We start from the raw sequence: 111975 nt of genomic DNA, 5'->3' as shown, positions 1-111975 counted from the left end.
AAAGCATTGTGGCATTTAGGAGGCTTTTGTCATTAACTATGTTATGAAATGAGAGTTCAATGCACGTGTGTTTAGAGATTGCAATGTCTTGTGGTTGTTCTCTTTTGTTGAAAAGTTTTGTTGTTGGGGAATCCATTGTCTCTCTGATTTGAGGCGTTCCATTTCTTTTTAGACGTTGTTATCTACTTTGATGTGTTTCGGTTCCAAGGGTTTGATGAGGTAAAGGTTTTTAGGGTTTCATATACGTGATAGTGTTGTGTATGTCAAACCATGTGTTTTAATGAGGGATTAGTCGAATGCAAGGTAATCCATGGAAAGTCCTTGCCAATGATGGATTGTTCTAGCATTAGCCTGGCTGTATGGGGAATTGCCTTCGAGAGATTGAATTTAAACTGTTTTTACCTATCTGAAATTCATTTGTGATTTGATGTATTTGTGTCCATGTGTTTCAAATGCCGAATTTATAAAGAGAGGAGTTATTGATGTGAGCTTGTTTTCCTATTGTTGTATTGTTGAATAAGATCTGAACAACTTGGTGTTCATTTGTTATGTTTGAAGATTGGAAGCTTCCATTTGCTCCGTTTACCAATTGGAGATGTCGAGATTTCCTAAACATATTTTGACTATTATCCCAGGTTTCAAATGTAGTGTTTTGTGCAATCCTACTGTGTTTGTTGGGTTTAGAGGGATGGTTATGGTCTTGTTGCATGTCTTGTGTCTTATGTCTATTGCTTCGAGAATATGAGGAGTATGTTTGAGTAAGTGGAACACTTATTTGTTGTGAATGTCTTTAGAGGCATTAGTGTAGAATATGTGGGGAATGTTTTGTCTTTAGAGTGGTTGTATCATGTATTTCTCATTAATGTACGAGATGTCGTTCAATGTATGTTTACATGTTCTTATCTATTGAGTACTTCCATGAATTCACTATTTGTTTGGCGCATTGGTGTATTGAGTTCATATTGCAAGACATTGTCTTTCCAAAAAGATGTATGCATTGATGTTTGTGTTGATTGGTTGATGAAGAGCCATGAATGTTTTGTTGGGCTAGCTTGGCATAAGTCTCCACATAGGAGAACATCAACACCTCCAAATGGTTGGAGGTGATTGTGCTTGATTTCTCGTAGGTGCATATCAGCTGCTGCAACCAATGTGCTATGCCCAATCAAAGACACTTCGTCGAAGACAACAAGCTTTTCCAGTGTAAGCTAAGAGGAGAACTTTTGGGGAGTCCACATTATGAGTATTTTTATGTGAGTAGTTGCGTAGAAGTGCTTGAACGATTGCCAAAAGTGTAAATGTTTTGCATGTTTCTGCATTGCCTGTCAAGAAAAGATGGAATGCTTTTGTTGGAGAGATCCTTTTCTTCCACATTATGTCTTCGACAATTAGCCGTTGTTCACTATTCAAGGCTCTGAAGTTAATGTAGTAGTCATTGTTAGGTACAATTTTATATGTCAACAAAGATTTGTTGAGGAATTGATTTGGTTTAGGAGGGTTTGGCATGTCAATTCCAATGTCATAAGCATCAATGTTTTTTCAGTGAGAAGAGTATTTAACGAGGTGGTGTCAGCGCAATTGCGTGATGAATTTGTAGGGTTTTTTGGAATGAGCTTGTTGAATTCTACTTTGTTTAGGTCTACGATGTCTTTGTTGTTGCAGTACATATTATGCCATGTAGAAGCTATGTTGTCAAGACTTGGCTCGATGACGTGAAATGGGAGGAATAGAAGACATAGCTCTCTGTAGTAGTTATCGGGGTCCTTTATCTCACTGTAGTTGATGAATTGTATGATTTTTCATTTTCTCGTTTTCTTGGTTGTGTTTCCATTGACTATGTAGTTGCTAATGAAAGTGGCCAAGCAAATATTATAAAGATCTTTTGAGGTTTCAAGTATTTGGTAATGATGTAGTCAAAGAAAATGTTTGTGCTTTCAATGTTTAGTTTTTGTAGTTTCTCTTGGCACTTGAGCAACAGTGTGCATTTCTCTACCAGATTTGTATTAATGTATTGAAATTGTCTTGTCGAAGTAGAGAGTGGTAAGGATAGTGCTAAATACACCTCTTGTTGTGAACTTATATGTTGAGTATTCAAGATTGCATTGCCAACTCTTGTAATGTGTTCATTAGGTGGTGTAGCGAGACAAGATCTGAACATACAAGATGCCTTGTTTCCACTTGTGGATTCAATTTTTTTCCATTTGCAGTAGTTCCGTTCAATTTTTGGAGTGCTTCAATCAATGGTTTCCACAACTTCTCAGCCGCGGATAGCGTGATGAAGAAGGTTGGGGGACCTAGTTGTCTTAACATTGAGAAAAGCTTTTTTAAAAGATAGTACTTATAGTCAGTTGAAGTTCGAAGATGTGAGAAGTCTCGATACCGTATGTTTGAATGAAGCAACTTTTCAATGTTTGTGTCTAAGAGGGCTTCCTTTGCTTGAAGTGTTATTCCTTTTGTTTGGGCTTTTCACATTTAGACCCAAGACAATGATAGGACTTATTTTACCAAAATTTTCAATTTTTTGAAGAAGAGGTTTTCTATGGAGAGTGCAAAGCGGCAATCCACATTTGTAAACTCCCACTTTCCAAAATGTCTTGGTAGGAGAGGTGTTTGGGAATGTTGTATTTTTGTGGGTTTCCAAAGAAAAGTTTGGGAAATGATAGTTCTTCATAAAATTTATCTTTGAAAATGCTTAATGGCAAAAAACCTTCTGAGGTTGCAATTACAATAGTTTGATGTTCGAAGTTGACAACTTGTTGACTTGTATAGGTTCCATGGACTAAAGTATCAGTTAGGAGTTATTGTTCTATCGTTTCTTCAAAGTCTTGTTCATTATTTTGATGCGCTTTGTCTTTTGCTTATACGATTTGTACATGTTTGAAAATGCTTGGTGGTGAAAAACCTTCGGAGGGTGCAATTGCAATAATTTGACCTTCAAAGTTGACACCTTGTTGACTTGTATAGGTTCCATGGACTAAAGTATCAGTTAGGAGTTCTTTATTGTTTCTTCGAAGTCTTATTCATTGTTTTGATGTGCTTTGTCTTTTGCTTGTACGATTTGTACATGTTGTTCCCAACGATGATTTATGTTAACGTTGTTTTCTTTATACAAGGGAGTTGATAACAACTCTTTCAATGCAAGCATTGTAAAAGTTGGATGCACAGTATCTCTCATGTAATTATGTTTGAATGAGAGCTTATGCTTGAGTGCAACAACAACTGTATCATGATCGGTTAAGAACCTTGGCAACACTTGTTGTGCTCTATCAATATTAGCAAATACATTGACAACAATCCCTTGTAGTCCATATTGACCTTCATATGTTAGCTCTTGAATTTGAGCAAAAGGTATTATGATTGATACTAAGCATGCTTCAATTCATTGAGATTACTTGTGAATTTTGTTTTGTGAACCATTTGCATGTTCTTTGAAGATAGTAAAGGAATCTTTTCATTCTTAACAGCTTTATAGAAAAGTCTATATAAGAGCTTATCTGACGATTGCATCGTTGCTACATCTATTTCATTGGTTTGGAGTAATATCACCATTTTTGCCTTGAGCTTCCTCATCTTACTATGGAATTTCAATGAACCACAACATATGCATGGAAAACTTGGAGTGTCCAACACTTTCTTGAAGTATTGTTGTTCATATGAAATAAGATTTCCTTTTCTCTTGTGGCCTCAAATTTCATTGTGAAATGTTGAACTCTGTATTGGTGGAGTTCATATTGCAATAGAGCTAATTGGTTGTAGAACAATTACACATAGCTTATAGACTTTGCTAATGATTGCTTGAGTTGTGTGGTGAAGTACCGAAGAAGCATTTGTTAATAAATTTGCTATGTCCCTAGCAGGAAGGCTAGGATTTTGCCTCACAAGTCCTTGTAGAAGTAAATCATCTTCATATGATCATACATTGTATGCATGCTTCGCATGTAAATGAATCAATCATACAATTGTGTAAGGATTTTTTACTCATTTAACAGCAAAGTGTATGTATTGCTCTTCTTGTTCTTGCCTATTGTAGTTTTTTTTGAAAGCTTAATCCCATCGTACATGAGTAGAGCAAAAGATGATCCAAATATTGAGTGAAAACATTGAAGAATGTCCACAACCAATGCATGGGATGTTGTAGAAATAAGAGACCAACTTTGGACGCTCTCAATCGTCAATGAGAAGTCTTTGCAAATTGAAGTGAACATGTGTTATGGAGTATTTGATGTTTCCCATGCGTACATAATGTTCTCAAATATGATTTGAGTTGTTCATATGTAAGGTTTGGGAAAAAATGTAGGAGACACATGACAACATTTGTGTTCATTGGATTCGAAAGAGTGAAACTTGAGAGTTCTCAGCTAATTATTTTTTTTGGAGGAGTTGGTTTATGTTCATGTTTGTACTCTTTCAAAACAATTCAATGTATCAAGAGTTGCAATTTCTTGGAATTGCAAGTAGAAAAATTTTGAGCCTTTTTTAATTTCACAATGTTGCAAACACCTCACAATAATAGGGAAAATACATCATGCATTTGATTGAAATGCAATATACATCATGCATTTGACTCAAATGCAATTACAATCCCAGAGCTATTAATAGTAAAGCTTCCACTAGGTTTAGTATTCTTAAGTTAGCTTCGAGCCATCATCAAGTCTTCCTCGTATAGCCGGAGGAAGGGAAAAGGTAAGTGAAGAACAATGTCAACGTATGGCCCTCTAATGTGGACATGCACTTGTTCACCTCCACGTTGCACGATGTCACTAGTGAGAGAAGGAACATGCTCAATACTTTGGGGGCCTTTGTAAGAATAGAAAAAGGCCAAAGTGGATCTCTACTAATTCAAACACATCCACAAGCCTAGCAGACATGCTCGATCAAATCAGTGTTCACATTTGTAAAGTGCAAAATACCAAAAACCTGCAATTGCATAATAGCTTCTCGTGAGATTGTGTGGTGAGAAGATCGCATCAATAGGGCAAATTTAGAAAAGCACCTTGGTCCCATAGCCCAATCGTGAAACTTGGTTGACAAAAGCTGCCTTTAAATCGTCCTTTGTTGGACCATCATAAACCTTAGCTAAAATGGTAAAGTCAAAAACACAAATGGTTCCCTTTGGCTTCAAGAATGATACATTCTTCAAGATGTACATAACCACACCTTCTTCATTGAACTCTTGAATGAATTTAGTGAGAGTGGTTTTCTCTCATTCACAAAGGATAACTGCAATAAACAAAACTCATGAATCGAAGCAATGCACAATGAAAATTTCACAACTCTCAAATAGAAGAATGCCAACCAATTGTCAAACTAAAATACTGCAGCTCTATCTTTATCTTCGGGTCCGACGGCAACAATGATTTGGTCACCCATGCCCTCATCACTTGATACTTTAATTATGACAATGGAAAGTGCTCCCAAAACATTTGCAAGGGAATATTTGTTGAAGTTGATCATCTCAGCAACCCATGGTACATATGTGCACAATGAATGATCAGGTAGAAAGTGAAGGTTGCCATCAAAAGGCTCTCCTCTAATGATGCACATAATAGCATCAAGAAGCAAGGAGAACTTAGAAGTTCCACCTTTTTGGTTGTGCCTCTTGGCACAACGCTTGCCCCCTCTATTCTATAAAACTCTCCAACTTGCAAGAAATTCACTAATTGATGAATGTAAGCTATTGGTATGAGCAATGTTACTGTGTGAGAGCAACACTTGTATGTGAATTCTCCTTTCAAAAATATGGGGTACTTTGGGTTAATGACTTTGTAAGTACCATACTTGCAAAGAAGTTTCCCCTCAAAAACAAATCTATGAGGTGCGCAATCGGATAATTGAGTGATGCTTAAGGAGATCAATGAATTTCCCCCTTGTAAAATCTTCTTTTGATGGGAATGATTGCTTTTGCAATGGATGCATTGTTTGGTGAGGGTACAAAGTTGTTAGCATCTTTACATGCTTTGTAAGATATTCACTTCATTGTTCTCTTCTTTGCACATAAGTTGTTTACTGGCTGCCAATACAAATATGGGACAAAATAAGATTTCCAACTAAGAAAGGGAGGTTCATTTGAAGCAACAACTTATGATGCAAACTTCTCAAGTTGCTTAAATCATTATAATATATTATTCGCTTTTTCAAAAACATGTTCAATCATTGCTTTGTAGTGAAACCATATTCCATCAAATCCAACTACAATTGATTCACAACAACATTTCCAAGGTACCAAAACTAACAAACAACAATGTCACTTCTTCTTCATATACTCAATAACAACACTCCATTTCAACATATGTAAGAAACCAAATCTCATAATACCAAACAATAATAACACATGGCATTTTATGTAGTAGTGCTCATGAACAAACATGTAATCAAAAGAAACCAAAAGGAATATGGAAATCAGCTTTTGACTCATGTTAATGATGTTCATAACATCATTAACATCAATTTTAGGTGTAGGTGCCTTGTCCTCCAACTGTCTCTCATATTTTACTTTAGCTTTTCAAAACACATGAGATGTGATTGTGGACCTAGAACTAACATACTCTGGTTTCTCTCATACAAGTTTTTTCACTGATAACAAAGAAAAGAAAAGAAAAGCAAACATAACTATGTACCTTGAGCATATGCCTCTTGCGCAACTGACACTTATCGCATCAATTCTTATACAAATAATATTTAAACAATATCTCATGAAATCATACCAACATTACATCTATCACCTTAAATATTACCAACTTGAATTTCAAATATACAAACTTGAATCATGGACTTGAGACTTGAATGATATACAAAAATAGTAATGTTACAAGTAATCATGTTCAGAAATTCATATTACAAATCGTTCATGAGAGACTCAGTCATTTGCTGGTCTAAGTCCTTGGTGGGGACTGCTTGTATGTCACATCTAGGAGCAATATCAAAAACCCCACAAAAATTAGCAGTGCTCGGACAACTATTTGGTTGTGCAGACTTTCCTTGAACCGCAAATCGTTGTAGGCCACCTGATTAGGGCTTTTGTGGGTCCAGTACTAGTAGATGGTGCACAAATGTCTATGATCTTCAAAATGTGATGGGACATTGCGTATACATCTTGTGCAATGTCGAAAGGTGGGGCATTGCTGCATAGGCACTTTGGAGCAACATGGCAAAGTCTTAAATGGGAACTCCGCACAGTGTTGGGACTGTTACTGAGTAATGCTAGATAATGCTTGCTAGTGCTTGTTGGTGTCATCATTCCCCAATCACAAATGCCCAGATACACTTCCTCGGATGGCTCGAAGAAATGTAGCATAATGTTTTGCGCATGCAAATCATTATGTAGGACATTGTGTTGTTGCATGTAATGAATAGTGCGAACAAGTGTACTTAAAATATCAAAAACATGCTAACAGACCCATGGAGCTCTAGTAGGCATTTCCGCATCATATTTGTGTCCCACAGGAGATGGTCGCTTTCCATCATGTCTAAGGTAGGTCAGCCATCTTTCCAAATGATTTCCATTCCAAAATGAAAATATTATAATTGGATTATCATCATGTACTAGACCTTTAGCTCGGATGATGCTCGGATGTACGACATCGGCTAGGCATGTGGCTTCCTCCAAGGCTTTTGCCTTCAATGCATCGGTAGGCACATAATGCTTCAGCATCTTACAAGCATAAATTATATGCAGATCAAATGGTGCGACAGCAATATGGGTCACATGGGTGTTCCCACTTGTGCACGTTCATGCAGGTCATGTGATGCGGGTGGTGCTTGTGGTGCAAGCAAGTATGAAGGTGAGAATGATGGACAAGGCACCCTATCAACACGTGTAGATAGATTGTGCATTCTTGGTGCAGGCAAGTATGAAGGAGAGGAAAACTAGCCAGTGTGTGCAGTAGGAGGCACAATCAGAGATGCAAAAGAAGTTGCAAAATTTGGGCATGCATGTGATGGAAGACGTGGAACAAGTGGAGGAATTGCTTGTGGGTATGGAAGAACTTAGGGAAAAGGGATATGGGAGAGGACAGGTTGTGATGGATGCATTGGTGGATATGCATGGCATGGCTGCAGTGATGCTTGTGGCTATGGTGGATGCAATGATGCTTGTGAATGTGGTAGATGCAATGATGCTTGTGGTTGTGGTAGTGCTTGGGGGCATGGGTGCATTGATGGAAGGGAGGATGAGGCAGATTTGCCCTTGAAACCTCACCACACATTTTTAATGTATGTGACCCTGGCTTCTACAGCAGAACTCTCCCGCTTTGTGTCACAAGAGTTGATGTCTCGATCTATTTGACCAAGGCATTGTCGACTCTCCAAGGTGAAGTGGTATATGAATTGATCTATAGATTCTATTGGAAATACATATGGAAATCGTTCATGTAAGGTCCTCCCTCCACGCTCTGCCATGGCCCTAGCCAAATTTTGTACACCGCTTTCACCATTGTTGAAAGTTGTCTCAATGATGTCATGATCGACATTCATTAAGAAGTGCAATTCTCATTTTTTAGCACCTTCCTTTGAGTCTTACTGAGATCAGGATGCTGAAACTTTCTCTTCTCACCCACGTGAGCCATCTAGTATGCAATAACCTACAACACAGAATTCAAAAAAGGATTCAATGCCAAGTGCAATAAAAATTTAAGTAAGCCATAACAATTAACAATGCAAGAAATTCCAAAAATGACCTAGGTACAATTTCTCAACTTAACTCGTGTAACAAACTACAGAAAATCAAATGACAAAAATCACATTATTGTGTGACACTGAGTGTGTAACTCTGACTAACTGTGGTCTTCACATCTAACACTAGGCTTCAACTACAACACACAACTATCAAGGGACAATTGAGTGCCAGACTAAGTGTTTATGAGCACATTGCATGATATCAAACTTAGACTACATCACACAACTCTCAAGAGAGAGATGAGTGCCAAAATAAGTGTCTACCAAAATATCTATAAACTTAGACTACATCACACAACTCTCAAGAGAGAGATGAGTGCTAGAATAAGCATCTATGAAAACAGAGCTAAGCTTAGACTGCAACACACAACTCTTAAGAGAGATGAGTGCCAGCCCAAGAGATCCTACAAACAAACATGTCCATCAAAACTAAGACTACAACACACAACTCTCTTAAGAGAGATGAGTGCCATCCCAAGAGATCCTACAAACAAACATGTCTATCAAAACTGAGACTACAACACACAACTCTCTTAAGAGAGATGAGTGTCAACCTCAAAGAAGAAACAATTATTTATATAGAAATTGAAACTGTAATACACAACTGTCGTAGGAGAGCTGAGTCTCAAACACAAAAAAAACATTAATTAATAAAAGCAAACTATAGCACACAACTCTCGCAAGAGAGATGAGTGCCAGCCTAAAACACAATACAAAACAAACATAAATTAATAAAAAAAGATTGCATCACACAACACTCGCAAGAGAGATGAGTGCTAGTCTAAAACACAAAACAAAACAAAACAAAGATTAATTAATAAAAAAAGACTACAACACACAACTCTCGTAAGAGAAATGAGTGTCGGTCATCGCAAACAAGGACAAAGAAGGTACCTATGAAAGGTGGGTGAGCTGATAGGTAAGGAAAACTGGTAGGTACCATAAGCAAGCAAGAGGTAGCAGGGCTAGCAAGCAAGTAGTTGAGGTGGCAGTATCCGTACGAATACCAAAAATGATAATGGTTCTTTTTTATACTGCGTTTATTTGTAGAATAAATAGCTGTTATTTGTACGAATAAAGTTATTTATACGAATAGCTTATTCATATGAATAAAATGGGAAAACACACTTCAAGCGTTTTAAATCGTTAAAAATAACAATTCAAGCGTTTTTAAAAATTTTTTAAAAATGTGCTAATTAATGCAACTTAGCTCATGAGGTCCCCGCACTTTGTGAAGGGACTCATGAGGTTCCCCTGATTTTCGTAGATACTCATGAGGTTCCCCCACTTTGTGTGGAGACCCAAGAGGTCCCCCCAAAAAGTGAAGGGAATCTTGTCCAAAAGTCCCCTACAAAAGAGGTCCCACACTGGAGGTACCTATGGATTGTATAGAGATCAACATGTATAAATCTCTTTCAATGGAATGAAGCTCCCACTCTTTGTGGTTCATTGCTCAAGCTCACTATTGTGTTCATCTGATTGATTTCCATTATGTCCATGCTCTCTTACACTATCGTGTTCTGGCATGCCCTTACCTTTGCACTGCCTACCCTTGTAGTGCTCCTCCTCCTCCTCCCCCCATCCTCCTCCTCCTTCATCCTCCTCCTCCTCCTCCTCCTACTCCTTGTTCCTTCCTTCTCCTCCTTGCTCCTCCCTCCTACTCCTCCTCGTACTTCCTTCTCCCTTGTCCCTCCTCCTTAACCCTTACCCCTCAAAGTCAGAAGGAGGCTAGCTCTCTAATCCTCAACCCTCCTCCTAAACCTTGCAACCCTCCCTAAACCATTGAGCTCCTAGATAGCTGTTTGAAATCTAACACCCTTCTAAACCCTTGAACTCCCATGGAGGTGAGAGCCTCCATCCATTGTTATGATCCAGTCCTCTTTCTCACCTATGTGCACATGAGATCTGCTCTCCACACTTTAGCCTAAACCTCTCAACAAAATATGACTCGAGGACCTATGCTATACTTGTGAACACCTATGCTACAATGAGCCATGACATTGTAGGTGACTAGCACCCTTGGAACCCGGACTTGGGAGAGATAGTGACAACAATCTATGTATTGTTAGGTGACCTTTTCCAAGAGTTTATGGCATTGGATTGACAAAATTATATTTTTTACCACCCATTAAGTAAGATTTCAACCAAATTTTACCTAAAAAGAAGGAACCCTAATCAACTTAGAGGACACTCCATGCACTTAGATGTTGCTAGATAGGGAAATTCCTATTTTCCCTCTCTTCCATGCTTGTATAGGCAGCACTTCCTTCACTTTTCCATGGGTTTCCACTAGCAAATGTGTCCCCCAAAACCCCTTCTTCATGGTTTCCACTTCTCTCACCATAGGAACTACAAGTTGCAAGTTATTTAGAGCTATTCTTGAAGAGCTTGCTTATCCTCTCTATCCAAGCTCTTGGTGCATGTTTCAGCCCACACAATGCCCTTCAACATGCACACATAGTGTGGTACATTTGAGTGCACATACCCTTTTGGCTGCTCTATATATACTTCCTCTTACAAGGTTCCATTTAATAAAGCATTCTTGACATCCATTTGCTATAATTTTCATCCTTTTGATGCAAGTCTCCATTCAATAAAGCAAGTGTCCTGCAAGTCTCCACTCAATAAAGCATTCTTGACATCCATTTGCTATGATTTCCATCCTTCTGATGCATCCAATGCTATTGTAGCTCTCATGGTAGCCATCTTGGCAAACTAGGTTTAATGTCTCCTCATAATCAATGCCATAAATTTGTGCATATCCTTTGGCAACAAGTCTTGCCTTATACCTATTGACTATACCATTAGCATGATGCTTTGCCTTGTATACCCACTTATAGCCAATGGGCTTCTTTCCATCAGAAATGGCACTAGATCCCAAGTACCATTCAAACCAAGTACATCCATCTCTTCAGCTATTGTTGTTGATTCCCATTCAGCATGACCACAAGCCTCTTCTTAACATGTAGGCTCAACACTTTACATCACTTTTTTCATATATGCATAATGATGTGCTGCATACCAAATCTTTGCACTGTGTACTTCATCCTACTTGGTCTACGTAGAGTTTGCTCATTTTTAGACCGCATTTTTTGCATGCTAGGTGTTCTTGCTTTTGGTATGCCAAACTCATCATCTAAGGACTCTGTACCACTAGAATCATCATTTACAAAATTGGGGCCAACATTCTTTATAGTGGCTGCATGTGCTTCATCAGTCTTTGCTTTCCCTTTTTGCTTACTTGCTGATGAATTTTCAACTGACAAATCAGTGCCTCTCACTAGCACTCTCAACCTCCCTAACCAATGGTTCACTTTCATAGCATAACTAGAGGACTCTCCTAGTCCACTCAAGCTACATGATCCTACTATGCACTAGTGCCAATAGCAACCTTTCCAAGCTTCATTTCAGCAACTCCATTGGGTGGTGCATACCAAGATACCATCTCTTTGCAGAGAACATCCCTGCTCACTCAACTTTTGTGTAATAGGGTTATAACAATGACACCCCTTTTGCTCTATTGAGTATCCTAATAGAATTCATTTTTTAGCCTTTGGATCAAGCTTTGTCCTCGACGCATCTAGTATATGCACATATGCAACACATCCAAAAACTATGAAGTGTGACACATCTCATTTTCTACCAAATTTACTTATTGTCTAGCATCACATCATGTATTGTTGTAGTAGGGGTTTTGTTCATAATATATATAGACATACAAACTACCTCAGACCAATAACAATTGGGCATATTTCTCTCATCCAACATGGCTCTTGCAACCTCAGCAATATGTCTATTCTTCCTTTCAACAATAAGATTTTACTGTGGGTGTAGCTGAATGTGAACTGCCTTCTTATGCCATGTTCCAAGTAGTTGTCAAACTCATGAGAGGAGTATTCATCTCCCCCATTTGATATTAGGCATTTTATCTTCCTACCACATTCATTTTAAACCATGGCTTTAAAGGCTCTGAAATGATAAAAACTTCAGATTTTTTGCTTCATAAAGTATACCCAAATCTTCCTCGAGTAATCATCAATAAAGGGCACATAAAATTGCTCCCACTCAATGATTGTGTATCTGTAGGACCCCATACATCTGAATGTATCAAATCAAGTGGCTTTGAACTCATATGTCTTTGCTACAAAAAGGATTTCTTGACTTGCTTTCCAAACTGACAAGCTTCACACACCTTGTCCATGTTTTCAACACTAAGCTTGGACCAACATGCAACTACAACTTTGACTGCATTGACTTTAGCCTCTGCACATCCACATGGCCAATCTCCTTATGCCATATCTCTATGTCTGCAACAACTCACTGTCCTTTTGCAAACATTGCAACATCCACACTTGGCATGTTGATCATGTGATGAGCTCACTATTTCAACATGGAGTCAAGGAATTGAGCTTGCCAACAACAAATGTTTGGGTGCTTTTGAAGGATGCAAGGCATTTCTTTCCCGACATGACAGAAACCAAGAAGTTTTGACAAGTTCAAGGAGCAGTTGGACATCCAATGTCTTTCTCAAGGGCAATCACCAAAAGCATGCTAAATACCTTGAAGAATGTAAAGGATGGCAAATCCTTGAAATTGTCATCTAAGACAACCAAAGTTGGAGTGCACCTAATGGGCACTTGCCTCAACACACTCTTTTACCAATACAAGAAGGAGATGAGGAAGCTACAAATGGAAGCCACCCATGCAACATGGTAGTGCAATAGGAGAAGATCCTCAAGGAGGATGCAGAGGCCAAGGTAGAGCTATTACAAGACCTACTAAAGAAGGCAAACATGAAAGCCATGTAGGTACAACAACAAGCTGAGGCCATTTAGGACCAAGCAAGAGAAGCTAAAAAAATGGCCAAGAAGGAAAGGGAAAGGAGGGGATTTGCAGCTCAAGGTAGGTCAAGCATCAGTAGCTTGAAGACACTAGAATAGATAAGAACTAAGCAAAGGCCGATCTAGCAAAATGAAAGAACAATTTGAAGCTCAAAAAGTAGAAAAGGAAGCTCTTTACAAATGGATTTGCAACATGCATAATGTATTGAACATTGAGAAAGGCGATCTTATAGCTCAGTTGAGAAGGACAATGCACACAGTATGGCAGTGATGCAAGGGCTACAAGAAAGCCTTAAAGACAAGAAGGATGTAGCTCATGAATAGAGTAGGAATGATGTAGATTGGAAAGAGAGCAACCAGGGTGGAGCTCATAGTGAGAATGAGAATGTGCAATATTGGAAAGAGAAGGCTCAATATTGTGAAAATAAGCACAATGCCTTATAGGTAAATTACAATACTACTCTAGAGGAGCATAGCGTGGCTTTTGAAAATTTTAAGTTGCAGTCCTCCATCCTTTCTAATACCCAAAGTACTTTGGCATCTTGAGAGAGGCCTATGCTAAAGCTGCTAAAGAATTTTAAGAGCTATGATTGTAGTTAGTAGAATCAGATAGAGTTGTTGCCATTACTAAGAACCAAGTGGAGGAGCTAAAGGAGAACATCCACACTCTCAAGATGAGGCAAGAGAGAATCAAGAACCAACTTGCTCATATACAAGCTAAGACTATGATATTGATAGCTATAATAGCTAAACTAGAGGAATATCCTCTTATGATGTAGCAAGGTCTATGGCTCTCAAAGCAATGATTCCAAGGGGTAGATCCGGCTTTACTTCATGGGGCAGTTGAGACTTTGCCTTGGATGGGAAATCCATGCATGCATGTCCAACTCCACAATCTTTGCAGATAGGTTGAAAGGTACTTGTGTTGCCTTTGTGAGGGCACTTAGTAATCTAATTGTTCTCTCCACATCCAACACACTTGATATGTGCTCGATATGTGGTTGGTCTTAGTTGATTGGCATAGACTAGGATGAGTCCTTTGGCACCATCCATGTAGTACATGGGGTATTTTGTTTCATACTCATATAGTGGTTCTAGTTTTTCAGGTCGGAGTTGTTGCATTGGAACTACTGGAGCAAGATTGGGGGCTTGAGGATACTGCGGAGGATTGGGATTTCTCAATAGTTGAGGCACTTGTGTCCTCACATGGATGATATTGAGCCATGGCACTTGTGTGTTGGGTGCTAGTGATGGCTACCTATATACTAGGATTGGCACCTGTTGGTACTATTGGAGTTGGGGTTGTGCAACCCTCATATTATAAAAGCATGTATTTACATCATGGCCTACAACATTGCAAATGGCACACCATAACCTTGGGGGTTGGGCCACTTCTAGTGGGTTGAGTTTATTCCTCAAGATGGGGCACTCATTGACCATGTGGTTGGCCATACTGTGTGGCAACCAAACATTCTCTCTTCTTAGTATTGTGGTGGCTGAGAGACATGCAACTTTTGCTCTATGGGCTGCATCATTTCTTCCTCCACCCTTAAGGCCATGGCTTCCACTCGGTCCCCGGTGGTGCGGTCCTTGGTTGAAGTGCTTCCCTTCTTTGAAGCTTTCTTGTTGTGATGACTTGATTTATAGTCATCACTATTGCTGTTAGAGTCGGTCATGCCATCCTTGATGTCAATTGCAGCTTCATGAGCATCATTGAAATGTGCATAGCTACTAACCTTTTTCACGTCTTTATAGATGGAACTTTTCAATCCAAAGATGAACCATGCAATGAGGTACTTGTCGTCAGGATGGGGAACACATGGCTATTAATATTTTCATTCTTCCTAAGTATGTTTTGACCTTTTCCTTCTTGTGCATTTCCATAATTCCTAGTTGGAGGGCAGGGCCATCTTATAGCCTTTTGGTTTGGAATCTTCTTCTGAACTACTTGGATAGTAGTGCCCATGTGGCTCTTTCTTCTATCAGAAGGTCTAGGTAGCATTCCAAGGCCTCATTGGTTAAGGCCATGGGAAACCAAGCGGCTTTGGTTTCATTTGATTGGTCACCTCTAGCACAACATGCTGTGTTGTGAAGGAATTTGATAGGGTCCCCTCATCCATTGTACTTTAGCATTTCCAATTTACCAAAGTGTTTTCTTCCATTGTCATCATTGTTGTTTTTTCCTTGTTGATCGAAGAAATCTTCGAGATTGAGAGCATCATTTACTATTTCTTTTGGTCCTCCATGCTGCTTGTTGTCGAAGGTGGTGAGAGATTGAATTCTTAGAGAGCATCGAGGATAGAAGAAAGTTCTTGGAAGTAGGTAGGTGCTAGCTTCATCTTGATCTCAGGTGCATACACAATGCTCAATTACATCTTCCAAGTGAACGCATTTGACTATGAAGTCTACAATTGATTTCAACCTTTGTAGCCCAAAATGGCAAAAATATGTGATTGATGGGTCAAAATGAGTGCCTACATGCTGGTGACTACTAAGGCCCAAAATGATGGCAAAAAGATATGATTTTTTTTTTTGGATTAGATCTTTGCATGTGTGAAATTTGGGTTCAAGCTGGGTGCAATTTGGCCTCCAAACGACCAAGATACGAGCCCTTGAATACGAGGCAAAAATGGATAATTTTTTGATAAAGGCCCTTTTCTTTTCTTTTTTCGGTGGGGGGGATTGGTTAATCTATCCTAACCTAGTGTTCCTAACTACCTATGAGTTGCCCCCTTTTTTTTTCTTTAAATAAATATAAACAAGAGTGAGAAGGGGTTGGTTTAACCTATCCTAATGTAGTTAGTTGTAACTAACCTTAGGGATTTCTATCCTCTCTCTCTCTCTCCCTCTCTTCTCTCTATAACTCTCTCCTTTGTCTCCCTCTACCTCTCTTTTTACTATCTATTATCTTGCTACCTCTCTCTTCTCTATCTCTCTACCTCTCTCCTCTCTCTCTCTCTTCTCTCTCTTCTCCTCTCTCTCTACCTCTCTATACTCTTCTCTCTACCCTCTCCTCGCTACTTTCTCCTCTCCTCTCTCTCTACCTCTACCTCTCTTTTTACTATCTATTATCTTGCTACCTCTCTCTTCTCTATCTCTCTACCTCTCTCCTCTCTCTTCTCTCTCTTCTCCTCTCTCTCTACCTCTCTACTCTCTTCTCTCTACCCTCTCATCTCTACTTTCTCCTCTCCTCTCTCTCTACCTCTATCCTCTCTTCTCTTTACCGCGCTCCTCTCTTCTCTTCTTCATGCTTCCATGTCTCCCTACATGGTTAATGAGGCTAGGCGGTGGACAGAATTGAGGGGGTGTTAGTGGCGATGGCGTTCAATGGTGGTGACAACAGCAGCTTGATTATATGGAAGCTTGATTGTGTGGAGGCATCATGACGGGTTCATGGTGACAATTTGCACAGGAGCACGAGGAGGGATGTGGTGGCACAATGCATGGTGGTACGATGGCGGCACTTAAGACAAAGGGTTGCCGATCACCTGCAGTGTGCGCTTGTCGAGTGGCAGTGTCATGCGTCGATATCGGCACCGATGCTTAAGGATCGTGCAACTCTCACTATTGCACTACACCCAAGGTGGATGGCGATGGTTGGCCACCTGTGGCACTCGAGGCATTGCACCCAAGGGCACATGGTAATGCCCTAGGGTTGGCCGCCTATGCTACAATGCCTGAAGACCGATGACAGCTAAAGCCCACATTGTGCCTTAGGGCTGGCTCGCATTTGAGGGGGGTAAAGAGGGGGGAAGTAGAGGGATGAGGGGGGGGATAGTTCGAGGAGGGGTGAGAGGGGGGGATAGTTCGGGTCAGACATAAAGAGGTGGGGTAGGGAGAGTGGGCATGGAAGGGTGGAGAGAAATTAAGGGTTGGGGGAGTAGAGAGAGGTGAGGGAGTAGAGAGAAGTGCATGGAGTGTGGTGGGGTGGAGAGAGATTAGGGTTAGAGAGGGGGTAGGGAGAGTGGGCATGGTAGGGTGGAGAGAGATTAGGGGTGGGAGGAGTAGATAGAGATGAGAGAGTACAGAGAAGTGGGTGACAGAGAGAAAGGGAGTGTGGTGGGGTGGAGAGAGAAAGGGAGTGTAGAGGGAGGTAGAGAGATGGTTGGGTGGAGAGAGATGGTGGGGTGGAGAGAGGAAGGGGATTTGGTGGGGTGGAGAGAGAAAGGGGGTGTGGAGGGATGGTGGGGTGGAGAGAGAAAGGGGGATGGTGAGGTGGAGAGAGGTAGGGGGATTATTTTACATGGTGGAGGTGGAGGTGGAGGTGATGGAGGTGGGGGAGTTTTGACGGAAAAGTGATGGTGGAGAAAGGGGATGGATGGAAAAAGTAGAGGTGGCGGGGAGGAAGATGATGGCGGGTGGAGATGGAGGGGGAAGCTTGATGGAAAAAGGGGTGGTGGAGGGGATGGATGACGGAAGTGATGGTGGAGGGGGAATGTTGGATAGAAAAAGTGGTGGTGGGAGGGGAGGTTGATGGAAAAATTGGTGGTGGTGGTATTGGAGATGATGGACGGAAGGTGGAGGATGGAAAATGGAGGTGGAGGAAAATATGGAGGCTTTACGGAACTTGGAGGGATGGAAGTGGCTTGGAAAAGTGACCGGGGGGGGGGGGGGGTAGTGTTGCTTTTATAGGATGTGGGGGTTTTAAGGGTTGATTTTTTGTGATTAGTTCAAGGGTTTAGAAGGGGGTTGTAGAGTTTGAGAGAGCTATCTAGGAGTTCCAGGGTTCAGGGAGAATTATAGGGTTGAGGAGTTAAGGGTTGAGGAATGGAGAGCTCATCTCCTTCATGACTTCGAGGGGTAAGAGTTGAGGAGGACGGACAAGAGAGGAGAAAGTAGGAGAAGTAGGAGGGATTAGGAGGAGGAGGAGGAGGAGGAAGGAGGAGGAGGAGGGAGGAGGAGGAGAAGGGAGGAGGTGGTAGATGGAGGGAGAAGGAGAGAGTACAAGGGTAGGGAGTGCAAAGGTAAGGGCATGCTAGAACACGATAGTGTAAGAGAGCATGGATGCAATGAACATCAATCACATGAGCATAATAGTGAGCTTGAACACTGAACCCCAAAGAGTGGGAGCTTCATTCCATCGAGAGAGATTTATACATGTTGGTCTCTACACAATCCATAGGTACCTCCATGGTAGGACCTCTTTTGTAGGGGCCCTTTTGGACAAGAGTCCCTTCACTTTTTGGGGGAACCTCTTGGGTCTCTACACAAAGTGGGGGAACCTCATGAGTACCTATAAAAAGTGATGGAACATCATGAGTCCGTACACAAAGTGGGGGGACCTCAAAAAGTGTAGGCTTTTAGTCATTCTCTCTCTAGTTTTAGTATTTCTCTCTCTAGATCCTGATTTTGCAAGTATGACTGGATCTTTTCTAAAGAGTATTTTGGCTATCCTCATTCTTTAAGATTTAACATACCATCTTTTAGGGTCAAGATATTACAAGCGGAGCTTTGCCACTACTCTACATACACAATGATCTCATCATCCTTGCTCTAGATTGCACTTTTGGTCCTTGTTGCCATAGGGTTAACAATCGTCATTGCTCTAGATTGCACTTCTGGTCCTTGTTGCCATAGGGTTAACATAGATCAATCTAGTAGGCTAGAGAGTAGCAAACCACATGGGAGCATACACATTTTGGGATGCATGATAGTCTATGATAGTACAAATCTCAGAGTAGAGATCAATGATAAAAGTTTTGACACAGACAAGCCATATCAAGACTATGCATAGAGCACAAATTATACAATCCAAAGCAAATAGTCATGGAGACTAAGCTAGATAGCTAGTTGGCTATTGGCTAACAATAGAAATAGATTGGGCGAGCAGGTTAGACTTTGAAGCATAAAGAAGTCATTGTAAAAAAGTTTAAATAAAAAATCTTGAAGCTTGCGAAAATCAAGAAATATTTACCTTTATTCCAAAACCCACGTTTAGACCCATGGTAATAGTTTGTAGTAGCTTGGGATGCTCTATAAGCACTTAAGCCCTCAAGCAATGAAGATCTTATAGAGGTACATAAAGGAAAAATGAGAGATCTACTTCAAGCCCTTCTACATGCAAGCTCTTATTCAAAGGCTGTTGGGCTTGAGGAATTGAGATAAGGTTGTTCAATCCATCATTTTTTGTTATGAAAAAAATAATATGAACATTGGATAAATATTGTAATACTCTTAAGGCTAAAATAGGTATTTAAGTACTCCTATAAGGATTTAGGAAAAAGTGTGTTTGATCCACTATAGTTATAGTCAAAGAACATCATTTAACCAATCATGGATTGGTATGGAGATCAACAAAGATCTCAATTTTTTGAAACTTAACAACTACTAATTAAAACTACTTTGAGGAACCAAATATGATTTCCCATGCATAATTATGGAAAAGTATGTTATAGTTTTGGTTGATTTGATTTCATGCATAGTTGTTGCATGACTCGACCTCTAATGAGACATATTTGACATATAGGAATGTGGGGAAGAACCCTATCAATCACAAGAATCCACTCCTATCCCTCGAGTAGGAAAAGAATTTATGAAAAGGCTTAAACAATAATGTTTAAGATTCTTGTACATCTATTTTTTAATAATTCTATTAAAATTGAGGTTGTTTATTTAGTCGGACTGAGACAATTTGACTAGTCATACATGGTAATAGAATTCTGAATTCTTGTTGTAGATGGAGTTAATACAACCACTCATTGAGAGATTGAGTGGGTATGATTGAGGGATCATAAAGTCTCTAGGTGCACATGAAACCATTATAGATAATTCTATTCATGTTGTAGATGGAGTTAATACAACCACTCATTGATAAATTGAGTGGGTTTGATTGTGGAATAATAAACTCTATACACATGCAACCATTACAGAGTCTGATTCCATTCATGTTTGTGGTTGAAACTTGTTCTTAGAGATTTCATTGAACTTTTATCATGTTATGAATGTCAGTTGACTCTCATTATGAGCCGATACTTGTTATTAGTCATAGTTGGGAAATTTCTAAGAAAACAAGGTTTAGATTCTCTATAGAGATGTAGCATATAAAAATTTTTAGCGGCCCTATGAAGACCAAAAACATAAGAAGAAGTCTGTGGTTTACTTATTTATTCCGCCTAGGTTGACACTGATATAGTCCTTTAAAGTAGTTTTTCCCCATAATTGGCTCTGTAGGGATTCTACATAGAATGCTTTGGGGTAGATAAGTCTTATGACAATGACAACTTGAGTATTCCTAAGATATGCTTGATCATTAAATGTGATGTTGATTTTAAGAATCAATTTGTTGTTGCAATATCAATACTTTTGGAGTACTTGGAAGTATAATGATTGATTCAAATTTCAATTAGTATTTGTAATGGATTATTTCTTTTAGCATGTTTTACCTTTTTGAGGTCTTGAATAAAATATTTGAAAACAACTTATTTTGCTAAGAGAACTTATGCATCCTCTAAACATATGCTTCTAAATATTTCTTTTGGTATGTGTCCTAGGACATTTTTATGTCCTTCTACCAAACTAGTGTTAGACAACTTTTAAATTTTCATTTCTTTTTGGCAGTTCCCGTTTTTTAAATTCTTACAAGCCATTAAAAGTGTCCTCATCTTAGACTTGGTTAAAAGGGTGACCTTTAAACTAACAGACATGGATACAAATATTTTCAAGGCATTTTTTTGTACATGTGTCCTTTCCCATGCCTCTTCTCCCTCCTCCTCTCATTCTCCCATATAAATGCTTGTTCTCCTTTTTTCATGGTTCAACTCATTATAATTTATGTATTGTTCAATTTTAGTGCTCTTTTATTTTCTTCTTATGAGCTTGGCACCTCTAACCAGAAGTGTTTTTTTGCCTTTTGACTTACCTTGCTCATAAATTGTTGCTTATAGAAATACTACCTTACTATATAACAAGGAAGGATAAAAAGGGGGAGGGATCCATCGAAAGAGAAGAGTGGGTTGGGCTAGAAGGCATGAACTCATCACCATGGGTGGTAAAATCTAGGACAAGGGGAGACAAATGTGTTTGTGAATGGGAAATGAAGAGAGCCATGTGTCTTGCTAAGTATGAACAAGAGAATATCTCTGGAATGGTTTTCATGGGTGCTGCTAGTCCTTCACATGTAATATCTATAAGAATTTACATATACTTATTTCCTTACTTTCTCTCTAGGCATAGCTTTGAAGAACTTTATTGTGTCATGTCACATGAAGGTAATAATACCACAAAGGTGTATCAGTTAAGAAGCATTTAATAAACATGTTAATGCTTTTAAGGACCTTTTGAACATTACATTTAATGAAACATATATGTACTATGATTCATATCTTGTTTTCCTCTCCTTAAGCACATGCACTATCTATTGAATTCTCGTACAAGAAAGCCATGTCATGGACTCAAAATGTCTGCCAATTATGTCCTTCATAAATGCAAACGTAGTGCGAGCTTGAACACTCCCTTGTTGGGCCTCAATGTGCCCAAAAGGCTAAGGTGAATAGTAGCCTTGCATAACATGATACGGCATTAATCAATGAATATCAAAATGGATCAAAATCATATCATATTCTTACCTCCTCTAATGAGCTACTCATACTATTGATTTTTATTAGGCCTACTATGGAGAGGATGTGAAATGGGGTGCATTTTATATTGGTCAAGAGTTGAGCTTATGATAAGTTACAACTTATATGCAAGTTATTTGTCTCAAAGTCCCTTACTCATTGCATATTAATAACTAGAAAGCTTAGACGTGGATGTGGTAGTGGAAAGATGTGCGTTTAGGCTTAGAAAGTAGCCTAGGGAGATGTCGTTTATTATGCCTTTGCCTAATGCTTAAGGCTTGGTAATGCCATTTAGGCGGTTGATTGCATACCTCGTCCTCATCCTTTGGTTGCTTTGAGCTTGACATGTTTAAGAAAAGCCATGAATGTTGGTCGTGTGATTTGTTTTGCATTCATGTGGTTTGCTCTTTCTCTACGTCATAAGTCATCTTTTTCTCTCTTAAGGAGAGATTTGGGGGAGGACGATTGCAGCAAATATGATCGTTGGATTAGAAAAAAAATCTATGGGCCGTTGATTCATTTTTTGTGAAAGGACACGGACAACTTCTAATCTTGATTTCAACGTTACATATTCTTCTTCCACATTGTTCGCCTCCGAGCCAGAACTTGCAAATGGAGAATCCCCTGGTCTATGATTTAGTTCCTACGAAGCCTGTGTCGCAATTCCCTCTTCCAAGGACAGATTGCAGTAGCTGATCGCAAAGAAGAAGCCAAAGAGTTATCATCCATGATCTCAAGATTTCAATGCATTTCACAACTTGTCGTTCAAGCAACTCTCTCTCTCTCTCTCTCTCTCTCTTGCCAATGAAACGTGAGCATGAAGAAAAGATTTCAGAATTTCGATGGCAATGCAGTCAAGCAATGAACAGTACTCTGCGAGTAATTTTACTCCAGTGGCAAAGCCGCGGGTTTCAAACTAGTTAGTATTACGTAGATGCCCTAGACGTTCTTAACTTGCAACCTGTAACGTTGACGCTAATTAGAAGAGCATCCTGAGTTCCTCCATGCCTGAATATTGACGTTTGAACTTTGCATGCAAACATCAGCTCGGAAACGTTTCCTAGAGGCTCGAGGTTGGGCTTTTCTGCAATTCCAGCAATGCAATCATTTCTTGACGTTGCATCTTGACTGCTTTAATGCACGAACAAATTAGTCGTCTGGTTCCGTGGCGCTCAGTCATCTTGTTGGTTAGATTGGACACGTCGATGCTACTTGACGATTAAACACTCGTACTTTGGAAACCGCACTGCTTTAACGCGAACGCGATCGCGCTGTGCTTGCATGCAGGGGCCAGCAGGGCCAACCCATACTGCGGGAGCTTTTTATACGCCAATGGCAACAGCTGCACGCTCAATTCATTGGACTCCAGCTGCGCTGATTTTAGTCTCATCCTGGGTGTTAACATGAACGCCTTCCTGCCCTTCTTCTTTTTCGGGGTTCTTCTATTCGTCCATGCGACGGCTTTTGTCGTCACAAGTTCCGTCTCAGTTCGAGGCAAACTTCTAGTGAGTACATGGGCGTTCGTCTGTGCCTGTGGCGAAGGTTGGTGCTACAAAGACGAAGTTTACACCCTCCACGACATTGGCGGATTGCAGACGATGCAGGCTTCTCTTTGTGATCTTTACAGCGCTCATCGGGGCAGTTAAGTGGTCGTTTCCCTATATTTTGAAGAGAAAATGCTCGCAAGATCTTTCAACGATATGTTACACTGCACACCTCTGCTTCAATTCGGCGAACATCTGCGGAGCTCTATATTGTACTTCGTTAGAACTACTTCCTCCTCCTTAGAGGGAGTGTACTTCGAACATTCCGAAAGTTACATGAACTCTGCATAGATGGTAGAAGGTTTGCTTATTCCTTGCACTAAGAGAATTTAAGCAACAGACGTAGTACTTACAAACGCGGACAAGGAACTCGTGTGTAATCCCGTGGCAAAGCCACTGTAACTAAGCTCTTTTTTGTGATGAACAGGATTAGATAACATATAATTCATACAAGGAGCTGGTTGCCTTCGGACACACATGCCGACAAAAGATCTGGTAGAATAATTTTTTTTTAAAACATGAAAACGTCCGCAACTAAGTCCGTATGTCAGTCGAAACAAACACGGTGTATCTCCGTCGGTATGCTCATCGGTAAGTTCGCATGTCCGTATGAGCATTGGTAAATGTTGATGTTGTTTTATAATTTTAAAATTTTTTTGAGCAAAATAGGGCTTCTCTTAGCCCCATTTTGCCCCACTATAATTGAAAACTATGACATCATCCTTCTAAAGAGGGTATTTCAAAGAGATTTCAAAAATGAATGGAGTCTAAGTAGGGTGCACTAGGCCACCTAAGGGGAATGGATGAAGAGAGTAGTCTATAATATGTTGATGATAAATTAACAATGAAGAAAGGATAACAGGCCGGTGTTTGAAAAATACTTAACTATAAACTAAGCTGACAATAGCAGGCCTGACCAAATGGCGTATGTATTTAAGTGTTCCCTTCTTGCGAACACCTCTGCACACAAATAGAAAAAGAAGAATTTAGAATATATGCAAAAGCAAAAGAAAACACAGAACTTGAAATGGAAAACATATCTATATATATATATATGTATATATATGTATATATATATATGTATATATATGTATATATGTATATATGTATGTATATATGTATATATATATATGTATATATGTATATATGTATGTATATATGTATATATATATATATATATATATATATATATATATATATATGTATATATGTATATATATATATATGTATATATGTATATATATATATATATGTATATATATATATGCATATATTCTATATAAACACAAAGTGTGGGGCGCGGGGAGGCAATGCACTTACTTTCCGAAATAGTTATAATCCGAGGAAACGGCCCTTCCCCATGCGCTGAGGTTGTAATCACTGAGAATATTAGCGTCGAGATTGAGTATCGCGAATATGTAATAGAATGATATATTACCTAAATCTCAATGAGTGTATCTGTATTCTAATTCGAGCATTGACCAAATTCTTGTCATGATATTTTCCATCATTTGCTGTTGGAAATCCTATCTCTTCCTTCGAAGCGATTTCTCAATGTGAGTGATGCTGGAGAGAGAGGGTGGCGAAGCCAACATCAGCTAGACAATCCAAAGAGTTGAAGCTTGCGAAATATATAGATTTAGAGGCCTTCAAAAGTGCCCATGCCTTTTCATCCAAAAGCATAATTTTCATCAAACTTGTGTTGTAGGCATTCAGATCAAAATTAAATCCAAGGCTTATATTAGGACATGTGGCTCAAGGAGAGGCCAAAAAGCATGCTTTTCATCAAGTGTTGTAGGCCCTAGATCAAAATTAAATCCAAGGCTTATATTAGGACACGTGGCTCAAGGAGAGGCCAAGAAACCCAAAATTCCCCATAGGTTGCCTACCGTAAAGAGCTACATAATGGCTAATCATATAGTACAAAAATGGCCAAAAGATGGCACTATAAGACCCAAAATATGGCCATGTATAAGATCATAGATATAGTAAGATAATAGATGTACTAATCATCATCCTTGTCCTTTGGATCCCCACCATCACCGCCTCTTGAGCCCTCACCTGCGTCATCGCTTAGCCCACTTATGCCCTCAGAATGGTGCATGTAGCAATTTAGAAAATATGACTAAAGCTTGATTTTAATGGTCAATGTTTTCTTTGTTCTAGCCATTTTTGTGAGGTTCAGGTATCTTGCCTGACCAATAACGTATGCAATGCATAATGAAATTTGATCATCTTTGTCTTCAAGTTCTAGTACACATTCCAATCTTGAACATGAGACTAAAAAAATATGGAATAAAGATTTGAAACGAGACCATTAAAGCATTACAAAGTGCTATGTTACATGTGAAGCATGCATCTTGAAGAGTATAGGATATAACAATTTATTCAAAAACATCAAAATTTTATTCTACAAATATATGCAACCAAGTAATCACTCAAAAGTGCACTACATGAGCTTCTCCTCAACCAAAGGACACACCTAATTGAGAACCTTATATGTGGTTTAAGGGGCCTCCAATGTTATGCTAAAAGTATACACACCCATTCAAGGGCTGCCTCAATAACTTTTTTTTGTTTTGTTAAAAACCAAAACCAATTTAAAAAAGGGAAGTCAACTCACGGGACTACTACATGCTAGTCTTAACTGTATGGTGGTCTAAAAACATTGATAGTTAGTGATATTAGTATCTAGATTCACCCTAGAATGGACAATTTGAAAATATGCAATTTGTGTATGTGCAAAGATCTTTTAATAAATCCAACACTATTTACAATTTTGTATTGCTTGTGCATTTCATAATATACAACCGATATTATGTCCTTTGGCCTATTTGTATTTTGAAGCAATTTGGATCACATTGCACTTGCTTAAGGGCAATCAGTATATTCAATTTCGTTGACATGTATCATCGGAGGGTGAAATCACGGTGGACTAAAAATTTTGCTATTCTCGTGCACTTTTGACTTTTTTGACCTCCTGCCTTGCAAATCTTTGAATATTAAATTACATCCTCCTCCAACTATGAAATAAATCCTCCTCCTACTATCTTGCAACCTGTCAAATGTAGAGTCAGCTCAACGTGACCTCATTCTTTTGGTTTGGCATTATCTTCTTTACTTGGGGAAGTTGTCTTGTATTCTTTGTTCGTCACACAAGCTATCTTTTCTCTCTTTTGATTGTGGTTCATTGATAGTCTCCATGGTGCCAATGGCAAGATGCAGCTTGTCATGGCTTGCAAGAGAACCAAATAGAGGCTATGCGATAGGAAAGCTGAAAAGCTTAGTCAACACATAAGGAACAGATTATAGGGGTTAGGACATAAATGGCATAGTATCGAAATGGTAATGGAAGACACTTTTGCAACGTTTATAGAGGGAGAACAATGAGAAGAAAGAAGACTTCTTGCAGAGCAACAGTGGGAAGTGGTTCCTTGGAATAGTATAATTGTTTAATTGGGCTGGCTTGGACTTAATGTAATTGTCGTAAACTAGCCTGATTGTTAGAACATCATGTAATATATCACTGTGCTAGTTTAGGTTAAGCACTAGTTATGTGATTGTCCTAAACCAACGTGGCTGAATAAATTTTGCAATTAAAAATAACAATAATATATTGTTATTGTTTGATTGATGACCAACCTAGTGGTTGAAATTGCTGTGCTTTCTAGTAGTTAAATATTAGTTAAGTTTAAATTTTGGGCTAGTTTGGGTCATATACAAATTAGTTTCTAAACCGAATTAGCTTGGGGGTCATTGTTTGCTTAGGTGTAGCCATTTTTGGTGAGGTTCCAGGGAATTTTTCATATATAGGTATCTTGCATGACCCATAACTTATGCATTGCTCAACGGAATTCGAAAAACCATGGCTTGCAAGAGAAGTAGACAAAGGCTGCGAGACAAGAAAGCTGAAAAGCTTGGTTAGGGCACAAGGAACAGATTACAGGTCAAGGAAAGAAACGGCACGGTATCAAAATGGCAACGGGAGGCACTTTTGCAACATTTGCAAAGGGAGAAACAATGAGAATAAAGAAGATTCCTTGCAGAGCAGCAACAAGAAGTAGTTGTTGTAGGTGCACGCATTTAATCATTGCCCCATCAGAGTGAAGAACATGAGCTAGGATGTCACGATTGGTAATAGCATTTGAGGAAGCAACATTAGGACATTCAAGTGAATGCCAGTCTCGAGTATTCACAAGCTTTAGCCTGCACCCTAAAGTTCATAGAGTGAAAACCCTACTAACACCACGAGAGATGCACACAGAGTGGAGGCAATGCCCAATCATCCCGATCTGAGTAGTCTATGGACTTCAACAAAATGCAAGAAAAGGAGAGACAACCTTAGTGCAAACGTCATTGCAATAGTGGGAACTTTTTGACACGAAAGTACGAGAGTTTCTCCAAATAACAAGGACATCTATAGAAAGTAGACGGGATGCAAGATGTTTGATGAGCACATCATACACATGCTTGATATGATGCAGGTTAGTGGTTGCCTAAACCATCTCGGTGGTTGTTTGTGATTGAGCTTTGGGATAGTTTACTTGTTTCATTTCTTGATACAATGTACGTCAATGGTTGCCTAAACCAACTCGGTGGTCGTTTGTAATTGACATTTGGGATAGTTTACTATGCTGTAATGTGATTGTCCGAAACCAGCCCAGTGGTTGGAATATCATGTAACCATGGTTGGTTCAGCTCAAACACGAGAACCAGGCTGCCTTGGACTTAATGTGATTATCCTAAACTAGCCCGATGGTTGAAACATCATGCAACCATGGTTAGTTCAGCTAAAACACCAATTATGTGATTGTCCTAAACCAGTGATTGTCCTAAACTAGTGCGGTTGTCGAACAAAAAGTAACAACAATATATTTTGCAATAGAATATTATTTTACTAGACCATCCCGGTGGTTGAAACGTCATGCAATCATGGTTGGTTTAGGTCAAACACCAGTTTGGTTGAACAGACATTAGTTGTTGACCAGCTCGGTGGTTGAAATTACTATGTTTCTTAGTAGTTAAATTTAATTTCCTACTGTTTGGGTCATATACCACTTAATTTCTAGACTAGGATGGCTTGGACTTAATGCGATTATTCTAAGCCAACCCGGTGCTATTTCAAGTCAAATGGCATATCTGATTGAAATTGTGGTCGAACAAAAATAAAGAAATGAAAAGCAATATATTGCTTTACTATATCCCAAACAACCACCGTACTTGTTTTTAGTCATCGAGTTGCACATCATGGGATCCAATTGTCTTTTCCTTGGTTGCACACAAGAAAAATAGCTCTCACAAACACGCTGGTTCTCTTTAACTATTGTCGAATTTCAACCACCGGGCTAGTAAAATATTAGAAAATCCATTTGTTTATGGCATCCCCTTTAGGCTGGCTCTCTTTAACTATTGTCAAATTTCAACCACCGGGTTGTGACCACAAATCCTAAATGAATGAATTGCCTGACCACCATGCTAGTGGTAATTAATATCCTAGTGTGCAACCAACCATTGGGCATTAAGTTCGAGGTCTTTGAAGGACTTTATTTTTATGCAAGGATTCTAGGACATGGGCTCAACACTTTGCACAGTGGGAGCCCTCAGCAACATACTTCGCAAACTGTGGGTTCTTATAATATTGAAGGCCTTCCCATAATTCCTCTTGCAATATGACCATCTTGTGAATGACACTCTTGGGAACTCTATGTTCCTCCTCCAAGCGATCGATCCATCTAAAATAATCTTGGGTTGCCGAGGGACCCCTTGCAAAATGGCTTCATCAAGCCTAGGACAAGTGCCGGTAGAAAAAATGTCATTGGTGCTGTGGCTTTTCATCTTTGTTCCTTCACTCGAGACTTGTCGAGTTTTCACACTTAGTTTGCTCTCCTGCTATCCAAGCTGCCATTGTTCACATATTCTAATTTGTCAAATCAAGCCATCTTGACATGCTCAAGATTGTAATCCAATGAGATCTTTGCCATCTTTGAAGACTCGTGTACTGATGGATTCCCCACACATTACATTGATGAATATGACACGCTTAGTTGTATGATAGTTAAGGCTAGAGGTGGTAGGCATTGGCTAGAGGAGGTAGGCACTTGCAAGGAAATGTGTTTTCCTTGGTTTAGGATTAACTACAACCCCCACATAGTATAATCTTTAATAATTCCCAAACAACCACCGTGCTTGTTTTAGTGACAATGATTATGCATGAAGGACCATCTAATTCATAGGATCATATTAGGAATGAGTCGGAATCAAAGTATAATAACAATGATTGTGCATGAGGGACCATCTAACTCATAGGCTCAGATTAGCATTGATCCAATGACTTTGCATGGGGGACCATCTAGTTCACAAGTGTAGATTAGCATTGAGTCGGTTCATCAAACTGTAATAACAACAGTTCTCATTCTTATGATAGAGAGCTATTGTTATTGCAGACTGATGAATTGACTCAATGCTAATCTGATGTCCTATTTTGATCTTGCCTTTCTTCAAGGCAGTTGGTTGTTATAACAATGACTTTGCATGAGGGGCCATCTAGTTCACAGGCTCAGATTAGCATTGAGTTAGAATTAGACTATAATAACAATGACTTTGCATGAGGACCATCTAATTCGCATGCTTAGATTAGCAGTAAATTGGAGTTAGACTATAAGAACATATCAGACTGTTAGAATTTTTTGATGACTGAGAAATTCTCCCATGGCAACCATCTAATCGCACATCATGGCTAGACGATGATGTATATGACCACCTATGCTAGGCTGGGCTACCAGCAAGCTAGGTGCTTATGTCACAACTACTCCCCTTTCATCCCATTGAATTATTATGATCTTGGATCTGATGATCGAGATATTCTCCCATGGCAACCATCTAATTGCACGTCATGGCTAGATGATGATGTATATGGATACCTATGCTAGGTTGGGCTACTAGCAAAATCCATCAGGTGGTTTGTGTGCTCTTAGCAGTGATAGGCACCTAGAGTCGCACAAACTGACATAAAAAACAAAGGGTTTAGGAGTACAAGGGCTGCAAGTCTAGCTATATAATAGCCTTAAGGGTAGAGAAACAATTCAAGACACCTAGGAAAATCCCTCTCCTATGCCCTTCCATGCTCTCCAAGCCCCCTTCTGCCCCTGTGATGAATCTTCTGCTACAATCTTGATGCCCCTTCATAATACTGCCCAAGTCATGGGATCCATTGTTTTCCTTGGCTCTCCATCCTACAATACTCCACTAGCCATAGCCATGTTCAAGTAGCCAAGGTTTTTTAGGTTTTTTCAACATCGTGCCCTTCTTCTGGTTAGTAAGCTTGATGGCAAACAAGCTGGTATTGGTGCTGTGTTTGGAGACCAACATGAAGAGGTGGAGACCTAGCCTATAGTGGTAGAGAACTAGCTCCTACTTGAGCACACAAGGCCTTTTCTATGCCATGGGCAGGGGAGAGGAGAACTCAACCTGGCAGCATATCATCATTGTTCTGTCAGGCACTGGGAGAGAACTCAACTTAGTGTCATAATTGAGCACAACCTTTGGCACTGAAGTCAACTTGGAGATGAGCTCTAACACACTGAGAGCATCAACATGCTAGAGCTCACCACCAAGATTGAGTTCTCCTGCCCACTGTCAAAGGTTGTGCTTGATTATAGGGAGCTCACCACCCGGTTGAGTTCTCTTTCCCAGTGCCTTGAAGGAAGTTAATATTAAGAAGGTTATGTTCAATTATGAGGAGCTCATATTGTCCCCTACATACAAGGAGTTCCAAGTCAAAAGTGTAAGAAGTACTAACTACGAGGTGCTTGTATTGTCCCCTACATACGAGGCACCAGGTCAAAAGTGTAAGAAACTGCTAACAAGGGCAAAAAGTGACACTAGGTCCCGCCAAAGTGGTGGTATTGACAAGTGCTATCGTAGAGAGGATCCACGTTGCTTTTGGGAGGACAACTTTTCCCGAAGCATGCACTTGGGGCCACAAAAGACATCCTATTCATAGCATGCAAGTCTTCTCGCACTCCTCTCGAGTCTTTGGAACCAACCAAGTGTGCCCAAATAGTAGAAATGTTTAAAGAAGTGTCACAAACACAAAGCGCTATCATCTTTGGATGTAATCTCTTTTGTTAAATGTTTGCTTCGGATGTAATTTCTTTTGTTTCAATTCTGATGTAATACTATTATCACAAAAACTATTGGATGTAATTTCTATTATTGTTGTTACTTCAGTAGTGAAAATGGCTCTAAAGAAGCAAAAATGGCATATTTTTGCCCTCATTTACATTTGACTGCAACCACAGGGATCGTTGCACAAGAAATTGTTAAAAAAATGGTTGTTGCTATACTGAAACTGGTTCACAAATGCCCTCATTTAGGATTTAGTACAACCAGTGCAATCAGTGTGATTATTGCACAAGCAATTTTTGCATAAGGAATAAAAGAGATCTAAAATGGGGCTACATTTTCCTTAGCTTAGAACTAAAATAGCTCCAAGAACTAGCAGAAATTGTTGCATAAGGACTAGTAGGACTAAAATAGCTTCAAAATAGGAGTATATTTTCCTTAGTTTAGAACTATAATAACTGCAAGAACCAACGCGGTGGTTGCAAGGAAACTATCATAAATTGCAAATGTCTACATTTTCCTTAGCTTGGAACTAAAATAGCTCTAAGAACCAGTATGGCGGTTGAGAAATTATTGCACAAGGACTAGTAGGACTAAAATAGCTCCAAAGTAAGCCTATATTTTCCTTGGTTTAGAACTAAAATAGCTCCAACAACCAACATGGTGGTTGTAAATATGGAGCTTGAGGGGTCCCCTCTAGGGTGTCTCCATGCCAACATCATTGCTCAAACCAGCACGATGATCAGCACAGCAAAAGATTGTGTTGCGCAATGATAGATGGTGAATCTATGCAATGATAGGTGGCAAGGCAAAAGTTGTGTGATGTAGTTAGGCCAACGTGGTGGTCGCTCCATGCCAACATCATTGCTCGAACCAACACGGTGGTTAGTGCAACAAAAGATTGTATTGTGCAGTGAGAGATGGTGAAGCTGTGCAATGATAGGTGGCAAGGCAAAAGCTATGTCATGTAGTCACGCCAGAAAGGAGGACAGAGCAAAAGTCTCTGTGCTCATGAGTAAATGCACCTAGTACCATGTGTCGAGCTCTGTACTATTGATAATGATAAGATTTTGTCTCATTATTATGCCAGTGCGGCAATCATGATGCAAGGAAAACTTTTGGTGAGAGCACGGGTCCGTGCAAAATTCAAAATCTCATCCACGAACGCATCACATCGTGACCCTAAAATGGCCCAAAAAATAGTTTCACAATTGGCTACACCCAAGCAAATGTTGACCATTGGACTTAATGTGATTGTCCTAGACTAGCCTAGTAGTTGAAACATCATGCAATATATCCCAGAGTTGGTTCAAGTTAAACAGGAGTTATGTGATTGTTCTAAACCAATGTAGTTGAAATAGAAATATATTCCACAATAGAAATAATTGATGTCCAGCTCGGTGGTTGGTCAATATTGTTGTGTTTCCCTATAGCTAAATTATTTTAATTTAATTTCCAGGCTGGTTTAGTTGAATTTCTGGATTGGTTCGAGTCATACATAGGCTGGCTTGGATTGTGATCATCCAAAACTAGCCCGATGGTTGAAATAAAAATATATAATTCAACTGGTTAATGTGATTGTTCTTTAGTTATTTAATTTTCAGGCTAGTTAGAGTTATGTGACTATCATAAACCAGTTATGTGAAATTGTTTTGTTTTGTAGTAGTAATTTTTTTTTGTTTTCTAGTAGCTTGATTAGATTAATTAGTAGTTAATGGTTTAGGAATAATTGCATCCCGTACTAAAATACAACCAACGCGGTGGTTACATAAGGAAAACTTACATTTTCCTTCATTTAGGATTAGCTTTTAAATGAAGGAAAATATATTTCCTTCGTTTAGGATTAACTTTTAAATGAAGAAAAGTGTTTAACTTTATGCAACCACTGCACTACCACCGTGGTGGGGTTACAAGGAAATATATTTTCCTTGGCTTAGGGTTAGCTGGTAACCCATGCTAAAATTGAACCAATGCGGTGGTTTCATTAGGGAATACATTTTCCTTTGTTTAGGATTAACTTTTAACCACTTGTTTTGATTGCACTTTTGTTACACTATAACAACATGATGTTCCAACCATCGGGCTAGTTTTAAACCTGTCCAAGAGCATGCTAAGGACAAAAATTAAGAAAGGGGCCCCCTCGATGCAAAATATATGAACAATTGTGAGACTCCAATGGGGGTCTCACATGACCCAGCCAATTAAGGTAAAAATATTTTCTTTGGTTTAATTAGAAGTAGTTATAGCCACCACTAAAATAACCCCAAGAACTCAACTCAGTGGTTGTGAATCTAGATCAGCACAAAAAAGCTAGACGTAGATGACAAATGGCGAGCTGCAAGTAGATGACAAGTAGATGACAAGTAGCGAGCTGTGGGTAGATTATAGGACACACTCTGAACAGTGTGATGCACAAAGATGCAGCACAGAGAATGTGCAAAGGAGGATGTAATTGCTTGTGTAGTGACATGTGTTGAGCTCTATGGTATTCAAAACAACAAGTTTTGACAAATTGCATCTCATTATTACGTTAGTAAGGTAATCATTATACTGAAAAAATTTCAATGCGAGCACGAGTTCGCCAAAAATGCAAAATATCACCCACTAGTGTGTTGCATCATGGCCCCAAAATTGCCCCTAAAATAGTTGTGTGATTGCTTACACCTGATTGTGCATTGATCCTTAAAAGATGGTTGACAATAAGGAAGATCGAAGCTTACAGGCAGACGTGAAGCTGCCATCAAATCAACCGCGGTCCCCTCCCTCCCCAGCCTATGAAAAAGAGTAGATGTGCCGTTGCACCATCCATGGTCCATTTCAACCTCAGTTGGAGCTTTTTCAATCATTTTTATCTTGTGAATCCAAATTAAAAACATTATATGTATTGCTACGAGCAAAACAGTGTATCAAATAAAACTAAAAATTACAAAAGGAGTACGTAGCACAAATTCTTACAATTCATTGCCTAGTTTTATTTCTTCCACTACTCCCAAGATGCGAGGCACCTCTCTTTTGTAGGCAACCTTGTGTCTCTTTTTGTTGCTTCTCCCATGTTCATGGTTCATCTTCCATCTCTTGGATGGCCCACTCCTAATCATCACGGTGTACATGTTCGTACTTTGACTTTCCTTCCCTCAATATGTATGTATGTAGATAGATAGATATACATATACATTTACATATATACGTATGTATTTATATGCATATACATACATACATACATACACACACAATCACACATGCATGCGCACCTACACACACACACACACACAAGTATGCATGTTTTTAAAAAAAGTATGTATGTATGTATATGTATGCATGCGTGTGCATGGATGCATGTGTGTGTGTCTGTGTGTGTGTAGGGTAGATTGGTGCTACTTTATCCCTAACCCACCCTAGTTTTTTGTAAACAATTTACCAACTTCAATATGACCATCAAAAAGTTTTAGATTTAATAAGAATTTTGAGATAACCATACATATATGAACACATTGATGCTTATAGTGACTATTATATCAATGGTTTTCTTAATGCTTCCATAGAGACACTTATATCCATGCTTATATCGGTGATTTTTGTTATAAACAAATTCTATGATGATTTTATTGACCTAACCATCACAAATTCTAACCATAAACTTACTTATATCCAACAAGATCCCTCTCGTTGGCTCTTTACACATCCTTAAGAGCAACCTTAGTAGATCGGTCTTTGAAGAATCAATCCATGCTAGATACTGACACACCACCCTATAACCTGAACACTTTCAATTATTTAAATAAATCCTTTAATGTCTTTGCACACCAAAAGCTTCTACGAGTGTAGTTGATGGTTGCATCTAATCCTTCTTGTTATAATTGACAAGGTGTGGATACCAAGTAAGAGCTAGTTCTTCCCAAAATTCTAGCAATATCTCATGACTTTGGTCTAGCTATCTACTCATTATTGATGCAATGCCCTCTATTATTCCTATAGAGGTCCCCCTACTTTCAATAGAACATTAATATAGCCATTAAGAGAACTCAAACAATAACCTCTCTCTAAAATTCCTTAGGGAAGAAGCCTGTGAGTGGCTTGCCAAAACTCATATAATTTCCTTGAGATATCAATTGAAAACCTTCAACTTGTACCCAAAAACGTTCATGTAAAGACTCAAGGCTAGTATTCACTTGATTGGCCTAATATTTTTACCTTGAAAGCTCCCACCAATTGTGAGACCGCAACTCATGTTCTTTGCTCTAATGGCAATGATTAAATGCATGCATCTACTACTACAACTGCTTCTCGTTGCTGCTATACAAGGAGTCTTCTTTTTTCTCATTATTTCTCCCTCCACAAACATTGCAAAAGTGTCTACTCTCCTATCTTTCATCCTCTACCTACTTCTCTTGCAAGCCATGATGAGCTACATTTTACCATTGACTCCATGGTGATGATCAATGAGCTGATAGAATAGACCCACCAGAATAGAGACTAGCTAGCTGTTGAGGTAAGCAAGGAACAGAAGACAACATATCACATAAATAAGATAATGCCAAACCAAAAGAACAAGGTTGCATCAAGGTACTCTGCACAATGTAGGTTGCAGGGCAACAGGAGGTTGTACGTGGTTTAATATTCATATATTTGCAAGGCAGGAGGTCTAAAAATTTGAAAGTGCATGAGGGTAGAAAAATTTTCAGCCACCATGGTTTCCCCCTTCCGATGATACACATCAAAAAATTTGGATTTACCAATTAACCAAAGCAAGTGAAATGTGGCCTAAAATGCTTCAAAATACAAATAGGCCAAAGGACACGCTATTGGATTTCCTTCTATGTATTATGAAATCCAATGAACTTTGACATGCTTGTGAGCCATATAGCATAAAATTGCATGAAAAAAGAAAAAATACAAAATTGTAAATAGTGTTGGATTTATTAAGTGATCTTTGCACATGCATAAGTTGCACATTTTCAAATTCGTCCATTCTAGGGTGATTCTAGTACCAATATCACCAACTATCACTATTTTAAGACCACCATGTAATAGTTCCATGATTTGGATTCTATTTTATCAATCCATTTTGGTTTTTAACAAATCAAGAAAAAGTTATTGAGCGTGTCCTTGAATGGGTTTGAATAATTTTAGCACAAGCTACAACATTGGAGGCCCCTTAAACCATACCTTATGTTCTCAATAAAGTGTGTCCTTTGGTTGAGTAGAACTCGCAAAGTGTACTTTTGAGTGATTACTTGAGTGCATGTATGTGCAAAAGAGAATTTTGATGTTTTTGAATAGATTATAATATCCTATGATCTTTAAGATGCATACTTCACATGCAACATAGCACTTATAATGCTTTAATGGTCTCATTCCAGATCTTTATTCCACAATTTTTTGGTCTCATGTTCAATTTTGGAACGTGTATTACTACTTGAAGACCAACTTTGCCAAACTCCATTGAGCAATGCATAAGTTATGGGTGAGATGAGATACCTATATATAAAAAATGCCCTGAACCTCACCAAAAATAGCTACACCCAAGCAAACATTGACTCGAAAAGTAATCTAAAACATCATGAATGGAACAAATACCGTCATCTATTTCCCAAAAAAAATATTTTTGGGAAAACCAAAATGACAAATCCTTGGCTATTATTAAACTTGGTCTTGCTTATAATCTAATCCATCACATGGATTTTGATAAGACAATGCACAAAGTCTGGAAGCAGCTTGAGAATTTATTTGGTAAAATAAAATTAATAATTTCCAAGTGTTTCTCAAGCAAAATCTATTTAACCTAAAGATGAATGAAGGTGACACTCTTATGAGCATTTGAGCACATTGGGATAACTTCTTCAACAACTAGCAAGGCCAAAATCGATCAACATGAACAAATTGTAGTACTACTCTCAAGTATTGAAAATATCTCTTTAAGTACAATGAGGTGCATGTAATACTTTGAGTAGTGAGAGAGATGGGCTACATGACATGGACGCATTGTCATTTATGAGGACCAATATATCACAAAGCAAGTAGCGGCTACACTTGAGATAGAGGAGGCATTTTTTTCAAAGAACAAAGCAAAGATAATGGGAAACCATTCAAATGTACCTTTGCAACAACAATATCGATCATAGTAAATGTAGATGCTTCAAGAAAATGGCAAAGAACAATCAAAGGACTATGTGAAGCTGGTCGAAAAAGAAGAAGGAAGCAAAGCGAGATCTTCTACTAGACCCGATGAAAAAGACTTCTTGATTGCATACTATAAGGTATCTCTTTAAGAGGAGATAGATACTAATTGGACTTTTTACTACATGTGAGTCAAAGGCACTCTACCTTGGTAGTCCCCAAAATGATTTCAATTTATATTGTCTCTGTGCCTTGTTTTATAAAGGGCCCCATGAGTCCTTTCATATGCCCTACTTAGAGCAAGAGGATGTTTTTTGGGTAGAATTATATAGGTCATCATCAATGGTCAATTTCCCATATCAGGCCTAACTATGAGTTAATGTGTTGGCATCATTGTGCTCTTTCATATCACATCATCACAACAATCTTGAGCTAAAGTCACCATGGCAGATGAAGAAAACGTAAGTAAAAAAATGGAAATGATTCATTTTATAATATCTTGGCAAAGAGGAAAGGGATTGAATAGAAATGGAAATTATAATTAAATTTCTATCAGCATTAATCACATCTAGTTGCATTAAAATTTATTGTTCTAATTGCATAGTGCCCATTTTGACTTCATAGAATATTGATCACTTTTACAATTCTATGACCATATACGATTTTTTATACTTTGGATATATAGACTCTCTAGGTCCTATCATAGATATGTTGGCATTTATAATAGGGCTATGTCTTATGACATGACATTGCGTAATGAGGAAACTATTGTGTAGATGATAAAACAACATCAACAAGTCAACATTCATCATCAATCTAAGAGAGTGCATTGAAAAGATTCATGAATCATTCTCAATAAGGCATGCCAAAAGGCTAATGCCAAGTAGTTAAAATAATAACATATAAAAAACAAAATCCTTAAAACAATCAATTGGATTTAAGTAGCTCATTGAAGAATTGGATAGATAAATTGACTAATTTAAAGAAATGCTTTGCGGTATATAAAATTATGTAGCCAAATTCATGGCCAAATAAGTTTAGGATATCATAATGTAATAATAGGAATTCTATTCCTGACTATTAACATTATTTACCTTTACATCAAAACTCCACATTGAAGTTGTCATCATGATTATTGATTAAAAATTTTGAGAACATCCAAGACTCCAATTGAGTGAAACTTTCTTGAAATAATCACTACTACATGGTGGCTAATTTCCAATGCCCCCCCCGGTGATAATTTTTGTCCCTTGAATTTTGTTTGGGGCTAGTGCTCAAAAAAATTATAAGTCAAAGAATTCATTGGTATGTAAGTCAATATGGGTGTTGGTATAGTCATCAATATGTGCATCGGTATATGCGATATACCGACGATGACTATATCAACATCCACACTGATTCTACAATTTCTCAACAAAAACACAAAAAGTGTCTTGAGAAGTTCCAAAAGTCAATCTGGTTTGAAACTTCTATCATTTTGAAGATAAATATTTTAGGAGCATGTACACCAACAAGTTTGGGATCAAAATGCTTAATATAACTTAATATACAAATTTGGGATACGAGTGCCATTATGGGTGCCAACAAAATTACTAAAAAAAGTAGTTTGCAATATATAGGACACAAATTCATTTCGATTTATAACTTTTATCATTTTAAAGATTAATAAATGAAGAACATACACAACAAGTTTGATATCAAAATACTAATATATTCACGATGGACTTAATATACACATTTTGATGTAGTACAAGTATGGGAGTGAAAGGACTAAGGATAAGAAACCATCTCCATGGAAAAAGAAACAACTAGTAGTATTTATATCAAAGGTTGTGTCTTTAACCAAGTCTATCATGCCAAATAAGTCTATCTCTAGTTCTATTCCCAACTCATCTATATCACGAGGGTCTATACTACCTAAGACTTGATCCTCTTCACCCTCTTTAGTAATATTGCAATCTTCAATAATATGCCGATCAGGTGATTCATGAGACATTACTTCTTCCATAATGTTGTGTTCTCCACCTTCTTGCCCCATACCGTGATTGGGTGTGAAGGCTACTTGATCCATGAGCAATCAACCTTCGACGATATACTAACAAACCATTCCACCCTTACACGGAAAATTTATTAAGCTGGTCAATCCAAGGAATTGAGGATTCTGACAAGTTTGTGGATCCACAGCATATATTTTCCCTTCTAACCACAAATCCATATGTGTTTTTTCTTGATTTTGAAGAGCTACTAAATCACTTTCACTTGCTAAGGAGCATTCATTCCTCTTAAAAAATGGTGCATTCTCTACATCAATTTGAAAATGGATATCCACCTTTTTTTAATTACTAGGGGCTTGCATGATTTTATACACTTTCCACCTAATATAATATAACATTGACATCAACAAACAATATACAAACATGATGTGTTTCAAAAAAGTATCAAACTAAGAAAAAATGAAAACCCCAATTGCATGCAAAATCTAACGATCATTACAAAAAATTTGGACTCAAAAAGGGCCCTGTAAGGGAGCCCTTGGGCTAGTGACATGGAAGAATAAGGTGAATAAAACCCAATACAATATTGGCTAGTGGAGGGCTGTTCTGAGCGAGCCATGAATGATGCAGGGTGTTTGGAGCTTAGAAGGAGCTATTCGATGAGATTCTTTGAGAAAGGATCAAATAATATTGACTTTCAAGCATTGCAGTTTGCTGATGCATGAAAATCAATCTTTCTTTTGCCCATCTCTCAATACTAGTCACTTTCCATGCTGCAATCTCTAAGCGTGCATGATTTTGAACCATTTGTGAAGGTTTGGGGTCCATTAAGACAGCTTGTATGGATGTTTAGTTGAGATAATCTTTGGAACAATGCAACATAGTGATTGTGACGAGATTTGTTTGTTAATGATGTAACTTTGAAGAAACAGTTAGTTCTAGTCCATTTTGTGTAGTTGTGTTGTTTTGTTTCATTACATGGTTTGAAAACGTTGAAATTTTTGTTTGTTTTGTAAGAAATTCCATGAGAAATGAGTCTTTTCCACTCGTACTATCAATAGTTTTCTACATAATATTGTTTGAAATAGATTTCGAGATGTTTGGGAGCATATAATTTGTTTTAAAGTAAGAACCATCAATTTCATCAATCCTGGAACACATTTAAGACCAGTGGGAGGGACAAGTTTGATCACATTTTTCTTTCAAAGAGCCTTGCTCCAAGAATCAGATATTGTTCATTCATGTAGCTTTATAATGTTTTTAGTTTTCAACTCAAATCAGGGTCTATCAAAGCAACTTGCATGGAGATTCAAGTGAGAAAACCTTTAGAACAATGCAAGACAATGAAAATAATGAGATTTTATGATGCAACTTTGAAGAAGCAGTTAATTTGTAGTTTGTTTTGGTTATTGTGTTGTTGTCTTTTAATACGTGATTTGAAGAGGAAGAATGATTTGTTTGTTTTAAAAGATACACTCTTCTTATTGAGGTCTCTTATAGAAGATGGTTTGAAACAGATTTGGAGTTGTTTGGAAGCATGTAATTAGTTTTTGAGAAAATTCCATCAACTTCAGCATCTTGGATTACAAGAGGGACCATTAAGGAGGACAACTTTGATCACGATTTTCCTTCAAAGATCCTTGTGAGCTATTGTTCATTCACATAGTTTAACAGTGTTTAATGATAAGTAAAAAATTTTTTGAATTTGTAGAGTTCATTCGTTAGATTTTGCATGAAATTGGGGTTTCCATTTTTTCTTGATTTGATACTTTTCTGAAACATGCCATGTTTGTATATTGTTTGTTGATGTCAATGTTATATTATATTAGGTGGACAGTGCATGAAATCATGCAAGCTGCTTGGAATTTAAAAAAGGTGGATATCCATTTTCAAATAGATGCAGAGAATGCACCATTTTAAAAGAGCAATGAATCCTCCTTAGCAAGTGAAAGTGATTTAGTAGCTCTTCGAAATCAAGGAAAAACACATATGGATTTGTAGTTAGAAGGGAAAATATATCCAATAGATCCACAAACTTGTCAGACTCCTCAATTCCAAGGATTTACCAACTTGATAAAGTTCCTATGTAAGGGTGAGAATGGTTTGTTAGGATCTTGTCAAAGGTTGATTGGTCATGGAGTAAGTAGCCTTCACAGCCAATATCAATATTTGCTTAATGAAAGAGACAAAAGGATCACAATGTTGGAGGCTTTGGATCAACATTTGGTATCATCTATGCAAGCTACAAGTGTTCAAATGTTTGCATATGATGGCATAGAGAATAAAAATTCAGAAATTACAGGTTAAGGTTCAAACATTAGATGCTCAATTGGGAGAGAGTACTATAAATGCAATTCACTTACAGATGCAAAACATAGCTCTAAAGGATGAGATAAAAAAGTTAGAAAAAACATTATCATTCATGAAGGATACTCCAATGGGTCCAAGACTACGTAAGAGGAAATTGCATCCAATGGATGAAAGATCCAAGAAAAGTGGTCACTGGAAGCATGGAGTAAGAGCTTGTAGGAGTGTTTCAGAACTCATGTCTATCCATGATGAACACTATGGTGCTATGGGTGAAGTGTTTATGAAAATAATATTGAAGTCTCTTATACAACATCCAAAAATTTAAAGTCTAAAATCAGAGATAACATCTGAGTCTATGGAGCATTTCAATGCAACTAGTGCTAGGGAGTTTATGATACTGCAGGGATAAGTACAAGGGCATATCGGCTCATATTTAAGAGCTTAAAAACAACATGTCTTTTTGTGGGAGCAAAAGTTAAAGCCCCGCTTCCTAAAATGACTGATGTTGATAAGGCCAAGCATGCACTCAATTTGGGCATACTTGATTTAGTCGGTGAGCCCCATCATGTATGTAGTACACTAACTTTGAAAACAAAGGCTGGAGAGTCTAAAGAATTGGAATTGACAGCAGTCAACAATAACTTTGTGATGGATGTTCGAAGAGTTTTGCAAGCCATGGTGAAGTTTTATGATATGCCTATGGAGGAATGCAATGGTATTCTGAAGATTGTACTAAAGCTTGATGAAAGTGAGGTGGTCAAAGGTCAAAAATTAAAAAGAGTTAGTTTGACAATGATGAATAGAATACTGGACCTTGTAGTTGAGCTTGATGATGCAAGACAGTTCAATGTGCAATCTGAATAGGAGATTTGGTGGTTGGCTACCTTTGAGGTACGATGATAATTTGAATTTTAATGCAATAATGTAAAAAGACTTAGAATATTTTGAAATAACATGTGAATTTTTTTTACAGGTGCCAAAAGAGTCACATTCAATTTTGAATCGGTTTTTTGACCAAACCAATATCCCAAATGTGATCAAAGGTCATAACAATGGTGAGCGACTTGAAGTTGAGGGCTATGGATCCTGCCTGTAGAATGGCATCTAGTTGTTGACCTCAAGACTATTAAATGTATGTTTAATGTGGCACATGGAGCAAATACAAGCCATCCTTGTCCATTGTGCTTGCAAATGAGAGTACCTACAAAGGGTGGTAAAAAGAATCAAAAGCAATGGGCCTTTGAACTTGCAGAGATAGATCAAACTAAGGCACCGGGGAAAGATCCAAGGATGCTCCAGGGAAAGATCCATCATGGAGCCCAATTCTTGAAATTCCTCTTGAGCAAGTACACATTTGTGCACTTCATGCTATTGTGAGAATAATTAAAAAGTTAGTGCATCTATACATCATTGATGCATATAACTTAAATCCCTAACAAGAGAGTGAGAGGATGATTGCGAGAATTGAAAAGGTTCTTTCAGATATGGGACTACACTCTGGCCAAGTAAATATTACAAAAGATGAGAAAAGATCTGGAAAAACAGAGAATGTTCCTTGCAAGCCAAGATCTGGAAAAACAGGGAATGTTCCTTGTAAGCCAAGCATTGGTGGTGTCATGGGTTTAAAATTCCTTTCTATAAAGAAGAAGAATGACAAGCTCAAACGTGCTAATGAGTTTGATGTATGGATAAAGTTACACAATGCCTATTGTGAACGAGGAGGGAAGGGACAAAAAAGACTAGAAAAGGCGCGTGTGGTTAGCTCTTGATAGCTTGGTTACTACAAAAGAAAAGATTCGAAGATGATGATGCATAGTGTTTCATCAATGTTGTGAATGACTTTAGCCAGAATATGGAGATAGCTTGGGGAAAGAATCATTTCACACAGTACATGGTAATCTCTAACATGGACATTGAGATGTGCATATTGAATGGTCCTATATTTACTAATTTGTTTTTCTATTTTGTAGCACATTTTATATGCACATGCACCATACATGGCATGGAATTATGAAAGCATCGGAGTGTGGTCCACTCAGGGCATGGAAAGATCGCATTGGCAAGCACGTTGTGCATATAATAGAGCGACCTGACACAAGGGTGGTAGAACTAAAGTCAAGCCCAATGGTTCAATTGGTTCAATTGGTTCAATGGTGGTACACGTGTATCGAAATAAGAGCAACTACAACACTAGCATTCAAAAAGCCCTTAGTGTCCCATGCAGTGCAAGATGTTAACACAGAACGTCAAAGAAGAATATACAACTCATCAAATGCAAGACAGAATCATGCAAGGTGGCATGCAACCTGTCATAGAGAAGGGCGCATATGGGTGGAGATAGATGAAAATGATGGTGTAGACTCTTCCAATGTGGATGCCCATGCATAAGTTTCATAATTTCTTTGTAATTTTAGTTATATGATTTGCAATAAAGCCAACATATAATGACCATGACTTGTAGTACAAATGAGAAATTTTGAGTTATTGGATGTTTTAGCTCAAGGTTGCACTAATTTTACTTTTTTAGAGTTTTTATTAAAACAAGTATTTTTAAAAATTAGAGTTTTGGGCCCTATATAAAAGAATGGGTCCTCATTTTCATTTCATTGTTTAAAGAGCTCTCCACTCCCACACCACCTCCCACTTGCCCTTGACATTTCCCCCTATCTCTCACACCCTCACCCTAAAGCTTGGCCACTAGGGAAGTGACCATGAATTAGGAGACAGTTGGGTGAGAGCACCAAGGAAGTGACCATGAATTAGTTCATAGCAAATCTGAGTGTGAGCTCAATCCAAGGAGTCCATCATCTCTTCATGCTTGCAGCATTCCTGGAACTCAAGCCTAGATATGGCACCCAAGCTTTGAAGAAAATACTAGTGGTGCATAACTTGTTGTAGGGTGTGCCACATATAGTCACTTATCGCAAAGGGTAGCCTCTAAAGAAAATACTAGTGGTGCATACCTTGTCGTAGGGTGTGCCACATATAGTCACTTGTCGCAAAGGGCAGCCTCTGAAGTATATTAGTTTGAGTCCTTGAACATTTTTGGGAACTTTAGGCTGAGTCGTGGAGCTACTAAGAGTAGCCATTAGTTGAGAGTCATGGAGCTCCTTCTGTTCACGTAGTAGGGTGTCCATATTTCCTTCCACAATCGTGTATAGGGGTGGTAAGCCTGTATAGGGCATCGTTCCTCTAGTAGAGCAACTGAAAGTTGAAATCATTTCCACCTGAGTCATTCCTATTCTACACTAGTAGATGCCTTGGATGGCCACTTGGGGGAGATGAATACAAGAGCATACTTGGCCTTTGTGCCAATCATACAACCCCTCCAAGACTATCAATAGTACAATACACATTACAGTCTCCATCCATGTACTCGCGCCAGCTTCTTTGTGATTGGTATCTTAATGGGCATACTCCAGTTCTCCATGTGCCCCATAAATTCTCTCAAAAAATGGTGGTCCAAGTAGCACAACTAAGAGCTACTAGAGACATAGGTTTACATGTAGCCATCATGAGCAAGTTTTATTTTTTACATGTGTCCATCATACTAATGTGTGGAGTAGATAAGTCATAGGTAGCAAAAAGCTCATTCTCTTAACCAAGGCATTATGCACTATAACTATTAGAAACAGAGGAATTAGATGGATGGGCCATAACCAATAAAAGTATTTACCATTAAACATACACAATGTAAGAAGGCCATGCCTTATTGCTTGGCTTGTCCATTATTTTCTAGTGGATTGAGGTAGGGATTTCAGCTTGTAGTAGATCTTGGTCAAGGCCATGTTTCTCCATTATTTCCACGAGAATAGTTCCATGTTCAATAATAGAACTGCTCCTTTTATATTATATTAGTAAAGTGCATTCTCGATTTGAAGGGTCACAAGCCTACAACAAGCTACACCATAAGGAACCAGGCATGTGGCTATTTAATCTCCTCCTCCAAGTACCACTCTATCATCCTCCACATTAAACTCCATTCATGTGTACTTAGTCCTTTCAAATAATGGTCCAAGGGATATTTGGGTCCAAGTGGTGGTCCAATGGATACTTTGGTATCCAAGGTTCGATAAATAACCCATGCTCTTTGTACTTTTAATACCAAAGTATATCCCAATGATAATGTCTACAACCTCACTTATGTCATTGCCAATCCCCCATGACCATGGGCATGCATAATTGGTCATTATATACCTAGGGGGGTTTATATATAGTTTATCAAACATTTATAGTATTGATCAAGCTTCTTGATGGCTATCACATAATATACATATCCGCATTTTACGAGGATCCTTGAGGGGATGTGTACCACATGCATGCATGTGTGTGTGTGTTCAAATTTAATACTCCCATCAAAATTGAACTAGATAGTTGATTCCATCATTAGAATGATGTGAATCACATGTCAATAAATATTTCTAAGGATGCAAGAAAATGAAACTTAGAAGGATGAAATAGAAGTCACTAATTTACATCCATAGATTCGATCCTAATGGTACCAACCAGGCAACATTTTTACATAAAACTTCAAATGTGGGATAACATACTAGTCCATCACAACCAAATTTTGAATACAAGTTTAATTGATGAATCCTTCCAAAAGTCTGAGATCCAAGGTCGGGGTCAACTTACCTACCACCATCCAAACAAACCTAGGTGTTAGAATAACATAGATTCATGAGAAAAGACAGGTAATGCGTGTGTACCCCATCTTGTTATAGCTTTAAAGACCTAGGGGAGAGGAGAGGACATCTATATATTTCTTATACTTATTGAATGACCTTATTGATAGCTTTTACCAAGATAATTGACACAACTTTTTTATAGTTGTCTACCATATTTCTTATACTTATTCTCCCATGAAGTGCATCTTCCTTCCACTAGTCACACACAACAACCACCAACTCTAAGCCATTGGCCACAAAATTTGAAAAGAAGCATTCTGAGGGGTTATTAGATTAAAAGAAATCAATACAATTGCATTGAAATTTCTAGTTACTGAACCATCGCATGAATTCACATATGGGTATTCATGAAGTAGCTCTATTTCAAGATCACATTGTGCATCCAAATAAGGATAGTTGAATGATTCACATACCACCTTGATGATGGAGTCAGTAACACTCTATCAACATTTACAAACATATTGGGCCTCAAAGCTATCGACGTGCATAATAGGGACCTCATCGAATCTCATCTTCTATTAAAGAAAAGGCTCTAGTCAAAGCCTAGATGACCAACGGTTGGGTGCACATCATGTTTTAGTTATATCATCAATCTTTGGAGTTCAACAAAGAGCAAATTCTTTAGCTTGATGCCACTTAGTGTCATTTTGAAGTTACAAGGTAACCACTTGTAACTTCATTCACGAACATAGTCAACCTCAAAACTATCAACGTGTGTAATAGAGATTTCATAAGTCTACTCTTCTTTTTAACATAAAATGTTCAAGTGAAATCTAGATGACCAATAGCTAGGTGTGCCTCAAGTTGTAGATATTGATAATCTATTGAGCTCAACAAAATCAGTTTGAACAACTTCTTTAGCTTGATTCCACTTAGCGCTTGTTTGAAGTTGGAAGGTAACCGCTTGCTAGGTGAGATAATCAATCTAGTGTTGAATATATGTCACAATCCCCAAATGCAGATAATTGTGGTTATATCTACCAATCTAGAACTCAAAGAGGCCACTTACTAACTCAATAGCTAGGCGTGGCCTTACTAGTTATTTCTGTGGGGGTTAAAGGTCACTGTGCCTTTACCCCAGTTATGTACAATACTCAAACACATATATAAATGAATGAAAAAGAAGATTAGGGTGGTTCTGCACCCACCAAACTTGTGTGGCTCTGTGTTTCTCTCTCTCCTTCTTCCCTTCTTGCTTCCGTTGAGAGCACTCTCAATTGGTATCAGAGCCCGGGTGATCTAGCTGAGCGTGCGTGAATGCTTGGAAGCTCAGCAGCTCTGTGGGAGGAAGGAGAAGCTTTGTGGGTGACTTTACTTGCATCCGAGTGTGCAGAGACCTTGGAGAAACCTTTGGAAAAGTCACTTTGGCTTTGCAAAGTGGTTTTGAGAGCCTGTTAAGTGGTTTCAAAGAAAAAGTCGTTTTTTGAGCTTTTCTCTGTTCCGTGCGACGACAGAGACTCCATATTGACTTGTAGAGGCAACTATTACTTACTTTTGGTGTCCACTTCACTTCAGAAGCTTGGAAATCATTCTTGAATCTGGGATCATTTCATTGGATTTTTGACTCACTGTGTCAGTTCCTGCGTTTTTGCCCGGGTGTTGGAACTCAAGTTTGGAGCAACCATTTGAAGATCTGTCAGTTCTGGTAGACTCAGGAGGTCCTAAAACTTCTATGTTACTCACCATTCACACTCCAGTTGAGTTTACAAACAGCTCTGTTTCCAAAAACGTTTTTCAGTCCGTGTGTTGGACCTAGTGATTCAGACCACGGTTTCCAAAACCGTCTGTCCCATTGCATTCCGGATGCCCAAAAACCCCTACCTGTCAGTTCTTGCGCGATTCGGTGGAGGATTTTCAGAGTTATAAATCTCTGTGTATTCGCTTGGTATTTGGTGTGATTCTCTCTTGCAGGCACTAGCATTTGGGATTTTGCTTTATTTGCATCATGGCATCCTCTTCCGTGCCTGAAAAGGAGTTTTTTCAGCATTAAAAAGTTTGATGGGACAAACTTTTCTTTGTGGAAAGAACAAATAAGGGATGTGCTTATTCAAAAGAAGCAGATTAAACCCTTGGCAGGGATTGAAGCTAAGCCTGCGGATATGTCTGAGGATGATTGGAATGAGTTGGATGCATTAGCAAAGTCTACTATTAGACTTCATCTTGCAGAGTCAGTTTATTTCACAGTAGTAAATGAGTAGACTACGGAAGATTTGTGGAAGAAACTGTGCCACTTATGAGAAGGAAACTGCCTCTAATAAAGTTTACCTCATGAAGAGGTTGTTTGAGCTGCAAATGAAGGAAGGGGTCTCCATTGCTTCTCACTTCAATGAATTCAATATTATTTTCAGCCAACTTCAGGCTCAAAAGATGAATTTTGATGCGGAGACTAAGGCAATATTTCTCTTATGTTCATTGCCATCCTCATGGGATACCTTCCGTACATCTGTCAGTAACTCTGCACCTGGTGGAGTACTGAAATTTGATGATGTTGTGGGTAGCTTGTTGGCCGAGGAGATTAGACGGAAGTCTATGGATGGCAACAATCAAGATGCAGCCTTAAATGTGCAAAGGGGCAGATCACAGTTCAGGGGGAAGTCCCAAGAAAGAGGGAAGTCTCGTAGCAAATCCAGGGCACGGAACATTGAGTGTTACCGGCAAGAAGGGCCATATGAAAAAGGATTGCTACAAGCTGAAAAGAGAGCAAAAGAATAAGAAAAAGAATGCAAATTGGGGTGCAAATCAAAAGGAAGAGAGTCCAAGGGAGGACAAAGGAAAAGTGAAGATCGAGGAGATCAATCCAGTCACACATGATAGTGACAATGATGTTCTCTTCATGTCTAGTTTATCTGCAGAGTTGCTTACCACTTCAGATGATGCATATTCCCAAGATTGGATTTTGGATTCTGGTGCTTCATTCCATGTTACTCCCCATAGGGAATGGTTCTCCACTTATGACAGTGGAAAGACAGGTTGTGTGCATCTTGGAAATGACTATGCATGTGACATAGTGGGAGTAGGTGACATAAAGTTTTCTTTTGCAAATGGGTCTGCATTTATTTTGAAACATGTGAGACATGTGCCTAAGTTGACCAAGAGTCTTATTTCAGTGGGTCAACTAGATGATGTTGGTTTTCACACCACTTTTGGCTTTCAAATTGGAAAATTCAGAAGGGCTCTATGCTTTTGGCCAGGGGTGCCAAGTGTGGGACTTTGTATCCCTTACATGTATCAGGGGTATTTGATCATGTTGTTGCAATAACCGAGCAGCCAAGCACTTCTTTGTGGCATTGCAGGTTGGGGCACATGAGCCAGAATGGAATGAAACTCTTATGCCATTTGGGTTATGTACCGCATTTGAGTTTCTCTGATTTTGAATTTTGTGAGCATTGTCTCTATGGGAAGCAGACTAAATCAGCCCATAAAAGAAGGGGAAAGAAAGAGTTTGAAAAGCTTGATTTACTGCATTCAGATGTATGCAGTCCCATGCCTACACGGTCATTAGGTGGGGCTGATTACTATGTGACATTCATTGATGATGCAACTAGGAAAGTGTGGGCTTATGCTATAGCTCGAAAGAGTGATGTGTTCCAGGTATTTCAGAAATGGCTGGCCTTGGTTGAGAATCAGTCAGGTAGAATGCTTAAATGCCTACGGACTGACAATAGTGCAGAGTATCTCTCTAATGACTTTCAGCATTTCTGTGATACACGTGGGATTAAGAGGGAGCTCACATCCCCTCGTACTCCACAGCAAAATCCAGTTGCAAAAAAGATGAACCGTACCATTCAAGAAAGGTTGCAATGCATGCTTTCCAATGCAAGTCTTTCTGGTGGTTTTTGGGCTGAGGCAATGAAGACTGCAGTGCATGTGATCAATAGATCACCTAGTAAGAGTTTGGATGGTGGTATTCCTAAAGAGGCATGGAGTGGCAAGAAGCCCTCTTACTCTCATTTGCGTATATTTGGGTGTGAGGCATATGCACATGTGCCAAAAGAGCTTCGAAAGAAGCTAGATCCTAAGTCTAGGAAATGCATCTTTCTGGGTTATGGTGAAAGTGGAGAGATGGGCTATCGTCTCTGGGATCCAGAAGCAAAGAAGATCATACGCAGCCATGATGTGGTCTTCAATGAGAAGAAGATGCATAAGGCACCCATGAGGGATGTGGAAATGAGGAGAATCACTTTCCAGGATGTGAATCCACCTGCATATGTTGATAGACAGCAAGCTGTCCATGCACCAAATGTGCAAGAAATGGTACAACCAAGTACTCCCACAGGTATACAATCAAGGGTAGATGATGGATCATCTATTGGTGGAAATGATGAGCCAAATGTGGCTGATATGCAAGTGGGACAGCAAGCTGAAATGCCCTTGAGAAGATCATCTAGAGTGTCTAGACCGCCTGATAGGTTTGTTCCAGGGGTAGACTATGTGATGCTTACTGATTGCGGGGAGCCTTCTTGCTACAAAGAGGCTATGATGCGTGAGGATCAACGCAAGTGGGAGTATGCTATGCAATCAGAGATGAGTTCACTTATGAAGAATAAGACTTGGGACTTGGTTTCTTTGCCACATGGAAAGAAAGCATTGCCATGTAAATGGGTCTACAAAATGAAGGTCACAAGTGATGATGTGCCTAGGTACAAGGCCCGTTTGGTTGCTAAAGGGTTCAAGCAAGAGAAGGGTGTGGACTTTGATGAGATATTCTCTCCAGTTGTGAAGATGACCACACTTAGATGCATGCTTGGACTAGTGGCAGCAGAGGATATGGAGCTTATGCAGATGGATGTCAAGATAGCTTTCTTGCATGGGGATTTGCATGAGGAAATTTACATGGTGCAGCCGGAAGGCTTTGAAGAAAAGGGCAAAGAGCATTTAGTTTGCAAGCTGAAGAAGAGTCTCTATGGTCTTAAGCAAGCACCTAGAGAATGGTATCAGAAGTTTGATGCTTTCATTCAGTCCCAGGGTTTTAGAAGGAGTGAAATTGATCACTACCTCTACACTAAAAAAGCTAAGGATAATAGCCTGATAATCTTGGCACTATATGTGGATGATATGCTATTGGCTAGCAAGAATACTTATGAGCTAGATGCATTAAAGGCCAAGTTGCATGAGGCCTTTGATATGAAGGATCTAGGATTTGCAGGTCATATTCTTGGTATGCGCATCACGCGTGATCGGAGTAGGAAACTCCTTTGGCTTTCACAAAAAGAGTATGTTACAAAAGTATTACAGCGTTTCAATATGGAGGGGGGGAAGGCAGTGAGTACTCCATTGCCTCCATATGTGAAACTGAGTCATACAGATAGTCCCAAATCAGATGAGGAGAGGGCCATGATGGCCAAGGTTCCTTATGCATCAGCAGTTGGGAGTCTTATGTATGCTATGATAGCTACTAGACCAGACATTGCATTTGCAATGGGAGTTGTTAGCCGGTATATGGCTAATCCAGGAAAGAGGCATTGGGAGGCAGTTAAGTGCATCATGAGGTACATGAAGGGTACCAAGGAGATGTGCATTTGCTTTGGTAAAGGAGACATGCGTGTACTTGGGTACACAGATTCAGACTATGCAGGGCATGTGGATAGTAGGAGATCCACTTCTGGTTATGAGTTCACCTTTGCAGGTGGTGCAGTGTCGTGAATGTCTCGCGCATAGAAGTGCATTGCTTTGTCTACCACAGAGGCTGAGTATGTTGCAGCCACAGAGGGTTGCAAGGAGGCTATATGGCTTGATCGGCTAGTGGGAGATTTGGGGATTCATACAGGTGTACCGACATTGCATAGTGATTCCATGAGTGCTATTCAACTAGCACGGAATCCGGTCTTTCATGCAAAGACCAAACACATTGAGGTCAGGTACCATTTCATCAGGGAGGTACTTGAGGACAAGCGCATAGAGCTTGTCAAGGTTCATACAGATGATAACCCTGCATATATGCTGACGAAGAGTCTACCTAGTCAGCGGTTAGAGTATTGTCGTGTATTGATGGGCATTGGATAGTATGCCCACTGGTTGTTCTCCCTTAAAGGCACATTGTCCTTTAAGTGGGAGGTTGTGGGGGTTAAAGGGCACTGTGCCTTTACCCCAGATATGTACAATACTCAAACACATATATAAATGAATGAAAAAGAAGATTAGGGTGGTTCTGCACCCACCAAACTTGTGTGGCTCTCTGTTTCTCTCTCTCCTTCTTCCCTTCTTGCTTCCGTTGAGAGCACTCTCAATTTCTTGGTTTGCCATTCTGGCAATCTACGAATCCTCTTCAAACTTTTTACTCAAAATTAAAATAATCAACATTTTCTAGATCATAATATGATAGTCCAATTTTGTAATAGTGATCTAGAATACTTGAGATTAACTCAAAACCTATTACATGCAAGCAAGACATCACAATGGGAGCTGGTTTTTCTAGCCTATATGTTGCATGCACAAATTGAAAGCTCTTGCCAAGTGGTCTTCGTGAGTGAAAGTCTTAATATGAAGCACATCACTACATATGTGGCCAACCATATTATTGGGTACGTGGTTGTTGTGGAGCAAGTGAAGCCCGTCGATTGGGTAGAGTTCCTTGTAGGGGGAGCTCCCATATCTCGACCTTAAGAAGGGGAAAACAAAGATTGCCATTCATAAGGCTACTTGATACTTCAATGATCATTGAGTTTCCATATGGAAACTCAATGATCATTGAAGTATCAAGTAGCCTTATGAATGGAGTACATCCACTCTGTGAATATGGAAACTTGATAAGGGGGCTCGATGGCTCAACAATCCACTATGTGCTTTAATTATCCCTTTATATAGAAACCACCCTTCCTTATCTAGAGAGTGACATAGTGCAACCACTTGTTTTTTATGAGGCATCACCCCTTAGTAAGCAAGCAATGGATTTTGTAGCGTAAGAATGGGCTTTATTGAGCACAATCACTTAGTTCTTATATGGAGTTGACATAATTTCTTATGGGAAGTGCTATAATCAAAATTTGCAATGGCTCGTTGTGTTTTCAAAATAGACGATGAAAGATTAGAAGCCATTACAAGCACTCATTGGACTACAACTCTAAAATGCTTTGAGCCAATGATAAGAGAGAGGCAAAATGATTTAGAATTTTTTAAAGCCTTGAACTCAATCATAACATGAACACACACAATTCCAAATAGAGTACATTAATCTTAATTGCCTCAAACCAGTGCCTCAACTCAACTACCTCAAACTAGTGCATCTAGATCACACTTTTCCACATCCTTTCTTTAACAGTAGCTTGGTATGAAAGTGTCCTCAGACACCTCTATGTCCACTTAGCTGACCAACTTAATAGAATTATTGTAGCACATTAGTAGAGGACAAAGTAGTTTTGATTATCGTTGTATCTACCTAATGCACTAAAAAAAACGTAGATTTTTTGTGCAATAGCAAATACAAAGTTTAAAGGCTAAGGTGCCATCTAAATTACAAGCAATGCTTTTAGCATAAGGACAAAATGGACAATTGCTCATTATGAGTTATTTTCTCATGCTTTTCAATGCCTCTCATCTTTTAACATATAGACACAAGGTAGCTTAATAATATAGCTAATTGAAATTTACATATACAGCTACAACAAATATACATATCATACAAGATTTCTTATGTACCTTTTACATGATGCCAAGGAATGAACTTGAGTTTTAGGAGGGCCAATCATGTACATGTATAACAGTAGTTTATCTAAACCTTTAGAAAATGGTCCCTATAATGGGTGATGAGTAACCCAAATATAACATATGATCATCCAAAGTATTGGTACATTGGGGTACTTTGAAGCAAATATCTTGGGCTTGAAGGTTCCATAAAAAGCAACCCAACTCAATTAACATTTTTTTGAAAATTACACGTGTAAATTTACAAAGGAGAATTCAATTCTCTACTATAGAGGAGGCAATGCTAATAAAGCTCCTTTGCAAACTCTCTATATCATCAATAACAACACACGAGTTTGCATGGCCCTCCTTCGATGGGCTTGCAACTCTGACCCTGGTCACTATTACGCATCTGTGTGTTTTGTGTGCACGAATACATGTGTGCATGTGTGTTGTGCACGCTTATGCATATGTGTATGTGTGTGGTAGTCGAAGAGCTTGTGGTAGTTTGAGCAAAAGGGTGGTAATTGAAGAGGTAATGAGAGGCTATCCCACAAAATAATTTTAGCTTTCAAAATGAACAAACATATAGGCCTCACCTAAAGGGCAGGCCAAAAAGTAGGCTCTATGAGAGAGCACCCAGGCTTGATGTAGCATTCCTAAATCATTTTCGATGGCTCTCTTCATATTTGGAGAGTAATATTTGGTTCGCTTGGTTGCTATTCACTCTATTTGGCGGCTCAGAAATATGGTCATCTTTCAGCATGTGCCTTTGACGGTGGCCTTGCGGGAAGATCTTCACTGTTTTATTCGGAGGACTTTGCAGTATTTTGGGAAGGATGGTGCAATCCTGAGCATCTTTTACGCACATTGCGCTTTTCCTTTGTAATTCCTTTTTATTAATAGAAAGATCTCAATTTTGCTCACAAAAGAAATAATAATACAGGCATTTGGCATTTTACACGCTTATGGTGTTGAAAAGTAAGAGCATTAGATGCTCGAATTTTCGGTTCTAGGGGCGATAAGCGTTGAGAGCATGGCTCTTAACTAATATTCTTTTTTGGACACCACCCATGTAAGAGGATCAGGTGGTATGTTATCACAAGCTATGGAAGTTATGGAAGAACGCCAAGCTGCAGCTGGTGGAGGAGCTTCTTCCTCATCCTCTTCACCACCCTCGCCATCGCCATCGCCATCGCCATCGCCATCTTCCTCACCACCAGCTGCAGGAAGGCAGCTAGGATTTGCTACTCACTTCCTAGCAGGTGGCTTGGCTGGTGCCTCTTCCACCATAGTCTTCCAACCGCTCGATGTCATCAAGACCCACATCCAGGCTTCCCACTCCTCTCCTCCTCCTCGGCTTCATCATGTGGTTCGACTCATCCTGTCCCATGATGGCGTTCCTGGTCTATGGCGGGGCACCATTCCAGCTTGCCTCAGAGTTGGCTTAGGTGCTGGGTTTTATTTCACCATCCTTGGACCTGTTCTCTCTGTTTTGTCTACAGGCACTTTTGTGGGTCCTTCTTCCACTGAGAACCTGCGGAGCAGGTTCTCTATTTCCGTAACCCTCAGTGCCGGTGCAATAACAAGATCGGTTGCTGCCTTTTTGGTTTGTCCGATAACAGTTGTCAAGACCCGTATGGAGGTGACGAGCTTTTTCCTTTCACAAGTGCACGTTGTAAGAGATTTCTTGAAGCTTCTAAGCTGACTGAATCGTAGGGTGCTCATGCGTTGTAGGGCCTCCAGTCTGACGATAATTTCGTTTTAACAGCTCATGTTCTTTCCTTACTTTGCCATCTTTTCACGTGCTTGTGTGCGGCTAAGGTATACCATTAACTTGTCATGATTTGGTCTAGAGAAAATTAAGTGATGTGGCGCTGCAGGGGGGCTACAGTACGAAGCGGTGTCAGGCTTGCGTTATTCTAATACCTTCAAAGCCATAGCTGACATCAGCCGTACTGAAGGCTTGAAAGGTGCTATTTCATTCGATCTTAGTGGCTTAGGGTGTCTATGGGAAGCTTGGATTTTTAAGCTTCTTTGTGATAAGCTTCTTCTGGTCCCCATGTTAATTTGCAGGTCTCTATAGTGGTTTGCTGCCGACAATTTTAAGAGATGCACCTTATTCCGGGTTATATTTGCTGATCTATAGTCGCACGAGGCATAGTATATCAGGTCTCTCTCTCTCTCTCTCTCTCTCTCTTTCTCTCTGGACATGCACGAATATACAGTCGTTCGTGTGAGGTCATGTTTTTAGCTCTGAAACGTTTGATTCATTCCGAGCATGCCTGTTTTTGAAGAAGATGACACTTTTATACACCACTTGTGTGTGTTATAACCTCTTTGTTTAATACCATAAGCTGTCCTAGACCATGGTGCAAAAATCAGCATCTCTTGTCTTGTAATTCCCACAACTTTCGTTCAGAACCATGCTAGATGTGGGCACATGGTATAAGTCACGGGCATCCTCAGCCCGTGGCATGCTGGGCTGCCACGTGGGCTGCCCAGTCAACATGCAGCAGCCACGTGTACTGCCATGCAGGCAGCCACATCAGCCAGCTGCCACGGGGACTGCCATGCAAGCAGCAGCCAGCTCAGCAGACCGCAGTGCAGGTGTCATGTCATCCCAGGTGCCGCATCAGCAGGGCACATCAGCCATAGTTGCCAGCCGAAACGGAAACGGAAGAAACGGAGTTTCCGGCCCCCGCCAAAACGGAAACGGAAGAAACGGCAATATGATACAATTTATGTATAAAAATTTATTTTTTATACATAATATAATTATCAATAGAGTGCAAATCATACATAATATAATGATCTATACTTGAAGCTTCAAGCATGAATGCATCATTCATGCCTCTATGATTCTAAATTCTTGAATGATGCTTCAATAATCTGAAATCAACATGTATCATGACTAACAAGTTTGACATTACAAGAATCTGAAATTTAGAAGTTTGAAGTACTTTAAACTTAGCACACAAGTTGAAACTTGAAACTTGAAAGCATCCAATGTCCAGACTCCATAGATGATCATGATTCATGATTCACAAATTCCATGATCATGACTCATGAGTCATGCAAGACTCAAAATAAAAGCACCCATGGATGATATAAAAAAAAGCAGCTGCCACCTGGCACCAAGGTCCAAAGTATACTCAGCAGGAGTACTGTATCTACTATCATAAAAAAGAAATAACATAGTCTAGGAATCAAGATGCATCATGCTGCAGCCTGCAGGCTGCATGCATGATGCATCTGAAGTGTCATGACTAGGAGTAGGCTAGCACTGTAGTCTGTACAGTCGTAGTAAAGTGACAAGGACCAAGGTACATCACTATTGATCATCTGCATCATCCATGGACTCCTCGTCATCGTCATCCTCTGCCTCCTCAGATGAGCCTGAGGCATCTGTGTCACTGTCTGAAGAAGCATCATCAACATCAGGAGGGAGACATGGACCCAATAAGCATCTCTCGGCATTGAGAAGGATGGAGAGGTGAGGGGGAGGATGGAGAGGTCACAAGTGAGAAAGGATGGAGAGGTAGAAGGAGGATGGAGAGCTCAAAGGTAAAAGAGGATGGAGAGGTGGAAGGAGCCTGGAGGATCAGAGGGAGAAGTGAAGGAGGATGGAGAGGTTACAGGTAAGAGAGGATGGAGAGAAGAAGGATGGAGGGATGGAGAGCAGGCTGCCAAGCTGCAGCTTGCAGGATGGAGAAGATGGAGAGAAGGATGAAGAGGATGGAGAGAGAAGGATGGAGGTCCGAGGAAAACGGGATGGAGAGTGCAAGAGCAAAGGATGGAGGGATGGAGAGAGCTTAGAGAAGGTGGAGAGAGCAGCAAGGATGCAGAGAAGTGCAATGGGCGGGAGGCGGTGAAATCGTGATTTTGGGGGTCTAGGTCAAAAACAGGTTTTACAAAACGGCGCCGTTTCCGTTTCGTCGTTTTCGTTTCCTACCAAGAAAAGGCCGTTTCTGGCAACTATGACATCAGCTATGATGTCAGCAGGTCGGCTGCCATGTCAGCAGCAGCAGCAGGTCGGTGAACAGGAGCAGTCTGGTCAGTGGGCAGAAAGCTGCCTGGTCGGTAAGTTCGAGGCCCAGGGGGGCCTATAAAAGCAGCCCCCTTGGCCTTCACTTCTCATCCCATCTTCAGGACTTCAAGCCTTCAGAGCAGCAGTAGCCAGGCTTCCCCACAGCAGACCAGCAGGGTGTGCCTCAGCCTCTCCAAGGGATCTAGTGAGGATTCACCTCCTCTAGTTAGCTTAGTCTTTTCCAATTTTGCAGTCGAGGGTTTCATACCTTTCAGTTATATTTCCTCTTCGGCGGAGGCCCACTATATTCTCTCCCTTTGATTCTCCTACTCACATCCACAGCATCACTTTGTGTATTGAGTGCATCATCTCGCAGTTTGCAGTTAGCGAGCAGGAGAGAGTGAGGATAGTTTATCTCCTGCTACATTATATCCTAATTTTGATGAATATGATTACATAGGAGGTCTATCATTTTATCATGACGTATCAATAAAACATGACACCCCATACTAGCGTGCCTGATTCAGCCATTTGGATGCTTCGTCGTCAGACCTGCTTTGCAGCCTAGCTAGGTCTGTCTGTCAGTAAGTTTTTATGAAAAACACCTCCAGTTAAGTAAGTGTGCATATATTTCCTACCTTATGCTATCTTTAGCAGCCCTTGGGGGCATGGTTGGGACTGTTTCAAAGTGAGTCTCTCTCTCACAGAGAGGATTTTAGATCATAGGAGACCTAGAGCTAAGAGTTGCCCTTCATTTCAAAGTTCCCTACAGTTAAAGCAAAATGGAAGAGAAGGGAGTAGAACGACAATGATCTGAGAATCTCAGAAAAAGGCAATTCACTTTGGGCTGTCCTACTTAAGAAGAATGGGTCTATGCGATTGTGTATGGATTGCCATGCCTTAAATAAGGCAACAATTGAAAATAACTATAAGCTCTTTGACCAATTGCAAGAAGTAGGTCGGTTAGTAAGATGATTTAAGCTCTAAGTGTCAAGTTAGGGCCCACAAGACGATGTACCTAAGAGTAGGTCTGGAATTCAAAAGGATCATTATCAATTTAGTGTAATGCCCTTTGGGTTAGATGATAGTCTTATAGCTCCCATAAATTTTCTTCGAGCTGGGCCTGGAGGCGTCTGTTCTGCTCCATAATCATTTTTTGATTGCTTTGCAAAAGCGCACTCTTCTGGCTGTATTTTGTCTTCTTGGAAGTCGGACTTGTGGCTGAACTCTTCTGACCTTATCCCTTCCATTTTGCTTGGTTGTGTGGTATTTCCTGACCTTAGCACAACCATGCTCTCGGGGTAGTCAAGCTGGATCACAATGTAACATGCAACGGTTAATGCTCGTGTAATCACAGCAAGACCTTCTTTAAACCTTCAGTGAATATGTCTTCAATGGACACTGTAGAGGGGTTAAGGGGAGAGAAAAGTAGAGGGAGAGAATCAAGGCTTTAATCTTGGAGAACTGAAATACAACTGAAAGTATGCACTATGAAGAGAGACTGTGAAACACTAGACGAACCCAGGAACTTAAGAAGCAGTTCCAAACCAATGACTGAGACCTCAATGCTGTCCACACCGATGTAGACCACTCTGTGGGGCTAAGGATGAGGCGAGTGCTGTCCACGGGATGCAGGGTGTCTGTTTTAATGAGAGAGATGAACTGAGATGTGAAGGAAACCAGAAGCAACTTCATGTGTGCCCATGTGTAAACTTTGATCGCATATCATGGCCATATTTCACTTCGATTGTAAAATCATCCGCTGCAGAGGCGAGGTTCGTTCACGGCTAATAGGAAGATCGAGGGGTTCATGAGAGGAACGCACATGAAAAGAGACAACACTGTATGGGGTGGCTTGAGGTCGATGGTACCTTCCCTTCTCTGTATAGTTCGTAGTACACTAGAGATACCTTAACCTAATCTTGGTTTTGTTCTTGTAAGGCTCGTAGGGAGGTATTTCATTTGCACAGAGTGTTGCATGAGAGTCGTTTGAGTGCAAACTGCAAGAGCAGAGGTTGAGTCCTTTAGAACCAAGTAGTCTCAACGTCCAAGCGAAGTTAGGAAGATTACCTATAGTGCTAATTGAAGCCCGTCGTCATATTGGAATAATGGCAGCTTTTGATTTGTTGCGTGGGGCATTACGCCTATGTACTTAGCAGCCAGAAACATTTGTCCAGCACGAGACTTTTCCTTTTTTTTTTTCCCCGAAAAAACAGTGCTGATTATATTACAAGATACATAAAAGTCAGTTTTGCAGCTGACGGGGCTGCGTTCACAAATCAGACGCAGCCCTAAGTGGAAACAAAAAGCTCTCTCACGGAGGGATCAGGCGGGTGTGGATAAATAGCCAGAGAGGCGGTGAGTAGCGCCACTGAAGGCCCTGAGAAGTATGCTCGAAGAAGAGGCCCTGCGTATCCCAGTCTTGGAGGAAGCGTCTCCGCTTCTCCCGGCCAGCCCGGGAATCCCCCTGGATCTGGTCCCACTGGCCTCTGAGCGTGTGGATAATCTCGCTCCAAATGTTGGCCATGACCTGGGCAGTCGAAAGAGAGGTACCACTGAGGATCTGCGCGCAACGCGAAGTCCAAATGTGCCATCCGACGATGCTGCTAATAATCTCCCAGACTGGCTGCCTCACCTGAGGTCCTGTGTCTGCTTCTACCAAGTGCTGCGGGATGCCTTCAAGCGGCCCCCAAGTCCCCTGTGTGATAAGGAACATAGGGTCCTGCGGGCTTGCCTCGAACAACTGATGATAGCCAGGTGTGGTGCTGCACCAGCAGAACGCGCCCCAGGTGATCAAACCTAACTCCGGTGCTGCGTGAGTAAGGATCCCGAAGGCCCACCTCCACACGTCCTGGGCGCGAGTACAGCTCCACAGGCAGTGCTTTGGGGACTCCTCGTCCTCATGACAAATCTGACAGAGTCCATCCTGACCAATCTGTCGCAACCAGCTCCCCACTGGAAGACCCTTGTGGGCGAGTAGCCAAAGGAAGTAGGAAATCTTCCGCGGCCGCCAGCTCTCCCACAAGGCCTTCCAGAAGGCTTGTAAAAATAGCCTGGAAATACCTTGAGAATACCAACTGGGCTGCTGGGTGGGCGGTCGGCTCTGCATTCTCCCGAGAACTCTCCTGCCCAATTTCGTGCTGTAAGCGAAGAAAGGGTCGGCCCCTGGCCTGCCACAACCTCTGGCCATCTCTACTCACCTGGGTCCCAATCAAGCTCTGACAGGGCCCGCCCCTCCCAAAGCCAGAGGCGCCATAACTGCAGTTGATCCTGCTCTATACTAGGATCGATCCGCCAAACCTTTCCCACGAGGCCTACGACACGAGCCCTTTGCCATGAGAGAAGGAGGTCGATGAGCACACCCTCTCTTTTGAGTCGGCCATCCCCCAAAACCGCGAAGAAGGATATAGAGGTGTTGTCCAGCCGGCCTGCAACCACTAGTGGGATGCCACGAGGGGTGAACTGTCCAAGCCAACGGGCATCACCAGGCATGAGGATCTGAATCTCGGGTGGAATCAACCAACCGGCAGGAATCGCTCCATCTATCTCTGTGCGTCTCATCTGAGCTCCACGGACACCTCCGGCTGCGGCTGCTAGAGCAACGGTCTCCAAGTGTCTGTAAGTGTCTCTCCAAACTCGAAGGGACCGGGCAGGCCCCCGCATCCAGCCGTCCCACGAGATATGTGACCTCTCCCCCAGCTGAAGGCCCAAGGCATCTCTGACCTGATCGTTTCAAATGAGCGGCTGGCGGTCGATCTCCTCCTGACTGCTAGGAGGCGACTGGAGGAGACTGAGACGGAGTCGCCTCCAAACCGTGAGAAGGCTACGAATGAGCGGGGAGCGGGGGCGAGTAAGCGGTGCAGAGGTGAAGATCCACCGGAGGGACAGTAGCCACTCTCCACCTCGGCGCGGGACGCAAGAACTGATCCCCTGCTGAAGTAACATCTTCCACGTTTGCCCCCCCGGGGTCAAACCGCGGATAACTAACTTGCCCAGCAGGGCCTGACTCTGAAGCTCCGGATCAATGACCCCCAAGCCACCCTCAGCCTGCGGAAGAATGACTGTCTGCCAGGCTACCTTGGCTCTGGTATCTCTGAGACCATCCCCCCCAGACCACAGGAAATTCCGGACCATCCTCCTGAGCTGTGCCACATAGGATCTCGAGAAGCACCAACAAGAGGCCACATACCAGGCCGTGGCTAGGAGAACCTGGTTGACTACAAGAGCACGACCTGCAAGTGAGAGCTTAGCAGTGCTCTAGAAAGCCAACTTCCGTCGTATGGAATCTAGCACCGGGAGAAACTGCTGAGTTGGCATGATGTCCAGGCCGACCTGAAAGCCGAGATATCTAGTAGTCTGCCCCCGCAGGATCCATCTGAAACCCAAAAATCTCCCCCACTGTGAGCATGCCCCAGGGTTTGTGAGAAAACCAACTGATTTGTTCCAATTGATTTTCGCACCGGTTGCCGAACAGAAGACCTCTAAGGCCAGTCTCACCCTCTCCAGCATCATCTCATCATCGTGAACATACAGCGTTGTGTCATCTGCATACTCCGAGTTTAGGAGCTCCGTGTCCTCCCTGATGGGAGGGCGAACACCCCGGATCCCTGTCGACCTCGCACGAAGATAGTATGTCATCGCCTCGGCGAAGAAGAGAAACAGGTAAGGAGCGAGGGGGCAACCCTGACGCACTGATCTCTCCAATCGAAAACGCTCTCCCATCCTGCCACCGATGATGACCCTGTTGGAAGCTGTCCTGTATAACATTGAGATACCCTGAATCCATCCCACTGGGAATCCAAGTCTCTCCAAAGTACCCTTCAGGAAGGACCAGTCCACTCGATCGTAGGCCTTCTCAAAGTCGAGAAGTAGGATGGCTAAGTGCGACCCGCTGTGCTGAGCCCACTCCGTCGCCTCTGAGAAGGTGAAGACATTATCCAGGATACTGCGATCTTGGACAAAGCCTGTCTGAGTGTCATGAATGAGGTCAGGAAGTAGTGGCCGAACTCTGGCGCTAATCATCTTGGCAAGGATTTTATAGGCAGTGGTGAGGAGAGTGATCGAGCGCCACTGACGGATCTCCTGTCGATCTCCCCCCTTCGGGATGAGGCAGATCAATCCTGAAGAGAGGCTCTTTGGCATATGACCGCTGCTGAAAATCCTCTGGAGGGCTGCTAGGAGGGGCTGATGGATCTGATCCCAGAAAGAGGTGAAGAAAGCTCTAGAAAGCCCATCCTCACCAGGGCATTTCTGCCCATCGATGGCCATCAAGGCCTCCTGCATCTCGACAGTGGTGAATGGTGCCATCAGCGTCGCCTGCATGCTGGGCTGAACAAGGGTCGGAATGTGCCTCCACACCTCCTCGCGGGAACGTCTAGTGCGGGGGGCAAGCTGCTCCTGCTGGAAAAGAGTCCTGTAGAAGTCGGTAGCCAACCCCAAGACCTCTTCTTGGTCCATAATGATGTGCCCCTCCGCTGTCCTAAGACTCCGGAGCTGGTCACCTGCTGCCCTCTGGCCATGCGTCCTGAAGAACTCTTTGCTCATCCGGTCGCCCTTCCGAGCCCAGTAGGAGAGAGAGGCATGGTAAGAAAACTCTGAGCGACGCTGGAGAGTCTCCTCAAGAAGGGCTTTGGCTCGAAGGGCCTGGATCCGAAGCTCCTCCGAACCCGGAGCTGCCTGTTGGAGCCGTTGAATGGAGGCGAGGTCCCTATGAAGAGCTCTCTCTCTGCCCCACCACTCCTGGCGAACCTGAAGGGCTGCGAGCTGGCAAATCTGGCTGGACTCCTGTAGAGCCTGCGCCATCGACTCTACCAGATCCACGCACCCGCCCCAATCTCTGTCCCAAAGGCTACCGATACTACTGCGCACCTCCTCCCTAGAGAAGATGGAATTAGGAATCCTGCACGAACGGGGAGGAAGGGACTGCGCTGCCGAGTCTAGTGATAAGAGCACTGGCGCATGGTCGGAGAGCGTCGTCCCTGGCACTACACCCACCTGACCACCTCTGCTGATGGCAGCTTTTGATTTGTTGCGTGGGGCATTACGCCTATGTACTTAGCAGCTAGAAACATTTGTCCAGCACGAGACTTTTCCTTTTCCCTGGTCCTTGAATATTTGTATCTTAGATTGGCCCAGAGCCATCCAGGATCATCTGGGACTCCAAACAGGCCCTGCAACCTGAGAGTGGGCTGCTCCGAGAAATGTTCCATCTACCCTTAGTGCGATCAGTCATGGGATGCCTTCCCACACTTGCATGTAGCCTAGTTGGCAGTGTGCCAACTCTATCTGAAGCCATCTAGCCATCAGGCCACACATGGCCCCCATCCGGTGTCCAAAGGCTCGCATCAGCTATAGCTCCGTCGCTGAAAACACCCCAAACGAGTCCTGCTTTTTGTGCACACTGTCTCATTTTCTGTTTTGCCCGTTCTGCCCAGATAGCAGGCACAGTGAGGCACCACTGGATGTCTTTCTTCTCCAGCTGGTTGCCGTATCTGCCTCTGAGATGTTCAAGGACAAACTCCGCGAGTTTCCGGAGATAATAGGTGATGAGGCAGTCGATGTTGAGGCCAGCGGGGAGGGCCTCACAGGTCCAGCAGCCGGAGTACGGGGCTCCGGCCTGATGGGCGAGGCAGAGTTTAAAGCAGCTAACGAAAGAGCTGCCGTCTGGAAGCACACGGGCACATGTGACCTTAGAATTCTGCACATGGGCAATGGAGGGCACCTCGCCATCTAGTCTTGGCCTCTTTGTAAATAAGTCCCATGTGTATGGATCTTCAAAAGGCCATTTTGGGCTACCAAAGGCAAGAAGATGTAGATAGTGGAATCTTCCATATGCAACTTCTTATCAAGGTACTTGGTAACATGCATTACTAGAAAAGGAATCCCTGATATTACCCCAAGGATAAATTATAATCTCCATTATTTGCATGGTAATATTAAAATGCCCCCAATCAAGTACAAGGATTCAGAGTTAGGAGGATTTTTTTAATATGAAGTTCTAGAGGGCTCAATCGCTAGGAATAGTTTTTAGGGCTTGACATTTAATACAATTGGTGACTTAGGGTAGCAACAAAGGACTTTGAGATGAACCAGAATGAGAAAGCTGAAACTGAGAACTGAGGGATGAACTGATAGAGAATGCGCCAAGAGAGTGCGCTGTGAAACTTAGATAGAAAACTGCTGAAACAGACTGGGAGAACCTCTACTTTGCTGCTGTCCAAATCTGCTGCTGTGACGCGTGGAGATCTGCCAAATCCTGACTGTTTGGAGCTGATTCAGGGCAAGGGCCGGAGCTGCTGGGGAACTGATTGCCAGACCTAAATGGGGAGGAAGGGAACTGAAAAAGCCTCCAAAAAGGTGACCTGGCCAGCCAGACTGGCAGACCAGGCAGGTTGGTTGGCCAACCTGGTTGGCTGGTCTGGTACGGCCGACTTAGTCAGCCCAACTGGCTGACTTATAGGAGACCAGGTCTGTCTATAAAAGGCGCCTGGTCCAGCCTATTTGGCAGCCATTTAGGCTTGTCTTTGAGGCTCCTAACCTACGCTGAGACATAGTCTAAAAAACTCTAAACAAGGACTAACTAACCTATTGAGTTCTTTGAACAAGGACTGATGAGATTTGACCTAGGTACTTCCTGCCAGGACTCATCCCCAGACTAGGGCTCACAATGGGGCAACAACATACGCGACAAATAGCCTACTTTAGGAACAACTACTGTACATAATGCACTTGATACTGAGGCCAGTGTGTCACAAGGACCTTGGTATAAGGGTGCATGTGACAATTCCTAGTGCACTTGGTGATTGCCAAGGCCATGGCCCATTAGTAAATCTCGTCACTTACATGTAGAACAAATGCGTCTATGGCAATTTCTCACTTGATTCAATGGAAAGGACAAGAACTTAATTATGATATGTATGATCCCCTTCACACTGATTTTAGACAACTGGTAGCTAGAAGCAAGCAGAAGGTAGGAGGAGGAACAAACGCTTCAAGGATCTTGAGAGGCTTGAATTTTGAAAAACTGCCCTTGTTGATGCGAGAGGAATGCAAGAACAAGGAGGCACACCGATGCACAGAGCTTGCCTAGATCGAGAAGCAGCACATACTTGACTGAGAGGCCCTGCTGGCATATGTTAGACACTATGCAGGACAACTTGAGTGTGTTGGCTCCACACCACCTACCTCTACACCAGATTAACTACTGGTCAACTGAGGGCTGAGGGGAAAAGACCGTTAGCTAAAGTTACTCCACTCACACGCTTCAATCTGAACTTCATGAGCAAGATAAAGTCCATCTCACAGCCTTTCATCTTTGTGAGGCAGTAGCATTGGGCCAATAGCCAGACTAACATGACCACAAGGTAACACATATGTGGAATAAGTTTGTTTCTGATCTCAAAGCCTGTTCTCTACCTCCCCAGTAAATTCTTAACTTAATCTGGAGGATGAGTTTTCTCGTGTGGTTTGTTATCCTACAGTAACAGGGTCATCACCTTTGCTCAACAGTTGGGAGTGTCTGAAGACAACAAGTTGGGAGTGTTTGAAGACAAGAAGTTGAAGCAATTCATGAGAGGTTTCATTTAGATTTCCAACATGGAAATTTGACCCACTTACCTATGACTAAGCGCTGACCCTTGCTCGCAATCCAGAAATATGGTGAATGGGGGGAAGCCCAAGAAGGTCCAACCAAGTGCCAAGACCCTGCAGCAGCGCAGGCAAAGGCACACAGCGGAAGGACACTTGGAACCAGCAGAAAAGTCGTCTTGTGGAAAGGAGGACTCCAAGTCTAGGAAGACACCGGATGAAAAAGCGGAGGGCATCACGGGAGGTTATCTTTAGCCCGACGAACAAAAGCGGTATCAATCCGAGGGTTGATGCGTCTTTTGCCATCCCATCACTGGGCATGGGAAGAAGGATCGTCCTAAGTGGTTGGCTGCAGAATCACTGGCTTCTACCGTTGCTTCTGTGGTGGTCACTACAGCTTGTCCAACATGCTATGATGCACCACTATCAATGTACCATCCTGATCTGCATGTTCAACATGATAAGTGCATTTTGCCTTAGAATCACTATCAATCTTTTGCATACCATCAATCACAAGATACATTGTTCAGGTTCATTGGCATAATGACTGTGATGTCCACCTCTTCCATGGAAGTTTCCTCTGTTGTTACTGGATTGACCTCATTGGTCATACTACTTCTTGCAGTAATCTCTATCATAAGTTCCCAAACTTATGACAGTAGTTGCACTGTATGTTTGACATACAGTCCTACAGAATTGTTGGCCCACTTGTAAGGGACCATATGATGAGGACATGGTCTCAGTGCATCTGGTACTCTGTAGGAGTTCTAGGGGAGAGGACTATTGCTATTTATAGAGGGAGTTTGCAGAGCAGATGGTGGCTGGAAAGAGGGTGTTTTGGAGGGCCTACTGCAGTAGTGCGGCAGCCAGTTTTGGACTGCATGTAAGGCCTATCCATAAGCATTGCTGGGGACCCTGGTGGGACCCAGGTCTAGGCGGATGTGCTTGGCCAGATCTGATCATTAACATACTGATCAGTCTGAAAATAAGGAGGCAATCCAGTAGGCCAGAGTCTAAGCGGTCTTTTCCATATAAATACGGCCTGCAGTACAATCCCATTGAAGCCCTTCACACAAGGCAACACAAGATTGCATAGCAGGCCCGCTTAGATCTAAGTTTGTTGAGCTCTACATATCCCAGCACTTGCTGCATGTTTGCAGCCCATATTCCCAGACCTTGTGGAGGAGTCATCTCAGTTCTGTTGCCTTATTTATTTGTTGTCCTTTGTGGGTTTCCTTTTGCACCATCTGAGTGAGAATTGGAGAGGGTTGAGTGTTGCTACGGCTGTGTGAGATTACTACAGCAAGCTTCCTCTCTTAAAACAGAGAAATATATTTGAGTGATGTTTCCTTGCTGTACCACTACTGCTACTAGCCTGCGTGAAGACTGGGCTATGCTTGTGGAACTGCTGCCTGGCTGAGGGTGAGGGCTGCTGCTGCTTAATGCTGAACTGAGGAGGGAAGTCCTTTTTGAGGCCTGCTGCTGGCCAACAGGTGCATAATATTGTAGCTTCCAGATGTTTCTTCAGTCCTTCCTGCTGACTTTCTGTATATTTACTGTGTGCTTGACTGTTTTCTAACATTTCCATTTTGTGCCGCCACTTGATATTTTGAGACTGTTGAATTCTTTCTCCATCCAGATGATTTACTTCTCTCTTTTATGTTTTGCATTTTTAAGCTTTTCAATCAAAGCTCCTTGTGCATTACTTTGACTATGTTTTGTAAATATATATCATTAGGTGAGTGTCCACCATCTGAGCATAAGGAGCAGCCTTTTAGAAGTCCAATTGTAATGTGAGACCCTCCCTTGCTCCCCTATGATATGGTATCATGCTAAATATGGGTTTTCCATGCCATATTCGCCACTAAAGGCCTGTAGTCCGATTGTACAGGTGTCTACTAATGTACAATTGTTCAAACTTATGCTCCCGTGTCAGAGATGAGCAAGTAGTCCATAACACAATGGTGGCATGCATGCCGCTGCGTGCATCCCACTGTCACTTAAGCCTACAGATTGTGCGTATTACTTCATCTGTGAAATGGAAACTTGACTGGTCATATTTGGGCATAGCCCCTCTGGCTCTACACCTACTAGAAAGCGTCTGTGTCATTATGATGAGGTTTTGCTTAAACTAGAAAGTTGACCAGGGATTGTTGAGCCTCTGAGTGCAGGGATGTGCTAGTATTTTCAACCTGGCCTCTCGTGTAAAAATGCAAGTGAAGAACCTTTATAATCTATTTGAATTTCTAATATGCGCAAGTTTTTGTCATGTTTCTTGAAGCATTTTGCTTGAACAATTTGATTATGCAGATTCACAGGCTCTTGGGGAGAGCTCTCGTTTATATGTGAATTTTCTTGCAGGTGATTGTTCTTTCCCGATTGGTTGCTTTTAAATCTTTATGATTTGAAATATTGCAAAAAGTTTATAGTTTCACTCAAGCTCTTGTTGATTGTTTCAGGGGCTATTGCTGGAGCAAGTGCAACTTTGTTGACCCATCCTCCTGATGTAGTGAGTACTTTTCCCCATACCCCCCTAAAAGAAAAAAGGAAAAAGGAAAAGAAAAAAGAAAAGGAAAAGGAAATAAAAACTGACGTGTGCACATTCCCCATTTCTTGTTAATTTTGTATAGACATGAGACACCTGATGCTTGCTCCTGGAATGTCTAAAGTATGTGTGAATGTATATGCTTAGATTAGAGAGTGCCCACCAAGTTACTGCGTATAGGTCCAAAGTGATTTTGGTTCAGGAGTCATGGTAATGCATCCAAGCTTGAATGCCTGCCATGTTGCTGAGTAAGATGACAAACCATATGCTATGGAGGAAACATGGTGGCTGTAACAGCAGTAACCTTTTATATAGTTAGTCGTGTAGGTTAATGTGGGACTTGATGTGGCTTAATCCGATATACAAATTGTGATTGCACGTTGGGATGATGCATCGCACTTGTGCGATAGTCTCATAGACCTAGATGTCTTGCCCCAGTTTTAAGCAAAACTGCACGTGTGGCTGGAACCACAAATCAGAGTGGAAGATTCACAACCGCCTCAAAGTGCGCCCCCCCCCCTTCCCTCCCCAAAAAAAAATCTGGGTCCTCCTTCTGGCTTCCCTCTCTTGTGCCTCTCCCCTGTTTGCCCCTTTGCCGCTCCTTTCTCCCCCCGTTCCAGCCACTGAAAGGCCCAAGAAGCCCCTTTCCAACTTTTGGGGATATGACATCCATTGTAGGAGAGTTGATCCCATCCAATTGGGATTGTTTCACCTTATGATATAACTTCATATATTCTCATACATCATGGAGATACAATATCAATTGGTCCCTTGTTTGGCATATATAGATCATCCCTAAAGGTTTATTTTTCAGAAAGATTAACCTTTGCCAATCGATACCACTAAGAACTAGTTTCAGTCTTATGGGTGACTATCGTGAGATTGAAACTGCACTATGTTGTGTTTCTAGAGGATGAGTTTGGGAATGTTCTTGGATTCATTTAGGTAAATGCTCATTTAGCTACTTCTACGTTGAGTCTCTGTTCGACTACTTTGGCTTTGGGGGACTAGTCTAGAGGAAGTGAAAACTCCTAAAAATCCCTAGGAAGTAATGCAAAAAGTGGGGTCTAGTTCTAGGTACATTTACTAGGCCCAAGGCAAGGAATATGTGACCAAAAAGAGTGGGTTAGAAAGAAAGAAAGAAAGTTTATTAAAGTCTTTGGAAGACCGATGGGTCTATGAGACTGTGAAAAACCTGATACAATGAGCTGTGGTAGTGGAGCTACTAAACGAGCATCCACACCTATGCGGAATGCAAAAAAATGCAAAATGGCAGTACTAAGTCCTAAGTACAACATAGTCATATCTCGACTATATATATCAATCTCAGCATCATTGTCGGCATTATCATAACGATCATCATCATCATCATCAGTAGCAAGACATCGTGATGGATGCGGCTATGGAATTAACGAGGTGGCAAGGCAAACCCGCCACGTGACAGTCAAGGTGGCTTGTATGTGCTTGCATGCATTCCCTTACTCTCTAGCACGGGTTTTCGAAGCTCTTCCTTGCTGAGTGGCTCTTCTCTCCTGCCCTGTGACCTTTTGGATCTCTTAAACTTGATCCTCTGCCTTCCAAGCTGCCGATTTTTGCTGCTGACCTCTTGCTATGTCGATCTGCTGCCCTCTTTTACTTTTCCTGGCTTTTTGGAGGGCTGCTTTTACCTTCTTATAAGATGCATCCAAACTTTCCACATATCTATCTGCTTCTAAGATCTTTTCCTTCGTGTGCAAAAAAAGAGGGACTTTTCTTTCACCTTCTACTATTTCAAAGGGTGCTTTCATTGGGGAAGAATGTACTGTGGTGTTATATGCAAACTGAACCAGTGGCAAAAACTATTCCCACTTTGCCTTATGCTCTGAAACATAGCATTTTAAAAGATCTAAGACAATAGAATTTGCCTTTTTGGACTGTCCATCTGTTTGTGGTGGAAAGAGGATGAAAACTTCAGCGTAGTGCCCATGTTCTCAAAGCGAAAAAAAGGCGGGTATCCCGAAGTCTTTCCTTGCAAGAGGGCATATGCTGTAGTATATTATCATATGCAGGTGGCTGCAAAAATGGAGGTGGCATCATCTGTCCCATGCTCTATGCATTACTGCCACTTCCCATGGTTGGGTTAACCATTCCAGGCATTCCCATTTGCATTCCGGGTTGCATTCCTATATGGCATACATCATATTTGCATTTCCAACCTGCATACCCCCCATCATGGGTTGCTGAAAACTTTGCATTCTTGGCTGCATATTTGCCAAGTGAGTGTCAGGCATTCCCATCCCTTCTGTGGGCTGTCCCACCATTGCTTGAAAGACAGACCCTCCAAAGTACCTTGGCCACATGACTGAGTGAGGAAAGGTTTGCTGTCCTTGGTTGACTGACTGAAAATTATTGGCCTGTTGGGCATTTCCCATTCCAGGACCAAATGTAGACTGCGGGATACTATGCTCTAGCACAGGAGGCATCACGGGTGGCTGTCCACGAGGGGGTGCATGACTATGTGTATGCCTCTATTTCTGTCCTTGGTTGACTTACTGAAAATTATTGGGCTGTTGGGCATTTCCCATTCCAGGACCAAATGGATACTATGCTCTGCCATAGGAGGCATCACGGGTGGCTGTCCACCAGGGGGTGCATGACTATGTGTGTGCCTCTGTTACTTTTGAGTTGTCTTCTTACTTTTAGGAGGGGCGTACAAGATTTCAGCAAGGTTTTGTGTTAACTGTGCGCTTCCATCTTTTTTTTTTCTTTTTTTGGCAAAGAAAGGAAACTTGTATTGATGCTTGAAAAAACTCCAGACAAATCAGCAACCAAGGCTGATGATGTTAAGTAACAATCCTAGCTAGCTGCCTAGGGACTGTCTGGGACAGGGGCTAACAACCAGGATGGTGGCCTATAGATCCAGCGGATATCTCCTGCTGAGACTGTGTAGAATATGCCTGCAGGTCAAGCTTTGTGGAAACGTTTCCACCACTCGGCTGTTCCTCGTGAGTCCAGACTCCAGAACACCACGCTCCCACCTGGCTTGCAGAGTGAAGATGATGTCCTGTCAAATGGCTACGAGTGTAGCTGTCACGGGGACGTGAGATTTTGATTATTAGGGTTTTACATGTGACAGCCTAAGCCCTAGAGTGGTAAAAAGGCTAAGGGCCAATATTGTGAATTAATACCTAGGGCCAAGGCGCCCAAGGTTGTAAATTAATTCCTAGGGCCAAGGGGCAAGCGGTTAGAAGTGTTGGAATGGTCACCTCCCCATCTGTAAGCCCCCATATGAGGAGAACATAGGGGAGGTGGACCTAGGGATGTATAGACTGCCACATGGGCAGAGAATGGGGCTGCCACATGGGCAGCACATGAGCTGTCATTTGGACAGCACAAGAGACCTTGTGCAGGAGAGATGGTGGGGGCATGAAGCCCTGGATCTGACCTGGCAAGACGGAACTGCAGAACAGGTGTACGGGCTGGAACAGGCCCCGAATAGAGGCGCACAGGTGGTGCTGACATCAGCAAGTGTACGGAGCAGGGTACAAGGGTGTGCAGACCTGGGACAGGTGGCACAACTGTATGGAACAGGGTACAAGGCTGTACGGGGCTGGATGAGGCCTGTTGGAGCAGCAAAAGAGGCTTCCATGAGGCAGGGACCGGCCTTTATATAGGATGGGCCCTTGCCTTGATTGTAGGGCCAAGGCCCTAGAAGAGTGGGCCCAAAGGGCCCCGGTTTGTGAGCCCTAATAGGGCTCGACCAGCCACAGACTGGTTGGCCAGTCTGGTCGGCCAGATTGGGGCAGGCTGGGTGGTTTTTGCCAGCCCCCTTGGCCTACAAAAGGAGAGGCTTTGGGCCTCATTTCACATCACTTTGAGCAGCCAAAAGTCAGCAGATTGGAGCAGCAGTAAGTGGTCAGTCAGATTGGGGCAGGCTGGTTGGTTTTTGCCAGCCCCCTTTGGGCCAATAAAAGGAGAGGCTTTGGGCCTCATTTCACATCACTTTGAGCAGCCAAAAGTCAGCAGATTGGAGCAGCAGTAAGACCTACCTTGGGCCTATCTTCTGGCGGTGGAGGTGGTACATCATAGCCTGCAGACAAAGCTGAGAAAGGGCTGCCCACTTCTGGACAGCAAGGTGGAAGGGATCTAGACAGAGAGTCTACATATGCTCAAGGTGGAGCACGCGGGCTCAAAGATCTAGAAGTGCTTGACATCTATTAGGAGAACCTTTTGGTATTGTATCCTGTCCTACTTTGTGGACGGGCAGAAATATAAAGAGTTGCTTCTATATTTGTTTCTGAGCATTGTCTATTTACTGGCTTGCACATCTTTGCACATTAAGTTAAGAAGTCTGTGATTCCTCACCCCACACCACATTGTGTGAACCCCTGGGCATTACTATCAGTCTTCCGCAGTGTGTACCCTCTGTTGGGTCATTTCTAACAAGAAGGGGCAAAAATCCTTTGGATTAAAGTAGAGCGTTTCAGGGCCACATGGCACAAGTGATTTTGGGCAAGTGATTTTTGGCAAAGCAAGAAAGCAATGAAAGCAAAGCTTCTTTGCTTTCCCAACAGTTAAAAAGAACAGGCAAGGCTCTCATTCCCATTGTTTTCGTTCAAGTTGCGATCTGCTGGTATTGTGATAATTCTTTCTATCTTAAATGGCGCGTTGCCCTATCAGCTAGATTTAGATTTAGATGCTCGTTGGGGAGAGACTATAATGAAAACGTTTAAACTTCACAAGCAATTGTAGCTTGAATGAAGAGATTTTGGACTACCTTTTGATTAGCCTTCTCCTTTAGTGCTAACCTTTGTCATGGCTGAGTCTGCCCTTCACCTCCGGAGTGCTGATAGATACTCAGTACAAAGACTTTGTATAAATGGATGCTCAAGTATGTGTGGGTGTGTGGATTTGTATGTGTGAGAGCATATTTTTATACTATGGTCTACACCCATTGTTGGGCGTTGATGAGTCAGTGGGGATGTCATAGTAGCTAGTCCCTGTTATGCATGATGGAGTTTATGGTTTTCAACCTTGTGAGTGACTATCATGAGATTGAAACTGCACTGTTTTTTTTTATAAAGAGGATGAGTTTGGGAATGTTCCTGGATTCATCTAGGTATATAAAGGCTCTCCTTTCCATCGTTGCGATTTGTTCCAGGACAGCTCCCACTCCAATTCTAGGCGCCCTGCTCTAGCTCCCTTAAGTTCCAGCTTCCAGATCTCCACGCGGCCCTTCTACTGACCTCTTCGCAGCCATACCACAATTTGTACCTGTAAATTGTCCAAGGGGCTCATTATGTATGATTATCTTGGAAAGAACACGCTGCCATCACATTTGTCTGAGATTGCTAATTCTAACATGTCCTCTCGTCCCCCCTCTTGTTGGTTGTCTGAGCTCTCTTACAGTGGCGTACAGAGGCAGGTGTACAGTGACACTATCATTAGCTTACTGTAGCTTCCTCTATTAGTACTGACTTTCTGCCTGTACCTATCTCAGGGGCAGTAACAGCCTCATGGTATACCTAATATTCAACACTAGAATTGTCCCCCCTCTTGTTGGTTGTCTGAGCTCTCTTACAGTGGCGTACAGAGGCAGGTGTATAGTGACACTATCATTAGCTTACTGTAGCTTCCTCTCTGTTTTGTCATATCTCTGTTTAAAGTGTCAAAACTCGACATTCTCTCATTACAGGCCTTCAAAGTGAACAGATGTGTGTCCATGGGACGTGCATTTAGTTATGAGCTCTGTTGTGATTCGCTACGTTTAAGGCTTATGCCCACATTTGCTTCCCTGCAAGATTGAGTAATACCGTGAAATTGATATCAGATAATAGGTGCAGCACAATGAAGTATATGGGTTTTAATTTCCTTGCTCCTTTAGCTGATGGATATGATGCATAAACCAAAAAACTTGAGATAACCTGCCTACTTTTCTGGTGCCATAATTGAGAAGACCTTGTCCTTCAAAGCTTGCGACAAATTTGAATGTGCCAACTACCAATCATGTTTTGCATATCACAGGAAATGGAATATGTTAAGTTGATAGGCATTTCTTGTGACCAATACTGGTGTGGAAGACTTAGTATTTAAGTCATTATTGCAAATAGCCATGTTATTGTGAATGCCTGTCATACACTTACTTCAAAACTTGCTTGGAGGCACTTATGACCTCTTGAAGTTTGACATAATGGATGTTCCTAATGAGTCAACCAAGAAGCTTGGGTGTGTTAATGGTATCATTACTTCTGCTGGTTGTAAACTGGTCATGTGAAATCATGTGTATTATTATCAATGTATTGATAATGTTATCGCTAACTGAAGTTTTCCACAGATTCGTACAAGATTGCAACTTGATAATCAAAATCATGTTGGCATTTTGTCAGCAGTTCGCCATGTATTCCAGGTAGCTTCGCTTGTGATAAGGTGGCAGTTAATCCAGCTCAAGGTGCTGTTTGAAATATTTTTGTGGTCTAAATGGATTATGGATCTGCAGATACAGGGGATAAAAGGTTTTTTTGCTGGAGTGCTTCCAAGAGCTGGAAGGCGTGCTTTACATCAAGCTTTTTCCTGGTGTGTCTTTCTCAAATAAGTCACCAAGATAAGATCAATGCTCTAAGGTTTCGTAATAGCAGTGTTTTTCCTGTGTAGTAGCTACAATTTATCATGTGCAATCGACTTGGGTACTTGAAAGCCTACAATATGGTGTGCTACTGCCTCCAGTCCTTAGTAATTTTAGTCTATATTTACCTTTTATGCAAGTGTGTAGAGATCCCTTCTCTGCTTCTCAAGCTCTCCATTTGCTATCTTCTTCATGTCTGTGTAAATGCAGGGTATATTGTTCGAATCTGTTCGAATCTGTTCTAATCAAGATCTCCTATGTGCCCTATCAGCTATCTTTTCTAAGCATTTTTTACTTAGAGATGCTTGTTTGGGAGAGACTAAAATGAGATACTATAGTCTTCACAAGCAGTTGTAGCTTGAATGATAAGAATGTAGACTACTTTTTGATTAGGCTTCTCCTTTGGTACTAGCCTTTGTCACAGCTGAGTCTGCCCTTCGCCTCCGGAATGTTGACAGAAACTCAGCACAAAGACCTTTGTATAAGTGGATGCTTAGAGTATGTGTGGGTGTGTGGATATGCATGTTCAAGAGCATACATTTATATATATACTACAGTCTACACCCACGTTAGGCACTGATGACATTGGTGGAGATGTCATAGTAGCTAGCCCCTTTTGTGTGTGGAGTTTATGGTTCTCGGTCGTGATATTGAAACGGCGTTATTTGTTGTGTTTAAGAGGATTTTGGGCATGTTCCTGGATTCATCTAGATACTGTCGTTATGGTACTTCAATTTTTTTTCACAAAAAATTTATCATTTTGTGGTAATCTCAATCTCTGCTTTTCTACTGCATTTCAAGCTCAAGCCTTTACTGTGCAGGACTATCTTTGAAGAAATTATGCGGAGGAGCCAATTAGCATGAGAGCTGCCCTGCCCAGCACACTTTAAAAAAAAGCAGGGTACATTTTTTGAGTTTATACACTGTTAGAACTCAAATCCACCATAAGTGCCTTCCATGCCTTAATTGTGACGTCCTGTTATAGGGATATGTTGCCCTGATTTTAGTGTGCTTTGTACCTTCATGAAGAAGGATGTTGGGTGAACAGCATGGGTTACAGGTCTGTTGATCTTATCATTCAATTGGGAGGTGTACCATGGGTGGCAATCTTATTATCCTTCTATGAGGTTGAGATTGCTACATTGGAGTGGCATTGTGATCTTGCAATTGCATCTTTAAGCTTTGTCATAAGCTTTGTCATATTGATGGAATACACGAGAGAGAGAGAGAGAGAGAGAGAGAGAGAGAGAGAGAGAGAGTACCTCTTGTGTGTAGTCAATTTAACAATGCAAGGCATGATACACAAGGAGAACGAGATCCTTCCCTTCCCCCCTCTCTATCTTTTTCTTGTCGCCCCCTTGGCCCTCTTTTCATCGTCTCCTCCCCCTCTATCTTTTTCTTGTCGCCCCCTTGCCCCTCTTTCCATCGTCCCCTCACCCCTCTTAACAGTGCAGTGCTACTCGAGCCTCGTAGCTCTCTCCCTTTCTCTCAACAACTCCTCTGTTAGGTTATAAATTTTAGATAAAACTTCACGTCTGTGTTTGAACATCAGAGCCTTGTGTGTGGTCTTTTCATTGGCTATTACAATGGTTGTCTTCCTTGTTCTTGTTGACTCACCTTCGCCTCATTAGAACAACTCCAGTTTGGTTGTACAATTAGCCTCCTTTCTTGCTTGATTTTGGTCACTCGACCACCCTTCATGGAACCCCTTGGTGGTGTAGCCTCCTATAGATTCGATGGCGGTCTTTTTCATCACCATCCCATGCATAGGAGCACCATCCTATGCAAAGGAGGAAGATGTCTCCATACTCGGCCTACTTCGCCAAATTCTTGCCTTCTCAAAATTGAAGCCAGTTATTGAGTAGAGGCAAGGGGAAAGGCCTAGGGGGTAGCTTCACTCTTTGACCACAAAGAGGATTCGATGATGGATGATCATTTGGGCAAAACTTTGGAATGTAGGAGCAAGCATCAATTCCAACAGGGTTTGTTGGCCAACGAGACGATGGGTATTCCATTTCTTGGCATCTCTTAGCGAGTGGGGAAGTGGGGAAGATGTATGCTCCAAGTTCTCCTCTTTCTTAGTGATAGTGGGAAAGTTGGAGTTGGCAACCTCTCCTCTGTTGTTAAGTTCAATTAGTTTACTTCATTTAGCTAATTGCTAAGTGTTGCAGTTAGCTTAATGTGGATTAATGTGAATTATTGTGCAAGTTCTAGATTGAATTGTTTTGTCGTGGCCTTTTTTCAAGCAAAAAAAGAAAATTGTAGGCTTTCGATAATGTTGATTAAGTGTTAGAAATTTTAGAATTTAGAGCATGCACTTTTCCTTGAATCGATGCTTTCTCATTACAATAGCTATTAATCTGGACTTTGTCCTAGAAGGAGAGAGCGTGGTACTATCAAGAATTAGAAATAATATCAACAAACAAAAAATGACAAATCACATTGTCACACAAATCAAAAGTGGATAATTTAGTTGGTTTGAAAGCATCTAAGCTAAGTTTGAAATTACAAATTAAAGCCCCCTGAAAAGAATCAACTCTTGCTCTCTACACTGTCCTTCCCCCTTCCCCTCTTCTTTGCCAACGCACTCATCCTCTCCCTCCTTGCCATCTCACCCATCCTCTCCTGCCGACTCGCCCTCCTCTCTCCCTTCCCTTTGCACTACTTTCATCTTGCTCGTGCTCTCCTACATGTCGCCCTCCTCTCTCCCGCTTCTCTTTGTCTGTGGCCCCTCTTCCATCTCTCCTTTCTTGCACACACACTAGGGCACTCATGCCATCTTGCTACCTACTTGCAACACATCGAAAGCATCATGAGAAAGGGAAGAGGGAGTTGTTTATTGACAAGTCAGGTAGCTCATTTCGATCTTAGGAGGCACATAAGCTATAGTTGCCTCCCTACTCGGCATCCCTACAACGTGTGCACACACACACTACCACTAGGTTGGTTGTCGCATATAGGGGTTTCGTTGTTGGAGATAAAGTGAGCCTTCCTTGGTTCTTCCCTATGCCTCCCCTCACCTCCATGCTCTTCTTGTCGTCCCTCTTCTTGTCGTCCCCTTGCCCCTCTCAATAGTGTAGGGCCCCTTGTAGCTAGGTTATAGATTTTAGATTAAACTTGATGTTTGTGTTTAGGTCCATATTTCTCTCATCTATGCACCTTTGCTTCATTAGAACAATGTAAGCTCCTTTTGCTTGAATTTGCCCTTCTTTCTTGTAGCTAGGTTATTAATTCTAGATGAAACTTGATGTCCGTGTTTAGGTCCATATTTCTCTCGTTTATGCACCTTTGCTTCATCAGAACAATTTTAGCTCCTTTTGCATGAATTTGCCCTTCTTCCTTGCCCACTTTAGGTCATTCTTTCTGGACGAGAGAAATATGGACCTAAACATGGACATCAAGTTTCATCTAAAATCTATATATATACATATATATATATATGGTGCGTTGCCCTATCAGCTAGATTTAGATGCTCATTTGGGAGAGACTGAAATGAAATTGTTTAGACTTTACAAGTAGTTGTAGGCTGAATGAAGAGATTTTGGACTACTTTTTGATTAGCCTTCTCGTTTAGTGCTAGCCTTCATCATAGCTGAGTCTGCCCTTCACCTCCGGAATATTGATAGAAACTTAGTATGAAGACTTTGTATAAATGGATGCTCGAGTATGTGCGGGTGTGTGGATTTGTTTGTGTGAGAGCATATTTTTATACTATGGTCTACCCCCACTGTTGGGCCCTGATGACGTCAGTGTAGCTAGTCCCTGCCATGTGTGATGGAGTTTATGGTTTTCAACCTTGTGACTATCATGAGATTGAAACTGCACTATGTTGTGTTTTCAGAGAATGAGTTTGGGAATGTTCCTGGAATCATCTAGGTGTGTGTGTGTGTGTGTATATATATATATATATATATATATGTATGTGCATGCACACATGCACGCGCACACATGTATGTGCGCACGCACATGCACGCACACGCACACACATACACAGAGAGGTTTAATGGTAGCTTGTTAAGCTTTATCCTGGTCTCTGTCCTCGCTATCTCATGCGCAGCAGGTAGATGTCTCCATTTTTTTTTGCCAACTTCCCCAAGTTCTAGGCCTTCTCAGAATTGAAGCCAGTTACTGATTAGAGGTAAGGGGAAAGACCCAGGGGGCAGCTTCAGCCTAGCTCTTTGGATGACCACAAGGAGGAAAATGTGGCGAAGTGATAGAGTTTTTTGATTGTTCGTATCAAAGCTTAGGAATGGAGGAGAAAGCCTCAATTCCAATAGGTTTCTCAATCAGCTTTGACTTGTCAAACAATGGGTATCTTGGCATCTTTGCATTTGCAAGTGGTGAAGGGGGGAGATGCAGCTCCAAATTCTCCTTCCTTTGTAGTTGTGGGGCAGTCGACGTCAGTAGCCTCTCCTCTGTTAGACTTCAGTTTAGTTTTGGTTCATTTAGTTTGATTTAGTTTGGTTTATTATATGATCAACATGCACTCATTTTAATTTAATAAGCTAAGTGCCAAGTGTTGCACTAGTTATTTGCCAATCTACCAAATGAAAATGGATTGGCTATTATTGAAAATCTAATCAAACCACCCTCCTCGACCTTAGGTAGTAATAACTTAATGAATCCAAAGAATGGACTTGGATTCCTACAAAGGTTTGGAAGAGGTGATGTTCTTAGAAGTTACTTTGGTAGAGGCCCAACGAGCAGAATTCAAGGTACCATGGAGATATGCGCTCTACATACTGATATTCCAAAAGATGATTCTCTTAGTTCACATCTTGTCATTGGGGAAAGTTCCAACTCCTCGAATACCAACAAAGGAAAGAGGTCTTTTATTTGTTGATACCAATGCATCCATTAAGAAGAAACTAAAGTGGTCTTCTTTATAAAACATGTATATGTAAGTGGATGACTTTGGGAGAATTACCCTAAGAAAAACTCCCTCTAATGAATTGAGAATGGATTGGTGCATCTTTTCTACACTAATAGATATTTGGAATTGGTTACTATTAAGTCTAGCATTATTAAACTTGTTCAGTTTTTAGTGAAAATAATGTGGAGCAAGTTATAAAGCGTACTATTGGCTTGAAATATGATCGACCCTTAGCTTTGATGTTCTTAACAGTTTAAAAGTCTTCATGGAAAAATCTTCATGTTCATTGTGATTGTGAACAAATTTAAATCTTTTTTGGTGAAAATTCCTTCTAATGAAGATGTAAGATCATTGATACTATTTTTTTTTGAAATAAAGTTATGCCAAAATAAATAAACAAAGAACCAAATAATATCCCTTTTCAGTATTGTAAAATGGGACATGCACTAAAATTCCTTAATTACTTTTGGATGATGTCATGAGTTCCATGAACATCTCTAGTAATTCAAGTGTCAGATCCCATTAATCTATGTAAAGTATAGCTACCCCTAAGAGATTTTTTCGTGTGCTTATATTATAGACCATATTGAAGGTTGTGATTACAGGACTTCATTACAAAATATTGTGTACAACTCAACAATACAAGCCATAGTCTCAGCCAAGAGATTAGCATAAAAGGATCCCTTACTTGAAATCAGAAACCTTCTTTGTAGTTGAATTCAACATTGCCATTTTGAGAGATATTTCTCTAACATATGCAATGCTCAATTCTCTTATCTTTAAACTACTATTTTTCTCCAAAACCAAGGAGTAATATATGATATATGTACTCTACCTATTACCTAAGGGAAGGAAAAATTGAGGGTTTGTTATACGTGGCACTTTGGGGAAGAAGAGCTTAGGAAATGCTGCCATATGTGCCACCCTTGGACTCGGACTATCACTACCTCTTGGATTACCACCCTTGGACTCATGGACTTTAACGGATAAATTCTTCACACCATAATAAATGTTTGGCTATTATCCAACATGGTGACACTTTGAAGCAACATTTTTAAGCTGACTACAAGTATCCCATGGGTTTTTCTTACTCCCCTCCCTATTGCAGTTTGTACTTATTCTAGTTTGAGTACAAGTTTATTGAAAGACTTTAGAATGTGCAAGCCCTTCATACCCTTTCCCATTTTAAGGAAGATGCACTTGTTTTTTTTCTGCAATTCCATGTGCTTGCAAGGCTCCTTAAAAGTATCAACACACTCATGGTAGAATCCTTACATTCCTAGACCCCTTAAAATCCCAATTGATTCCCCCCCACTCTTTCTCCTAGTAAGTATTCAGTATATCGAGGAGCCCCCTCTTACCATTGCGCTATTCGAACATACATAGTTTGTAAGTGAACCCCCCCTTGTAATGATCATTGAGTGAAACCCCCCTTGTAATGATCATTGACACATCATAGATTTTCATATAGAATGCGAGAACCCTTGGAATTTATGTAAATTTGTTCATGCATAAATGTGGAAAAACAGTTCTCACAAAGGAATGCAAGACAATGACTACAATAAATTCTGTTCTCAAAATAATTTCAAAAAATGCTTATGTCAATAACTTGTATTCATTGATATAATAATAATGAAAAATGGTGCAATGAATGGTGCAAGGAAGTTCCCTCCACAACATCAACAGTCTGTATCCCAAGTGGCCTCTTCTCACTTTTGCAACTATTGTGGTGGCAATTGAGACTTTGGGGAGCCTATCGACCATCTAGCAAATATCTACTCCCTCTTGCCCTTTCTTAGGCAAACCAAGAGCAACGACACCCGATGTGATAAAATGTTTAACCTTAGATTGCATTGATGTTCATGTCAAAGTAAAAAACTATAAACAGTAAGGATGCCCTCTTTGCATTGTCTATGTCCTATTTGCATATTTGTGAGATGCCCATTAATGTAGACAAAGGTACCCCTGAAACTTTTTCACTTTGCCAAGACTTACTGTCTCACATATGCATCCTTGATTTTGACAATCAACGGTTTCTCACTTGCCTCATGCTTTCCCTCTCCCTACAATGTGCATTCTCGATTATCTTCATGTTTCATTGTTTCTAATGGGCTAATTTCATCCTCTCCCTTCCTTACAATCTTGAACTTTAGAGCTTTGCTTTTCCTCTTGGTATCTTCCTCTGACATTTGAATAACTTTCAGGGTCTTCTACCCCTTAACCATTAGAGACAAGGATTGAGTTGCGTTAGAGTGCACCTCTATCTTGGCTATCACTTTTGCTTCCATCCTCTTGGATTCACTTGAGTTGGTTCTAAGATCCTCCAATGCAAACACAAATTTTCACTTAAGCATGTAGTGGGGCTGCTTCTCCACCGACAAGATGCTATAAAGGATGGGAAAGCTTGATGGAAGCCATGGAAAATGATTTTAAAGGTCAACCACCACCAATTGAACCCATTTGTGACTAATATTAGAGATTTCATTTCTGAAATAAAGGACTGCATCTCCATATATATGGAGAGGCTAGACACTCAATTGGATGTACAAGTAGAAAAGAGATTCAATGTAGAGGAACTAGAAACCAAGCTACAAGGTCCTTAATGCATGTTATGTGTTGAGATAGGTATACTACCCTTAGAAGAACAAGACCTAAACATGGTGACCAAACACATGTAAATAGATTTCCATGCAAAGCAATGAACGCAAGTAGACACAAGTGCTAATACAAAGCAAAGATGGAATGTATGGCTCATTGTGGGAGTTAGGTTTCTTAGATCTCCAAGCCATACAGATGGAAATCAGTAACATAGAAAGTCTTAAATAAGGAATGGTGAGAAGCAAGTTGGAAGTACTTAAACTCAAAGAGTTGCTAAGTACCTCAAAGAGCCACATTTGTTATTTGAATAGTCTTACTTTCTTGTCCCATAGATTGTCTTGGGTCTATGGGATTGTCGTGGTCTCTTATGGATAGTAGTAATATCATATCACATAATCTCTCTCTCTCTCTCTCTCTCTCTCTCACACACACACACACACACACACACACACACACACACACACACACACCCACCGACACACCCACACACACCCACACACACCCACATACACACCCACACACACCCACCCCCCCCCACCCACCCACACACACACCCACACACACCCACCCCCCCCCACCCACCCACACACACACACACACATACACACACACACATGCACGCATGCACATGTATGCACACATGTTCATTCATGTGCACATGCTTACAAGATGCATGCATGCATGTAAGTGCACATGCACGCGCACATGTATCATACGCAGATATCCTCTTGTAGTAAAATTTTGGTCTTATTTTTCTCTTACATTCTAAAGCTAATTTGTACTTATCTGTGCTTGCTAGATGCTTGTAGCCATTTATCGTCTTTCTAGAGACTCAAGAATCTCCATAGTCCTACTAAGAGTGGTGTGAATTGCCCATGTACTAAGATCTATAGAGGACTCAAATGGGGAAACCTTAACCTAATGGGTAAGTTGTAATATTAAGTTGTAGATATTCTTATCTCTCTTCATTGCTTGAACAAATATGTAAATAATATGTAGCTCACTATAACTTCATCATCTCCAATACCTGTAGATTGTTGGGGTAGTCGGTTGCCGCTATAGCGAGATGTCTCATAAGTGTTAGAACCTTTGATGGGAGCCATTACATTTGAAACATTTTAATATCATTTTGTATGTGGAAAAAGGTGCTTTTTTGTCTCAATTCCCCTTTGAACATCACCAAAGAAATCATCATCAAGCATCTTTTCTACGAGCTTTTGCAACAATGTCACATATACCTCCTCCTCCAGCATCTCAGTGGAAATGGTGTCTTAATTTTTTAGAAAATGGTAGTTAGAATCTAGCTTTACTCATGTTAAACAAGCCCTACTAGGAAGGGTTTGAGTGTAACAAGACAAGGAACAATCATGGGCAATAAATGCAAAAGCTATGCCTAGGAATATACCTAGAATCCTTGATTTTTCCACTTATAGCCAAAAAAAAAAAGACGCAATAACAATTGTTTATGCTCTCATATCATTGGATGATGATCTTTTTTAATGCTTAGTATGGCCTTGTAGAAGATTATAAATGTTTCAAGAAGAAGAGAGCATGATGTTTCGACAAGAAGAGACCTTATGCAAAGTAAATTCCAAGATTGCAATGGGAAAAACACGAGAGGGAGAAATCATCTTCGAGTAAAGATTCTCAATTAGATTCATTGTACACTAAAACAACATAACCTCTATAGCAATAAAGAGTATCTATAAAGATTACGTAAAATACTAAGTTCTAGAGGAATAACAGGTTGAATTGTCAAAACTGTATGGCAACCTTAAATGTCATTTAAAAGATAGACATTGAAAACTATGGGGATGAATTGTAGCAACAACAAGCTCTAGTACCATTCAAACTTATCACTAGACTATGAAGGACATGGGACGAATCAAGGAAATTGATGATTGTGTTTTTTTGTTAAGAGTGAATGATCATAAGAAAAGTAAGTCAAATTGATCAAATGCCCACTCATGGGGATGTACTATTAGGTGATTGTAGAAATTATCATTTGTACTCAAGCCACCAATTGTGTTAGTTGTTGCAATCAATTGATGAATCATACACCAACTAATCCCAACACAATTGTACGCTTGATATACATACATCAAAATACACACCTTGCAACCAATTGCAATCACACCAGTAACACTAGTGACATTAGTATTAATATGGAATCACCCAAAATACTAACCATCTAGCCTGGCAAAACACAAGTAGTTAGCCGTCCCTAACTAAACTGCACAAAGCATCGACTAGGACCCCTGCCACATCCGGTGTGCTCCTGTGGAATACTTTGCCATAGTCACACTTGACTAAAATAAAATAATTTCCATAGCAAGAGAATATCGAGAATACAACTCTATAACACTCCCTCACTCCGCCTCTCTCGCTACCTAAATTGCAATTAACCTATTAACCTAAGCTAAGCTATATGTTCATTAATTCTGCTCCTCCCCCTCGCCATTCCTCCCCTTCTCCCTGTGTCGCTCCCTATGGCTATCGCTCAACAGGCGCCCCCCTCCCCTCCCTCTCCTATGTCCCTCCCTCCTTTCGCTCAACCCCCCTGCCCCTTTCCTCACTCTCATACATTAGTGTGAGTGTGAAAGAGAGAGGGAAAGGGAGCCTAAAGCGAGAGAGAGAGAGAGAGAGAGAGAGAGAGAGAGAGAGAGAGAGAGAGAGAGAGGGGGGGGGGGGGGGGGGGGAGGGAGGGAGGGGGAAGGGAGGCATAGAGTGCGAGAGAGTGAGAAAGAGAGAGGGGGGCCGGCACATACACACACACAAAGAGAGAGAGAGAGAGAGAGAGAGAGAGAGAGAGAGAGAGAGAGAGAGAGAGAGAGAGAGAGGGGCGGCACACACATAGAGGGGGCCAGGGGGAGGCATAGAGCGAGAGAGAGTGAGAAAGAGAGAGGGGGCCCCAACACACACACACAAAGGGGGGGGTTGACTAATATATAGAGAAGGAAGGTGATGATGGAAGGAGCTAGAATCTTCGAGAGGAAGCCTTCGATAATAGTGCCTTGTAATGCTGATTAGGTCCTATTTGCTTATGTTAATCCTACCCGTTCGCCCCTCGTCTAATTAATCCTCGAATAAAACTCATCGGGGCATGTATTGTAATTAGACATATTTGATGGCAGTGTGTTTTGAGGTTTGTATACCAAGTGCAATTGTGTTGGGATTAATTGATATGATGGTTCATTCAATTGATTGCTACTAGCATCATTGGTCAACTTGAGTACAAATGAGGAGTTTGATATTGAGGAATGGAGATGATGAAGATGTTACCAATTCATGTGTAAATCAAGTGGAATGGTCATGGGCCAATATTTGTAAAGAATGTGAGGGTATCAACTTGCCATGTGCCACAATTTTGTATTATAGTTTTAGGCCATGGGCATTCTGTATTATAATTTGTATTAGTTTTAAGTGACGTGTCACATTTTTGTATTATATCAAATAATTTTTATATTTTGTATTATATTGATTTAAATAATGCACATGTGCTTCTTGAATATAAGCTATAGTGTATTGGAGATGGTGGGTAAGCTCTACCAAAAATTGTGATTGAAGTACTAATAGGTGTAAGTAGGCAACAATCCACACAGTCAAAATCATTTGACTAAGGGAGAGCGAACGGAATGTAGAAAACATGATAGGTACTAGGTTCAATTCTAACTCCATGGACAACTTCCACACCTTCGTAGAACAATCAAATAGATGATATGCTTGGTGATTCACATGGAGAGCAAAATGTATAAGTTTATGAGGTTAGAATTTAGATGCAAGTGGGTTGTAGCACCTGAAACCGAGTAGTTAATGAACAGAGTGGAATGGAGAGGGCTTTTGGGTCCCTATGTGCAAGGTTAAAATAGAGGTGAAGACCAGCCAACACTAAGCAACAAGGGGCATCATTGAGAGAAATGAGAGAGAGAGAGAGGAGGAGTTAATGGTGGCAAGAAAACGTGTGAGGGAGTTGGCACCCCAGGAATACAATCATTGAATGCCCAAATCAAACGAGGAAAACCCGCTCCTTTAGCGCGCATTAATACCACCACCACCCATCCCTTCTTCCCTCCCATCCTTGCCACCATAGCCTCCTCCTCTACCCTTGCGAGGTTCGTCCTCATAAGCTATCTACGTTTTCTCTTCTTTTCGCTCTCCTCCGACCCGTGCTTTGCCCGTGCTCGTAGCTCTGCTGTGACCATTCGGAAGGTTGTACAATGCACTCGGATTCCGTGTTCCTCTTCTGCATACGTGCTGATTGACCGTTTCAAATAAGCTAGTTTCCCACAGCTTTAATCTTATAACATCGTCGACTCGCCTTTAGGAAACGACTGTGTCGTCAATCTCGACGCGTTTATTACTTTCGACGACAAATGAAGTAAGATATGTTGTAGAGCCCAAATGGTAGTGTATAAGATTTGTCACTACACATCGCAGGTTAGAAAGAAGCCCTTAATAGGAATAACAGACTTCTTCAAATCGAGTTGCGCTGTCTGGTGGACAAATGACTGCCCTCCCAATCGAGCTTGCAGCGCATTAGTCGGAACTGCATTGTTGTACTAACATGATCACATCTAGTCATGAATATCTATCTTAGCGTGGACAGTTCTCGATCACAAAGAACTGCAGTCATGCATAATGCCATAACAGCAAGTCTACTAGCGTAATATGCTCTGTTGTGTTCTGCTATGTTCCGCGCAGTTCTGTATGCGCTCCGCTAACCGGAGCTTGTTGTCAGTGTTGACTGTCTTTGTGCTTGCTTAATTGCTGTCCAAATTTCCATACAAAGCTTTTCTTTCGTCATAATAACGTTCTGTCATGAAGAGCTCGACTCGAGCTGCTGACTCTTGAAGCACAAATCCAGACAAAAGAGGAGCGCTCCATGGCCTTAAGGGTCACGATCCTGCAAGACTTGTTTGCTTACTCACGAAAATTGAAGACCTTCACTTTTGCAGAAATAAGTGGTGCTTTAAGGTTCCAACAAGCAGAGAAGGTGCCAAAACACTTTAAAAGCTGTGCAAATACGGCCTCACGTTCGCAATTCGGACGCGCTTCTATGACAAATCCTGCAGGTACCTATGTACTGGCTGTTGCCTTGAAAGTGGATAATTGCCGTATTGATGCACACGTGGATGTTCGAATCATGTTCAGATTGGTTAATATATACTCAAATATGTCGCAAAACAATTGCACAATAAGCGGATGGCAACGTACCTGTGAGAGAGCCATAGTTTAGTCTGGATCTATCTCCTGACTTACACCTCTGACTTACCTACACACACAAAACGTTGGCTTACGTATGTCCTAGAGTAGAAGATGAAGTAACGTCTGGGTTGTAAGTGGTGCATTGGAATCTGGAAACTTAGGTCACTGCACGTAGTCCACACTCCACACGAGGTGTAGCATTGCTTGCAAACACATTTAAAAAACAGCAATCCGGAGCATTTATGGAACTTTGCCTGTGTAGAAATAAAGCGTCTTTAGGAGGAAACAAGGAACCCACTTAAATTGTTTGTCAGAGTCATACGAGTGGTCTTGGTGCAAACCCCTGGAATGCTGTGGAAAAAAGTATGCAGTGGTATGTATGCAAGATACTTGAATTACAGTGAGCACACTAGCTGACAGTAGTCAAGGAAGAACTCGTTCAGTAACAACATATGTAAATGCAAGTTAGGTAACAGGCTTAAGCAATAGGCTTGGAACATTCTTATATCTGCGTATAAAGAAAACGGGAAAGTACAAGTGGTCTAAGAATAGTCTGATAATGCACTAAGGGGCTTGCTGCTGTATTTGACGACCAGCTTTAAAAGCACAATTGCTTGCATGCGCCCTTACATGCAAACAAAGTGGAAGTAGCACTGTGCAAGGGCCAGCTCTCTTTGAAAAGTAGCTTTCCATGTTCCCCCCCATGTGCGAATGATGACTAATTATGGATGCATTTTGTTGTGTTTTCCCATGACAAGTTGGGTCGTGTTCCCTGGAGTGCTATTCCTTGTAGGATTGCATGTCTGCTCATGGTGTCAAATCTTATTTCATGTACGTGGACTGCTTCCTATCTTTCATGGCGTTGCCTGTATAAGATGTACGGGGTCACAATGTGGTCTTCCCCAAAGCACGGCTCAGGATAGAGAGGGACTAAAAGTCTCTTCAACAGCATTTTTTGATATTGCTTGTCTATTCTTCTGCTACTGAGTGTTGTTTGAAGAAGAAGAGGAGTTGAATACTCGTGGTAGAGAAAGGTTCAGGTCTTATTGTGAAAAAGCTGTTAAAATCAGACTCAGCAATTTTTGTTGGGCTGGGTGAGCCAAGATCATAACAGGCATGTAACATGTTCAGCAGAAATCTATCTGATTTTGTAACATCTTGGTCCTCCAAGGAGTAGACTATCCATCTTAGCCAGAAGGACACGAGTAAATTTAATCATCGGCCTGCTTAAAAGGATGTGACCACTTGAGCCACACAATTATGTTGCACTATCATTTCCATTGCCCTGGCAGATAACAGGTCTCAATGACAGTACACCTGTTGTTTCTCTTTGTAGACCAAATTGCGCTTTTCGCTGAATTTGGATTTCGAATCCAAGTTGTCAACCCTTGTAATTCTGCCATGCATATCAGCTATGCATCACGATGGCTGTTTGTCAGAGTAGGTGGGGACCCCAGTGGGATGGATGGCTCTTGGATCAATATGCCTGCCACAATGGACTTGGAACTGTTCCCTGCTATCTGCCAGATCTCTTCTTCCAATATGAGCTTGATATGGTTTGTTCCCATCAGATCAGCACTTGAAGCTATCATTGTGGCTTCTGCCTTATTAGGTTTATTCGTCACTCTCCTTTCTATGCCTCATGCCCCACTCTGAGGTTAAGTTGCAGGACAATCACAAAGAATAAGGTGAGGTTACAATAGTCATGACAAATTCCATTACATTGCCAAGAGTAACTGCATGTTTGTCATCTAGTTGTAAGAGTTGTGCATCTCTGGGGTTATAAACATGCCCCCCTTCCACACTCCTTAGGAGTCTCACATTGGAGGTCACTTGGAGCATGTCTCCTCACATGCCTGTAACACCCTCTCTGCAGCTCATGGTGTACAAAGGATATGAAGAAGCAGGCCGTTGAAGATGCAACCATGGACCCTCTAGCATCGCAAATATTGTGTTCACCTTGGAGAGAACACCTGACAGCCCCAATCCTCGAAACATAATGCCACCTGGAAGAATAAAGAGATTTCCTCGGCTTTGGATTCCCATACTAGTCTGCATTGAGTTCCCAAAAGGGGAATGATGAGTTGTGGAGCATACCAGCTCCAATCATTTGAAAGTCTGGCAGGTGAAGCAAGATTGTGGAGCTATGGACCAGATATGTACAAAGTTCATTGCTTGATGTCGCAACAAAGACTATGGACATGGTGTGTTCCAGAGTTCATCGTTTGAGGTTCCTGGATGTGATGTGTTCACCGATAGGATATTGGGCGCCATGTGTATAGAGATGTGTATAGAGAGAGGGATTCTTTGTGGGTGCGCACCCCAGAGTGAGGACTAGGCACACATTCGGAGAGGGGCCAGTTACCTCAGCATATTGGCCACAATGAAGGGCAGAATCCAGACTGGTTCCTGGTCTGTTTTAGGCTGCAATCAGGCCCACACGCCTTCTCTGGCTGTTACACGTGGGGGAAGACTTTCCATGCAAGGAGAAATTCTCCAATTGACCTCCAATGTGAGAGACTGCTAAGGAGTGTGGAAGGGGGGGATTTTTATAGCGACCAGCCAGCCTGATTGGCCTCAAGGGGGGAGGGTGGCGGGGGTTTTGCAAATTGATTGACCAGCAGGTTGGCATGACTCGACCCAAGCAGGGTTGGACCAGTCAGGTCAGGTAATCGGGCTTGGTTGGGAGCCCAAACTAGGCCCCAACTTAGCCCTAACCATGGGTCAAATTAGCCTCCACTAGCCAGCCTAAAACAAACCAGGATCCAATCTGCATTCTGCCTTTTACCGTGGCCAATATGCTCAGGTAATTGGCCACTCCTCACTCTGGGCGGGTATACCCACAAAGAAGCCCTCTCTCTCTACACATGAGATGCCTTAATCTCTAACACTAGTAGCATTAGTCCTTGCGTCCTCTGAGTAATCTTGGAAATTTAACCCCAAATCTCCAGTTGCAAATGTTGTTTGATAACCTTAAATAGGATGAGGGACCATCTTCCTCAATTCTAGGCATGATTATACTCTTAAAATGGGGTCATGTGCACAAGGTTGAAGCTAACTTTTTGGTTGAGGGAACAATGTAACGAATTACGAGGCAGTAGCTAAAAACAACCCAAGTTTTCATAGCAGAAGACATCAATTTATGGTAAATGTGCTGGGGAGAAAGGCAATCACTGCACTGCGTTCTCTTGCGCAGCTTGCATGAATCTGTCTTGGAAAGACCTAAGTAATGGCGACGTCCCCGGGTTTTGGGGCTTTCATTTTATGTGGAGATGTGTACTGTATTACATACAATTTGTAAAGACCAAAGGCCACAAATTTGGACTTCCAAAGCGCAGGTTTTTTCCCTATTATCATACATGTGTGGAGAGAGAGAGAGAGAGAGAGAGTCATATTAACATCCGTAAAAGGCTCACGGGCCTATAGGACAAAATGCAAAATGTAGAAGGCTTACAACATCCAGATAAAACCAGAGTGATGAGGAGTGAATATGGTTATAGCATGTATCTAAATTCTAGTCCTATCATAAAATGGCCTTCATTACATCAGTGTGTCTTTGGGTTTAGATTTGAAATCTCTTATCAATGCAAATCCATCTCGGTAGACTGCCCATTTTCCAGCTTTGTGTGCATCTTTCACTTTAGTAAGTTCGATATTCCTTTGTTTGACATGAGTTGTGTAAACTCCTCAAATATCCATACCTGTGTACCCTTCAGCTCGTTTGTCTGGTGGAGAATCTTTACTCTTCCTGCCGTCATTGAAATAAACTTGGAGATACAACTAATGTCATTTGCATCCCATTCAACTTGTGCTATCTCTTGCTTGAGGCATGTCATTCTCTCTTCTTCATTGTATCCTTCATCATTATCTTCTTCAAAGCAGCCAAGGCTATCTTTTGATAACCCTCGAATGCGTACAATTTTCTTATTATCCACTCTGGCCACCTGCTCTTTTACTTCTACATAAAATAAAGACATTTCTTATTATACACTCCAGACTTCATTCGTTACTGACTACATTCGCCAAGATGCAATACCACTGCAAATAGTATTTTACCACATGGCTGTTGCTTATAAAATAAAGTATTGCTGCATCCTTATGTTTTACTAGGTCTTTGAAAGTGGTCCATCAGTTTGTAAGGAGGTCCACTTAAAAAATATAGGATTGTTTTATGTGTGCCGCAGATTCTTCTGCTTCTTAAGTATTGCAGTCTTTTATCAAAGGAAGAAAGGTTCTGCTGCTGAGGTAATCTACACCACAATCCTTAAAATTTCTTACTATGAGCAGTGCTGAAGCTTTGTGTACTTTATGCGCACATCATCAATCTTGCTTCTTATGCTTAATGACTATGGGATTTATAATGATGAATTATTTTACTGTTTTGATATATCAATCATTGAATTTAAGTGCAAACTATCCGATTTTAGTTAGCATACCAGAAGCCACGTCATGGAGACATCACATGCGAGAAAATCAGCAAATATTGGGATCATCACATAGTTTGAAGTATTTGGTAAGTGCAGATAAAAGTACATGTAAAAGTCTAGTGTCTCACATGCTAGTCACAAGGTTTCAAAGCATGATCTTCACGCAAAGCAACATTAGCAATTATAATAATCTTTACTATATAATTCTTGATAATGGTGTGCAAAAATATGCTTGCATATCCTCAAACTATTAGCATACACTTATAAAAGCATTTGCTCCAAGTTCCTTGCCAAAGCGCTGAAGACGAAGGGTCTGCAGACTTAAGACATTTTTGCCAAATAAAAAATAGCTAGCCTTCTCTTCATCCAAGCTACAATTGCTTGTGAAGTCAAAATTATTTCATTTCCATGCTCTCTGTCCCTTTCTATGAGCATCAAATACACGGGCAAATTGAAATCTTTGCTACATGGTCTCAAACAACTCTGACCCATGAGGTGTAAGGTCTTGGCATGACTGCATAACCTTGTAATACAACACTAGCTCTGTGTTGCAGAGTTACACCGTTTACAAATGATTGCCATATTATAATACAAAGGCGTCTTTTCAAAACTAGTGTAGCCTTTTGGCACCTTGGATGATGGATTCACATTTGGTTGTATTGGTTCCATTAATAGGCAGTATTTAGGTTTAAAAAGTTGCCTCAGGAAAGATATCCACCTAGGATGGTACCAGAGATTCATCATGCTTCATTTGAAATATTGTTTTCAGAACATCATCGATCACCTGCCATGAATCAAAAATCCGTTAATAAACCATCATAAGAACGTGTTTAGTGGCCTGGCAGTATTTAGGTTTAAAAAGCTGCCTCAGGAAAGATATCCACCTAGGATGGTACCAGAGATTCATCATGCTTCATTTGAAATATTGTTTTCAGAACATCATCGATCACCTGCCATGAATCAAAAATCCGTTAATAAACCATCATAAGAACGTATTTAGTGGCCTGATGCATGGCACCAGGTGGTGTAGAACATGAAGTGCTGTAAAGAATAGAAAGGCAATGTCGATGATAATGTTGTCCATTTTTCAGTCACAATGCAGACAGGCCTCAATGTTTGGAAGTTTTACCTTGTCAGGGGTAGAGGCTCCAGAAGTGATCCCAATTGTCACTGGACCAGCAGGCAGCCAGTTCTCTTTCTCTACATATTCACCATGCTACAACAGCACACGCCATATTTCAGTTCTTGTTGATAGAACTGTAAAGAAATAAACTAGTATACACGTTGAAGGCAACAAAAGTCCTCAATGGGGCGTAACACAGTATTAAAGGAATTGCCCTCACATTCAACTTAAATGCAATCCTGTTGCCAGGACCAATTCTCTCTTCACTGTCAATCCAATATGCAGGTATGTTACTGAGCTCTGCAATCTCTTGCAAATGTGATGTATTGCTGGAGTTCCACCCCCCAACTACCAGAATGAGGTCAAGCTTTTCCTTTACCAGACCGTACATAGCATCTTGTCTTTCCTGTGAGACAGAAACACAGTATCCCAGTTGAATTAGAATTCAGCGTGCACTGGTCCTGCGGCATCGTGGTGTAGGTTGGTGTACTTAGATCCCTATTATGGTACTATATGTAAACCACTTTTGCTTAGTGTAGCATGAATGTGTTTTTGAAATTCAGATACCTATATGATAGGACTTTGCCCACCTGTGTGGCATCACAAATTGTATTGAAGCTTGTAAAGTGACTGTCCACATTTTGTACCCCATATTTTGTCATCATGGTTTTCTCAAGAAGTTTACCTGGAGTTCCGTAGAAATATTACTTCAGAATGATATTTCATCGCTGTAATATTCTATGCTTTGTTCACCTATGTCCTAAGTTTCTAGCTAGATGAATATTTCTTCACTGTAAATATTCTAAGTATTGTTCACCTATGTCCTGAGTTTCTCCCTTCAGCATGGTTGTCTGGTTGGCAATGCCAACATTGACAAGGTCAACGTCTGGATCAAAACCTGAGGAGACAGCATGTTTGAACTTCTGCAGAGGCAAGGACAGATATTCTCTAATTAGTAGCAAGTTCAACACAATCAGTGCAGCAATGTTCCATGTGGAGCAAGAAAAGAAAGAACTCATATATAGTCACTTACTTCAAGCAATTCCTCCTTCGTACCACTAGAACCATCAAGCTTACCACCTAATATGTAGTCACAAACATATGTTGCCTATCAACATTCAGATATTTACACCAGTCAGTTCATGTTGCGGGTAGAAACGATTGATAGTTGTAGTTAATGTCTGGCTCTCCACTTTATACTACTGTTTTTTGTACCTCTTTCATGTTTTTGACGATGATATATTTGCCTGCGAAGGAAGCTGTGGCAATAGTCTCTTCATGGGAGTATTTCCCATGGATGACAGAGGTGCAGGTTGCCTTCTTGTGCTTTTCCACAGTATTCCATACCTGCACGAATGACGTAGGATATTTATTTACATGCTATGAGCATCCCCTGGGAGGCTTCATCTAAGAGCGAGCGGGCATCGTACCTTTGAAACCCAAGGGCACGTGGTATCCACAATTTGCACGTGCTTGTCATTTAGTGTCAGCATTTCTTGTACGGCGGCTCCGAAAGCCGGCAAAATCACTACGTCCCCTTTGTTGACAACACTAAAATCTTTGCCTTCCTTCTCCGTGGGAATCACCTCCACGTTCATCTCCTCTAGCCTCTGCAAGGACGACGGGGTTCAAGCATCCATATACAGGAGATAGACATCAGAATCTGGACTAATGATGGAATGCGAACCTTGTTAACTGTCGGGTTGTGGATGATTTCGTTTGTGATCCAAATTTTCTCTTCCGGAAACTGCTTCCTGGCCTCGTATGCAATTTGCACAGCACGTTCAACCCCCCAGCAAAAGCCATAAGATTCTGCGAGTTTGACGGTAACATTTCCCCAGGTGTACTGGTTGCCGTTTTCCTTGAGAGTTTTGACGATGTCACCTGCATCCGTTCAACACTTTCCTGTAAGAGGGCAACTAGGTACTCCGAATTTTTTGGTGGAGGGAAAAATGAGCTGCGACACATACTTGTGTATTCCTGGTTAATGAGTTGAAGCATCTCTTGCTTGCGGCCAAAGCCGGTCCGATTGTAGCGATCGCTTTTGTTGAGATCGCGTCTGAAGCTTTTAGAGTCGAAAGTGTCGGAGGATGCATCGGTGGCGACGGGAGCACCATGACAACGGACGGAGGCAGATCCCGGTGCTCGTTGGCGGCTATGGAGAACGGGACAAAGGGCGAGGGAAGGAAGCTGGAGGCCATGGGTGCGCGAAGAGTCAAGGAGGGTGAGCTTGTCGCTGTGATAGAGGGAAGGGCAAGCCTGGGAAGCCAATGCGTGAGCCATGAGGAGGCAAGCTCACGAGGAGCACAACAACTATAACAACAAGGCTACTGCGGATGTTGATAAAAATATTGAATTGAGGAGTTGTGGTAGTACTCGGTACATGGGTAGAAGTCGAAGATGCGAGGTGGTTGGGCAAGGGACCTCGTAAGCCACAACACGACGCCTCTCTCTCGTATTGTTTTGCCCCTCCTTTTGTTACTTCCTAGACCTTGGCTTGTCGTGGCTCTTCCCTTTTGGATACCCCAACAAATGATCCCTGAGACATGTGCTCCCTTTTCCTCTCAATATTTTTTTCCCCTTCATGTAAGTTTTCAAGCTTGAAAGTAGGGAGTGGGAGGTCACACAGCACACCATTGGCTCGGGGAGGTTGGCATATCAAGAATTTGCATTGTGAAGCTTTTCCCTCCCATGACATAAGCGCATAAGTATCTTAATTTCCTCATCCAAATTCCACAAGCACACAAAGGCAAAGTGCAATGCTTTAATATAGTCAAGACTAGTATGCATATAAGGAAAAAAAGCCAATTTGCATCAATACTTCTGTTGTTTCAAGTCACTTTTTACTATTCCTTTTTAATACCTACACATGTGAAGTTGACTTAGTGGGCTCTTTTTAATACCTCCACAATAATAAAAGTGCCCACTTCATTTCTAGGATCCTTAGGCTTGGAAGAAGACAAGAGTTTATTATTGCCTTCCTTTTAGTTTCTAGCTTGTTGGAAAAATTCTTGTAAGGTACATGAATAACAAAAGGGTGCAATGACATAATTGATGGGAGAACGTGCTCAAGGCTTAGATCTCCATTTTCCCCATCACCTTGACCTCTAGTATAGGCATACATTCCTCTCTATACCTCTAGTATAGGCATATATTTCTCTCTATACCTCTCGGAGTTTTGATTGATTATTGATGCATTTATTGAAACAAGCATTGTCTACAAGCCCTACATGGAAACTTGAATTTCATAGATGCACGAATGAAGATATTTTTAAATCGAACTTCAACTTAAAAAATTATCTTTGGACCACTCTTGTTCTTACATTGAATGTGCAATGATTGTTAATGCATTATTAAAGGAGCAAACTGAATGTAGAATCTCCTCTTACATTCAATGATTGCTAGTACATTATTAAAGGAGCAAATTGAATGTAGAATCTCCTCCCATAAAAAGACACATCCTTGACCTAACATAGATTTTATATTACAGTTTGCTCAACAGTAGCAATGATAAGTAAACACTCAAAGACTGTTTGACTGTTTGCAACCAAGCTCGACCGTCCTCGGCCACAAGCTACCACTAGCAATGGCTTCACCTCATTGAATAGGAACGTAGTTTTTGAAGCCTTAGTTGGCCAATTGATACAACTACCATTGACTTTTTTTAGCATTTCTGAGGCTTAGTATGAGCATGGAAACATTTAGGAGATAATAAAACACAATGCTTCATCACATTCGTTGGTTGCTTGGAGGGGGGCTCAAACTCATTGGATCAACATGCATGCATTCGTGTTATTTGTATTGTTGGACATGTCAAAGCATGGGCTCAAGGCTTAGGCAGAATTCGTTTTGCAACCATTGTAAAACATGGATGATGGGTTAACCTTAGATAAGTTTGCTAGCAAAGCTCATAGTAGTAACAAGTTGATTTTAGTTGATGGATCCAATTGCTTTCCAAGGTTTTTGTAGGAGAACGCCATTATTGAGGAAACACTTGCGAACCATGCCAGACTTACATGTTCACGATGCTTTAACTTTAGATTCTTAGCCTAATCTTGGAGTAGATGAATGCGATGTTACCCCAACTAGAATACAATGTGGAAGATACACAAGTTAAGGATGCTAGGGGGGGGGAGGTCAATAATTGTCAATAATGATTTTCAACCCATTCACCTAGTTCATAATCTCCATCTTCTTCAACCATGTGAGGCGGCCTTTTTAGTGAGCATCTCGAGATGGAGGAAAAAAAGTACAGGAGTTTGGGACAGTCTCACAAGAGAAGGGGAGTAGGAAGGCCTTGTGCTTCCAATATGTACAACAACTAGAATTGTTTTGGAGATGAGCATGCATCTTCAACAAAGGTATCGACATGGATGATGAAATATATTATAGTCAAAGGGACCAATTCTAGACGATGTTGATGGTGGTGGGAGTGGCTCAATGTAGTGTCTCCAACATGGATGAGTGGCAATGATACATTCACTTCCTTATTGGCATTTGCTTATGACAAGGGTGCCGACTTTGGATTCTATCATGTAAGTTTTTTGAGATTGAATTATTTCTTCTATCTTTCCTTTTGAATTGATTAACATTAACATGATTATTAGTGAGACGAACAACTATGATAATGAGTAGTATGAACACTCTTTGGGTTTTGCATGAATGAACAAAAAATGGGATCAAATTTTAACATCCCATTACAAAGAGCACACTTTGGTGTGTTGCGTGCTGAGATGTGGCTCAATGAGAAGTCTCTTTACTTGCATATTGTATATGTATGGAACATGACGCTAGAGAAGAGAGCACGACATCATAAATTGCTCTTACACATGGGAATATATGGAGGAAACATGAAGCTATGCAAAGACATAGAACTATCAAAAAAATCAAGAAATATTTTGAGTAAAGTGTTCGAGGGGTTGAAAGGCACAAAGATTTTTGTCTAGTCATGGCAAGAATCAATTATACATGCAATGAAATTATTGGAAAGACTTGGGTGAGTGTACCATGAATTTGGAAGCTGACCCTAATTTGAGACATTAGAGAGCATGTGTTTGGATAAAGATATCGAGAAAGCCTTCCATAGGTGATGCGGATGTGGAACTATATAAAGTCATATTGAAAGATTTCACCAAAGCCGTGGTGGATGGATGGGGAAAATCACACATTACTCATTACATGGATGTTTGTGCTCCAAAATTCTTTTATTTTAATTGCAATTGAATTGATTTCTTTAGTGTTTATCTCACAAATCTTTCCTATAGATGAAACATGATATTTTCCTCACGGTCCATGATACCTAAACAATATGGTTTATTGAACATTTGGAATGATAAGTGATGGAGAAATGGACTCCTTTGATTCCTAAGTGTTAATTTGGGCATGGCTTGCAAGTATGGGCTAGAGCAACTTTTGGGATGATAGGCATGTATAAACATGAATATAGTTTGGAAAGGAAGCATCTCCCTAAGAAAGAAATGTTGCACTTGGATAAAGTATCATGTGGCTCTTGCAAGTTTGCATTCAACTCTCAAAAAGGTATCCTAACTTGCTTCATGCATTGATAAGAGAGAAGACAAGAGGTGAAAAGACAAATTGGTAATGGTGTGAAAAGATTAAATTTTTTGTGTGTTTCCAATCTTACTTGGGATGAGAGGTGAAAAGACAATTTGTAATGGTGTGAAAAGATCGATTTTTTTAGTTTCGAATCTATTGGGATGAGAGGAGGTGAAGCGAAAGACAAATTAGTAATAGTAAGAAAACATCGTTATCTTGTCTTGAATTTGCAATTCTATATTTACAGGTGTTTAAACCTTGAGACTTAAAAATGATGAATAGCAACAAACATTTTGGCATTGTTGCGAGGGAGGAGGTACCCCATGCACCGAGCAAGGGGGAACGAGTCACAACAAGAACAAGCAAGGGGAAACATAATTGGCATCACACATTCTAACCTCTCAAATGCAAAACAATGCCATCACAAAATACATTCTAACTTTAACATGTATGCATTGCAATGGACATAAAATGCATGACATAGAAAAGAGACTTTGTAGTTTAGAATAGCAACACTCAAATGAGGAGTGAGTTGAATTGCATGGAAAAGAGATTTATACTTAGGACTTAGCCATATCTATGGATTATGTGGACATTAAATTTATCTACATAAATTTTAGACACCTTTATGTGTATATATCAATTTCTCAACATACCACATTTGAGATATTTTACTCCCTTTCAACAAAAATAAATCTTTTGATACATGTATAATTTGTCATTTTAGACACTGAATTTGATCTCAGAAGGTCCCAAAACCATAAAAATGATTGTAAACACAAGTGCCTTTCGATGCGTTTTAAACATTTGAAATATTTTGCTCCCTTTCAACATATACAAAACTTTTGATACATATAATATGTCATTTTAGACACCGAATATGAGCTTAGAAGGTCCCAAAACCCTAAAAATGATTGTAAACACAAGTATCTTTCGATATGTTCAAGAAACCCCATTTGGCAAAAAAGCACATCTTGCAGGGTCCCAAAGTAGGTCATGGTGGCGTAGCCTACTTTGGGACCTTGCAGGATGTGCTTTTTTGCTAGATGTGGTTTTTTTTAATGCATCGGAAGGTACTTGTGTTTACAGATGGGGTTTTTTTTAATGCATTGGAAGATACTTGTGTTTATAGTTATTTTTAGGGTTTTGGGGCGTTCTGAGCTCATATTCGGTGTTCAAAATGACATTATATATGTATCATAAGTTTGCAGCCTACTTTGGGACCCTGCAGAATGTGCTTTTTTGCTAGATTGGGTTTTTTTAATGCATCAGAAGGTACTTGTGTTTACAATCGTTTTTAGGGTTTTGGGGCCTTTTGAGCTCATTTTTTATGTTAAAAATGACAAATTATGTATGTATCAAATTTTTTGGTGTTTTCAAAGAAATTAGAGCTTCCAATAGTTTTATGTGACAATTACTAGACATTTATTGATTTTTAAAGTAATTTCTTATTTAAATATCAATGGATTCATTAGAGGCATCAAGGTACCACATCAATGCATGGGATTATTTTTTTATCTTTTATTAGTAATCATGAAATGAATTTTTGTTTCCCAATTTTTGGGTTTAGACTTTCGCTCGTTTTCGGTTGCTTGTGAAATGGGGATCCTTCGAGGGAGTTATGCACCTTAAGCAAAGTAAGTCACGTCTAAGTATGCATGAGGAGGAAAACCCCATGAAATTTTTCAAAAGAAAAATCATTCAATGGTAACGAGTATGAAAATGCTTCCAAACATTACCAAACTTGATGAGATTCTAGTATAAATTGCTAGAATCCTTAAATCACCAACGTCTTGCTTCAACAGTGATCGGAGTTTTGAACAATTTTCCTTTTCATGGCTCATCATTTTGACATACCCATCAAAGTTCAACTCCCTAACATTCCATATCCCCATTCTTATTTCTTACCACCACTCTACAAATTCCTTACTCTTTTAGCCCCACTTTACAAATCGTAATCCCTATTCTACAATTTCAAAACACGTTTTCTCTCATCCTCAACCATGGCCTTAAGACCCTATGAACCAACATGGGATGTTTTTGTTTAATCACTCTCCTTATCGTGAAGATCGACTGCAATTGCAACCATTTCCCTTTGAATTTCAGGCGGGGATTCTATGTCCATACATTGTAATAACCTCAACGAATATTTACCGCCTTATCAAATAGGTTTAAGGTCTGTGAACGATTAGTGTTATTTGTCATTGCTACCAATAGCCACCTTTTCCAACCCCCCTCTCCTCACTTTTTTACCAATTAATGCATTTTTTATTTATTTCCATTTGGGGGGACATAATCTCCCCTCCCTCCATTTTCTTTCCCCCCTCATCCCTCCCCTCCTCGCCTCTCTTTGCATCTTCGCCCTCCATTTTCTTGTCTTAGATCTCCCCCTCTTTGCATCTTCCCCTCCATTTTCTTCCCCCCCCTACATCTTCGTCCCCTTAGCGTTCATCCCCTCCCTCGATTTTCTTTCTCCCCTTACGTATTCTTACCCCCACCTTGTACTCTTGCCCTCCCTTGATTTTCTTCCTCCCCTTACACTTCTCCCCCCCAACCCTATATAGCTCCACTCCCCTCCCTTTATTTTTTGCTCCTCCCTTTCTTTTTTCTTCCCTTGGTTGCTAGCAAGCTCCCTGTTCCTTAGTTTCTTTTTCTCCCCTCACAAATCACGATCTATCAGGCCCCTCCTTCTTCATATTACTTCTCTTCCCCCCCTTCTTATCCAATCCTCTCCCCTCCATGGATGGCTAGGTGTTGGTTACACCCTTCCCCTCACAATATCTCTCCTTGCTCTCTCGTAAAACTTCTCCACCCCTTCACTTTGCCTCTCCCTTGCTTGTGGGGCAATTGGTTCTCTATGAAGTCGAATCCTTTAAATGTCTCGCCCTTGCTTGGGGTAGTTGGTTCTCCATGGAGTCCAATCCTTTAAATGTCAAATGTGGATTGTGGATATTGATTTACATGCATTTGTACTAAAGGCGGCCCTCCCCCTTCCTCCCATACTACTTCTTTGCACTCATTTTTGCACTCAATTAGCCCACCATGGTTGCTACCAGCCCTCCCTCTACCATTTCATGCTGCCCCTACTGCCCTCCACATTCATCCCCCTCTTTCACACTCATTGGTAGTTGTTGGTGCTCCCCCTCCTATTCATCTCCTTGTTGTTGTTGCTGCTAAGTCCTCTTTGTCTTTCGTTTCCCAACCCTCCCGATTGTAACTATCTATGTCCCACTCACCTCACTAGGTCCCCTGTTACCACATGCATGCAAATGCACTAATACCACTAACATACTTATGGCTCAATTGTGATATTCATATAAATGTACACCCCCCCACTGACACACACAATTGTGGAACACATATGCAACCTTCACACATAAAACACGCATGTGCACGTGACACATAATTGTGGTACACATCTGTAGCCTTGACACATTAAACACACACGCGCACTTAACACAATACACACATGTGCATGCACGTGCCGTGCGTGCCTGCAACCCTACATACACAACTAAGTCCTCACACACAAGCCCATGTGAAACATACATGCACATTGAACACACACACATGCATGCACCTACGCACTCACATGCATGGATGCATGCATGTGAACATAGAGGTAACTTAGTCACAACAATCGTGGAAATAAACAAACAACCACCCCTCCCACATGCACACGTGCAATTGTGGCACATAGGTGTGGCCTTGACACATAAAACACATACACATACACACACATGCACGCAGCTAGGTCCTCACACACAAGCCCGTGTAAAACATGCATGCAAACAAAACATACACATATAACACACACCATAGCACATGTGAATGCGTGCACACACTCACACATGTGCGCGCACGACACACACAGATGGATGCATGTGCATGCTCGCGCACACAGAGAGGAAAGAGAGAGCCTAGAGATTTTAGTAAAAATCTTTGAACAGTTGAAAGGGTATATGAGATTGAAAGTACTTTAGACAATGAGTAGAAGGGGTGGAGTGTCTTATTGGGTATCCACACCCAATGATGCATACAAAAAGAGCCACAATCATAACAATACCAAAACATAAAGAGAAATCCATGAGCTCATGGAGATGATGGGGGGTTGTGACACTTTGGAAGCTGACACAAAGACACCAACCCTTAGAGGGAGTCGACAATGTATGAGGTTATGATGGCATAAAGCCTATGATAGAGTTTTAATGGTTGTCGGTATGTATGGTCCGCTATGGTCTTGGCCTTGTGAGATGAACAAGTGCCACTCTCAGTCCCCTCAGTTGTGCCCCTAATCTGTTAAGCATGGAGGGAAGGTCCCCTAGTTTGATTTGGGCCTCATTCCATTGGCAAGTCTACTGTGTCTCTTGCTTTGGTCCTTGGATTTGTTGTCTCCTTCGGCCTTGCCAATGTTGTCTAGTTGGAAATACTCTGCATCGGACAACCTCATGGATGAAAGTCACCAGGCATCTTTGATTTGGGTAGGACAAGAAAGTAGATAAGGGTCTGGAACTATCCTTGAAGAGACACTAATAGCAACCTCTAGCTTGATAGTATACAAGGCATCTAAAAGTGAACTTGATCTCATGTCAATCACATAAAGTGCAGATGCAACCCTCTCTATCTATGCCCTGTGCGCGTCCGCTTTCTGGCCTTCGCAATCTCTTGTTTTGCTACATCCACCCATTTGGAAGTCTTTGCAATGCCTAACTGCATGGTGGCTATTTGTGCCTCTACTGCCTCTATTGCTAGCCCACTGTTTAAGGTTGTCTTGCTAATGGTTTTTAGCTCCTTACGGAGCTATGATATCTCCTAACCTAAGCTATGGATGAGGCAGTCTTGCTCTACCTCATGTGTGATGATGATGTACCTCCATGAGGAGGTGCTCCCAAGCATCGGATGGCATTGTGTGACCATGAAGTGACGGGTATGGGTCTGGCTTTAATAGGGGCTAAGTGATATAGGGTAGGGACATGCGGACAAGGGACTAAGAGTGGCAAGGGGGCATGTGGAATGTGAATGTGGTCAGTCTGACTGCGGAGGGGAATGGTGGTTGGGTGACAAATACTACGGTGAGGCATAGAGTGGTTATGTGGCATTTGATCTTGGAGCTATTCTTTGACTTGGCTAGCATGATTTTCTTGGGCTTGTTGGAGCTTCCAACAAAGGTGTGATTTGCTGGAGTTGCTAAAGCAAGAAATCACCATTTGCTAGGGGTTGATGGTGTCAAGGATGTCTCAATTTTGAGGGTTGGAGTTGTGCAAAAAAGTCATGATTTGAAGCAGAGTCCCTACATTTGCATGGAGTAGGGCTAGAAAGTGTGGGGAAGGTTGAGGGACAGCAGGGAAGGCTAAGGAGAGGTGGGAGAAGGCTAAGGGGGAAGGTTAACAGGGAGATGGGAAGGGCAGTGAGGGCGGGGAGAGAGAGAGAGAGAGAGAGTACATCATCTCTCCTCTTCTCTTGACACATGGATAATACTAACATTACTAGGTTAGATCTAACCCCAGGTTAGCTTAGATAAATTAACTTAATTGTACCTAGGGTTAACTAAGAGAAAGAGATACCACATCATTTTTCCTCATAGTTAAACTAAACACTCACGAGGACCCATTAAAACTAGTTAAAATAAGGCTAGGTTTTATTTACATTTAACCTAGCTAAGACACCCCCTTTTTAAAAAAATTATCAAAAAATGATATATTTTCAAATGAACATAACTATTCACCACATGCCATTGCAACTATCTATATACAACATCAAAACACAAGTTTGATATCTCCAACATTCAATAAAATATGGAAAAGTCTCCTAACAAGTCATTTGATGCAATTTGAGGTGCAAATTGACACAAGCCATCCAACATGTCAACATGAACAGCAAGTCAACCCATCAAATCAAATTCAATATTCCCCAACCACCAAGTGAGAAGACAATATCAAGAAATTGGATAATTAAGCAAGAGAGTGCAAATTAGAAAATGAAAAGCATGAAGTGCAAAAATGACATCAACAATCGGTCCTCTAATAGCACCAATACAAAGAAAATCAATTTAGTCAAAGTGAGTGAGATTAAAAAGGAAAAGTATCCACTGAACTGCCACCTGAATCAAACATCCAACATCAAAGTGGAAGAGACATTCAACTTGGCATTAACAAAAAGACTATCAACTTAGTCAGAGTGAGCATGTATTATAAAGAAAAGGTTTGAATCAAAGTGCCAACATCAAGGCAATAAAACACGCAACATCAAAATGGAAGCAACATCCAACAAATTGTTAAATGCAACCAAAGACAAATTTAAAAGAATACCCCAATATCAACGTTGAAATTGATCAGCATTAAAATGGGTGGAAACCAACAACTAAAGATGTAACAAGAGTCAATCAATGACATTGGATATCAATATGCACACTCACTTGAGAGTGTTAAAATAGCACTAGGGTTTCCATGCCCTAATCCTAGACCTAAATGTTCATGGGAACCCCATGGGAATGCTGTATGTATTCATTCTTTTCAACTAATAATAGTATACAGTTAGTCACTTGTGTGTGGTATTAGATTGGTTGTCTCTCGTCCATCTCTATTCTCCACCCCCTTCTATTCTCCCTTTTACTTTGTCATGTTCATATTATTTTGAATCTTGTGCACTTCCCATGAGTCATCTATGAGGGATTTTGAGAAACTCTGAGAGCCAAGTCTGAGCGAGAGAAACAAGCTTGAGATAGCCAGAGAGAATGCACAGAGAGAGAGAGAGAGAGAGAGAGAGAGAGAGAGAGAGAGAGAGAGAGAGAGAGAGAGAGAGAGAGCAACTTGCTATGCATATCCCTCTCATGCACCTCGCTACTTTTGTTCATTAGTTGTCCCTTTCTTGTAGTTTGGGCACAACCCTATGTAACCTCCTCAATCCCTCACATCGTGCACCTTCCCAAGATATCCTAGGTCTGTGTAGCTACCCCATACATGCCATGTCCAAGCAAGTCATGTGTTCTTGCTACCATAGTCCACCTAGTGCAATGGGGTAGTGGTAGCCATGTGTGTGACCTAACCATTACACCATCTTAGCCCTATGGCAACTTTCATATCCATTTCTTCCAAGTCTTCTTAAGTTGTCTGCATGTGCCATCACCCTAAACCATTTGACAATTTGGCTATGGCAATGACCTACCCATCCATCACTAAAAACAAATATGAAGAGACAGAGGAGAAGACTGGAGATGAGGAGAATTGCAACATTCTCTTTAGTATCACAATGTTGCAATGTGATGTCACAGGTAAAGATTATAGGGTAAGAATTTATTTCTTCAACCGATCATGATATCTTCTTAACAGATACAAGGAGAACACAATTTCATAGAGAATTTTGCAAAAATTACCACTTTTGTAAAACAGTTGAACTCCAAACTATGTGAAACTTTGATTCAGTTGACTTTGGATCTAGGACCCAAACCTAGGACAAGTGGACCCAAGGCATAAAAATGAGTGGATCAAGGGTTTGAAAATGAATAGTTGGAGCTCAAAAAACTTTGACTCATACACAAAAGGTAGCAACTTGGCACACCCAAATTCTCATGCCCATTTACACCAAATCTACTAATGCCTCGTCGTATCACACCCTCATACAAGCATAGCTTTCCCAAAGTAAATAGCCATTGATACATACCAATGTTGGCTCTTTCCCATGGCTTCTGCATTGAAGACCAGGGTACTCTCAGTATGCAGGGTCCCACGCTTTTTGTCACCTACAGATATATCGGTGTTGTCATTTGTAGTATAAGTGTAGCTTAGGACCTCGAGTCATATTCCAATGAGAGACGTAGGATTAAGTGTGGTAAGCAAACATAGTGCATGTATATGTGAAAGGAATGTGCATCATCATGGTTGAGGTAATGAAGGCTTTCACCTTCATTGGGGATTAAAGGGTTTAGCAGGAGTTTAAGGGTTAGAGGGAGGTTCAAGCTTTAGAAGGAGGTTCCAAGGTTTAGAAGAGGTTCAAGGGTTAGAAGGAGGGTCCAAGGTTCAGGGTAGAGTACATGGTGGAGAACTCATCTCCCTCGTAGTTCATGGAGGTTAAGGGTTGAGGAACTAAGGGTTTAGGGGGAGGATAGGAGTGGGAGAGGAAGAAGATGTAAGAGCATGGGGAGAAAGGAGAGAGAGAAGAGGGAGGAAGAGGGGGGGAGAAAGGAGAGAGAGAAGAGGAAGGAAGAGGGGGGAGGAGGAGCATGTAGAACATGCATGTAGGAATCGCATGTAGGACTTGCATGTAGGAGTTGCAAGTAGGAGTTGCAAGTAGAAGTTGCAAGTAGAACATGCATGTAGGAATCGCATGTAGGACTTGCATGTAGGAGTTGCAAGTAGAACTTGTATATTGAGGATTCCTAAGAGAGATTATTCCTAGCCTTATGCAAGTACAAGCGGAGCTTTGCTGCTACTCTACACACACATTTTGTACTACCTAAGTCCATGTTGGCACAGAGACAACATACTCCCAGATCCATTTTATTACATGTCCTCGGGTTATGGTTTATTGTGAGCACATAGCTGGGTTGCCATGCGTGTAATCCAATGGTTGTGGAACTTGTGTCATGTGCTAGTCGATCCTACTATAAAGCCTTGACACCATACAATTTTTGCTCAGTTTCCAGGTAGCCTATATCCACCATTTGTTCGAACAAAGATATGTGGTGTGCTTCTAAGAAGATGACTCTTTGATAGAGTCAGCTTGTAATCTGAGCATCGATCCGTTCATTGGGATTGAAACTAAGTGGAGGCAAATGGCTATCGAGGTGACATGGGACCTCCAGAATGTATTCCAATGTTTTGTAGAAAATAGCACTTAGGCAAAGGAAGCGATCAATGTTGCTGCATAGTATTTGCTCATGCTACTGAAGTGCTCAGATCATTGTGCCTTGGATATTCCATTCTACACTAGAGTATGGTTCAATCATTGGCCAATTAATGGTATGATCTTCACCCAAAGTGTGTATGTTGGCTTCCCATCTGTGATGTCGTGCAACTACATAGAACTTGGCATGGGTTCTGAGACATGGAGGTGCATGTGAGTACTCTTTCAAGAAGATTACATCACAGATCTTGGGACGGTGCCAATCAGGTTGTGGATCCAACTTGCTTATCCAATCTTCACTAATTTGATGCTGACGAAGGTTGGTAAGGAAGTTGTCCAAGGTCCATCCACCTCAAGTTTTCATATCAGGATATTTGCTACAAAATTCCTTGATGGGGTTACTGGGAAGTGGTATCTCATCAAAATCATACCCATCATTAGAATTTAGCATTGGAGTATGAATTCGATTATCCGGATCCTGATATTCAAAATCAAATACTGTCATTTTCTGCTAATAGCAGCACAAGTAGTGTCGGAGGTGATGACGGGGCAGGGAGAGAATCTGGGGACATGGGGGAGAAATATGGAAGAGTATTAGTTGTGGAAGGGGGAGCAGAGGGGAGGGGGGGAAGAACTGGGCAAATGGTTTGAGCAGCTTGGTAATCCTTGAGGGTAGAATGAGCAAGGGAAGGGAAGAAGCTAGGTGTGAGGAGCTCGTAAGTTTGTGACTGTTGGTGGGTTAGTTGAAAATGGTGAGAGGCATGAGCAAAGAGATGATGAAGGGAATAGATGTTAGGATGGAGCTTAGGGAAGGTTAAGAGGGTGGTAGCAGCAAGGGGAAGTGAGGTTGTGAGGTTGCCAGAGAGAGTGGTTAGATATGGGAAGTTGGATGTGAGATAGGCTCTATCATCTTCTGACACTTCTTTTTGTTGGTGCAATGGGATCATCAGCTGGCTCTGCAAGGGTGGGATGTCATGCCTTGCAAAAAATAGTGATGGCCTTTGTAGCAATGGCAACAAACCAGCAATAACCATGAAGGGAGGACTACCCATGAGGCATACGTATGGTATGAAAGCATCTGTCCTGAGTGTTATGAACCTGGCATGTGTAGACAGGTAGAAGATATTTTTCTCATCTTCGGACAAGTCTTGGCAAATTATCCGTAGAGTTTTGGTCCCTATGGAATGTTTCCATTTGATTGTTGGATGAGCGGATATGATTCTGATTTGGAGTTGCTTCCATTGGATAAGCACTTGTGCATTGAGGTGACCTTTCGCTTGTAGAGCAGCCACAAGCTCTTGATACACCACCATTGTGCATTATAGTGGGGCTTCATTAGTGTTGTCTTCCATTGCCTCATTGTTGTGCACTAGCAATTGGAGTTCAAGCTTGGAGATGATTATCTTTTGGGATTGCATCTCATTCATTTTTTAAATTTATTTATGGTAGATGGATGTATATGCCTCTTTAAGCTTTCTCATTTGCAAGGTGACCTTCGCCTGTTGAGGAATGTCTTCAGTGGTATTGGACCATTGGTCTAAGACTTGTGCTTGTGAAGTGCTGGCCTCTTGAGTGGTAGCAAGTTGGTCCTTTAAGATTATGCATTCCCTTGTAAGCTCTTCAATGCTAAACGTGCGTATTGCCAAAGACTGTTGCATGTCTTCAAGCTTGTCTTGTAATCTTGGAGCTCTTCTTCTTTGTGAATTAGAGTGAGTCGAGCTTGTGCCAGTGCCTCCATTTGCTGAGCAGGTGCTGAGGTCAAGGAGTTATAGTAGGTTTGTAGGATTGCCGTTGCTTGTACTACTACTGTCAGCTATGTTTGGCTTTGGTGGAGGTTGGAGGTTACATCCCTCACTGCCTTCTCTTGAGCTTGGAGAGCTTGGTTCATGCGCACTTCTTCAACTTCCTTCTCATCTATTTGCACCCGAAGTGCCTTGACCTCTATGGTGATTGCCTAGAATTGGTCTTCGATTTCTACTGATGTGTGTCTGTCCAATTCTCTTGCATGTTCCTCCTTGGCCAAGCTAGTGAATAGTTTGGAGATTTGGATCATTTGGCTAGTTTGATGATGGAGAATGACAGACGATGATGAGGACTGGCGATACTATTGATACAATTGGTGCCCATGTAGCCATCCTGATGATTCTGTAGTACTTGTGGGGGGTTGTTCCAATGGTATTTCAGTCCCTTGGGTATAGTAGTCATACTGTTGATCTGGCACTGGCTCCCCTTGTGGCTCATGGACTAGCATGGAGTCAATGGGCGGTACTGGTGCCGATGTAGCCTCAAGCTCTGGCGCCAAACTTGCCTCAGGCTCTAGCTATTGGTGATGTTGGAGATATATTGGTTGCAATTGTGGGATCTTTTGCTATTATTCAACTTTGGAGGTTCAACTTTTGGGAGCTCAACTGCCATTAGCGCATGCAGAATGGCTGATCATTATCAAAGACTTGATCTTCAATTTCGGCATTCTCAGCCTCAGTTTCAAGGTCCCAAGGAAAATGTGAGTCGTCATTGGTATGGGTACCTTCTTCAAGTTCATTATCCCACTCGAGGTCAGCCATAAAGAATGGCATCTCTAGATCAATTGGTTCTTCATGTGTGAGTTGAGGATCTATCTGTAGCACCTTAGCATCTATTTGTGTAAGAAGATGGGGTCTAATGAATGGTAGTTGTTGATGGTTGCAAATGTTTGTATCCAGTTATTGACATTGCTTTGTGTATCGCCCACTATGGCATGCTGTTGCACGGGAGTTGATTTGCTTGAGGTCATCGTTGAAGAGGTTTCATCCAACGCTCTAGGCACAATTGGTTTTATAACTCTATCCCCACATTCGTCTTGATTGTGGTGTCATGATTTCAGATTGTTAGTCTATCAGTTCCCCAATCATGGAGGACTGATGCTTCCCGCAACCAAGGACATCCCAGTAAGATTTAATAGGATTTCTTGGGGAGATCCAAGATTGTGAATTGAAGGGAAAAGTGGACTCCTGTGACTTTTGTTGACACACCATTCACTATTCCCAGGGGTTTTGCTCATGAATCATTGGCAAGGCATATGTTGAAATTAGCCTTTTGCATTGGTGGGAGACCCCATTCATCATAGAGCTCCTTTGATAGGACA

At 41.2% G+C, this 111975-nt stretch overlaps 2 protein-coding genes and 1 long non-coding RNA gene across 5 annotated transcripts; 2 read left to right on the top strand and 1 right to left on the bottom strand.

The window, feature by feature from the left end:
* Positions 1 to 55472: 55472 nt before the first annotated feature.
* Positions 55473 to 77349, top strand: LOC147895595 (uncharacterized). Its single transcript, XM_087383834.1, has 8 exons — positions 55473 to 56111; positions 56361 to 56439; positions 56543 to 56638; positions 69393 to 69443; positions 69542 to 69591; positions 75941 to 76012; positions 76103 to 76179; positions 77050 to 77349. The coding sequence occupies exons 1-8, from the start codon at positions 55560 to 55562 to the stop codon at positions 77090 to 77092; spliced, it is 1020 nt and encodes a 339-aa protein (XP_087239960.1). The 5' UTR covers positions 55473 to 55559; the 3' UTR covers positions 77093 to 77349.
* Positions 77350 to 87794: 10445 nt separating this feature from the next.
* LOC147895593 (uncharacterized) lies at positions 87795 to 100586 on the top strand. 2 transcript variants are annotated; one of them, XR_015542041.1, is made up of 3 exons: positions 87795 to 88771; positions 93089 to 93149; positions 100258 to 100586. It is a non-coding gene; the product is annotated as an uncharacterized LOC147895593 (long non-coding RNA). The 2 variants fall into 2 exon arrangements; XR_015542042.1 differs by lacking the exon at positions 93089 to 93149.
* LOC147895594 (4-hydroxy-3-methylbut-2-enyl diphosphate reductase, chloroplastic-like) lies at positions 93548 to 96911 on the bottom strand. Of its 2 annotated transcripts, XM_087383600.1 has the most exons (11): positions 96425 to 96911; positions 96142 to 96338; positions 95885 to 96064; positions 95670 to 95801; positions 95488 to 95562; positions 95272 to 95377; positions 95045 to 95139; positions 94675 to 94860; positions 94461 to 94547; positions 94216 to 94281; positions 93548 to 94115 (listed from the first exon to the last, which is right to left on the bottom strand). In XM_087383600.1, exons 1-10 carry the CDS (start codon positions 96735 to 96737, stop codon positions 94216 to 94218), a joined length of 1437 nt encoding a protein of 478 aa, XP_087239726.1. In that variant the 5' UTR covers positions 96738 to 96911; the 3' UTR covers positions 93548 to 94115. The 2 variants fall into 2 exon arrangements, with proteins under 2 accessions (XP_087239726.1, XP_087239725.1); XM_087383599.1 differs by lacking the exon at positions 93548 to 94115 and having other exon boundaries at positions 94172 to 94281; positions 96425 to 96910.
* Positions 100587 to 111975: the final 11389 nt, after the last annotated feature.

This window comes from Dipteris shenzhenensis, chromosome 13, assembly GCF_047967505.1.
Source record: "Dipteris shenzhenensis isolate YYH24624 ecotype China chromosome 13, Dip_SZ_1.0, whole genome shotgun sequence".
Lineage (NCBI taxonomy): Eukaryota > Viridiplantae > Streptophyta > Polypodiopsida > Gleicheniales > Dipteridaceae > Dipteris > Dipteris shenzhenensis.
Note: the sequence above shows the minus strand (reverse complement) of the source record. Positions and strands in the feature narration are given on the sequence as shown.

What these genes read in the sequence shown, in the direction of transcription:
- LOC147895594 (XM_087383600.1), bottom strand. Translation starts at nt 96,737, where the DNA reads ATGGCTCACGCATTGGCTTCCCAGGCTTGCCCTTCCCTCTATCACAGC. An exon ending in CATTAACCAGGAATACACAA is followed by an intron (nt 96,339 to 96,424) that starts GTATGTGTCGCA and finishes GAACGGATGCAG; the next exon opens with GTGACATCGTCAAAACTCTC. An exon ending in CAATTTGTGATGCCACACAG is followed by an intron (nt 94,861 to 95,044) that starts GTGGGCAAAGTC and finishes TCTGTCTCACAG; the next exon opens with GAAAGACAAGATGCTATGTA.
- LOC147895595 (XM_087383834.1), top strand. Translation starts at nt 55,560, where the DNA reads ATGTTATCACAAGCTATGGAAGTTATGGAAGAACGCCAAGCTGCAGCT. An exon ending in CCGTACTGAAGGCTTGAAAG is followed by an intron (nt 56,440 to 56,542) that starts GTGCTATTTCAT and finishes GTTAATTTGCAG; the next exon opens with GTCTCTATAGTGGTTTGCTG. An exon ending in TTACATCAAGCTTTTTCCTG is followed by an intron (nt 76,180 to 77,049) that starts GTGTGTCTTTCT and finishes TTTACTGTGCAG; the next exon opens with GACTATCTTTGAAGAAATTA.